We start from the raw sequence: 143,468 nt of genomic DNA, 5'->3' as shown, positions 1-143,468 counted from the left end.
ACAGTAAGAGAATACAACTGTGTGGATGCAAGCTGTGCTGTGCCAGTTGTCTTCAACACAAAAGAACAGTCCCTGGCCCATTTATTTATTTGTTCAGACATAGCCACAACCGATACAGGGTGTAGCAGCCAAGCTCCTTTCCTCCTAGAAGGGTGCCTAATCCCAAGACTCAAGTGAGGTGTTCTCTATTCTGCTCCTCACCTGAACTCATGACAGTTATCTGCATGGCTACAAAGTGGACCAATTTTGGCAGGACCCAGGGTACTCCATGGCAGATTGATTATATCACACTGCCACAAACCTGCCAAGGCAAGTGCCAGGTGCTCACAATGGTAGAAGCAACCACCAGATGGCTGGAAACTGTGCCCCATGTTACCACCCAGAACTCTATTCTGAGCCTTGAAAAACAAGTCTTATGGTGACATGGTACCCAAAAAAGAATTGCATCAGACTACAGGACTCATTTCCAAAACCACCTAATGACACCTGGGCCAAGAAGCATGGCATTGAGTGGGTGTATCACATCCCTATCCTGCACCAGCCTCTGGGAAAATCAAATGATACAACAAACTGTTAAAAGACTACACTGAGAGCAATAGGTGCTGGACATTCAAACATTGGGATGCACATTTAGCAAAAGCCACCTGACTAGTCAACACTAGGGGATCTGCCAATCAGGTTGGCCCTGCCCAATCAAAAGTCTTACGTACTGTAGGAGGGGATAAAGTTCCTGTAACGCACATAAAAAATATGCTGGGGAAGACAGTCTGGGTCATTCCTTCCTCAGGCAAAGGCAAACCCATTTGTGGGATTGCTTTTGCTCAAGGACCTTGGTGCACTTGGTGGTTAATGCAGAAGAATGGAGAATTCCGATATGTACCTCAAGGGGATTTGATTCTAGGTGAGAACAGCCAATGATTTTAATTGTATTATATTAATTGCTATATAATACTGTATGTCATCACTACTATGGCTGCTATATGCCATAGCAATGGTATTACAGTAAAAATTGCCTAGATCAATGAAGAATGAATTTTGATGAAACTAGGTGAAGTGCAGCAACGATATAACCGGATAAGTGCAGCAGTGGTGGAACCAGAACTGACTTCAGCGTGTAACAGCCCAGCACCACACACCATCTCCCTTGCCCTGAAGGACTGTTATGACAGATGGAGGCCAAAGTCATGGACTAAATGAACTCAATGGACATTTCATAGGGATGGTCCACAGACTAAGGGAATGATAAACTGTGTATATATATCAAAAGTCAGGAAAGGACATATAGGAAAGTGTGGGATTCAGACTTGATGTAAATAGTGTAGAATAAGGGGTGGATATTGTCCTGGTTTCAGCTGTGATAGAGTTAATTTTCTTCCTAGTAGCTGATACAGTGCTTTGTTTTGGAATTAGGATGAGAATTATGTGTATACACACACTGATGTCTCAGTTATTGCTATACAGTTTTTCTACTAAGTCAAGGACTTTTCTGCTTCTCACCCCACTCCACCACTGAGTAGGCTGGGGGGCACAAGAAGGTGGGACGAGGTACAGCCAGGACAGATGACCCAAGCTGTCCAAAGGTACATTCCATACCATAGGACATTATGCTCAGTATATAAACTGGGGCAAAGCTGGCTAGGGCTGCTACCTCGAGAACTGGCTGGGCATCAGGAAGGGGGGAGTGAGCAATTGCATTCTGTATCACTTGTTTTTTATATTCTAATTCATTATTGTTATTCTTATTTTCCCTTCAATTTCTGTGCTATTAAACTCTCTTTATCTCAGCCTACAAATTTTACTCTTTTTTTTTTTCCCCAACTGTCTCCTCCATTCCACTGGGGACGGGGAGTGAGCAAGCAGCTGTGTGGTGTTTAGCTACCTGCCACATTAAACCATGACATCTAGCAGTTAGAACAGTTTTAAAGTGTGGATGTAGGTACAATGTCACATAACTTCACCAAAGTGAAGTCCCTGGAGGAATGCCTCAAGCACTAGATTGTAACGCTAAGGCTAGTAGCTATCACTACCCCAACTCTGACTATAGTCCAATTACCAAATTCATCTACCTATTTAGGCTTCTCTGGGGTCAGTTCAGGTAGCATTTTGCCCAACCCTGGACCACAAAAACATTTGAGGTGAACTGCTCCTGAGAATGAGCACTCATATACACACCTGAGCAAATCACATTTTTCACTCAAGGACCTTCTAGGCTGAGGACAGAAACGTGTCCAGGAAGTCCTGGAAAGCAGATGGACAGGTTTGTCTGAGGCTTGGATTGTGTTCAGAATGGTGGGATCCCTGCCAAGGTGAGAGGAGGAACCCTTCCTCAGATGCTACTCAAAATACAGTTAGTGTCAGATATTATTATTAAATGCAGAATGGCCATCTAAGTCTGATACTGACCAGTAATAGGTGGCAACAAGACGACATAAGAAACATGGGAAGCATGCGCTGTTCCCATCATTCCAGATCCTCCAGCAATCAGCATTTTGGAGACTTCTTGGGCCGGGGGACACACCTGACTTTTGTGCTTGACTGACATAACTGACCATATCTTCCAGCCTCTCTTTGCTTTTTACCACTACACTATTTTTTCACATAACCATGTGTACATACGAAAAGTTCTTTACTTTGTTTGACATTTTCTGCTAATAGCACTTCATATTCCGATGACACCTGTATTATAAATAATAGTGAATAATTATGCTTTATTCACCTCCTCTGACCATCTGACATCACCTTTCAGTCATGTCTTCTTGTTGTTAGAAGTCTAGTCTATTCAGTATTTCCTGCTATAGAAATACATTTCTATAATATAGTCCATATTTCTGGTTAACACTTTTCTCTGTAGCTTGTCATGTTCTACTGTATTTTGTTCAGAGTAGAGTGGCCGGGACATACACAGCATCCCATGATCTTACAATATAGAATTAATTATTTTGTCTGTTGCCTTTTCCTTTCTCATTATATAAACTATAACATCCTGTCACAGCACTCTCCAAACTATCAAGCTGCAACAAGGTCTTTCACCACCTCATACCAGCACACTCTTCATGCAGTCCCTCTGCTGCCTTCTCCTCATCTCACCTCATCCAGGGCATGTGTTCTCTCTCTTCTCTTGCTTCTTCCTCGGCTGCCCTCCCTTCATTGGCTCTCAACCCCTTACCAGAACCAGCCACAGCTGCACCTTGTCTACATTGGCCAACCCACCGCCCCTGAAGCCAGCCCACCGTTGTATATTATCAATGTTAATTAGCCCAGCTTCATTCCTCTACAACACCCAGTGTATTAAAGAACATCTGAATACAGCTGAGTTCTCAAATGAGTTCAAAACAGGGCTCACGCTCTGAGTCTTAACTAGAGGCCATTGCGTGTGGGTATTTTTCCACAGGCATAACTTAAGACACAAGTTTTGAAAGCTTGACTCAAAACCATCAGTATGATGAGTCCAATACATTTTTGAAGTGGATTTTTGAGAAGGATCCTTATCAGGAATTCCTGCACGTACTTTACCAAAAAGGAGCCATATAACTTTTGAGATTAGTTCATTTAATATCAGGATTTGCTCCATAAAATTAAATGCCTTCTTGTTTCACAGATCCCCTCCCTGGATGCGTTCCAGCTTGCAGCTAGTGACTTCAAAGGCAAAACTAAATTTCAGCTGTTTGGCTCGGTACTCCTGTGGGTCCAGGACATATGGCACTCATCTCTGCTGTGGGTTGACACTCTGTTCCAGCCCAGCCTGATGTCCAGCCTCTCCAGTGTCCCTGCAAATCCAAGCTAAATGGCAAACTTTGCACAGAGTTCTGAGCTCTTTGGAGAGGAGACGTTGCAGGGCTCAGCCTCAGTCACCAAGGAGCTGGGGCCACAGAAACAAAACCCACCAAGGCTTTGCTGAACTTCTCCTTTCTGGGTTCAGCATGGGCACTGTGCACCCCAGCCTTGTGTATCCTCCACACACACTCACAGCATCAGCATGAAGCAAGTAGGACATGGGGCTCATCAGGTTCCAACCTGGCAGTAGAACCCTACCATATCTACCAGTATGGCCACAGTGAGCGGAAACCTCTTGGGTTTCACACAAAGCTTGTACAACTTAACAGAAAGTCTCTTTTGCATTTGAACAACTCATGGTTGTGACTGACTGCAAAACAGATATTTGAAGCCCAAACAATCAAGCTTGTGGAGACCTGCCACAGAGGATGAGTTGCATCCACACTAACTGGATTCTTCTACCCCCTGCACAAACAAAACTCTCCTGGCTCCCTAAACAAGTGAGGTTCAGTTTGCAAGGCTGGCAGATGGAGGGAGGGAAAGGAGGAATTCCTGCCCTCATCAGTAAGCATCCATGATCAAAGACCTTTTGAAAACCCTTAAGCACTGAGTGTCACAGCAGTTTTTTTCTGGTGGTAGGCCTCCCTTTGGAAACACAATGTATTTCTCTAAGTTTTGTGCTGCATAAATGCTGATTACATTGATCTAAATTTTCTTGCTCCTTGCTTTTGTGTCATATCCACCAGCTAGCTGCAGGCACAGGTTTGGATTCATCTTTTAGCTCATACCCTTCAGGTCTGCCAGTTCCCAAATAGCAGCAATACTGCAGGTCCTGCTACTGCAGGTCAGAGTTTTGGGTTGGTGTTTTTTGGGAACCCAGGCTATTTTTAAAAAATTATACTTGGATGACAGGAAGTATCTGATTTGTGAAATTCAAATTAATCTAGGACCCACACCCTAGCTATCAGTGTCCTTTGGGGTAAAAAATAGGATAAATCAACAGAACCTTTTAGTTCAGATGCCATTTACTAAAATGCAACATCCACATTGTCTGCAAATAGCAGCCAGCTGAAACTCGTTGGAAGATTAAGTTTCAATTACAGCTGACATTTCCAAAACACTGTGTTATAGAAAAGCTATTGTATCCCCCAACCCAGACAGTCATCTTACATATCCTGTTTCTGGGCATCATCCGTTCCAAGGGTCATCGCTGGCAAAAGCCACGGAAAAGATACAGCTGCTGACATTTTTGTGCTCCAGCAATCATGGGACTCATCAACACCAGAGTGAAATAAGGAGAGCAATCACACAGCATGCCCAGCACTTGCAGGATGATCTAATGTTAAACAGATGTCGAAGCTAGTGTGATTTCAAGAGAGATATTTGTATTGTATGAGCAAGAGAGCTATCTTTACATACATAGAGAGAGGAGAGAAAGTTGTTCACCAACTGATACTAATGGTTTGGGGAAGAAAGGTCTGCCTGAATGTTTAAGTGTTGTTTTTTCATCTCTCACAGACTTCCTATCACTCAGGCAAGCTGTTTAGGCCAAGTTTAACCGAAGACTACAGGAAGGATTAGACAGGGATGTGTGGCTCTGGTTCTTGTTCTTCTGGGCTTCCCAAGCTCTTGTGAGACAGATCCACCAGTGACCTACGTGGGTATGGAAAGCATCCTCCCACAGTAACTTCTTCTAGGGATTTTTGAGGCTACTGTCCAGTGAAATACCTGCAAGTCTCACTACTCAACTGAAAAAAAAAAAAAAAAAAAAAAAAGGAATTGGGCTGTTCACCTAAAATGGAGAGATAAGGCTGGTAAACTGAGAGGCCAGCAAGTGTTCAGTCATGTCTTTAGCTTGGACAGGCTGACAGAACATCACCATACCTGGATTCCCCTGCTGATTCCCTCAAGAGTCTGGGTAGAAATATCTAGATGGGTTTCAAAGCTCATGCCAGCCATACCACCACAGGCAGCTGAGCTGGTTAGGTGACAGCGTATTTGGATTCACCTATGCCCACTGCAGTGTAGATGGGCCTTTGAACTGGGAACTTTGGCTGGAATTCTGTATTGATTATAGCAAATACAGCCAGTAGACTCTTGCACAAGAGGGTCTTGGCTTCTCACTAGGGCTGCTAGAAGCTACCAAAACATCTATTTGAAATAACTCTTGTTGTAAGAACATGGCATCCCTGAAGGTGTATTCTGAGTATTTCTTGCATGCCTACAAACCCTTTGGGAAATGGGACCTTTTCCAAGGAATGGAGTCCTTCCTCCACGTAAGTGCAGTCATACAAGTTGCAAAAACATTATCTAAAACTGCCAATAGTGAGGCAGATTTGTGCTACCCAGAGTATAACTAAAAATAAAAGAAAAAATAGTAAAGGAAGCTACAGGAGGAAGACTAAATGCCAGGAAATTTCTTGTAATGTGCCCTCAGCCGGACTAAGCAGCTTCTAATTCCACGGATCTAAATGGCTTTGAGGCTGTTCTTAATCTGACTTACTTGAAGATTCGCAGCACACATCTGTCTTACAACTGCAATAAAATGTTTATATTTATCTTTGTGATAGGAGAATTATAAGATCAATTGAAAAAAATGTATATGTGCAATGCTTTTAAAAATTAGAAGTGTTCTGCAACTCCAAAGTACTATTCATAGTTTTAGCTAAATCCTTTTTTGACAAGCAGAAATTTTACAAAACTACCCTGGTACAGGAACAGGGGCTGAACTCCCTCATTTTGGGAAGAGATCTTATTTGGAGAGAGGTCTTCTCAGAGATCCAGTTTCCCTCACCTTAGTACTATTCCATACTAATAATGTTATTTGGACCATCACTAAAATGATCTGATGCCTGCATCCAACACAGATGCTTAGTCATCTCATCTTTCAAACACCTGACAAAGCCTGGAATTATTGAGATACATTTCCCAGCTATATGAAGTCCCTCAAACCACCTTAAGATTTATACATTGCATTAATCATTGCACCAATTAATTTTTCCTACCATTTTCTTTCTCTCCCCAGTTTTGTCCCTGATAGCATTTAGCGCTATTCAGATTCCTTTGTACATGAATGTTAAGTGCTGATAATGTACCCGGCAGGGCTATGGCCACCAGCTACTTTCTCTGAGAGACTGATCTACAAATGCAGCTGACAGCTCTTTCTCTGACAATACCTTTCTGATCACAGTAAAGTGTCTTTCATCCCAGGATGCTTTTAAAATTAGACTCCTGACCCAAACACCATCAGGGTTGTTGGGTAGCTTTGCACACTGTGAACAGCAAGACCCAGGAGCCCCTCTAATCTGCATCCAACGTCAGGATGAAATACAGATGGGTTATGAATCACCCTCCTGTGAGTAGGCTTCAATGGGAGGAAAATGAGATTGCATGGATGTGTTCCAGTCAAGCAATGATACAAACGATTGAGAGATCAGGACCTTAGGGCTTGGCATGGCCTGGACTGGTATATATTCTGCATACAGTTGCTGCTTTCCACAAATTTCAGATGCAGTGCTGCATGCCAGGAGCAGTACTAACGTGCATCCATGAGCCTTCGGTGCACCCACTCCAGAGGGAGAAAGAACGTGGTGGGGTAGATAACGGAGATGAGCTCAAAGCCCAAGAGGGTATTTAATGCCTATGGTGACAGATAAAAGTCAAACGGCAAAATGAACTCCTGTTTTCATTTTATTCTTACAGAGGGTCTTGAAAAGCTGAAGTGGTCCTGCTGGGACTCTGACCTGGGCTTCAATGAGCTTCGGTTAGATCAGATGTGAGGTTTAAGGCCACTAAAACTACGCTGTTTACTTGTGGTGTTTCTTCTTCTGTAAAACCTCCACCGTGCTTCCTTGTCCTCAGTATGGCTGGGGTGGAGTTAATTTTCTTCTTAGCAGCTGGTGCAGTGCTGTATTTTGGAGTTAGTGTGAGAATGATGTTGATGGCACAATGATGGTTTTGGTTTTGTTGCTGGGTGATGTTTAAACCAAGTTAAGGACTTTTCAGTTTCTCAGGCCCTGCCAGCCAGAGGGCTGGAGGGGCACAGGAAACTGAGAGGGGACACAGCCAGGACGGCTAGCCAAAGGGATGTTCCATACCATAGAACATCATGCTGAGTGTACATAAGCTGGAAGAGTAAGAAGGAAGGAAGGGGATGTTCAGTGAATGGCATTTGTCTTCCCAAGTCACCCTTACATGTGACAGAACCCTGCATTCCTGGGGATTGCTGAACCCCTGCCTGCCGATGGAAAGTGGTAAATTAATTCCTTGTTTTGATTTGCTTGTGTGCATGGCTTTTGCTTTACCTATTGAACCGTCTTTGTCTGAACCCGCGAGTTTTCTCACTTTTACTCTTTCAATTCTCTTCGCCATCCCACTGTGGGGGGAGTGAGCGAGCGGCTGTGTGGGGCTTACCTGCAGGCTGGGGTTAAACCGTGACATTCCATTAAAAATGTGTTTAAGAACACAATTCTTAAACAAATATAAAAAAACCACCCTCATTATTGGCAGGAAAGCTGATTTACTGGAATATCTAAGACAAGTGGTAGCTTGGACCTTTGATAATTTTAGTGTGAATACACAGAACACATTTGTTTTTCTTTATAATTAATCATTAGCAAGTATTTGGAAACTAAATGGTACAGCCATTTCCCACCTTAGGCTGATCCTTTTCCTGATACCAAATGCATAGGGCAGCACTTTCCACTAAGACAATAATTCCTTTTATTGTAGGGACGTATGCAGCTTGTTGTGATACCGTTAAGAAAGGAGCTCACTGAAGAACACGATGCAGTTGTTGCCAAGGGACAAACGTGTGACCTCAAACAAGGTGCTTAGCTTTTTCCAATTAGGAGCTCAATGGGTGTATTTACAATATATAGCAAAAGAAATGAGTTTCAAATACAACCCATGGCTAACTGAATAATAATGAAAAAACTACTGCTAGACACTGCATTCATATGATACAAATAGCAGGTATCTATTTCAATAGCTGAATATCAAGCAGTACATCTAATTTTACAGTCATATTTTTTTTAATATTTTTTAAAAACATTTACCTCTCCTCTGCTAACAAAAGGATCATTTTTAGCATGATACTCATATGTGTCCTAAAACTACTTATGTGTCTTCTTGACCTATGAAATGAACATTTTCCAAACTTCTCAAAACGGAGTCACAATTAGTTTATACAGCACTGTATAATTTATATATTTCTGCACTCTTCTAACCAGTATCTCATACCTCTCTTTCCCCACTCTGCCTTAAATCAAGAAAAATAGACAATTTATTCCCAGCTAGAGGAATCCACTGCATTACAAGGAAAATAAATCTGCATGATTTCACTGGACTCTTCCATTAAAGCCTGCAACCCTTCCTCCAGAGATGTCAGCATACATACCAAAAATTTATATCAGCTAAAAATCCCTTATCAGTATGCTCAGATTTACTAGTCTAGCCTCTGAACTGCAGCAAACACAGTAATAGATTATATGTCAGGAAGAAGTTCATCCTTACAGTTTCCCCCCTCAGATGAGAAAACCAAGCATTGCAGGCTTATAAATTTGTCATTAGCTATAGTTAAAGGTGAGCGGTGTGAGTTCCTCACCAAGCACTGTCTGCCTGAATGGTAAATGAGCAGAAGAGGCTGTTGATGGCATACAGCTTGCCAGCAAGTGGCATTTCTTTAACAAGTCTGTCAGACACACACAGTTATACAAGAATTTCAGATACCTCACGCTCCCCACTTTGTGCATCCAGCAGAAGCCGTGACTATTTACAATTTATTGTCTGTACATCTGTGGCACCAAGGAGCTCTGTTTTATCATCCAGGAGGACACTATGCCTGCATTCCCCCCACCTCACAGTCCTCCAGCTTGAGCTTCTCTCCAATATTTCTGAGTTAACTTCATTCTTGTTTCTCTGCCTATAGTGCATAAGGCTTCTAGCAGCAATGCCCCAGCGCTGAACCTCAGCAAGCGCATGAGACCACCAGCTCTCAAACAGGGTAACATCTCTCAGGAGCAGAAGGCATAGCCTTGTTCTCCACCATACTCTCCCTAACCAGGAGGTGCCCACCTCAGTAGCTGAAAAGGTGTTCAGAAGCCCAGGTAGACCCAGGGATTCTCCAAGGCCATATTCTTAGTGTGCCTGTCTCTAGGCAGTGGACATTAGCAAAAGAGGGGACATGATGGGTGGGACAAATGACCCTAACAGGACATGCTGTTTAGAGAATGCATGCACATCTGGCCACTTTCTCTAATTCATTCCCCTTGTACTACCCCCAGCACCCACAAATACTATGAGAGATTTTACACAGTACCGACCTAGCCAACTGACTGTCCTCGGTTTGAATAAAGATCTGGTGAATAGTAGTTCTGTCTTCACTTTATCCACTGCTTTCATCACTGCCCAATGCCAACTCTTCTCCATCCTGGAAAGTGACCACTAAGCCCTGCCCTCTCCTTCCTCTTTGTTAACCAGCTTTCATCCTGTTATAGGACTTTTCTCCAGTAAGCAAGGAAGTTGCTTACTTCCTTAAGCAACATTTGGTGTTCATCTAAGTATCCACCCAGCCAAATACATAATATCCACTGGATCACCTCTATCCACATACTTCCTGACACCTTTCCAAAGCTGCAGCAGGATGGCGGGACAGAATTCCCTTCCCAGAAAGCATCACAACTCCTTCTCAGCTCAAAAGGAGTACTCAGAAAACTTTTCCTTTATTATGAAGTCCACCATCTTACAGGCGATGGAAGTCACGTTCACTGGTTCATCATCCCCATGAGCCACTCTACAGTCTGTTGGGCTGCTGGCAATTCACCAGTTATCAGGCACAATGGTGGTTTGCAAAGAGAGGTTACAAACCTTGGCCAGCAGTATCTAATTCATCTATTTGATCTAATACTTCCCATGTATTTCCTTCACACTAATTTTACTTCTCTGACCTATGGGCCCTGAGGAATGCATCCAACGTGGGAATGTCTTCAGCATCTTCAGCAATGAGTTCATCATGAACCCACATGAGCTGTTCTGCTATCCCTCACTGTCCCTAAAATCCCATTTGTCAGTGAGGTCTCTTTTATATTTTCCCACCTTACCTTAGCTTTCTTTAGATGTACCTAAGGAACGTTTTACTCTTGGCTTGAGCATCTTTTGTGAGGCGTTTCCCAATTTCTTTTTTCAGCCTCTCTTATTTTCCTGTTTACATTCCATCTCACATATTTTATGGGCTTCGTCATTAGCCTTATTTGGAAAATAGTTCTGTTTTTCTTGGACACTGATCTTTTTCTTCTGAGAGTCACCTTGAATTTTTATTGACTATGTTGTACTTGTTTGGACTACTTTGTTTTCTTTTTGATTTGTGGCACACATTTCACCTGGGCTTCTAGATTTTCAGACTGGTTTGTTGGGGTTTTTTTAGCTTGTTCTGTGTGGTGTTTTGGGGTTTGTTTGTTGGGTTTTTTTTTTAACTAATTACTGCCTTTTAATGTTGTTCCATGTTTCTGAATTTAACATCTACATGCTGGATTAATTTGTCCTGCTGTCTCCTGCCACAATGTTAAAACTATTTGTATTGTGGTTGATGCTGTAATTATGTTTCCTACTACTGACTCCCAGGTAAGACCCTGTGCAGCACTGAAGACCAAATCCAGTCTGATGGCTTTCCTTGTGCATCCTAGGACCAGTTGTTGCAGGAGGCTGTTATTTTATACCCAAAGGTTTTACCTCTGCACCTTGATCTTATGAGGCACCGATCCAGTCCCTGTGTGAATAATCGAATTCTCCTACTTTTACTACCTGTCCTAAATTTGCAGCATACCTAATCTCACTTAACATTGGCTGATCACTTTCATCATCCTGCCCATGGCTATACGATGGCAGGACTGTGCATTTATTGTTGCAATAGGGGACTTCCACCAACAATGGTCCTGCTGTGCCTCTTTTCCAGGAGTAACTTTACGCTGTTTCACTTCGTGGAATCCTTTGCATGGCACACCACTCCCCCACCTGTACAGCTAACACTAACATTTCTATGAACCTTATGGCTTAGGAAATCCTGTCCCACTGTTTATCTCCCTTTCACCATGTTCCTGAGATCCTGCTGTGTCAGGGCTGCCAGGCTTTTTAGTTCCTTCATCTTATTTTATGAGGCTTTCTAGCACTGGTGTAAGAACAGTAGCAAATTGTGTCCTCACTCTGTCACTTAATATTGTTAGCAACTGTGCTGTTTATATCCCTCACATTCTCCTCAGAGATGCATTCAAAGGGAGATGGCTATCTCTGTCTTGGAGCTCATGTCACCCCAGGTTCTTCTGTGCCTGTTGGCTTTCCTACAGTTTCTAGAGCAAATGCTCCTCTTTAGGTTTTCAGTCCCCTGCTTCCTTTCTGCATCACGGTCTCATTCCCACAATGAAATGTTGGACCTCTGTCTCTCAGCAAACACTACATGAAGGTCTTGGATTTCAGTTTTCCGCCCACCACTTCAATTTAGTGTCTAGAGCGTATCTCCCACAGTTCTACATGTGTCTTGTACCAATACAGATCACAACTGCTGGCTCTCCATAGGTAACCCGTCTATCCATCTTAAAAGGTCCCTTGTGTCCAGGAGGTGACTTACTGCACGTCATAAGCCCCTGTGCATCCAATGTGTGACTGATGTGACAGACAAATAATTAAATCTTCCATTACCAGCATCTGTTTCTTTCTCTTCTTTAAGACACTCGCTGCCGCAGCAGTGAAAGAAGACACAGTGATACTAATTATTCCCTTCTTTTGTTTTACCAATGTACCATATATTCTTTGTTGACTGTTAGATTACAGGACTACGCATCACAGAGTAATGTCAGTGTATTTAAAAAAATAAATAAATTATAGAAACTATTCCCTCCTACGCATCCAAAAATCTAAACAGTCTTATCTGAGCATGCACCAGATGTGTTTACACCAGATCCTGTGTCATTCAGCTGAATACATCATTTACATGCAGAGCTGCCTTTTTCATGATGAGCATCCTTGAAAACTTTCTCATCATGTTTTCCAGTGAAAAATAATTAGTTGGCAACATATATATTTCTGCTGAAGAAAAGTCTCAACCAAAAATTTCATGATGGGGGAAAAGATCTTTTCCCAATTAGTTCTAATGTTTACTAGGTCACAGGCAAAGCCATCATTTAAAGTTTCTCTCCGAGGCGTTGTAAATAATGTCATCATGCACTGATTCATTTTTTAGCTCTAAAAATCCAAGACACAAAAATGGCAGAGGCAGTGGCCTTTGCGAATGCTAAGATTTGCTCCCCTATATAGCTTAGTTATTTCCAGGTAACCTTAGAAAGGTGCTATCACCGTATCCTACAATTACATGACTTTATGGTGATGGTAGACTAGTTTACAAGAAAAGCATATGGAAAATACAACAGCAGATCAATTAACTTCAAGATGTTTTTGATTAAAACACTGAGGCTGGCATAACAGTTCTTGAGCCTTTGAGATTATACATGTTTTATAAATATCACAGCACAAAGTTTCTGACAGATTCTGTTTCTGCTTGGTAATACCCTCCACAAATTTGTGCCTGAACTCCAACATGCACCAAGATCTTTCAACCTGACAGCAAGGACCGGGAAAACCACAAGAGTTTGGGCAGAAGAACTGTCAAATTACAGGAAGATCTCCAAACACTGGATATCTTGTGCTCCAAACAATACCATGTGTTTCTGCAGCATCTTTTGCCCTCACGTGCCTTATTGATGTTGTCACAACATCTTTAGCTCCTACATAGGCTAAGCTGATTTCTGTGGTCTTAGATCCCTGCTCTAATAGAAAACACTTAATATAACACAGCTGGGAGAAAACACTGCTAAGAACTGTCACAGCACTCTCCAAACTATCAAGCTGCAACAAGGTCTTTCACCACCTCATACCAGCACACTCTTCATGCAGTCCCTCTGCTGCCTTCTCTTCATCTCACCTCACCTCATCCACGGCATGTGTTCTCTTGCTTCTTCCTCCCTTCATTGGCTCTCAACCCCTTACCAGAACCAGCCACAGCTGCACCTTGTCTACATCAGCCAACCCACCGCCCCTGAAGCCAGCCCACGGTTGTATATTATCAATGCTAATTAACCCAGGTTCATTTCACTACACTTCCCCCCCCCTTTTTTTTTTCTTTCTTATGTTTTTAACAATCATTACAACCTTTTAACAAATAAATTTATTGTCCAGTCCTCTATAACTCCTCTACAAATCCCCTTTTTTCTTTTTTTTTTCTTTTTAACATTTCATACCTCATGTTTTTACCAACCATCACAAACTTTGTTCAATTTTGGAAAATGCAGCTTTTTTTGCCCCCTTTTCCAGCTCCTTCCCCCCAGCATCTGCAATAGCTGTGAGGACTTCTGGTCTTACACTTGGTCCTAAACCCTTGCCTGCAGAATTTTCCTTCCATTTCCACGGCCCTTGGAGCTACCCTGGGAGGAGAAGCTGAGCTGCCTGAAGCCACAGCCAGCCCTGCAGCTCTGGGCATGTGAAGACATCCCTTCTCCTGGGGCTGGCAAGGAAGAGGAGAGAGGTCAGGGAGGAAGGAGCCCTGTGGGAGCCTGGCAGAGATAAGGAGCTGGTCTGTGCTCTGGGCTGCTCCAGTTCCTGTTCTCCCACTCCCTGCACGGCACCTCTAATTAGTTAAATCTGAGCATTTCAAGGTTAGTATCAGCCCTAAATCAGGGAAAATAAACAAAGACATTTGATTGGATGTTTTAACCTTCAATTTATGGTTGTTTTATGCCAGAGAAAGATGAAGTTGCTCTCACTTTCAGGAGGAAACATGAGCAACAAATTAAGCAAGCTTCTGTCTCGCTACTGAGCTGTCACCTGGCATTTATTAATAAAGGACAAGTTTTTTGTCTTATGTGATTTTTCCGTGGGATCTGGCCAGCTGGTTGGTAGCAGTTCCAGTTGCAGAAGTGTCTTTGGCCAGCTAGATTAGCTCCTTCCCAGCATTTCTGGGCAAGCAGACAAGTTCATCTGACTGAGACCTTGATTGTGTCAATGCAGCTGTTAGCCTTAGTCAATGACAGTCAGTCAGCCCCACCAAGCACCCAGGCTCTGGGTGGCTGACAGGACCTCGGTGGGGCCAGCAAAGGTCCTCACCTGCCAGCTGCAGGGCAAGAGGGTTCTTCTTAACTATTCTTCTCCAGATGATGTCATCCAAAGCAGAGCATCCGTGAGTCCATGCAGCTTGATGGAAAGAACCAGGCAGCACCATCACGTGAAACCTCACTGTGAGGTACTGTATGTACAGGGGTAGGCAGTTTGGGGCTGTGGGGCGCTTCAAGCAGTTGCTAAGGTGCCAGTTTTCCAAAACAACAAATTGCAGAGCTTTCTGGCTTCTGAGACAGAAGCTGCTTCATCATGAGGATCAGTACCCTGGAAACTGCCGTGTTTATTTCACTATTGAGATTCTACCCTTATGATACATACATGTCAACAGTAACATGGACTAGGTGTTCGTCGTATCCCTTCCAACTAAATTATTATATTCTATTCTATTCTGTGTGGTCTGGTCTGGTCTGGTCTATTCTATTCTATTCCATTCCTTCAATTCCATTCCATTTTTTTTTCTATTCTATTCTGTTTGATTCTCTTCTATCATTCCATTCCATTCCATTCCCTTCCATTCCATTCCATTCTATCCTAACACTCATTTTTATCAAGTGACCAAAGGCCTGAAATGCACAATACAGTCCAGCTATTTCTAATTCATTTGGCATCACTAAGGTGTAAAACTGAGGGTGTCTTTGGAAACAGTGGGATTCATCATAGGAAATTCATTGGATGGGTCAGTTCCTTCAGGTGACGTGGTATTAGAGAGATACCAGGTATTTGCCTGTTCACTTTGATTTGAAGCAGAGGATCAAGCTGCCCCAGGAAAAGTGACCGCCTCACTGTACAGCCTGCTGCTCGCCGGCACCCCGCAAGCTCACAAAGAGACAGCAAATATAGTCTTTGTCATCAGCTACTCCAGGTCAGAGCCCTCTCTGTCTCACATTCACGTCCTGTTCTGCATTGCAAGGGCAAAGCAGCAGGATTTGCCCGATACAGACCAAGGGCTTCTCCTTTAGTGGCCACCAGCAGACCATTCCTGGAGTGACATGCCCACAGCATGGAGCAGGGGGACAGTCTCAAACCCCACATGCCTATTGGGACAGAAGCACAGGTGGCTTTACCCATCAGACATTTACTGATCCAACCTGATTGTGGTCAGGGAAGCATACAGACAGAACGCCCAGAGGAGCACATGGAGGAACTCAGCTGCTCAGACAGCAACACCTGAGAAGTCGCGGATGCAGGTCTCACCATGTGTCACCAAATAGCCTTCTGAGGATATTCACATGAGCAAAGTCCAACAGAGCCAGGACGGCTTTTGACACAAAGAGCCATGCCTGGAGGGTATACAGAGAAAGTCAGCTCAACTGTCATTGTCTTTCAACCTGATTCAACATGTGAATGTCCTTCACACTGTCTGAAAGCCTCCCTTTCCTGGTGCACTTAAAAAATAATAGTTATTTAGTTTTGCTGAACTGTTCAGAACTGATTATGCTTTCTTATCAATAACAGAGAAACAAGTTGTGCATATTTTTATGTATACGCAGTACAAAATATCATCAAACAGATGTAGGTGTATGGATGCTATTTGTGAGATGCACCAGCTGGCTCTGCTGCCCCTCAAGTGCAAGGTATCTTGTAGTCTTCATAAAGGTTATGCATGTAACAGTTTGAAAGCAGAGTGATGTTGAAAGGTGAAAGCAAGCATGAAATAGTGGGATGGATTTTGAAACAGCATCTAAGTTAGGTTTTTTTGAGACAGGAGAAGAAAGATTAACGGGTTTAAAATATAGTTTAGTTTTTTAAAAGAAGAAACATATTGAGAGGTTTCTCATACTATGAGGAGTTGGGACAAATTTTCAAAACCAGAGATGTCTGAGTTTTATCTTCGGAATGTATTTATGAATACAATAAAGAAAATTCATTTTCACCGGAGCAGTAAGCACAACAGCACTGAATCCACTTTCCTGTAAAGGTTTTTATGTGCACACTGACTCAGGTGACTTGCACACTTTGCAGGTAAATATAGGGGGCCTCTTCTTTAAATGCCAAAGGCAATATTTTCAATGATGTATCTCTTCTTTCAGAGCCTAAGGTCCATTTTCAAACGTGATCTTAAACACCTCCAAGGCTAACTGAGGCTGACTGATAATTAGAGTTTAATGTCAAAGAGTCTGTTTCACCTTTCAAAGCAGGACTTGGGCACTTCTGAATATCGTGCTCCTAACATCCATTTACTTGCACTGTTTCTGCTGCTCCATTTGGGCAGTAGGAGGCTTTAGTAGATACATGAGTCAGTGTCACAGAACTGAAAATGTGAGACTTGTCTTCTGCAAGCTAGTAAACACAAGGGTTGTCTTATGCCCACACTCACACCCTAGATTTCAATGGGAACAAGAGGAGAGTGCCAGTGTTCCTCCAATAATTACTCCGGCAAGAGTAGGGCCTAAGAATTAGTGCCTTGGTTGTCACTGTAGTTGGTGCGTAATCCTTACACATTTTGTAGGGCTATGTAAATAACTGCAGGGGAAAAAAACCCACAAGTAAACAAAGTGCCTCCGTGGCTGGGTGATGGAACAAGCAACACTCAGAAATAAAAGATGTGACTACTGATGATCCAAGGCATATTATAAATGACTTAGGTTTATATTTATAAATTATATATTGACTGAATTGGGAGGGGGGAGGGGGGGTGAAAAGACCACCCCTTCTATAGGTGGCAATTATAAAGTCAATCTATAAAGTAACTACTGTGTTTATATAGCTATACATGTCCCATATGCAAGCTAGAGAGAGAAAAAATGTGGCATCCAGCTCTGAGCTTAACGCTGCAGTACACAGGGCAGCCGGCCCAGAGCACGGCACGCTGCAGCGAACAAGAAAACTTCAGTGAGGGTGGGTCAGATCTGCAAAGCCAGGGTTGCCAGTAATAATTTCCCAGGAACTTCAAGCAATTTACGTCAGCTCAATGACAAGTTTATTCATTTATAATGTGTTAGAAACAAGGTGGGTCTTGACAGATAATCAGAAAAATTCCTTTGTCTCTTAAGTTTTGCATATACTTATCTGCCCTGTGCTGCTTTCAGAAAATAACCAAGACATACATGTTATCTGGGGAACAACACATTTTCTTGCGTGTGGAGGTATGTCAGGCTTCCATTTGTCGTAGCGTAAACAACACAGAAAACCCATTTGAAAGCCACTGCTTTCAGATGAGGATCTCTGCTATCTGCCAGGCAGCAATTTTAAAAACATCAAAACCTGGCGGTCTCATCACTGGTGAATACTGGACCAATATATTGGGGCTACTTTAAGGGTTTCTTTCTTGTTTGTATTTCAAGTTTTGCACTTAAAGTAATCATATCCCTGAAAGCATTTTTTTATTCATGAGATGCAAGCAAACATTTACAATTAAAATAACACAGAATCACTGAACAGTTGAGGTTGGCAGGGACTACTTGAGATCATCTAGTCAAATTCCCCAGCTCATGCAAAGTCATCTAGAGGAAGGTTTCCCAGGAATGTGTCCGGTTGGGTGCCAGTGTTTGACCACCCCCACAGGAAAGAAGTGTTTTAATGTGTTCAGATTAAATTTCATCTTTTCTTTAATTTTTGCCCAGTGCCCAGTGGGCACTACTGAGAAGAGTCTGGATCCCTCTTCTTCAGTCCCTCCCATCAGGTGCTTATGCCTCCCCTTGATCCTTCTCTTCTCTAGGCTGAACCGTTACAGCTTTCTCAGCCTTTCCTTATAGAAGAGATGCTCCAGCCTCTTCATCATCTTCGTGACCCTGTGCTGGACTCCCTCTAGTATGTCCATGTCTCCTTTGTACTGCGGAGCCCCGAACTGGATGCAGCACTCCTGATGTGTCCTCACCAGTGCTGAACAGAGGGGAAGAGTCCCCTTCTTCAACCTGCTGACAACACTCCTAACAGCCCAGGAAGCTGTTGGCCTTTGCCACACGGTGCATTGTTGGGTCACGGTCAGCTTGCTCTTTACCAGGAACCCCAGGTCCTTCTCTGTGCAGCTGCTTTCCAGCTGATCAGCCCACAACATGTAGTGGTGCATGGGAATTGTTCCTCCCCAAGTGCAAGACTTAGTGTTACCCCTTGTTGAACTTCATGAGGTTCCTCCCTACATGGTTCTTCAGCCTGTTGAGGTCCCTCTGGATGGTACCACAACATCTGATCTGGTATATCATATGATACACCATATCTATGATCTGGTATGATCATAGATCTGGTGTATCGCCCTAATTTTGTATCATCTGCAAAGTTTCTGAGGGTGCACTCAGTCCCATCTTCCAGGTTAAGCGGTACTTGCCTCAGTATTGAGCCCTGGGATCCACACTAGTAGCTGGACTCCAGCTGAACTTTGTGCAGCTGATCACCACTCTCTGGGCACAGTCTTTCAGCCAGATTTCAATCTGTCTCACTGCCCACTTGTCTAATTTGCACTTTGTCAGCTTGTCTATGAGGACAAGCCGTACCAAAGTCAAGGTAAAAAATATCTACTGCTCTCTCCTCATCCACCAGGCTAGCCATCTCATTGTTGAAGACGGTCAGGCTGCACTACTCCTGGATAACCTTCTTGTCCTTCATGTGTTCAGAAACACATTCCAGGAGCATTTTCTCCTTCACCTTTGCAAGGACTGAGGTGAGCTTGACTGTAGTTCTCTGGACCTTTCTTCTTGACCTTCTTGAAGGTACAAGTGGCACTTTCTCTCTTCCAGCCTTCAGGAATCTTTCCCAATCACCATAGTGGCAGAACTGTGCCATATGGAGGTTAACATCTGGATCTGCTGCAGTCCTGGTACCCCTGGATACGCCTCGTATGTACCCAGAAAAGGAAGAGAAAGGGCTCCCTTTTCATAAAATGGTATCTATCCCATTCCTTAGACAGGGACTGAATTTATCACCCTGGCTTGTTAGTTGTGGAAATGTACTATTTTGATTTGAAATGTTTCAGGTTTTGATATTTCTCCCAAACATTGTAGTTTTCTGCAGCATCAAAATCTTTTTTCCAAACCAATGGTATCACAAAAGCTAATCTGATAACAGAGGTTCTAACTGCAGGGATGCTCTCAAATCAGGATAAAAATACATCAACACCAGTGGGACCGCCAGCAATGACTGAAAGTGTATTCATTGTTTTACTACTCATCTCTTCAATACCAGCATGCTGCTGGTAGTGGCAGGGCTCAGTGGAAGGCTAGTCTGCTGGCTCCATAAGATATTTTCTTCTTCTGTGCTGTGTACAGTCAAAATATTGAAATCTCATCCATTCCCTCTGATGTTCCCACCTGCCCCTTACAAGTGACCCTTTGAGACAGGTGGCAGCCAAGAAGGCACTGGTCCTCTGCACATCCATCAGGCTCTGAGGGCAAGGAGAGGCATGGAAAGCACAGGCAATTCTTTGCCATGGGACAAAGTGAAAGATCTACAAAAGCAGGCATGAATTATGTTTGTCATCGCTTTTTTACTGTATGGAAATGGCATGCAGACCTTAGGAAAAGCACTTTCAATATATGCATTATTAATAGAAAGCTAGCACACAGTAATAGCACTTTCTGCTGCAACTGTTGTCTGAAGATGGATGAAAGAAGGCCACCAGAGAAGCACTAGCTTTAGATGAGAGGCATGAGTGATTATTATAAACTCATGCATAATTCTGGTCTTCATTTGAAAATTGCACTTATACACACTCCTCTCCCAACACAGGCATTTTCAAAATGCACAAATTCACTGGGAATCCATGTTCAGATGCTTTTCTCATGGCTTTTATTTAAAGGACAGGCAGACGAAGCACTTAGGGACATGGTTTATTTGTGGAATTGGCAGTGTTAGGCTTACAGTTGGACTTGATGATCTTAAGGATTTTTTCCAACCTAAATGATTATATGGTTCTTAAACCAAAGTGGAAATGGTAACCTTTCCATATACCAGCCCACCTAAAACTTCTGCCTATCCAAGGGTGCAACAACAAAATCACAAGAAAGTTTCCCTCTGGAATTTTATTTCTTCCAGACAAGCCCAAGAAGAGTGGGGCACAAATGAACTATAAGGGAACTTCTTTTACATTATTTCTACTTGTTATGTCAATAACAGTTTAATCCATGGGGAATTAAAGAACACTTTCTATCCTACCTCAGCAAATTCCCAGATCCCAGCATGAGTGCTGAGTTGAAACAGCAGTGTTACTTAAACAGTGTGCTTCACAGAGGAGAAGCTGACCAACAGCAGGTACCACAACAGTAAGTGAGGAGTTCCACAAGCCGAGCAGCCGACTCAGCAAGCAGTGTCCATGCTGGGAAGCTGAGGAACAGCAAGGGGCTGAGACCTGCCCCATGCAAAGCTGGAAATAGCTCTTGCTTTAGGTTCACACTGACATACCAGTTACTGCCGCTTCTTCCAGGCCAGGCTTTTTCTGTACAGACTCATCTGGCACTACAGATTTTAGCCCTTTTTTTGTTTGCTCTGCAGCACCTGTCGCTTCTGCCAGTGGACAGGGAACCACAAAAGCTGTTGTAACATGCAGCCACGTTGCTGGTTTGGGGTGTGATTCACCAGAAACCAGTACATGCTCTCTCCCTCCTGCACCACCTAATTCATGTTTGCAGCACCTAGCTGCAAGGGCAAGGTGCTGCTGGATGAAAGCTGGATTCGAACTGTGGTTGACACTTCATGGGAGTATCCCCCAGAGAAACTCTGGCTGAATCAGGCCATAGAAGTGTGAAGATTTTTTCCTCACCAAGGTCAAAGCTGTCCAAGGGAGCTCATGACTTGAGTCATGTGGCTCAAATAGTCATTTGACTATTCTTGGTTTTGGTCATTAACTAAAAGACCTGAAAAACCACCCAGTTCCCAAACCAACAACCGCGCATCAGCCTTTCAGTCAAAGTGAACAGGCAAAAAACTATTATGATTTGAATTTTTAGGTCAGGCTGTACCAGGACTTCCTAAACTGCTCACAGGTGCTGAATTTTTTATAGTGGTATTTTCAAGGCTATGGTCATTAGGTTGCACAGTGTTTTGTTCTGGCAGATACTATTGTTGCCACGGCATGCAAGAGAGGAGAAGCTCATGGGAAACTTTTTTTGTCTTTAAAGTATAAGGGAGATAAGGCCATTGAAATAACCATCCCCCATCTGCTCATCATATGGCCCCTTCCCCCCTTTCTTGTGCATATTCAGAGCATTCCCTGCTGTATTAGCAATTCTTGATGTCTGGGAGTTATCCTCTTGGCAGCTGAATATTTATTTATTTATGGACCCATTCAAAGTTTTAGGCCTGTAATCTCTTAACATCTTGTCAAATACAAACAGAGGAAAAAATTCCAGGAGTTAGTTATAATTATGCCAAACCCTGCCCTCGTAAGATGCATTTTGCTACTCATGACAGCAGTAGGAAGCGCTCCTGCTCATCTCATGGCAGAATGAGCCTCTCCCGGGCCTTGCTGCTATGTCAACAGGGAAAGCAGCTGGCAAGCTGCATGTCTTTCTGAGGAAAGAAAGAGCAAACACCCCTCTCTGAGCCTGCCTTGTGGAAAGGCACACAGAGCAACAATGTGCTGTGCTGTTTGTTTATTTTCTAGTTTTCATTTGTGCATTGAGTCCCACTTTGTGTAAAAACTGTTCAGGCTCAGATCTGTTTTGCAAATTGTTGTGAAGTGAGCAGCAGTGGCAGATTTGTCTCAGCTGTTTTTGTTGAGCATAGCTGAATTCAAAACAGAGAGCTTCAGAAAGAAAAGACAAAACAGGAAGACCGTTTTGAGCTGCAAGTCCCTCGGCAGTGCTGCCAAACCCTGTGCAAAGAGTAATTTGCGTGGAATTGCCTGTTTTGTGGCTGCACCTGTCTAAAAAGGTTGGGAAACCAACTGTCTTGGTGGTATAAAATATTTGTTGCAAACATGGTCATTACAATTCAAACCCACTGACAGCCCAGTATTAGCATCCAGAACAGGAGCTGCTCCCAGCACCCAAAGCCAGGGCTCCTGTGGGATCTGAGCATCACTCAGGACCAAGGAACACCATGCAGACTGCAAAAGAGCAGCCCTCACCCCAGGATGGAGGGACAGGCCAGTTCCCTTCATCTCTCCCTAACACAATATCATGAAGTGCATGGAGAACACCACAAAAATTTATTCCTCTTTCCCTTTTTTTTTTTCTTTAATGTTTTTTTTGAGGCTTCCTGCTTGTAAAATCATGCCCAGGTCTAACGCCCTCCCCTAGATATAACAGTGATTCTTTTGCAATACCACAGCTGCAGGATACAGGGACAGGCAGACACAGCCCCTCTGAAGCAATGATCTCAGGACAAATAACACAGACTTGATCTCTGAAGTCTTCTGGCTGGAGCTGGGATTTCTTTGGGTTCAATTCCCAGAATAGCAAGAACCTCTCTCCCAAGATACAGCCAACAGAAACTGAAAGAGGCCACCTTTCCAATAAAAACCCTTTAAAAGGTCCCACAGCTAATGAGCAGATAGCTATTCAAATGCCCCCACGCCAATCTGGGCACTGAACTGTGGTGCCTGAATGTTCCTTTACTCCTCCAAGATTAGTAGATGAGGGCTGCTATAGAAAACTCAGAAAATGTAGGGCCTTTCCAAGGACAGCAGGCACACAGCACCATCACAGCCCTCACAATAATGGAGGCCTTGCATCCTTTCCCTTGCAAGCACCAGTAAATGCCGTCAAAACAAAATGATGAGAACAGTCTGGTACCTCCCAGCTTCTGCAGGGAGGGCACCCTCTTTGAAGCCACAGCTTCTGCAGTCACTGCTTGTCTTGCATTATTGAACAACCTCACAAATGACTGCCAGCCAGTGCGTGACCCTGCTGTGGTACCAAGCCGTTTCATCTGCGCGGAGCATATGCGTATTTACATAATAAATGAGACATACCCAAGCATAATATATTTATGCTATATGTCAAGCCACCTGTGCATTATCATTCTGGTAACCTCTCCAGCAGGAAATGAATTCCACATCTTCACAGAGAGGAAATGTGAAAATTAATTGATAAGCTACAAATGGATTATTGGGAACCCAAATGTGCGGAGAATTGCTAAGCCAAAATTAAACCTCGTATCTCTGGATAAAAAAAGATTTATCATTTTAGGATCTTTCAGCCAGGTTTAGGGGTTTGTTAGTGATTGCTCCTTGATCAAGTAACTGAAAGAAAGATACATTTCTCTGCGTGTGAGTGCAGAACTGCAAGTTAACCAAGATACTGTCCTGAGTTACAGAGGTATATATGCATATATATGTGTGTGTATAGATAAATAAAGAAATGCCTAGAAATCACCCAGAGTGATAAAAAGGTTAAGTTAGAAATACCCTTATGGAAATGCTGAACTCACAGAAGAGAGCTATTCTGTCTTCATCTCCTGTTCTCTTTGAAATGGCAGGACTGGCCTACCTTGACCTCTGTATATTATACATTCACTTTTCTGAATGTCAAGAACACAAGAGAAAGAAAGGTTGCATTAATATTAACATCCTCCTTCTCAAGACAGCCCAGGCAGCAAAGGAGCACAGTGCTAGCGCAGGGAGCATACTAACCCACTGGTTCATTAATCTGGGAGCTGGGGTTCAAAGCCAAAGCCAAAGGTGATGCTGCACCATGCATTGCTCTCTGACTGATCTCCTCCAGAGATGTCCCTGTTCCAGCAGTGTCCCAAGCCCATCCCCAGGGTGGGGGGCACACATCCAACAGCTGCATGTGACCTGTCCAAGCCCATCTGTGTACAGGCTGGCACCTGGACAGCATCGCAGCAGCATCGCCAGCACCTCTCCACTTCTGCCCTAGGATCCCGCCGCCTCACTCAGCTGGAGGGTTGTCAAAAACCCAGGGAAAGCAAAAGCGTTCACCACACTTTTGATCAGAGTTTTTAAATCATCTTTCAATAGAGTCCATCCCCTGCCAAGCAACCAACTCTTGAGAGAATAAATAACTACATCTTTGTCCTCAGTGCAGAAAAATTACCCCCATTATTACTCCTGAGTTTGAGATTAAAATGCAGCAATATCATAACAGATAAGCAAACCACGGACTGCAGTCTCTCCTGATAAGGTCTTCCCTTATTTTTTAAATGATTGCATTTGCTCAGCTAATCCCATGTATAGCCATTTCCCCTTACCATCACCAGCATCTGGGCTTTCAGGAAGATTCATAAGCCGTGGTTATGTACAGTCAAATCAATGAAATCCATTTATTTTCTCCAATGCCTGTCACTGATCAGTGTCCTGCCCTGCCACAGCACTGGAAACCCCTCACAGAGAGGAAAGCTGCACTGGAGGAGACAAAAGCAAAGACTGCAGCCACCCAGCCCCGATCCAGCCCCTCTGCTTTCCATTTATTCCCCCAAACCACCACCACCAAAGCACAAGATGGAGATTTAGGCCACGTGGAGCCTGCAGCAGACCCAAATACTGGATAAATATCCCAGTGTGAGTGAGAACAGGACGATTCCTGCTCCTTCCCCCAAAGCAAACAGAAGTCCCAGATGCCCTGCTATCCCACTAAGAGGATCCCTACCCCAGCCATATTTAAACATTCAGCCTACTAGAACTGATGAAGTCTACAAAAACCCTCCTTGTCTTTGTCTTGTCTATGGAATGAAACTTCAGTTCTGCTCCCCAGCCTCTGTCCCCATCCTGCCTTTGGGTGGCCACCACTCCTGGCATGACCTTTGCCTTAGCAGATATCCATGCCCAGCCTACACGCTCTGTACTGCACAACACCAAGCACGCTCTCGGTGCTGAACAAATGCTAATTAATGGGATATGTAGAACGACACAGCAGTTAAAATGAGGTGTTTCCTCTCACTGAAGAATGATTAATATCTTAGACACATGTGAGTGTTGTGCTTTGTTAGCGGTACATTGCATGGGAGATGGCACACACACAAACAGCACCCCATCAGAATAATAATTAGTCCTTTTGAATGCAATTCATTAAAAAGAAAATGTTCCAAATTCCACACGACTAATGTTACAATTAAAACGCGTGAATAGCTCTCATTGTAAATTCCATAGCCAAGTGCTCATCCATGCCTACACATTCAGAGAAAACAGAGCTGGAGATAAATCCACTTAAGTTCTTTTCGATCTTTAGCCGAGAAGAACCAAATTGGGAGAATGAACGGAGGATCCACCTACAAAGCCAGGAACACACTGTGCCCAGTGGGAGTCTTTTACATCAACTCTGTTTTCACATTTTTTAAATTTGGCTCCTGAAGGTGCAGGGCGGCAGCTGGTAGGATTTTCCAGTATCACATTAAGGTTAACTCTCTTTAGCAACCAAGTCAGGCACTGAAGCACATACGGAAATCCCACCAGGTCCTGTTTGCCCTCTGTGTAACCTTAAAATCTAGTTCTCAGTAAAAAACTGACCGCGTTCCTCCCTGTAGCTCTGTTGGCTAACAGGGGTACCACAAGGAGACCATGACCACCACTGCCACCAGAGACTTTTCACGTGCTAGACCACCTGCTCAAGTGACTGTCTTATTTTGCTGTTCATAGGTTGAAGGACAACCCCACGAGCTGCTCTGGCAGCCTGTCCAAAGCTGCAGAAATCTCCTGGAGAAGAGACATGACACTTCCAGGCTGTCCAACCACAGTCCAGAGAGGACACAGACATAGCTACCACCTCCATGAGAAAGAGACAGCCCTCCTGAAACAGCCCACTGTCAAAGTAAGCGTGCAGCTGAAAGCAACAACCCCAGGCCACACGGCTCTCCCTTTTCAATGACATATCATCCAGCCGTATTTAACCGGGTTCACAAGATGGGTTAACACAGGGCTCTTGGCTCTATTTAGGCTGTGAACACTGGGCAGGAAAATCCTCCTTTTGTTTGAACACGGCTCTGCCTACCTGGCACAGCAGTACCATGTCCTGGTAGGGCCACCCTAGCAGAGCCCCAGCGATGGATGCCAGGAGCAGCTGTGGACCTTGGCCACAGGACGAGGCAATGTCCAATGTCACAGGGCAGGAGGAGAGATGAGGACAAGATAAGTGCTGGCAGGGATGAGCAGCGAGGGAGGACGTGATGTATTTTATCTGCCACTGCTAAACTATGTAGGGGATGACACTGTATAAAGGAGCACTGTTTCCCAGGAAGAGCTCCCATTTGATATTTTCCATGGAAGAAAAGTTTCTGAATAATTCAAAATCAGAACTTATTGTCTGGTTTCATCTCCAGCCACCGTTTTCTCTTTCCATCGCGCTGACAATAGAACAGAGCAGGACAGGACAGGGTGGAATGTATTTTTCACCTTATTAGATGAAATTGCCTGACATTCAGGACACAGTCTGACACCACTGAAATGTTGCATTTCAATACATTTGCCTGATGTTCCCCACCAGAAATATTGCAGCTTTTCTGTTCCACAAAAAAATGCAAAATTCCAACTTTTCACTCCAATTAAGGACAGAAGCAAATTTCACAAAGCCAGAATGTCTCGCAACGCTTACCATTTCAGTGGGCTGCAGTTAAGCTCATGGGTTTGTGTAATACGGCGCCCAGCCTCTAACTCCATTATTCTTATAATTGGAGAATTTCAGTGATAGGTTTAAATATAAAAATCAGAACTGACTGCTGGCAAATCTGAGCAGGGTTTTCTCTGGGGTTCTGAATTTCAGGTGATGCTTCTAGAAATAAAAGACTTTGTATATCAAATTTATAAAAAAAAAAAAAAAAACCAAAACAAAAACCCAAACCACAGCAAACCAACAAACCAAGGCTATGCATTCAATATTTACCTTGCCCTAGTCATCACAAACTGTTTCCAAACACATCAGCCATATGCCTCTCTCTACCCCATTTAAAGGCATACTTCTTTGTCAATGTTAGTTTTACATTAATAGCTATTAATGGCTTCTTTTCCCTCTCATTTTCGAATTGACCCAAGAACTTTACTATCTTGACAGGTTACTTGAAATGACTGTTCAAGTCAGCTCACATTTGTCACACATTTAAGTCACAGGTATTGGACTTGTCAGCTGAATTTTTCAATTTGGTATCAGAGAAAACCAAATTGCTATTGACACACCACAGGAAACATCCTGCTCCCAGAATGCAGAACGCCAAAGGCTACCACAGTGGGCACCTGGGGGACTGGTGGGATAAAAAGAGGGGAGAATGAGTTGCCTTGAATTTTGCAGGCAGTCCTGGAAAAAAAGAAAACAATCTGCTGCTGCTCGTTGATGTTCACACCAAGTATATCTTCAGCTAAGCCTTTGCTAGTCAAGCACAATAGGGCTGCAGGTTTTCTTTGGTCCCGTCCCATTTTCTGTTATGCTTAGAAGACTGAATTCTGGGCCTCGAGTCTTTGCTCCTTAGACGCACTTAGTTTTGCATCTGTTTGGCCTATTTGTTGAAGATGTGAGATGGTTGACAGCAGTCATTTAATTATAGTCAAGGTCTTAAAAAAAGAGAATAAATATTTAACCATTAGTCTGATAAGTAAAGCACACATTATAGCAGTTACTATACATTTAAAAAACAACACAGCCTCCAGCAGGAAAAAATGGTAAGAAGGAAGCTGAGCTTCATGCACAGCCTTTCAAATAAAATTGTTGGGTGTAAGACTTGTATATGCCTTTGTGTTCAGTTGTGCATTCGTTTATTGAGCTGCCACTTTGATGGACAGATGGCCACACAGAAGATGTGCAAGCAATGTCAGAGCCTGTGCAATCATTTCTAAATCACACGGTGTCACAGGGAATCGTCTCTTAATAACAAAGGTTCCATGCAGCGCTATGGCAGTCCTGAAGAGGATATTGTAATACTGAGCCTGTCATGAGCAACGCAGCTTCAAGTTTCTTCCCATCCTTTTTTCCTGCTAGTCACTTAACTGAAAACACCAACCAATGAAGACTGACAGCAGTGTCCTAGGGAGAGCAGTGTGAATACACAAGTTCAATAATCAGGGATTGTCTCCCAGAGACCAAATGAAAGCCTGAAAGAATTTCACACACACACCCTGTTGGCCGTGTTAAGATCAGTCCTTGGGCTTTCTTGTTGCCTTGGACTTTGAAGATCATATCCTTGCTGCTCTCCCAGCACAGTCAGTCAAAAGAAAATAGCTACCACACTGTAGGAAATCTTTAGGTTGTTCCAGGTATGATCCCACTCTATGTGACCTTCGCCAAGACCCTTACAGAGCTCTGTTCCAGCCCCATCAGTGAGAACAAGAATAGCGACTCCATGCAAGTCAATAAATTAATCCCAGAATACAATGGCTGAGTCAGATGTGTACATTTCATCATGGATATTAACTGCAGAAAGCATAAAGGTAATGAGTAATAAATTCCAGGATCCCCTGGCAGCCGTGGCTCGAGCGGCTGCCAGCCCCTGCTCTCCACGAGGCCACCACCATGCCCAGCTGGAGGCTCAGCCTGAGCACCTCAGGACCGCTTTGAAGCTTCACCACTACATACGTGGCTCTCTCCTACTCCCTCCTGCTGCCTGACAGTGGGGCCAGGGAAAAAACAGCTTGGGGCTCCCCACGTTTCAGCGGCGAAGTGGGCATGAGTGCTAATGGTCACCTTTACAAGGCAGAGATTGAGGGGTAAAGTGCTTCGGCCACCACAGAAATCCCAGCCCTCACTCCTCTGCTTCTGAGCTAAAGCCTCAGCAGCTTCTGGTGGTAAATACTTTTTCAGAAGATTTAGGTTCATGGCACCCCAATGCACACGGCTGGAAGCCCCAGAGGGAGCCCACGGGTGTGCAGCTGGACTGAATTCCCTCAAAGAGGGATTACAGTTGCCGTCTTTGATGGGAAGATTTATTCGCGCATGGGCTGTAGCTCGTCTCCTCAGCTTCCATCTATTTTCTTGTAATTACAGGGACATATGGTTGTGTTTCATAATTAATTTCCACAAATTAGGGGCATTCAGAGTTGGCTGCTTAGAATGTAACAATCAGGGTCTTATGTGAGTTTGCATTTCCATTCATTTATTTACAAATATTTGTAAATCAGTTGTTCCATTAGCAACCAGAAGACATTATACCTTCAAAAGCCATTGTCACTGGGAACCCCAGGACCCTCAATGAATCTACACAAAATTAATTTCCCAATGATATTCCATGGCCAGAATATAGTTTTTCTACTTCTTAGGAGACAGAGACACAAAAAGTGAGTGTTTTGATTCAGCCTCATAACACAAACTGCAGCAGGGAAAATTTATGTCGATTTGTTTTTGCCGAAAGAGGAGGAGAATTCACAAGAATAGTAAAAATAAGGCAAATACTTAATTCATACTTTAGAAATCCCCTTTTTTAAATGGCAAAGATAGTTTTCCTGCTAACATAGTACCTAAATATCATAGCATCAGACTTCTTACTACAAAATACTGTATGTATAGTTGTAACTACTTGTATGTATGGAGGATCAGTGATTAGACATTTCCAAGTAACAGAAATCCTGGAAAAGCTTATAGATATCTTAGGCCATGAAGATTTGCTTTAGTTTTGTTTAATTTCTTCTTCAAGTATATGTCACTTAGGAATATTAACAATTTAGTATGTGATATGTAGAAATAAATCTGGCTAAGATTTTGAGATAACAGGAAGGAATTAAGAGATCCTGAAATGTCCCTGAATACCCAGAATAATTCCTGGAGAATGAAGCAGTGGAATAATTCCCCAGGTAAGCAGTCTCCCATTACCTTCCAAATGTAATTACTGCCTCGGATGTAGCACTGGAAAAACAAACAGTAGAGAAAAAACCCTGCCCTGCCAATAAATTGTTTCTATTTCTGACTTGCAGGATTATTAGATAAGTTTTTCTTTTTGATATAGACTGAGTAAAAGAGCTATACACACTGCTACTTTTCAGTGGCTCACCACAAATCTCTTCAGTTTCACACAGAATATTCTGATTTAATGGCTCAGCATCCAAATATATTTGCAACTGACATTAAATGAAAGAGTGCTGCAGAACAAGGAAAAAAAGATCTGGTCCAGGAAACTAGTAAAACCTTATTTTAATTACTGTAGAATGCAAAGAATATTCCAGATTTTTTAAAGATGTGGAGTTTTCCCCTCTCTGTACAGACTCAGTACGATTAGAAGCCAAAGGAATTATTCAGGAAAAGCAAAGCAACAGTACTCTAGGAAGGTGTTGAAATATATATGTAAACCAGATTGTCTTATTCTATTTATTTCACTGGGAAAACCCAGTGAATTTGTTTGGCATTTCCTGATGATTGTCCTTGCTAATACAAATATTAAAGGGATAATTGCACTTAATATTCCTTGTCTGCAGAACCATGGAAAATTCAAGCTGGCATGGACTCCTAGAGATCCCTGGTCCAGCCTCCCACTCAAAGCAGGACTAGCCTCAAAGTCCTTCATATTTAAAATTTTATTGCCTTACACATTCAGCTCTGGACCAGTAACAGATAACTAAGTGGTGCTTAGCCTGTAACATTTTGAACAGAACCAGGGAGACGAAAAGTGTCATTTAGGGACAGTCCCCTCCGTTATAATCTGAAGGCAGATTGAATAAATCCATCCTAGGCATGAGTTTTGCTCTTGCTTGGGCCCCAATCCTCCACCCGTGGGACCCCCAGGCGATGCTCTCAGGGGGTGCAGTCTGAGCCTGCCCAGACCACGTTGACGCTGCTGTGTGGCCATGGGACACACGAAAGCCACACAGGGTGTGTGGCCCAAGCCACCGCCAGTTATCCTGAACCCAACAAACTAGCCCAAGGATGCACTGAGCCTGACATACAGCCAAGATAACAGGCAGCAGCAAGCCAGGGGACCCAGCGTGCACGTGTCTCCTCCCAGACCTGCTCTTCACCCTTCCATGGGACCACAGCTGTGGAACGTGGGCCAGTGCTCCTCAAGGCAGATCCTCTCCCTCACCCACTGGCTGAATTACATCCAGGCCTACTAAATCCAAATTGTTGTTCTTAATACTGTGGTGGAATGAAATGATGCAGGCAGTACTACAGTGGCAAGACTAACAGTGCTAGATCTCCCACTCTCCAGTGGGATTTATTATGGCCATTTACTCCAGTCTCTTTGAGCCCAGCTCTAATTGCCTCCTTGCTGCAGCTAAACAAACTGCACACTCTCAGCACATGCAGAAACACATTTTCACAGGCAGCGAGCACTCTGTAAGCCAAGCAATTCCAGCACTAGCCACAGACAGGGATTATGTAGCTGTACAGAAAACAGCATAACAGAAATTTAATTCTGCTGGTTTAAGGATTTGCAAAGATCATTTGCCCATGGAGAAAAGTAACATTAGAGAATGAAAGCATAAATGACTGAGTGGGATGGCTCATACACATCCTCTGCTTTTGCTCCAAACAGATGTGACTTGGAAATTTCACACACACCTTTCCCCATGTGGCGGTTTCCTCCTGACTCCCAACAACGCCATGCAGGTAAGCAAACATGGAGGAAATCATGACAAGACGGAAAAGTAAAAGAGGGAGAGAGGATCCCACATTATGTAACACTGCATTTAGAGGATTAATTGGGACAGGTTGGTAAGGATGAATTGAATGTGTGAGAGCACAGTTGTTTTAATTGAGCAGCTTTTCTCCAGGGAAGAGAGCTAAGTTTAAACCATCTGTCCAATTTCAATGTCATTTGCCAAGGAAATGATTAAATATTTTAAAATTAAATCAAAACTCTGGGAATCAAGGTAGAAGCCTAGAAATAAATGATTTGGGAGTTTGCTTTACATGCAGTAATATGAAGCTGAAGGTTGGTGAATTTTGAATACCATGTCTCCCTCCCACATGTATGTACACACACGCACATTTGTCCACAGCAGCTAAGTGAAAAATCAGGACACAAGGCACTTTGCAGCATCTGAGTGAGCCAAAGGTCAGGTGCAGTAAGAGACCAGGAAAAAAAAAAAAAAAAACCACCATTAAGAAAGGCTGGGACACCATCTGCCATGCAGGGGGAACCCAAAAAGGCACCTGGGGTGAGGAGTCCTCTCCCGTGTGCTTTGATGACCGCCTCAGCGGGAGAGCAAACATGGTGGCACTGGCTCCACAAAGTCATTTTCTAGGAGGCTAAGAGCATTTCTGAAGCCTAAAAAAGCACTTGAGTTACAGCTACTGGTCACAAAGCTAGCTTGTGGGAAAAAACCAAGATTTGTAGCCTCAAGGTAACTGAGGAAATAAGGGATATGAGATGATGGCTCATACACAAAGCACTGCTTTTGCTGCCCTCACATTTTGTGCTTGCCCTGTGGTGTTCATCCACCTGTTGTGTCAAGCTGTGAGGTGTTGGCCAAGGCAAGGGGGAGGTGAGGGCACCACAGAACAGAGCTACTGTGCCTGCGAGCCCCCTAGCATCTGCTGGGGTAAGCAAGGTGGTCACAGTGCGTGCTTCCCTGTCTGTTCGGGGCACAGCAGAAAGATTTTTGCCTTTGCCACCTTACATCTGAAAAGCATCCAGCAGTCAGGACTGGAAGGAGTACCCTGCTTGAAAGGATTGCCTGCTCAGAGTGGAGAAATAGTTGTCTGGAAAGTCTCTTAGCTATCCTGACAAATACAGTACATTTCATCTATTCACAGCAGTCATGCTGTGCCCCTCAATGAATGATGCTGGTGAGAGCTTGGTTATGATTCAATTTCAGATTAAGAAGCCTAAATTTTAGACATTACGCTTGAGCGCATACACTCCCATCATAGTCAGTGGAGTTTTAGGGATCATTTCGGTTCTGTAATTGGAGTTGCTGAGTGCCATTTGAGGGACCTCAGGGTGTCTGCAGAGGGCTGGTAGGGCCACCATGATGTCTGCAGAGAACTGTTCTTCTACAGACCCCTGGGACCTCCTAGGGCCTCTAAACTGGTGAAAGGCATCTGTGTTTCAGACACTGCATCCCACCCCTAGCCAATGTAGTCTATGTGGCCTGAGGAGGGATTCAGCTGAGCAGCCAGCTTACCCAGCTTCAGGGTGAGCAGTGTCATTCTCCAGGCTCCATTGACCGGATCTTCATTGACGATAATGTGAGTTTAGATACCCAGTGTACATGAAGGCACCTAAATTTAAGAGGTTTACCCTTGACCTGAATCCCTCACCTTCTATCTAATTTCTGGACCCAAAAACCACTGCCAGCCCTCTGGTCCTGAATGCAGCTCCCTAGCAATGGCCGTGAGACAAGCAGCTTGTCTTCATATATACTTGCCTTTGATGCTCTGGGCAGTTTTAGAGAAGGGAAAGCAACAGGTACTTCTTCACATGGGCACAGACTCCCCTGCTACACCTCCGAGCACTGGGGCAGGGCTCAGCTAGCTGTTACTCAGCTCAGCAAACGATGCAGACAGTGTCCCAGTGCCCTCACACCACTGCTGGCAGCCGCATGCCAGCCCATGCTGACACCTTTTCCGTAGAGGGCTTCATCATACTCCTCAACCGCTCCACCTTCAACACGTAAAGCCCTGTGCTCTCCCTTGCTGCACTAGAGTAGATGTTACAGATAACGGAGGCAGACGTTATCCATACCTCGGGCACCCTTATAACACGCTCGCTGAGGGTGAACAGAGAGGCATTATGGTTGCACTGCAATTTAATCAGGGGCCAAGTGATGGCAGGCATTTTTCCAGAAAGCCTCAAGCTGCAGCTCTTGTTATTATAAAAGATGTTTCTACCCTTTCTGCCTATGAAAGAAACCTAGACAACACGAGCAAAGCATAACAAAGGAATGAACACAAGGTGAGCATCATTATTATTTTCCTCTAAAATCTGATGGCTTTTAATCCAAGATCATAACAGACCAAGAATTCTTGCTCCTGGCAACGCCATAGGAGGGGGATTAATCTCAGCTTTATCCAGCATTCTTCTAGCCTGTCACTGAGAGCTCCTTTCGCCAACATTGAAGGAACCTTTAGAGAGAGGCTCATCTCAGACAGGTGTCTAAGACGTCATGTTCATCAGTATAAAACTTGATTAACTCCGGGCCAAGAACAAGTCATGTCTTTGCTGATCACTGCTGCAAACTGATAACAGATATTTTTTGGGTGTGTCATTCAAACAGCATTCAAGACATAAGTGTTACTTGGGTAGGACAGACAAATCCTTAACCTCATTAGTTACAGATCTTATTTAACATATGTTTTCATCTCCCCTCAACAACTAGCTGCATTTCATAATGTCCAGCTAATTACTGCCATCAGCTACCCTTTCACCTTTATTAAATATTGATTTGTTTACCGAAGTGTTCACACTGCCTCTTAATCAGAACTACTTTGTTCCCAAACGTGTTTTTATCAATGAACAAAATACTGTTTTTTCTTTAACCATCCAAATAATATCTTCACACTCTTACTTTTGCTTCTTTGAAAAACAGCCACTTACCAAGCACCCAAAATATGAAACCAGTTGCTGGACTTTCCTCCTGCTTGCACAAAATGTGTCTAAGCAGAGCATGTTTGCTTGCACCTGGGAAAAAACTCAGTATCTGTTCAGTGGTGAGTTTCTCTACCCTTAAAACAACTCTGTTACTGACCTTCTTCATAGAAAAAATAAAAGGCTGCCCTTCCTCTATGGAAGGAGTATTTTTAACTTTAAAAAGTATACTGTAAAATTTTATAATATATTGTAATTTTCAGGACTGCGCATTTTCAGGACTACATTACTAGCAGCATGAGTTCTTGAGCATCTTGACTGAAATGGTGTGGCACAAGAGACTACAGCTGAGATAACCATATTCTTAGCATACCCAGTTTGGTGAAAAAAAATGGCAAATACAGGTATTCTTAATGTGAGAGTATCTAATATTTTTCCTTTCTTATATATATATATGTAAAAAAGCAGGTATTATTTTGTATGCTGGAAAACATTCTTCCTGATAGAAAAGTCCTTTAACCACTGAATTTTTCTTCACTTCTCATAATATTATTTATTTCTAGACCAGACTTTCAATTTAATGAAGGAAAAGACTGTATTTCTTCCTGGTAAATTTAAAATAGATAAAAAATATTATGATGAAAACAATATTCACAGAATTATAGATCGTATTTTCTTCTGCCATTGCAAAATGTGCTGAAAATTACAGTCTAAAATAAGCCAGGCACAACCAGTCTGTGTGTCTATTTTACAGCAAAATTATTGGATATTTTTTTCCTCTCGGTTGTGTTATACTTTCTACTCAAAACAGTAGTGTGTGCAGGGTAAGATTAAATTTTTGCTAGGGTTATTTCAGGGGAAAACTATAGAAAAAGGAAGAAAGACATAACCGAACTAGATTTTGCACTTCATTTTTTCCAGTAATTTCTATTTTGTCTTTGAAGAATTTTGTTGTGGCAAGACAACAAAACAAGAGAGAGTCTATGGGCTGGGGGCAGACCCTCTGAGCTGTTGGTCACTGGGAGCACTGATGTCAAAACACAAGCCCTGGTGCAGTCAATGAGGACCACAAAGATGCCTGCAAGCTTTCCACCAGAGCAAGAGGCGGGAGAGTGTCCTTGGTGGTGCGGTCTAGGAGGAACAGGCACCTCTTCCCAGTGCTTCCCCATTAGCCACAGACTTCACTTTTTGTACCAGCCTAAATAATTACAGCCTGTTCCCAGCTGGACCACTACTGAGGCGGGACCAGGGTAACAGGGTGTAGGAAGGCTACAGCAAGGGAAAATAAAAGGGAACTGAGAGCCCAGGACTCACCATCACAAAACCAACTGCCCAACACTAAAAAGCTTCATTTTATGTAGTTGGCTTGACTGATTCTTTTAATTCTCTTTTCCAGCTCCAACTGAAAACAGCTTCAGGGAATAGCTGGTGGAAGACTTCTCAACCTCACCAGACCTCCCTGGACACAGTGCTGCGTGGCCACACAAAGAAAACAGGGCTGTAGCTGTGGTTTAACAATACACCACACACTGGCTGCTACATGAGATGCTGCCCAGAAAAATCCAAGGTCCTTTCATTTCTCCATGGTAGAAAAGTTACTGCCAGTCAGCGCAAACAAGACTGGGAAGCATGGGCTCAGGGCCCCAGCATGACAACAGCACTGCGCTATAAGCCAAGTTCACTAGTCCTGTAGCACAGGGATTTTACTGAAACAACCTTTTTGGATGACTAACAGCACTAATAAGGGGAGGGAGTAGCATGGCTTCTGCCGCAGCAGCTGAAGACCACGTGGCTAGAGGGACCTTCCATGTGGCCATGGGCTGTGGACCCCAGACTAAGCTCCACAGCACCTCCAAGGGTTTGGCCATGAGGCTCTGGGTGCAGCTTTCTGCTAAGCTCCATCACCTTGGACTAACCTTCTGCCACCAAATGCCCATACGTGTTCTACAACATCCTCTCATCGCTTGTCAGGTTATACCATACAAGACCACAGGTGATTCAGTCCTGGCATGGAAGTATCACAGACAGCACAGGCCACCTAAGTGAAGTTGGTGCGCTGCCTGCTTTCGCTTGCTGAAGTAGGTTAAGCATCTCTTATCCCAAGGCAAGAGGGAATTCATGGCTATGAAATTCATGGTGTTGCTGGTGTTACTGTCCCTAGTCATATGCGTGTCAAATAGGCAGAACTCCTCAGATCTTACTCTGCTGTAGTGCAGATGTGTGCGTGGGTTTGTAATTTGCACACATCATTGTAGAACTGCAGGTTAAACAACTGAACTGAACTCAAACTGAGGAGCTCTGAAACCATGCCGCAGAAGCATCTGCACCAGATGAGACAACTCACTGCACTCTGCAAACCCACACCTCTGCTGGCATAAGCATGCAGGGAACGCACTGCAGCTCACCAAAACACCTACCCATCTCCCCCCTGCTGGCATGCACCTCTGCATCACTGAACTAAGATCATTTTTGACCTGAGAATGCTGTGTTCTGTCTATTTCTACACTCCCCACATTCACTTCAGCAGCATTCAGGCAGGACATATTCTTCCAGCTATTTAAGTTCCAACTGAAAAACATTAAAAGCTTTGCTAACCCAAGAAGCAGCACGGAAAGGGATATGGAGAAGGGAAATGAATTTTAGTACAGAGAAGTTCTGCATGACCTCAAGTCAAAAAATGGCCAGGGAATACATAAGACTGAAAAAGAGAGACAGCTAATGCAACAGCCTTGAAAGAAAGGCAGAAATGGAGGCAAAAAATTAGCATGAGTTGGGGAAGTTGTAAGTCAGTCTGGGAATTAGCAGCTGTGGCTGAATCTCAACACTAAAAGACCCTTTTGCTGGAGAAACTGAGACAGAAATAAGTACTCTAACTTAATTTCAGTGCCCCAGAAAGCCAGTGGCAGAATCAGGACTAAATCTCCCTAGTACCCAGTCCACTGACTTTTACAGTGAGCTCGCTACATTTGAAAGGTGAACCCTGCCTCCTCATACTCCAAAACAGAGAGGGATGAAATTCCCTTCATTGAAATTAGGGAATATTTTATTGCTAACTTCAGCAGGGACCCAACTTCATCCCTAACACCTGCCTTGATGACAATAGATCCTCACTTGATGAGCTCATCACATCAAATTCCGCCTAACCTGAGCGAGTGATCAGAGGAGGAACCTCAAAATCTATGTAGTGCAAGAACTAGTGCCTGCTGCCTCCCTCAAGCAGGTAACACATCTGCTACAGGGCATGTTTGAAAGGGAGGCAGTTTTCCCCCTCCAGGAAAGGGGTGGTATGACTGAGGTGCTTTGCTAAAGGTACAAAATGCACCCAAGGTTGTACCACACTGACAATCTCATCCATGTTTTCCGAAGACTTGCAAGTGAAACGGCTTTCAAAGGGACCTGAAAATGACCCCCTCTTTCTTCAGTATTAGGGAGGAACATTGCTGCTGAGAACAACCTTTAGCAATACTACTTTAAATAAAAGAGATCTGGCAAATCTGGCAAAAGAAAATAATGAAAAAGTTATGAGCATATAATGCTCCTTTTTTTTTTTTTTTTTTTTGAGTAAAGTTTTATGTGATGGGCTTGAAACTAAATCTAGATTGTGTCTCTTCCACATCAGACAGGCTAACTATAAGATACCGAGTCACTTGAAAGTCAGAAATGTAGGTGATGTTGATCACATCTTCGTATAGTGCAATAATAGTGTTCAGTCACTCAAGGTCTTTCATTTTTGGAACTGCCCCACATGACCGTGACATTCATTGGTTCAAACCTGTATCATGCTACAGCAGTTTGGGAAAAAAAAAAAAAAGAAAAAAAAAGTCACTAGGAAGAGTATTAAAAATTGCATGAAGGAGCCTTTCCCTCGAGCATTTCTTTCAAGGTCAGAAAGCCTTGCTCTTGTTTTTCTGCTGACACGAAAACACTCAGAGAGGTGACATGACATGAAGACCCACACCTAATCCAGCTCTAATTCTGAAAAAAAAAAAAATATCCTCACACAGTGTTTCAAATGTGACTTTGTTTGATCTCCGTGAAATTAAAAAAATATATGCTGTGCTCCCTGACATGCCTGCTGCAGGATGTACACATAGAAAACTGCACAGGGATCGGCAGAACCACACAAATAAAAAATGCTCTAAACCCTCCTTCACGGAAACCAGAAGAAAACATCCATGACAGTTGAAAGGCACGATAAGGGTTGCATCTCTCAGCTTTCCGAGAGGAAATTGTCCTTCTTGCTTGCAGCAAAGCAAAGTTTGCTCGGTCTGCATTGAGGGACCAGTCCCCCACAAAGGCTCTCACTCAGGACCAGATCCCAGAGAACACACGCTGCCTGGAGCAGGTGCTCCGCTCTCCAACCCAAATCCCTGTCCCTGCTTCCTGCATCACCCAGCCCTCGGAGATCCCCAACCAGCATTTCACAGCATCCCTTCCCAAAGATCACTGGCAACATCAAGAGGAGAAACACAACCATTTGGGTTCCTCCATCGGATAAAGCATGGCTATTCCCAATGTGCCACGAGACTTCCAAAAGTCAAGACTTTCAAAATTCTGTGAAATTGAGTTTATAGGGCTGTGTAGGGGCAACTGTATCAGCATCAAAAACAGACCTTGTCAATATATTATGACTTTCCCCTCTTCTTACATCCAGCCTTTTTTTTCTTTTTTTCCAGAAAAAAGAGGCTTTTCTTATCATTCAGACATATTTTTTCATAAAATGTTCAGTTTTGTAATGACTGAGTTTATCAAAATCACACAGTAACAAGGAATAAGATTTTGAAAGTATCAGTGCAAATTAGGTACTTAAATCCTCTTCTGGAGTAATGATGAAGACCGTGCACCAACCAATTTAGTAAGTCTGGGTTTTGGGCTCCTATACAAACACAAAAGTCCCAGGAGCAAAATAACCCCACGAGTTTGGCACAAATTCACTCCACAAGTTTTAAGTTCCTCAAAAAAATTTTGAGAACTTTAAACCTGCCGTTGTTAGACTGGAACTGGGTACCACCTGCCCAAACCACCTGAAGTTCAGACTGGGAGTGGTCTTTCCTGAAGCCAGCATAAAGACATGAAGCTGGTGCAGCCTCTGCGATGTGTGCTCTGGTTAGGCAGTGTGACTTCATTCCCTGCACACTCTGCTGGGTGACCCACAATGCCCAGTGCCCCCTCCCCCCTGCCACCCCCAGCTCCTCCTGTTTGCAGTTCGATGTCCCCTTGTGTTGTGCAGACTCAGGTTTTCACTGGGCTATGATAGAGTCAGGATCATGGGAGTTCTCTTTGCAAAAGAGAAAAACTAAGATTCTCCAAGAAGAAAAAGGGATATTTACTCTGGTTGATTATAGAGTCGATGGCATAGCTTCACAAATGACAAGAGCAGTGAGGAGAGAGAAGCAAGTGATAGTCTTTTCTGGAAAAATAAATTTTATATATATATGTACACATCAATCCAACCTGAGCTGTTTGAAAAGCAGGAGGACTTAGGCTGCCCTCTAAGGTTTCTGGCACCTCCATCGCCTGCACACCCTTCGTTGCCCCTGCTGCTGCCTATGCCCAGCGTGGGAGCCCCCCCACCCCCCCAAGGCAAGGCCAGCCCTTGCCTGCAGGCTGCCCCCAGCACAGGCAGCCTGAGCTCAGCTGGCATTCAGCACACACTGGCACTGGCACTTTGCCTTATCTCAGGTAGGGAAAAAAAAAAAAAAAGAAGAAAAGAAGAAAATCCCCCAAACCAACGGATTTTTGTTTCTATGCTATGGCAGAATAAGCAAGTTCAAATTGAAGCTTTCTGCAAGATTCGAAAATTCATAACCACCCCCTGGCGCATGGACTCTTGGGTACCTAATGGGGTGTTACCCTCATGGGAGCATGTCAGAGTGACTCTGACTCTCCCTTACCTGCCCCTGTCAGGACATTACCTCTCTGAGGCCATTGCCCCTCTGTAAAATTTGGCCAGAACCAGCTTTTGCCTGCATGCAGGGCTGCTTCTCTCCAAGCAGGAAGGCAGATGCCCCCACACAGAGTGCAGTTCTAAACTTCATTTCCACAGGAAGCCAGCCTAAATCTTGTGTAGAACAACCATGCACGGAAAGGAGATACATTGGCACAGTGAGTGCAGTGGATGGCTGGGCAGCCAGGATCAGCCCAAGAAGCTCCTCCCCATCTTCCCATGAAGTTCGCCCAGGAGGACCCTGACACTTCAGAACCCATAGTCAAATCACAGCTGCATGCAGGCTCAGCAGTCCCCAAGGATCATGAGAAGACCAAAAGGAGCCTCCTCTAAGGTGAAACCAATTGCCTCAGCTGAGCCAGCCAACATGCATGAACATATACATGCCCCAAGTGGCTGCACACAAACCACACGGACCCTGGGCAGCTCAGAGCCCATGAGGACTCGAGCGAGCCCCCATACAGGCTGCATATGAGGAGGAAGGACACACAGGGGTGGTAGATGCAGAGCAGCCTGACGGCACGCAATGTCATGCCTCAGGATAGCTTGACACTGCTCAGACGCAAGTCTCAGCTTTCCTAGCTTTTACTGAGTGCAGTCCAGCAAATCCATTTACTCCCATGGTAATGCTTGTTTTTTCCACCCCTAATTTTACAAGCACTTTCTAATACAGATAGCCTCTGTACCACATACATGGAAGGCTTCAGTGTTGACCTTTAAAGCTAATGGCTCTGTCTGCATTTGCAATGTTCGCACTCATACACTTAAAGCCATATCTTGGGCTGATAAGCACTGTAAGCAAAGCTGCTGGCAGGCCCAGCAGGCCAGCCAGAGCTCCAGAGCCATATGTGTGCAGTGGGTCTGCCATGGGGATCCATCCAAGGGATCCATCCTGCCCTGGAATCAGGATACTGTTCACAGTTCAGTAGAGCAAGATGATGATGCTAGGTTTTGGGCAGCAGCAACATCTTTCCAGCTACGGTAGCAACATCTGGAAGGCAAAAGTACCAAAAGGTCTGCACTGGCTCAGTGCTTACAGCCAGTCTAATTTCCTTCCTCGTAACACTCTGGCAAGATGCTGAAGTAAACAGCTTAGTTGCCCGAGTGATGTCTTCCTGTCAAGAATATACAGGTTGAACATAATGATATATGATGCCAAATGGTCTGAGAAAGCATGCCCCAGGCACTCAGTCTCTTCTCCCAAGTAACAAGCGATAGGGCAAGGGGAAATGACTTCAAGTTGCACCAGGACAGGTTTAGATTGGATATTAGGAAAAAATTCTTCACTTAAAGGGTTGTCAAGCATTGGACCAGGGAGCGGGTGAAATCGTCATCCTTGGAGGTGTTTAAAAGACGTGTGGATGTGGTGCTTAGGGACATGGTTTAGTTTAGACTTGACAGTATTAGGTTAATGGTTGAACTCAATCTTAAAGGTCTTTTCCAACCTAAACGATTCTGTGATTCTCCTATATTTCAGTGATGCAAAGCCTTCTCGGGGTAAGGTACCATAACACTGATGTTACTGTCACTGACACTATCAGCCTAATCTCCAGTGACAGCTCATCATACACTCTCACCTGTTGTGTTTTCATGTCCCAACAGAGTTTAGAAGCACAGTGAGCACTCTCCGCCAAACACAAGGAACCGGTGCTCCAGGGAACTTTCAACCTAGAAAGAACACACAAGAGAGGAAAATAACATTAAATGACTGTCCTGTCCATGGTCAGCCTGGCTTCTGAGCACAGTGCTCAGCATCAAGTTATGATGAGAACTTAACATTATTTGTTCATATGCCTTGCAGAATACTACAGTCTTACGAAGGCAGATGTATTAGACTTCTTCATACTTTAATAATCTTACTAGTAAGATATACAAGTGCTAATAACCTCTGCTAGACCAACACAACCTTGGGCATTAGGTAAGTACATAGCTGAAGGTAAATGGGAACCTTTATTACCTGAAAGGAAGGAGCCTAATGTTCCCGATGCAGAAATGTTATTTCAAAGTCCTGAAATGACAAAAGCAGAATTTTGGCATTACAATTATGTATTTTTTCACCAGACCATCATGTAAATGGAAGTCTTCATATAGCATAAACCTGTGTTAGAGACCAGCAGAGAATAGAAAGCACTTCAAATCTGCACTGGAAGACTTAGAATCAACAAATACCTGGTCAAAGGGGGAGGTGGGGGGGAGGAGGCATTTTCCCTCTCCTCTGACTAGAACAGTCAGGATCCCAAAAGCCATTTTCAAGTAATTTCATGGAAATTTTTGTTGCCTCTAGTAAAGCATTTGCAGACAGTGCAAACTGGAATGGCTAACATGCACCTGCCCATGATCTGCAGTTAAAGAGTTGCTTATTATTAGTTAATGAGTAAACAGCAATTAGGAATTCTTAGTTTACCGCCAACACAGGCCAGACACTGGAAACAAAATGTACCAAGGAGAAATAGGCCAGGGCTGAACAAAAAAAGTAGGTTCTGCTGCCTTTCCAGCAGCTGTAGACAGTGGTCCACCAACTGCATCTCTAACACCAGTCTAGTCTCCAAACGACAGCAGTCATACTGTGGTACAGTATAAAACCAGACATGGCAGCAACCTCAGAGATCAGCTAGCCTGTACCTCCCTCCCTCCTCAGGGCAGGCTCAGGTCTCCTCTAGCAGGTCCTGATCCATCTCTAAGCTTTACAAAAGCAACGTTGCTCGTAGAGGTTCCCCAGAGCTGGGGCCACGTCTTCAAGTATCTCTTCCTCTGCTAGACTAGGACATCCTCCAAGAACAAGGGACTGCAATGGCAGGCAGGGAAGACCCAACAACACAGTCCTAGCGAGGTGTACGGGACCGGTGTGAAGAAATGGTGGGTTTGTGGCTCAAAACTGATTGCAGGCTTGATGCTGCAAGGTTTTTATGTACCCAGCGGGGAACAAGTATCCAGCAGCGTCTGTCACAGCCAAGCCCCTACAACTACATAAGGGAGGTCTGAAACACTGAATCCTAATAGCACAGCTTTGGCTCCTCAGAAAGTTTGACAAACATCCACCCATCTTCAGCTTCACAGTTCTGCATCAAACATGGGCAGGCCCTTAACTGGGTGTCCAGAGCAAATGTCCCTTGTGCAAATGAAAGCCAAGCATGGCACTGTGACATTGCAACTTTCCACTTAGCAGGCAGGCAATTATTCTCCTTGTTTAGTTGTATCTGACGAGTGACACACACAGGCCCCATGCTGTTTAAAATTTGACATATCATTTTATTTATCATAGCGGCTTCTACAGTTCTACAAATGGATGACACACAATCCATTATCATTTTGGAAGCATTATTATTCATGCAAACATGTCCCAGAACCTTGGATTTTTTTTTTTAATTCCTCTCTTTTTTTCACATTCCTTTTAAATTCAGATTGCAAATTCCCTATCTTGCCAATGAGATTTCCTCCTCCTCACCAACCCAAAATAAATTACAGAACAAGCTGCTACCTCTAAAAGCTTTATAAATAAAACATACAGCACATACACACACAAAGGCCACAATTTGAGAGTACTTTTTTATCCTGGATGGATTTAGAGATGTCATTGCAAATGCAGAGACGCTGCCAGTCACGAGAGCTTAACAAGTGGTATGCAGTTTGACATCCCGTTAGATTGCAGCCATTTGTGGCAGTTGAGGCTTCCCAGGGCAGAAAGTAATGTGGCAATTGCTTCTATCAAGGAAAGAAAATGATGGTAACCACCCTGCCAGATTCATCAAGGGACAGAACTAGCATTACTCTTTCCTGGTTCAATTAAGTAAAAATTATGACAGTTCAAAAGAATGCTAAAAGTTTTCTGGAAGTGTCTGAATCACACCATTCCATGCAGTCAGTAGAAACATATTTCCTTAAAAAAAAAAAAAAAAAAAAAAAAGTTTTGTTATATTTTCTTCTCTTTTCCAACAGAAACATGCAAAATACAAAGAGAGGACAAGAAAAAAACCTAGAAAGTAGTTCCAGAGCTATGAAAGTCTGGGTTTTCTACCAAATTGTGCTGATTTTTAACTCCGTTAACACAAAACTGCTGTTTAGCCATTGCTCATCTGTCAGAGACACCCACAGGCGACAGCTGCTGGAGATGGCCTGGCAGAAGGACAGGCTGCAGCCAGGTTTCCTTCCCTTGGCATCTAACACAGCTTCAACACCAACTCAAAGCCTTCCGTGGCTTCCATCCCTCCACAAGCTCGGAGAATAAAGAGGCAGAAAAGATGAAGGAAAAGAAAGAAAATGGGAGCAGGAGAAAAAGACTCTGTTCCAAATTGAATAATCTGCAAATTTTTACGTTCATCCACATTTTGAGAAATAAGATTTCATCTGCCAAAAGCAGTGGGTGCCACCAGCCACCAGCACCCACTGTAGGTGAGGAGACCAGCTAGCTCCCTGCCTGCCCAGGGATCACAGGAACCAGCCAGAGGATGCTCTGCCCGATCCTCTGTCCGATCCCAGCACGGAGCAGGGTGGGAAGTATGTAGCTCCTCTGATCGACCACGAGCATCTCTAGGAAGGGACATGCCCCTGCACCAAGCCAGAGGCAAGGGGCCAAGGGCTGCAGAAACCTTTCCTTGTCCATCTAGCTCACAAATTAAGTGTCCAAATAATCACCTGGCTTTTTTCAGGGCTTAAAAGGGCCCTATGGGGTCAAACAGCCAGATTCAATAGCCAAAACAGGTCCTGTGGACCAGTGCCCATTGCAAAACGTCCTGAGCCAGGTCTCAGACCTGGTTAGCTTTAAAGTGCCATGGGGACCACTAAAAAGCTAATAAGGAACAAAAGCCTCGCTGGAAGTTTTAAAAGCAGTGATGCATTTTAAACATTTTTGAGGTCAGATGTACCTACAGAAAGCTCTCTGTTAGACTTTCACCCAACCAGGTAACACAGCCTAATGCATCAACCTGACTCTCAGTGAAGCACACGCAAAAACCCTGCATGCCTCTGCTCACCCCACGTGGGTCTGAGCCCCACAGCAGCTTGCCGAGGTGGGACAGACTGGGAGGCAGTTTGGAAAGCCCCAGCCATGACTAACTCTCTGCAGAGGGAAGCATCTGGCCTCGCTGACGTTTCCTATGAAATAGGATACACACAAGCTTCCTATCATCTTTGTCTGCCCTGAAACAGGGGATTGCATCACCCATGCAGATGCCTGGTTTTTTGGACAACATTAAGCTCCTGGCCTCAGTGAAGGTCCACAGTAAACAGAGCCAGCAAACACCTCCTCCCACTCCTGTTAGATTCACTAATCTCCATTTTCACTGCATTGCCCCTGTTCTGGAGTTAGGAAGAAGAGTAAAGGACACCCACCCGGCCTTCAGCACCGCCACGCAGCATCTCCACACCGTTCTCCCAGATGGTTTTGCTCAGCTCTTTTGCAAACCGAACAGCCCAGCAGCCTCCCTTCACAAAAACCCTCCTGTGGTGCCAGCCACGGGGTTTTGTCCCTATCCTATTCTGCCGTGCTTTTTGGCAATGGGAGCCTGAACCTGCCCCGGCGGACTCCAGGCACCTACCTGGGGCACCTGCGTTAAGAGCCTGACCTTGACTAGGTGGGAGCCTCATGCTTGTGCTCCCACCCCGCAGAGACAGCCCATGCAAAGGCTTATCCTGCACCTCCAACTCGGGTGCATGAGCTGAGCCCATGCCCAAGCTCCCCACAGCACACAGTGTGGCACTGCCACCGAGCCCTTCTCCCCAGGCAAACCCCAGCATCCATCCAGGGTGGCCATAAGGAGGTAGGAGGTCAGACCAAGTGAGCAGCAGCAAGACGAGGTCCCCATGTGGGACACGGCACTCGTGCTGTTGCTACCAGGTGCTTTAAGAAGATGCCTCTCCAAAGCCACTTTTTCCGACCTGTTATTTACTGCTGCTTAGCAGAGCCTCATCGGGGGACAGCCAGGGCTGGGGCTCACATCAAGCAGGCGAGGCTGTCACACACGTGCACACAGCTACAGCACTACAGCTTAAAGCCAGAGTCCAATGGAAAGTGGCAAACAGACAAAGAACAAAGGAGAAGATCAGGCTGCCATCCTAAATGTGATTTCAGTGACTCAAAGGAGTCACTTCAGTCAATCCACTGGTTAATGAGTTAGCAGTACTGGCACAAAGTCTAATCACAAACGGGTAAAAGCATTTCTCCAGTGCTATCATTTATTCCTCCATTTCCAGTTCTCCATTTCAACTTGAAGAACAGCATTAAAAAGGAGAGGAAAATCCTAAAAAAGGCTTGTAAGAAACCACAAATGCCAAGCGTGCCTCCTCTCCACCCTTGTCTTTGTAACAGCCAGTTCCCTAACCTGCTGCAGCTGCCAGTTCTTTAGTGGTGAGAAATATTTGTAATAGGCATTGCTGAATGTTACAGAAATGCTGAAGAGCAACTGGATATCAGTTAAACAGCCTTATCCCTAAGCAGTAACACATTGAAATGCAGGAAAGGCAAGCAATAACCAGCAATGGGTCAGTGCAATGCACCAGCTTCATTAAAATTATCTAGCTGTAAAAATAAATCCTGCTGAAGTACAGCTAGGTTTTCATCTTATTTGCATGTGATCTTCAGCATCCGCTGGTGGTAACAAGATGACTAGATGAAAGCAACAGGAAAACATGATATTAATTATGTTAACTCACGATTCTAGGTACCAAAGCGCATAAAAATCTTCACACCTTCAGAGTTCAGGAGAATACAAAGTAAGCTTTTGGGCTCGTGTCCCTCCCTCCCTCTCAGAGGACAGGAGACAGCAAACTAAGCGGGATTCTGTGATCAGTCTCTCTGGTCTTCTGGCCACGCTGCCCTAGAGGGGTCAATCTCAACTTTGAAATCACCTTTAGCCATCTCCCTCCCTTCAGACAATTGAGTTTATTAAAACACATAGGAGAGAGAGATTGCAATGGCCATAAGACAGGCAGGATGGAGAAGCCCAGATATTACTCTTAGCTTTGACAGGTCTGGGGAGACATCTTTAGGTGGGACTCTGAACTAGGCAAAGCAGCAGGTGGTGATGGCAGCAGATGAGAGACTTCCCCTTGCCACTGCTCTCTCCACATTTGGAGGAAGCATTTAGCGAGCATCCATCCCAGCCATGCTGGATATTATTTCTACTGTCCTCCCAGCTGTTTCCATCAAACCTGAATCCCTTAAGTATTTTGTATATGTGTGGCTTAACCCCACCAGCAACTAAGCCCCACAGAGCTGCTCGCTCGTTCTCCCCTATATCAGGATGGGGAAAAGAATCAGAAAAGTGAGAAAACTCATGGATTGAGATAAAGTCAGTTCAATAGGTAAAACAAAAGCCACACACACAAGCAAAGCAAAACAAGGAATTCGTTCATCACTTCCCACTGGCAGGCACGTGTTCAGCCATCCCCAGGAAATCAGGGCTCCATCATGTGTAAAGGTGACTTGGGAAGACAAATGCCATCACTCTGAATGTTCCCACCTTCCTCCTTCTTGCTGTGCTTAACAAGCCTCCTCCAGACCTCAGCAATGGTTTGTGTGTGCGCTGCAAGCCTCCGGGACATATGAGGTGAATACACTTCATGTGTCCCTCTAAACTAAGCTGAATTAGTCCATGTTTGCCATGGCTAAAAGCAAATGCATGGACAGGCACCTGAGGATAAGGAGCAGCAACTTGTCATGTAGCACTCGCTTGAGCCCAAGCCCTTGATCGTGGACAAAAGAGGCCACAAGCTCTTTCTCCCATGTTTATGTAGCAACTCACAAATGGGGTCCAGCTCCCTGGAGGTAACTGCAATTAAGCCGTACTCTCAGGAGGAGCAGATTTCCTCTGACAAAGTATTTCTCTGTTCCTCTATATTACCTTCTTATCCATGAATAAATGCAGCAGGCTTATCTCTGCTATTCTGTGTTTGCTTTAATAACTAGCATGAAGCCTGTATTTATTACCCAAATCCTGTTTTTAAATCTCACTCCTCGATGAAGCAGTAATGGCACGGCGGCTCTGCTCGGATAACCCTGCAGCACTTCTTCCTTTCATGAGGAAAAAAAAAAACCCTACGTCTGCCATGCCCTGACCGACCTGCAGCAATTCTGCTGTCTAACATTGTTGCCAGAAACATCCTGGGTTGTCTCAGGTTTCCATCCTTCCTGGGAAATCAGTACAAAGATTGCAGCAACTTTCCAAAGCAGATGCGCACATAGGGCATGTCTCTATTTACTCAGCGAGTGGAAATGACTGCAGTTCACACACACACCCAAAAAATGGCAAAGCATCATCCGGATTCTCACCGAGACAGGCACTCAGGAGCATCATAAAGCATCTCACAGTAGGTATGTGAAGGTGTCATTAATAGAGGAGCTCAGGTCTGCATATGCTCTGAATGTCTTAAATAGAATAAAGAGTCTGGTAATCACAGCAGAATAAGCTCAAGACTTCACTGGGAAACCACTTGGCGCAGGGAGCGATGCTCTCCCAGCAATGCTCCCGTGCTTCCTTCCAAACCCCAGCAGAGCAGTGCTGTCTATAAACGAGAGACATTTTGCTCAAGGAAAGACATAGGGAAGTTGTTGAGGTGAGGAAGGAAAGCTTAGAAAGCAAAAAATACATACAAAGGGAAAGAAGCAGGGATGTTTTCAACAAGTAGAGCCTCAAATGGCTTTTAAAGCAATTAAAAATTGTCGTCTGGCTCTAGAGACCCTGGCAACAGAGATTACAATTCCCAGCTGCTCACCAGATTACTTCTACTTCCTCAGCGAGCAGAGGAGTCCAAATGAAGGTCAAAGTCTGCTTCAGACAACAACCAGCTGGTTATGTCAAAGCAGGGGACCTAGCCAACTGGGCAGCAACACGCAGCCACTGAAGCAGCAGCTGTCCCCAGCACCCACAGCCCTGGGCTCTGCTGCAGCACCTCTGGTGGGTGCACACCCCAAGGGGAGCTGGGTCCTAGATCCAGTCCACCATCACGGCTGGCCCAGGGAAAGCATCCTTCCAGGTCCCCAGCACCAAGCTCAGCCACTCAGCACACCCACCTCTGGTGAACATCACCCACCACTCAACCCCATCCCTTACACACTCTAAAGATGACTACCCCTTCCAATCCACTGTCATAAGAGCTCACATAATCAGTCCCTGAATCTGGTTTAGTCAAGTGACCTGGATTAGCTTTTTTTAAAAAAAAAAAAAAAAAGTTCTGGCTTGGTTTAGGTTTTTCCCCCCCCTAACCCAGTTAAATTCTGCCACCCAAAGCTGCTGGACAATCATACGTGCAATGAGATGGGCTGGTCTGGGACAGGTGGGAACCTCTGGGAGAAGACCAGGGATGCAAAAGAAGCCCAATGACAGCTGGAAACACATCAGCCCACCCACCCCCCACCCACCCCACCCCCGAGCAGTCTCAGCCCCACAGGGGTCTCTGATGCAACACACCGAAGCCATTGTGTTGGAAGCTGTTAATTAAACAGAGTTTATTTTGGCTTTTGTTGATTTATGCTAAAACAGATTTAAAGCCAGACTGGATTAAAACCATCCCTTTGCAAGAGCTGTGCCATCCATATTGCTGTGTTTAATTACAAGCAACACCAAAGCAGCTCTTTTCCCTTATCAGTTTGCTCATCAGTGCTACTTTGGCTAAGAATATTTAATGAAAAACAACTGCATTATGAGAAGGAGCTTTTGCAGGGATTTTTAAACCAAATACTTGGATGCTTCTAGAAGCCCAGTTTGGTACCAATTATAAAAAATTAGGCAATGTGACCCAGAGACTGCAAGGAAATGACATTGCCTACTGTGAGGTCCTGGGCAGCAGCTTCCTGTGCTAAAATTAGAGGAACAGGAATCTTTGTTTTTAAATATGCCAGATTATCAGCTTTTAAGTAAATGCTCAGATGTTTCAACCTATATTAGGAAAACCTAACGATTTTTGTATAGGTGGTTCTGACAGAACCTAGCACGTGCCCAGTTTGCCAGATAAGGTGTAAACAATTTTTGAGAAGTCAAACCCTAGGACCTGCAAGTTGAAAATTTTACTGAAATCAGGTCACATTCTCTATGGACAGAAACTCACAGCCTACATTCTCATACTAGCCACTATCCCTTTTGTGTCAAGAACACAACAGGCGCCATCTGAGACAACAAAGAGGCAATCTCTCCCCTAAGGACACCTAAAACCCAGCAGATGATGTGTTCTGGAGGCCTTTGAGGTGTTTGGATTTCTGCACTGAGTCACTACGGTTCACAAGAAATAAACTGAAGTAATTGAAAGGAAGAGGAAGTCAAAGCTTTGATCTCTTAGATAATTTTGCATCGGCCCAGATTAAATCTTCAAACCAGGAGTTGTTGTACAGCAAATCCCTGCAAGCTCTGGAGGCATCCAGCATCTGCTCCAAGATCCCATGATCCTGTAGGAGAGCTACCAGCAGCCTTTCGCAGAGCATACCCATGGACATTACATATCACATCTAATGTGTAATAATCTTTAGGTTTTAACTGAACTAGTTCTTCTCTGGGATGATCTAGAAACCACATACAGAAGATAAAATTGCTGCAGAATTTAGGTAACATAATTTAGTTTCACTGCTACTTTCTTCCCTATTGAACCCAGCCAGACTTTTTCATGAATGATACAGAACATTGGAGTTCATTTATTCTGCTGACATCCCCTTACCTGTGAGCCTTTCTCTCATACTGCGAAGTCATTTGCAAATGACATCGCTTCATAGCATATGCTTTCATATCCATAGACAGTTACACAAAAAGACACAGGGACAATGTATAGGTCTAATTCTACAAGATGACTGATTGTTGTGTTTAAGCAAAATTCAATTAGGAGAGCTTGCAAGATTGGCCTCTGTGCTTGTTAGCATCCAGCACAGGGCAGCTATGTTTTGGCTGCCTATTGACTGAGCAATCGAAAGACAACTGCTGCATCCCACCAGGGAAACATCCAAAGAGCTGTACAGTTCAGAAATGGAGGAGGCTTCCAATTAAAATCAGCCTTAAGGGGCTTGATCCACAAGATGATTACAAAGTTCCAAGTTTGCCAACAACATTTCATCATTATCGTTACAAGATTAAACAACTTACCCATCAATTTTTGCAGCTCTTGCAGCTGTAGACTCTGCAGATCAGGATCTGACTTCTATGATTGTGTCTGAGAGCTCCTGATACAAACCATCTACACCAAAATGTCCAGGAGAGGCTTCAGAACTAACCCACACAAGTCACCAAAAAAACTTGTGCACTTATGCATATCCCTGCTCCCCAAACCATCAGCTTTTTCCCCAGAGGATCCTCCCTTTACAAGAGAGTGCTGATAACTGAAGGTTCTTCCAGAGGGGGATTTATTAGAGGTGTCTAAAAGAGTTGGATGAACCTGAAGGTGTGTCACTTGTTCTGTCCCCCCACTGTCTGCAGCAGGTGTTTAAACTAAATCTGATTTTTAGATTGATCAGGGCTGGGTGATTTTCTTCTGGCTAGGTCCTGTCACAAATCCTAAATGAGTTAACATCATAAAAACCCCAGGAGAGTCTGGCAATGGAACTAACCCAGAGGGAAACACTGTGGTCAGTGAAACAGCAGAGTCCAGGACAAGACTTTTAAATTTTTCCCATATGAGCTGCAACACGCAGTTCCCTGGCTGGGAGCAATCCCGGGAGCAGTGACCTGGTGTGCCCAGGCTTGATCCAGGTAAGATTATTCAGCACAGAGGTTTAATATATATAGTCCGTCCTTACACCAACCATCCTACCTATTGCATGGACACTTTTATCAAAGTCACTACGATCTGACACAGCTCAAACGCACAAGTTTGCAGTAAATCTTGGTGCCACATTGCCAGAGAACTTCAAAACATAAATAATGACTGAAATGGTCCCAAAGCAGTTTGTGACTATTGTAAAGGGACTGATGGGTTACAGGGGGAGAAGCAGAAACTACAAGGCAGAAAACTGAAGCACTGTAGCTAGAAACTTCTTGGAGTCTTCTCTGGGCCCAGGTTTTTCTACTCCCAGCCCTCAGCTTCCCTGCATGCAGGAACCAGCAAATTAAGACTTAAGCCATTATAAAAATTTGCGTCACGTCAGAAGCATTTGGTACTCTGAGGATGATGTATTCAGCACAGTCTGACAGCCAGCACTAAATGAGGGCTGGGATTTCCAGTGGGACCAGTCTGGACACAGCATAAGATACAGAGGCACCACCAAGAGGACAGCCACGATGCTGGCGGCTTTGGAGTCCTGCATTTTAGCCAGCAAATGGAAAGGTTCCTTGGCACTCGGCAAGGGACAGTCAGAGCAGGAGAAGTAATCAGACTAAACAGGCACTGTTCAGCCACTGCAGCCGATACATTATAGCTGCACTTTGGACTGATGCTGCATGGCTCCTTTCCTTAGAAAATTAAAGGTTTTACATGCTTACGGAGCCTTGCAGCTTCTAAATAGTTAAGCAATCATCACTGCTTTCATCTTCTGCAAGGGGGTACGGAGGAATGATTCCCAGTCACAGAGGAGCTGGACAAGCAATGACACACACACAAGTCCCGACTCCACGTCCACAGAAGAAAGTCCCCTGGGCTTCTGACTTGCCTACCACAACCAAATAAACATCAGCTGCTCACAATTGTCTACAGAAAACAAAGTTATTTACTGACTAAACCGCTCCATGAACAATATTCAAACACTTGTTTCTCTCCATCTGCTTTGCTGTTTTATCCAATGTGATGAACAGGTGAGGTTGCTTTCTCATTTCTTTGTTCATTTCCTTCTTACAATTAACCATATCAGTTTTTTCCAGCAGCAAACACCTCATTCCTTGTTGAAACTGTGAGTAAATTGAACAACAACAAAAAAAAAATCACCATGTCCTGCTGGAATTAAACCATCTCTAAAAATGATCTGCCTAAAACATCTTTCTCTGATACCCTCTGTTAAAGCTCAACTTTTGGGGATGGGAGGGGTCAAAAATATGAGATGAAAATATACAGCATCTTTTTCATCATCCATCCATCCTAAAAAGGAAAAGACAGAATATAATCAGCAGACACAAATTACTTCTCTGTGGGTCGATAGCTGGTAAAACAAACTGCAGAGTCCCTGACCTCAACTGAATGACCTCTGAAATGATGTGTGGTCCTAAGATCTGCCACTTGGCCAGCCACGCAGTCAAGAGCACACCCACCCCCAAAAACGCCGTCACTAGCAACCACAACCAGAATTGGATTTGAACTCAGAGGCAGGGAACTAGACTTTATTGATCTTCTTATCTGGAATTCAATGACTCAGTGGGGAGCTCATAAACCTGAAATTATGGGCTGACTATAAAATTCTCCTCTCCTGTTATTTCCAGGCAGTACCCCTTAGAAAAAAACAACTTACTACTTCTAATTTGGAGTCTGGCTCTGCAGCTTTCTTTAGAAAGCTTCATGTGAATGATTAACTGGTAAATATGCAATTAAATTTGAATTGTTACTGTTCCAATTATTGAAATAACCTGCATTTGTTAGGATTTTATTCTTTTACTCATGCTCATTAATGGTATCTAAATGTCAAGCAAAAAGCATCTTTGTACGTGTATGTTCATCTTACTGTCCAAATTTATTCGCTGAGCAAAGGTCAGGAATTTGATGAATTACAAATGCAATTGTTTAGAGCAACTCAGTACAATTTAGTGAAAGCTGCACTCAATTTGTTCAGCCCAGCATCCTTCAAGTTCCCACGGAAAAATATTGTGCCAGATGTATTAAGCGCAAATTGCATTGTAAATTCATTTATAATTAAAACTGCCATTTCTGTGCCTCTTTCCAGACCCCACATTTGGCTGAACAGACACATCACTCTAACCCTTCTTGTTTTCTGTATTGGTTTTAATTTTCGTAACAGTTATCTTTTCACACCCCTGGGAAATACACATGCTTGAGAAACTGAGGCAAGAGTTGAGTGGCATTTCCACGACCCTGAGATGATCAGAGCGGGAGCACGGGAGTCACTACCTCTCCATCCATCGCCCCCTCCCCCTCCCTGAGGCTGCGCCAAGCACACTGGCCTTGAAAGCAGACGTGAGGTGTCTCTGAAGGCTGGACGGCTGCTCAGAAGACTCTGCCTGTCTCATTGCAACGATGATATAGAAGACACCAGGGATGTGGTCCCTTCCGCTAAATGCCTAAAGACACCAAAAAAGGAGCCACCAAGGATGCCCAGCTCCTTGCACTGCTCAGTGCCCCTCTCTTCATGTGTTCCTTCTGCTGTCCTCTCCTGCAAGAGACATCCCTACCTGTCTCAGTGCCCTTTCTGGGACAGCAAGGCCCCTGTCAAAAATGGTTTTGCCTCCAAACCACGCCACCCCCCACCCAGCAGTTTGTCTGCTGCCCCCTCACCATGCCAGCAATGGTACCAAAGCCCCTTGGCAGACACATACACCGTGCAGGGCGGACACTGGCGTGTATGGGCTGTGCAGCCTGTTAGTCCATACCTTTCTCTGCCCCCACATGTTTATGTGGCAAACAGCTCATTATGGGCTGTGGTAGCCCAAATCATCGCATCAGCACACGTAAATCATTCAAAAAAACTAAAGAGCATCTACCAATGGAGAAAAGTAGGAAAGCATGATATGTGCTATAAACCACTGCATCACTGGGAAGACACTCTGATGCTGAGCTCAGCTCCATAGTAAAACAGGTATTTTTTACCACAGAAATTCAAGCACATACCCAGGAGTCCACAGAGCCAAAACTTCTCCCTCTGGCATGATACACAGCCCATCTACACTGAGCATCCCTTTACTTATCTCCCCCACTAGAGCAGTGTTTATGGCACATGCCCCACGGGATGGCACTGGTTCCAGTATCACTACGTCACAGTAACACTTCAGCTGGGGTCCTGCTGGGCCAGAACACAGGTATAAGTTTTCCTTGTGCATTTTCAGTTTAAAGCAAGGTTATAGTACCCTTGGTTGAAAGGGCAATAGAAGTGCAACTTAATTACCCAGTATTATAATGCAGCTATTCTGAGAGGCTGCAGAAGGAAATTGGCACCGTTCTGATGGAATATTCCACGTAGTTAACAGCAATTTCATGCAGCCTCAGAGAAGACAGGCAGTTATCTAGATCTGTTAAAAGGTAAGAGTGACATGTGAAACGTTATTCTTTCCTTAAGTAAAGTATAAACACATATTTTCTGGCTATATAGCTTATATTTTTAGATGAGAAGAAAGTAAAGCAAGAAAAAACCCTAACATCAAGCTGAAAACAAATCAGATGCAATTCAAAAGGACAGTGGAAAAATACAGGATGAGAAGGACATGGTAAAGCAACAAGTTAATAGAAAAGGATCCAGGTGTCACCACAAATCACAAGCCAGCAGTGCCCCACAAGCATTGTGTGCATCCATGCCGTGCAGAATAAGCAAACATCCTACAACACCTGGGAGGGCTGGAGGTAAGTACCACCTAGGAACCCACAGCTCTCAGATCTCATCAAGAAAACCAACTGTATCCTTGGGCATGTGGTTCAGATGCGTACCAACTGAAAAGACACCCCAGGAGACTAACAGGCACGATCAGCAACCATGAAAACGTGGCCTTAGAGGAAAGGTTGGCTTAGCAGGTGGTTAGGCAGGTAAGGGGGGAGAAGGCTGAGGAGAGACTTGATAATTCTCTTTAAAGAAGTAAAAAAGCAGCCACCAAGCAGAAAAGACTAGTTGTCCTCTCTGGCAGCAAAACTAAAAGGTAGACCTTTTAGTCTTGTCAAAAAGGAATTACTTTTTAACAGTAAGGATAGCAAAGATGCGGAGCAGGTTGCCTGGGGGTAAGGTGTAGAGTCTTTGGTTGGTGAATGCAAGCAAAGCTAAGGTAGTTCAGGCCATGTCCACACTGTCATGGGACCTCCTGCAGGTCCATTGGAGGCCTGGCCTCTATGGCTGCCCTGGCCCCCAAGCTTGGAGGAAAACAAACCCCATCCTTGCTTTGAGTCACCCTCACCATTAGGATATCCAAAGACTGAGCAGCTCTCACTGTTCTCTGACATGTACTTGGACCACTTGGGGATGGGCTTTGCCCTGCTGACCAGGACTGCAAGGCAGACACTTGGGAAGGACATCCAAGGGACCTGGAAGAGATGCTCCTTTAGCCTGCTGGGCTGCAGATTGATAAGGAGAGCCACCAGCTGGTTTCTCCACACCAGCAGTGACCACACCAACCTGACCTTGTCAGCACACCCACTTACTCATTGGGAAGAGATTAAACCACCTGAAAGAAGGAACATGAGCAGAAAGAAGCCAACAGCACTGGAGGGGAAGCAAAGCTTGGCTGAGTGCCATCATGGCAGCACGTGAAGCTCCGAGCTGAAGAGGCCCCGGAGGCTGAGCAGGAGGCAGTTTCCATGGGAGGCCCCAGCTACTTGTCCTATGTTTGGTCCACAAACCCTTTTACCTCGCTGGACCCAAAAACAAATCTCAAATATCTCTCTAACAGCTCCTGTCAATATTAATTCTCCCCCAGGTGGCTAGGTATTCACAGCAAGATAAAGCAACAGTCATTACTTTAATTAGTGAAGTACACCAAAAAAAAAAAAAAAAAGACAACCAGAGCTTGCAAAACAGTGTTATTTGAAATGCTTACCATGGGCCTAAACCAAAAATGCCTGACCTCTGCCCGTAAAATTTGTAAGCACTCTTCTGTACAAGCTGCCTACACAACACAATTTCTTTACTGCTGAGGAGTGAAGAAATTCTGTCTGCTTTGAGTTGCACCAAGGCAGAAAGTACACTTCTAAAATTTTCCAGGACAGATATATCCAGAAAGACCTTTTATAACTGGTACTACAAAACCCATGGTTAACTACAAAACCAAGGAAATGACACAGGTGCCGGGGTCTCCAGAGACCGAGAACTAGAAAGCCCACCAGTTTCTTCAGCATCCTACTGCAGTAGCAGCTTATGCCTGGACTTTAATTCAAAATTATGGTTTAGCACAGAGAAAATACGCTTTCCTGGGCTTTTTCTTTGCGATCAGTCAGTCATCCCCTTGCCAGCAGTGAAAACTGGTCGCAAGCTTAACCTCTTTCCTTGATGAGTCTGGCTCCAGAAAGGAAAGCGGGAGGCAGACGTAGCGGATTACACCCGGCAGCTGTGAAACCCTGGGAGCACTCCTGTCTGTGAACCGTTCTGCCACAGCAGTGAAACACCCCATTATACTCGTCATTTTTTAATTAGGAAATGACGTGTGATTTACAAGCCTCGGTGCAATGTGGTATTTAAACAGCGAGGAGTGACATTTCAGAGTGGCATTAGTTACTTTCCCTCTCCTGCCCCCCCAAGTCATTCAAGCAAGTTGTTCAGACAAAGAGCAAAAGTCCTTTGTCTGGGTTTTAATCCAAACTAGTGGAGTTGTGTAGGTGTTCTTTTCGTTCTTTTTTCATCTTTTTTCTCCCTCTATTTAATAAGGATAAGATTTCTTCCCTGCAGCCAGCAGTGACAACTGTGAGTGTACCTGTCTGAATTCCAGCATATATAATCAGCATCTGAGCTTCTCTTGAAAGAAAGAAAAAGAAGTTCACAAAGCCTGGAGGAGGAGAATTATGCACCCACCAGTCCAGCTATGTCAGAGACCTTGTCTGCATGAAAGGCTGTGGCTGGCATGGAACCAGTATCCCTCAGCAGCAGCATAACCCTGCTGTCTGCTCCCTTAGCCGCATCCACCACTCACTGCTGCTCAGAGCCACATACAAGACATGAGCTCCCATGGCGATGGGGAGGTGAGGATAGCACCGATGTACAGCATATGAGCAAAAAACCTCCCAGAGAAATTGTGTGGAAAGAACTCACTTTGAATACGCAAAGCCTGGTGTGTCTGAATAGGAGGAAGCTGCTCATATCTCCTGCCGCTGCAGAAACCACAGCACCTCAGTTACACAGCTTACAGGCAAATATCTGACCACCTGGTATGTCCCCCGACCACAGCTGCAACAAGGAGAGGCACCCGGTCTCCCCAGGTCTGGTAAGACTTTTAAATTAAGTCATCATCAACCACAGAAAGGCCAGGAAGGTGGTCATGGCAACTTCAGAAATTTGCTTTCCAGGTACCCAACCAGGCTATGGGGGACCACAGCCCCATGGTGCGGACATCCCAGGGACAGCTCAGAGGACTGTGCGGTGCGCACTCAGCACTGGTGGTGGGTACTCTGAAAGCAGCCTGGAACAGGCAAAACTGAAGCTATAAACTGACAACTGGCTGTTTGGGATGTGGCTGTGGCCTGCCACTTCATATAGAGCAGTTACTACAAAAGTAAATCCCCCCCATGCAAATTAGCCCTAAGCATAACACAGACTCTCCAGGGAAACACGCCGGCTCACTGGTACACGCGGGCACAAGGGCTTTAAGGCTTTAAGGAAGACCGTGAGAAAGAGTAATAGAAGCCACTGAAACCACAGGTGGAAGCTTCACTAGCAAGAACAGAATAGTCTCAAAAATAAGAGGACTGAAAGATGAATGCTACCCTTACCCGCTGGGAGGAATACAGGAGGAGGAAGGCTGGCATACAGTGTTTCAGACTCAGAAGCATGAGTCAAAGCATGACTTCAGATGGATAGTGGAGACGTTTCCCCATCAGCAAAGCAGTAAGCAGATACAACCAGGCTAGGAATCAAAAGCCATTCTAGCTGCACCACACCATTATACATGAAAACTCACGTGCCTGAGTAGGCTAACGAGAGCTTGGCCACCAGTTTCAGCTGGAAGGCAATCACTTCCTCCAGCACACCACAGCCATGTGAGGAGGTGAGTACAAACCAATGTGTGGGCACAAACTATGCGGCTCTGATCCTTGATCAAGTGCAGCCTGAGGAACCCCCAGATCATCGTAGAGCCTCAATGAACGTAACAAGCCCTGGAGCACTACACAGGGAAGCCAGCGAGCATCTGAAGGCAAAACGCCCAACAATCTACCTACTGCAATGAAAAGCAATCATTAAGAGGTAGCTGCTGAAATTGAAATTGCATTATAGAAACCAAACCTCAACATAGTCATATTTATATACTTAAAACAAAAAACTTTTCTTACTGTTAAGGTTCTATGAGATCACTCACCCTTGAAATAATTATTAAACCTTACACACTGAAAACCAGACTTATTGTTTCCTATTTCCATCTTCCCATAATGACCAAAGTTCCCCCACCTTGGGATTTGACCTTACCTTGATGAAGATGACTTGGATAAACTGAATTGAATTATCCCTGCAACACAATTAAAAAATACCGCCTGCAGACTGCAAGTGCTTAAATATCATTAAATGACAATATATCATTAAATTACGCCATCCTTGGAACCTGCAGCTCCCAGGTGCAGATACAGAATACAAGCCTGTGTAATTTAAATCTTGCCTCTCCTTAAACTGAATAAAACATGACCTGTGTTTGCTTATATTCTGTATATTCATTCACTGTAGCTTTCTTTCATGCAAGTCTCAAAGGCAAACTCAGTAAAATATAGAGGAAGATCATGAGATATTTGTCTTCCAAGCTTGCCTTTCACCTCAATTAATTTCACTGTTAATCTCATTACTAAAGCACACTGGAAAAACTCAGTATTTTTAGTAATTCTTCAATTTTGTTTGGTTTTATTCATTATCCACCTAATTCCAGGTGCTCCTGTTCATTTTAATAACCACAACAGAACTGGTGCAGTCCTATAATTAATTCAGCTTTTGTTTTCTCTCCCACTGGCTTTGCAAGGGGGGTCACCTGCTGGGCTGAGGAGGCAGGATGAGCAGTAACACTCAGCTACAAGAGAGCTGGGAAGAGCTGCTGTAACGTGGAATATGTTGTGTGTCCTACCTGAGCATTATTTTCCAATGATAACACCACTAGCAGTACAATGAAGCGCTGACAGCACACCTGGAAGGCTCTAAAGACAGGCGTCGGATGAGATGACATATACCTTAAAAATTCCCACCTTTCCCAGCCAGAGGTGAGGAAAGAAGAGTCTCTTATACAGCAGTAGCTGGAAGCTTTATTGGGAACACGAAAAAGTCTGGTCCGATTCCTTCAGCTGCCTCAGGAACTTGAGCTGGAATCTGAATTTGGTTGTTTAAGTTAAGCCCAGGGTCCCTTGGGGCTGGGCACACTCAGTCACTTCCCTGCCCTGGTCACCCATGTCCCAGGTGGGAATGGGTGACCCCCACCTGGCTCTTAACAGCTCTCTAGGGGCAGCTGGCTTCTCTCACCCTTAGAAGCTTCTGCTTTCAGTAGCCAAGCCACAAAATATGTATTGCATGCCTTAAAAAGCCAAAGAGCAGGGATGAGAGGGGGCACCAGCTCCCAGAGATCACAGCGCTCAGTTCTGGAAGCAGCTAAGCAAAGCCAGGCTGCCTTCAAGGGCTCTGCAGCTCCAGCATCACCAGCCCCTACTCTCCCCACACACTCAAATCACTCACAAGCTGCAAGCCAGCCACCCTCGCACTGAGGTATGGATGCACATTCAGAGGCTCTTCCACGGCCCAGCAAACACCTGGTTATTCAACCTAAGAGAGAACAAATTTGACAGGCAGAGGATGCAGTTCCTGGGGAGCATGTCACCTGCATCCCATGATGAAAGCTGGCAGAGGGAGCATGAGGGGGACACCTCATGTGGGGACCAGCAGAGCCAGGTACCAACTGCTCACTGCTCTCGCAACCAGCCCTTCAAGCCTAGGAGAAATCTGGCTGGTAGGAAGGATGGATTTTAGGCTCAGGCTGAGGGCCAGCTCCAGCAGGCGTTAACTTCTGGCTGCTTTATAGCAGGTGGATAAAACGTGGGTGTTGGGGTGTCATTTCTAGCCCCTTTTGCTGATTGCAAATAGCTTTTTCAGCAGAATGAATGAAGCAGGAGGGGTTTTCCACTGTACCGGGGCACTCTGGTGTTGCCAAGCAGCTATAGCAAGGCACAGCCAGGCCAGCTTGGTATTTTAATGTATGAAGGGAAGCATGTTAATTTTGCAAGATAGAAAAGATGTGGATTGGTTTTCTAACTCTCACCCTAGGGAAGGCTGGGCATCACCATTCTCTTTCTTCACAGATCTAATCATCTGCCTCATGTCTTCACCCTGCAAAAAGTTCTTGCAAGGAACAGTCTGGTAATAAATTTGCTGCATCTTACATTTTTAGATCCTCAACATTGTCAGCAAATTGCTGCTCCCTCCACACATCAGGCCGCCCAGAACAATGTTTCCCAAACAGCCCAGGCTCCATCTGCAGCATTCCACAGAAGATGCTGTCCCACAGTCCCAGGAAAGCCTGGCCATCTCTGCAGACGTGAAGCTTGCTAATGAATGGTCCCCAGTGGCCTCAGGTCTAACTCCAGAGCGAGGCACAGAAGAAGGGAAGCTCAGTGTTGGAAGAAGGTGCATCCCTGAGCAGCAGATGGGATCAGTAGGGCAGTCACATTTTTCTATAAGCAGCAAGCCACTGTTAGACTGCAGGAATGTTTATAGGAAGGTTCTGTTCAGAGTCTTCATGTAAAGGGTTACTAATGATCACAAAATACACAAATGTTTAGGTATATTAGTAAATACATAAGCTAACGTATAAATAAATTTTTTATGCCCATCCGTAATACCTGCTGCTTTCATCTGATTTTATTATATGCTATTCACATCCATGACACGCTTATGAAGATCCCATTCAATAATTTAATCTTTAATACGGATTAAGCATGACCTAAATTTTGGTCTGCCTCTCTCATATGCTTTTGCAGGACAAAGGTTTTGTTCAGAGACCTATAGTTCCTATAGGTGGTTTCTGTGCCGAAAGGGACTGCTGCACAGCACAGGTACCAGCCTCCATGAAGGCAGACACAGCTCGAGGATCTGTTCCATACAAGCTCAGGACTGCCTGCATCCACCTGGGATGCTCCAGCACCCCTTCCTTCTCCTCTTTCAGCCACATTTTGCAGATACAAGCAACAAATGGAAAAAAAGCAACATGAACGCCACACTGCTTGCACTCTTCATTTCAGCTGCCGTGATGCCAGGTAGATCAGGGCAAGGTGGGAGGGAGCAAGAGCAGGGGAGAGACAGAAGGAAAACAGGTCACACAAGAAATAAAAAAAACGCAAAACAAAAAGCGTAACAGATGAGATCAGCAAGAAAAGAGGGGGATTCAGTAGACAGGCACTCATGAACTTGACAGGTGAAGCGATGCGAGGAGCCCGTATATGATTGTGGGTCTCAGTAAATAATACAATGCTCTCGTTCCTGTCCAAACAGCTGTCACATGAAAGCCTTCTCTACGCCTCTCCATCTACCTCTGCTGAAACCAGGCTGCGGCAGCTCCCAGCCCAGGACAACAGGCAGCCTTTCAAAACTCAGGGATAGCAATGACAGCCTACGGAGAGCGGCTCCGACAGATGGGCAGGGCTGGATTTGGCTGCAGGGGCTCCCACCACTCCTGCCCGCCGCTCGCAGCCCAGCATATTAGTATAAGCCACCCTGCCTGGGATCACCACTCTTCACCAGCCGCATGATCCCAGGGATTAAGCAAACAGAGTGCCTGCTCAGCAAAGGTCTGGAAAAGGTTGCATGAGGCACAAAAGAGGAAACTGGAGGAGGGGGGACAGGCTGGACCTCAGCACGATGCGGAGGGACCAGCAGCTGGGCAGCACCGAGAATCCTATTTACAAAGCCCACAAGCTTCAGATGCATCAAGGAGATGATGTGATTCCAGCTCTGAAAAGCTGGAATTCACCTGACCAGATGTAAATGTCAAAACAGGAGTTAACAACAAAGTTGCCTGTACCATCCTTAGAAAGAAACAAGCACTTGTTGGGCACCTTCCCTCCCTCTGGAAGCTGGTGTCTGATGCTGGTCAGAGGCGTTGCCCCTTCCCCTTCATCTGCTCTAATGGGAGCCTGGGGTAACAAACTCGGACAGAAGTTTCTCTGCCACAGCCACGGAAACTTAGATGAAACCAATCCCAGGACAACTCACATGTGGCATTTGCTTGTCGTGTTACCGCATGCCTGCTCCATGCCAGCAGCTTTGCCCAAAATGAATAAATATCCCTCTGATGTCCGATATTTAAAAATAGGCAGCTTCTGTACCATGGCAATGAAGACACGGGGCAGTGGCTCTATGTCATAATTAACAGCTGTCTGGGGAAACCATTCATTAAGGTTTAAGAGAACATTATTTGCCATATACCTGTTTTAATTAAGATCAACACGAAGGGAATGTAGCTGCCTTGTGGGAAATTACTCTTCTTGCAGACAGGAGAGGAAGCCTCTTGAAAAGTGAAGACTTTGCAACAAGCGCTTGATTTTGAGAAAAGGTCTAGAAGAAATTGGTGTTGGGGGAGGGGAGCGGGTCTTGTGGGCTTCCAGGAAAGAACAACAATCCACCCTTTCAAAGATTGGTACCCAAAGCATCGCGCAGAGAGGCTGTACCCACATGGAAAGCCCAGCTAAGGACACATCCCATCGTGCTTCCATGCTGACCTGCTACTTCCCCACCTCGAGCCCTACGCCGAGGCACCAGCACCACAAGCACAGCTACCACCACCACCAAGTGTCAGCAACCTACAGTTCCGTGGGGGGAGTCACAGCCCTGCAGTGCAAGACAAGGCTAATAATATCTTTCAGATGCATGGGTCTGGGTAACACAAACGATGTGATGGTGACTCAGTTTAATTATAAACTTCCTGTTAGAAATATCAAGGTTCCTCTGATAGCACTGGCAACTGTTCTTTTGACTCATCCAGCTGTTGCTGTAACTAGGCAAAACAAAACCTTCTTTAATCCTTAAGGTATAAATAATTAAAGAAACCATTATTTTGAAAGAGCACCTGGCGTTTCATGGTTACCGAAACACCATAGCGACATGCAGAGACGCAGGGCATTCTGCTTAGGGATGGCGGCTGTTACTGCGATCTCCACTGCCTGAAAGACAGCAATAAAACATCCATCCTTACCTCACATGGAAGAAGCAGATTAACTCCCCACCCATACATGCTTCCAGTAAGGTTATCCTACATGGCCAGATAGACTATTGCTAGTCCGGTCTGAATTAGAAGTCCATATCCTCCAAATCACTCTTACAGTGTCAGGAGTTCAGAAAGTCTTGCTTGTTTGACCCATAAGCTCAAATTTTCCTGCAAGTTAGTATCATGTTAAAGCATAGATCTGGAGACCCAGACCTCAGGAGCAAAGGATCTCCCAAAGCCAGTGCTACGGTTGCAGAACGTCCCACAAAACACACTACTTACTGTTTTGAACAATGAATCTCATGTCCCAGACCACTGCTGTCCCTGTTCCCCCAACCATCCAGCAAGAGCCTCCTGCAGACACAGGGGATAATCTCCAGCCCCCCACGGGTAACCAGCACCTGCAGGGCAGCCCGTGTAACATGCCCGGCCAGGTGGGACATGCATCTGAAGATGGAGCAACTCTACCACCTTCAGCCCAGCACATGAGACCAGCTGCTTGCTGCACACTCCTGCATCTCCTAAACCTGCATCCTACGCCCATCCAGGCAGATGTCCTTAAGCCTTAAATTGCCTGAAGTTCCTCACCACTCTCTTGGCTCCTGGCTCCAAGGAACTGAAGTTTCCAGTAGAAAAATCTAAGGGTGCAACACCCCTTTCCAGCTCAAAGCCTGACCGTTCCCCATGAAAACAGGGCCCTTGTCCCCAGGCCGTTATTACAGATGGACAGGAGGAGAGACTGGCCCACACCAGCCCACAGTAAAATGATGCAGAGCCTCTCCTCTGCCTCAGCAGAGCCTCCAGCACAAAGCGAGAAGCAGTCTCCTTACCACAAGGCTCTCAGAGTTCTCAAAGCAAAAAAGGCTTTTCTTACACAAAACAAACAAAAAAAAAGTTATGTTTTTAACTCACCTCAAGAGGTCTCGAAAAGGATTTGCAAAGCCTCAGGACCAAGTGGGCTCCTGCAGCATGCAACAGAGCATCACCTGGGAAATTTTAGGGCAGCGGTTAATTGATTAGGGTAGGGTTTGCAAGAGCCTCACAGCTTGCTCTCACCCTCCTTACAGACAATAGAGTTGTGCCATTCACTTCAACAAGGGCAGGATCAAGTTATCTGTGGTTCACTGTAGCCCACTCACTCCTCTTGATGAGTCTCTCGTCTCTCTTCGGCACAAACAACTTGAAAAGCCTGGGAACCTGGTTCCCGAGTCCTACACAAAGGTGAGACATCTTTTCCAATCTCCCTTCAGTGAACTCTAAAAGGAAGCATGGAGGATAACAGCCCCTATAATAGTACCCTTGCTAGTATGACTTCAAAATCTATTTTTTTCCATTGCTCTGGCTTCTATTTTATTTAAGAACTTGATTTTGGGAGGCACAAAAGGCCTGATTTGCAAAGATGCTGTGATTGAATGGGAGGGGGGGGGGCCACAGATGTACAGCTCTTCTGAAAAAATCACATCTCACACTGCGAAACCGAAGACCGAAAAATTACCAGTAAGTGCTCTATTTTTAGCTGTCCTGTGTCATAACATTCACCATTCCCAAGCAAACTTTCTGGCAAATATTTAGAGTGAGACTCACAACCCCATGCTTTGTCAACAAAGCACAGTGATTACCTAGGGCAGCCGTAGGCGCAGCACCTGCAGCACTGCAGACCGTATTGCTTCAGCCTGTTACCATGACACTTTTAGTTTGATTCTGCCCAGTTTGCATGTGCAGGATGCGAGATAAACCTTTTTTGTTGTGGTTTAGCCCCATCTGGCAACTACATGGCAGCTGCTCGCTCACCCACTGGGAACCTGAAAAAAGGTAAACCCCATGGTTTGAGATAAGAACAGTTTAATAATTGAATTGAAATAAAATATAATAATAGTGATATAATAATAGTAGTAGAAATGAAAAGGGAAACAACAAAAAAGAGAGAAAGAGCTAAAGCCCAAGACAGGTAAGTGATGCACAGTAAAATTGCTCACCACTTGCTGACTGATGCCCAGCCAGTCCCCGAGCAGTGATCACCTGGCCCCAGCCAACTCCTGGGCAAACCAGGCAGCTCCCCCCAGTTTATATACTGAGCGTGATGCTCTATGGTATGGAATATCCCTTTGGCCGGTTCGGGTCAGCTGTCCTGGCTCTGCTCCCTCCCGGCTTCTTGCGCACCCGCTCACTGGCAGAGCACGGGGAACTGAGAAGTCCTTGACTTAGAGCAAGCAACAACTTGGCAACAGCTAAGTGATGTTTTCATCAGCTTGTTATCAACATTATTCTCGTACTAAATCCAAAACACAATACTAGGAAGAAAATTAACTCCATTCCAGCCGAAACCAGGACAACCTTTTATGTTTTTAATATGTTATGAGGAAGGCACAACTGACTACACATAAAACTGGTTAAAGGGCTCACCTAACCCATGGGAAACTCCTTCTGAGTTTTCACAGCCAGCTGTTTGCGGGAGCTGTGAGCCACTCTTGCTGGCTGCTGTAGAGCTTTTACTAGGCAGGTGCAGGTACAAGCCACATTCAGAGGCAGATGCTGCTGTGCTGTGTGGCAGGGCTGCAGCAGTGACAGCTGAGGCTGGGCACCACGCTGCAGCCAGCTCCATCCCCAGCTAGCAGCCACATCTCCAGCATCACCCCCGGGCCAGCACCTGTATGAACACAGGCTTGGTCCTCAAAGCTACCCAGGTAGCCACACTGTAGGGAACCCACTGCGGTTGTTCAGAAGATACATCACCTCCGTTTACATACAATCCATTTTAAATGAACAACCAGCACAGCAATATGTGGTTTTCTCAGCAAGCTGGATGCACCTGCCTTCCACCTGGGTTAAATATCGTCCAGTGCTTTGTTCAGGAGCAGGGGGAAGGCATGCACCAGTGTTCTGACCTACTGAACCCACCGTTAGCACCTCACCCTCAATTCACTGTGTGATTGCACCTGATACAAATTACTCCTGGACTGACACTACCCCGAGCTGAGAACAGCCCCAATTAGGTAATGTGCAGGACAAAATGAAGAGCCCCTCTCCGTTTTCTTCTTATCACACCTTCCCATCCACCCCATGAAATCCACCTTCCTACTTGGATTGCTTTTATCCACTGGAGGCTGGAAGGAGAGACATGACCCTGATTCCTGAGGGAAGAAGTCAAGATTAACAGACATCAGGACCTCTCCCTGCTGACAGCACTTGTGGCTGCATCCTGAGAAGTCCTGCTCTACAGGAGCTGTACTGCTTTTTTGCTATGGTCCCAGCATCCCAAAAGAAGAGCTCGCTACAGTCCAGAAAAGGCACCTGGCACAGTGGGTGCAAGAGTGGGTAACAGAGTTCTGGCATTCACTAAAACACATGGCACATCTACTAGAAAACCTTTCCCATCCTCAACTGTCATGTTGCACAGTGAATTAAGCACGTGTGACATACTTCCATGTAGTCCCGTGTCTGTGAGGTACAAGGGAAGCACTCATACCACACTGGAGGAGTGAGACTGCTAAAAATCTCAAGCAGGATTTGCACGTGTAATCTCTTGCCCTGCACTCTAAGCAAACAAGCACGGACCGTACTTCTATTCACAGAGGGACAGAAAGCCCCAGCAGCCCATGTTCCCCCCTCCCCGGTGTGACAGTCACCTGGGACATGATAAACAGCCGGTACTTGGCACTGTCACCTGGGCTGCTGGAGCAGCTGTTGCTTTCTTCACCAAGGAGCCCCCCTGGTGACAGCTCGAGATAGTGCTTGCAATAGGTAACATGCGACTCGGCACAAATTACTGCAAAATAAACTTTCCCATTACCTGCCGTGGCAGAGAAGCCTATGTGCCCAGGCAGGAGGGGATGGCAGGTGATGGGAGCACCCTTCTGCCTGCAGAGCTCCTCCAGGACCCCCTGTGCCACCCCAAGGGGCACAGCAGCACCCTGCCAGCCAGCCCCTGCACAGCCACTGGGACCAGCCGCGTGAGGATTGTTTTTTGAAAGCCCACTCCTAAATGATTCCTTCAAGCAAAATTATTCCATCGTGGTGAACAACTTTCCCCAAGCCACATAAAATTCACTCCCCCCTGGGGAGCCTGAAGAGCTGCACTTGAGTTTATAGGCATATTTAGATGTGTCTTAATCTGGATTTGCATGTGTTATTGGGGATATAAGTGGTGAAATCACATCTGCTTCTTGGATATATGCAGCAATATTTAACATTTTATTTGAAACGTTTTTGCTTTAATTAAAATGCAACCCAGTCACCCTGCTATTTCACATATAATCCCAAGGGTTTAGTAGTGTGAAATGCAGAATCACAGCTAAATAATGGAAAGGTGGCAAGATTAAAAACTTATCATAAAATTAGCCTATTTAGCATAGTAAATAGCTTTTCATTTTGACAAGGGATAACCACGTTATGGAAACATGTATTAAAAATAATCCTGTTAGGTTTTTCAGTGTTTGCCAGTCTTAGTTCACACATGGCAATAAACCCAGATCAGAGTAACTTTTCCGAAGTCTGTATATCTGCAGATATTTACAGTATTATCAAGAGCAGCCATAACAGTTTCATCAATAGAATGAGATACAATTTTCAGAAGCAGTAATTGAAACAGCTAAGTTCTTCCTAGGCCTTCGATAAACCTACAGTGCATTCTGCTTAAAGTTATTATAGAATCCAATATACAATTAATATTTCTATTCCTTTTAGGAGTGAATTAGATTTTAGTCCTCCTTATAGCTGAGATTGCATTAAGCGGCATCACAGAATTGCACAGCCGCAGCAGGCACTGAACGCTGGCCCAGCTAACATTGCTCTGCTCTGGAATGTTCCTTTCAAATACGCTCCCTGTGTCAAAACCCTGCTTCTCACGTTCCTCTGATGACTGCTCATTGCTCCACAGCTTCCCTGCCAAGTCTCTGCTCAGTGTTAACTTTTAAAGCAGAGAAATTGTAGGAGTTTGGGGTTTCCTTTGGGGCGGGGGGGTGGTCATGTTAGCATCACCCTCAAAATAAAATTGAAGGAAGAGATAAATCATTCCATTAAATACCAATGAGAGACCTATGCAAATCCAGCTGTCAGCATGTTCTCTGCTATTTACGGAACTGAGATTAAGCTAAAGCGGGCAGCTTCTGTGACTGCTGTTTATTTGTGTCCTGAATTGGGAAAACACATTCCAACGTCTCTCAGAGCAGACATCCAGGGCCAAGAGGATGGAGAACAATTCTGAAGCACTGACAGAAACACACTTACTGAAAACTCCTAGGTCACATCAAAACAAAATGATTAGATAAAGGAGTTCAAAGGAAGTGATAAAGTCACCACAAGAAACACTGCTGAAGCCAAACATTTCATCTTGATTTTGAATCACATCAGGATTTTGCCAGTTGAGTAGTTCAGAGATAAATTCTGATAAAATATTTTCATTTTAATGAGGTATCTTCCAAAGGGAAGCAGGAAAGCTTTGGCCAACACTGGTCACAAGGCAGACTGGCTGCAGTCCCTGGCAGTAGGGCAGCAGCCAGGGCTGCAGAAGGATGCTAGAAGACACCGGCAAAGCTGGACTTGGTGTTTGCTGTTGCCTGACTCAGATCTACATCAGCTTGCAACTGCCTCTGAGCTAGATCTTTGGGGTAACACCTGGGAGAGCATCTCAGGAGCTGGATTCCAACAGCTGACTAAAAGGACAAGCGAGGTAGGCAGCTCCCAGCCTAGGAGGGTAGGAGAAATGCCTGGCAATGTGGCTACAGACATCGGAGCCAGCCAGCAAAATATGAAATAAAATGATGTGTAAGTGGTCAAAGATGCAGCTGAGCATCATGTGGGACTTTGAATTGAATGGAAGAGAGTCATTGACCATCCTTCCCTGGTGCTCTAGCCCAAGCAGCACCTTTGCAGCCATGGATCTACCTGGAGGTACGCTTTCTCCAGGACATACTTACACTGCAAGAACTGGTTTCCCTAAATATTAGTCCATCCGCAAAAAATACCTGCAAGCACCTTCCTTTGGGGTCAAGCACCTCAGTCTTTAAATGACTGGTTTAGCAGACTAGCTGTTTCCCTGCAACTCATTTGGATGCCTGGCTTAGTTAACTGACAATCCAAAAATAAAGTCTACCAGACTGCTAGGCCTGATCCAAGGGGGAGCAAAGACTGCACAAGCCACCCTGGATTGTATCGGCAGCACTTTGCAATACAAGAGGCTGTAACAGGACTAGCAGCATGCCCTAACCCCAAAGAGAACTAAAACACAGCTCAACTTTTTGGAAGCTCAGCACTTCCAAGATTTGGACACCTAAGAACCACAGACTCCCCCCTACTTTAAGATAAATCCTACAATACTGGGAAAATACCAATTACTTACTGGTAACTGGTAGCAGAAACTAGCCTAGCATGGATTTTTCCCCAGTCTGTATCTCAGAAGCACCATTGTGTATCCAACACCAGAGTCCTCACCCTTAGGCCAAAACAAAAACCTCCACACACATGTTCAGCATCAGACAAATGCTCCCAAGTGCCATATGACTTCAGCATCTCCTAGTAATTCACTGCAATCTTCATCCGATGAACAAAGCAACATTGCCTGTGGCAAGATTATACACTGTATTATAACCAAGGAAAAAGCAGAAGAGGGGTTTGGTTATACAAAAAAATTGCAGAGCTGTGCCACTAAAATATATTTCTTTATATATTTGAAGTTTGAAAAAAATTATTAACAGCGGGGAAGAGAAAAGGTATTAGCTTCCTTCACCCCTGATGCATTTCAGGATTTGTACTTGCAGAAAAATAATAAGCATCCACAGCAAGAACTTTTAACACAACTCATTCTTCTGGAGCAGGAAGCACTCACCCTTCAACCTCGATTCTCCAGCAGATTCCAAAGCACAATGTGGTGTGGGAGAAAACTAAAGTCAGGATCCAAAGGCACAGCTCTGGTGGCCAGTCAATGCCCTGGGGATCTGCTTAGCCTTACCTCTGGATCACGATGGCGACACAGGTTTCTCAGCTGATACCCAGAAGAGCACCAGTAACATCCAGATGTGGGAATGAAAAGTGGTATTCCTTCTTCATACCATCAGAGTCCCACAGCTATCTCTAAGGGTAGATACCCAGCCACCACCATTTCTCTGCTTATCAACATCAATAAGAGCTCATCACTGAAGTCCGTGATACACTCTAAAGGGATAAAAATTTTCCTGGCCCCCATTTCTCTGCAGGCTCAGGAAGTAGCATTATTACCATTGCTCCAAAGATCAATTGGGCATAACTTCAGAAGTTAAAACCACTATCTGACACATACCAGACAGGATTTTTTTTTCCCCCGTTAGCTTAATCTTTCAGCTATTCTTCACATAAAGACTGTTCTACAGCAGAAACCAAACAACTGTGCTGTGAAGATCACAGCATCTCAGGCACGCTCCCAAGGGATGAATTCCTAACAAAAAACTAGCTGTCCATCAGCAAACAGAACTCAAGATTTAACTCTCCATAACTCTCAAATCCTTCCTGAAGCAAGCATTTAGTTTGCATAAGTCACTATGCACAAAAAAAAAGGCCAAAGCACCAAGAGCTAATCAACAGCTTAAAATAAAACAAGCCACGGTCACCTGTGAAAAGCAGGCTTTGAACAAGCACAACTGCTGCTTTCTGCCAGGCAAAGTTTCTGATTATTGACTGGTGCAGAGGAAGCAGTTACCTTTCAGGGACCGCACCAGTTAATACACTGCAGTAGGTTTGCGTGGCAAGATGCTGGTAGCAGGGGGACAAAGGGGTGGCTTCTGTGAGAAGCTGCCAGAAGCTCCCCCATGTCCAACAGAGCCAGCACCAAGGATGAGCCCACCACAACAGCACCTCTGTGATAACACAGTTTAGAAGGGGGGAAAGGTTACTGTGCAACTGCAATTGCAGCAGGGAGAGGAGTGAGACTGTGTGAGAGCAGCAACTGCAGACACCCAGGTCGGTGAAGGAGGGGCAGGAGGTGCTCCAGGCACCAGAGCAGATTCCCCTGCAGCCTGTGGTGGACCACAATGAGGCAGGCTGTGCCCCTGCAGCCCACGGAGGACCCCACACCAGAGCAGGGGCAGAGTGAGGAACACCTCTCCAAGGAGGAAGAAGCAGCAGAAACATGCTATGAACTGACCACAAAGCCCACGCCCCATCACCCTGCGCTGCTGACAGGGGAGGAGGGAAAGAAAAAGCAGGAGTGAAGTTTAACCTGGGAAGAAGGGAGAGGCTGGGGGAAACTGTTTGAAGATTTGGGTTTATTTCTTATTCCTACTCTGATGTCATTGGTAATAAATTATTTTCCCCAATTCAAGTCTGTGGCCCATAACTGGTCTCTCCCTATCCTTATTTCTTGACTCACAAGCCCTTGATTTTACTTCCTCTCCCCTGTCCAGCTGAGGGGAGTGATGGAACAGTGTGGTGGGTAGCTGGCATCCACCCATGGTCAACCCACCACATCTGCCTTCAGATGTGCAGGCTGGCTGGCTGACCTCTTCTGGGCACAAATTGCTGTAATCACTCCAGGGAATCTGAGAAATCTGGGGATTTTCTTTTTGTCATTACACTGTTGCAGTTGCTTCCTGAGGATGAGGCTGACATTAGCTTGATACTCTCACTCCTCCACATCCTCTAAGGCTTTCAACATTTGACACAACCTGAAGTGAAAATGTGTCAATTAAGAGTTACAGAAGCTTTCTTTCCTGAACCCATGCAATTATATTTTTAAAGCTACAATAGGAAATAAATATAACAGAAACTATGCTCAAGGTTACTGTTCTTCCATTTTATCTGGTGCTATTAAAAGCCATTAATTTTAACAGCAATAAAGCACACAGGGGAGAGCTAGGGATCAGCTCTGTATAAATTAACAACAGACATCAGAGTATTGCACCACCAAATATATCCGGTTTTACTTATCCCGCAGTATTTTTTTTCCTCTACTAGCTTAATCGCTTTTCACTTGCAGCAATTACTCTGCCAGAACCCCTACTAGACAGCTGTTCCAATTCATACATGGATAAAAAAATCAGTACTTTCATTACTTTGCTTCAAATCTCTCCTGCTTCTCCATACTCCATTCCAAAACATATTCCAAAGGGTCAGTTATTTCTACTGAAACTTATTTTTCCGAGTAGTAGTTTATTGGAAAGAAATAAGAGATTGTTATCTCCTCAATGCTTAAGAGGATCAAGTGTCAAAGCAACAGGCATCTCAGCTGAATTGGAAAGTAATCTGTTTTCAGTAAAGTATTTTATCAAGATTGGACATGACCTAAGCAAGACATTTAAATCTTTTTGAGAACTGAAAATTAAAATAGGTGGGACCAGATGCATAGCTTCTCTCCAGACTATGTTAAAAACCAATTTGCATTACAGCAAGTACATAAACAAAAACTAAGTAGGCATTTAGACATCAGTGGCACCAGGATAAGATTAATACCAGCCACAGCAAGTCTTATGCTCTTGAATCGCTTCTAATTCCCATCTAATCTATCTCTAATGTGTCCATGTCTACAGTATCTATTACCCTGTAAGAGCAATGCTTGGCTAGAAGGGACATTCTTCCTACCTGCCATTACAAATGATTACTCTGCCATGTCAAATCCATTCTGAGCAGTTCTTTATATTAAGCTGAAGACAGAGTTCCAGTACATATCTCCAAAAATTAAGGAGAACAAATTAAAGCTTTCTGCCCTAATAATTCTCACGTATTGATCCTCGGCACATACTAAGGATCTAGTGGGAAGAGAGTGCTGTAATATAGCTATATCCTACTCTTACATTAGAGAAGTCTTACCCTTTTTCTATGTCAAGTACATAAATTAACATACTTTAATATAAATTAACACCGCTATGTTATACTTGGATCCAAAGTGACCTCAGTACATTATTAGTCTCACTTATGCTCTAAACATAGCCTTACACCACGAGTGCTGATGCCTCGCACCAGACTTAGTTTGAGCAAAGCTTTGACAGCCAAGAGAAGCCAAGGAAAAGCACAAAGCCCCATTTGCTGCAGCTGGTATTTAGCCAGAATCCTGCCTAACTAAAAACGAGCATTACATTTCATTGTTTCAAAAAGTTGTCTGGCTATCCCAACTTAACACATCCCTGTTCCAGTTCCCAATATATTAATCTCTGACCACTGCAATCACCACCAGCAGTGCTGCAGGGGCATTAGAGCACCATCTGTTAACAGTCTTATATCTTCTACTTTGAATTCCAGACTTTGAACCTTGGGATTTTCCAATTATTTACATTTCTCTCCCAAGGACAGCCTTGGAAACTTGCACATCCTCCTAGCTTGAGACACCCAAGGGAAGAACAGTCACACACCACCTTCAGTGCAATCAAGAGCGAAGGAGCAAAAGCCAGCAAGAGGGTTAATTCTATACGAAGGCAGCATCTCTCAAAGCAGCACTATATATACGCTATACTTCAGAGGGAGCACTTTAGCAGGAAGCAGTAAACCCCAGTATTCTTTCCTTTCAAGGAAATGCTTTGAGTTCTGTAAAGTTTATTTTCCATACCAGCTACACTTGAGGAAGAAGGGCAGACTTGCAGGACAGTCTTTGTTAGGTGTTAGATGGAAGAAACTCCTTTTTGTACATCAAAGCAATAGCTAATTTCAGTCTATCCCATTGTTATTTTACCTCACTGCAGATAATTTGCAGGAAACTAACCCAAGACCACAGGGAACTCCTTCACTGACCATATGCCCTTACCAAAGTTATATTAAGCATACCCATTCCTGTGGCTCCATGTTTAGCATGGAGTAACAATGTCCTAAAGATGTACTTTGTTTTCACTACCGTTATGTATTAAAACCAAACCCTAACTGCATGATGCGGAAGCTAATACTGAGCCTGAATTAGCTGAATTTACCCTAAACCACCATCCATTTGATACAGTCAATCTTAAAGCCAAGTACAACAATTTCACTTGACATCTACTAACCACATGACTACACAGTTACTTCCCACAAAACTTACATTTGCTTGCAATTCAGAAGGAAATTATCACACAGCTTTATCCGTTGCAGCACTGAAGCCAGTACAACCCTCAAACAGCTCTTTATTATATGAAATACTGTTCCCAGATAAGGAAAAAATTCAGTCCAGAAACCAGCTATATGTTATTTCTCAGCAGCCAAGATATCCAACTCACTAAGTTCTTCACCTTCCATACCATGTTTCTTCCTGTTCCCTTATAGTTTGATTCGCAGCACCATTTTTAAGTTACATACCCAGAAAGAAGCACAAGTCATAAAAGGTTAGGTTGCAAAAGTCTAAAGATTTAGACTTGCATTTTACTGTTCTCAAATATTACAAGAGTTTATTTTCAACAGTAAAGTGCCAGGTTTATGTACAAACTATTAAAACAATAGTGAAAAAGGTAAACTTAAAACCTGCTAAGAAAGCAGGGAGGTCATGTAGTTGCCTCCAGAGTTTTCTACAGAGTATTCAGCAAATTTAACACTAGAATTGCTCAGCTGCTCCTTTTTCTGTGGGAAAAACAGCAGAAGCTAGTGGTCGCTGCCCATAACCTCCTGTCTTGCAGAAGGTGCCCTTATCTTCAACAAAATGGAGTAGCATAAGTTATAAGAGACACACCTAAACATTCTATGAATTATCATTGGCAAAGCCTAGTAAAAAGGTATTTTACTGCTGGAGCTACACTAGCCTCCTGAAAAGTACCAACATCACCACACTTTAGGAGTGGGATTTCAGTACAGCAATCAAGTCACACTGTGACTCAATATATTTAACATTTCCCTATAAACAGGGGAGCACATGCTCTAACTCATATGGTCTCAGTTCATTTAGAAGTCTGCATCCAGGGTGAAAGAGTTGTCTGTGGACTTCGACATAACTCCCATTCTCTGATATTCACCTACTCTCTTCTCAAAGAAATTGGTCTTGCCTTCCAGAGAGATGTTTTCCATGAAGTCAAAAGGATTCTCTGCTTTGTAAATCTGAAATGCAAAGGCAATTCAGGTTACACTACAGGTACACACATCTTGAATATGCGAGAGCATTAAGACTCCTTCCAGCTCATCTCTAATGACATCAGCAGGCTTACTACACAGCAAACAAAAATCTGTGCCCCAGGCCTTTTTTATTGCATTCATTCCTGTCTCTTAGCTGCAGTACACAAGCACAGTGACTCTTGCATAGCGTTTTTTCCATAGTATCCTTTAGCTTTTCTTTCTGTGGGTCTCCAAAGAGGATCGAGCAGCAGGACCGCTAAATGTTTTTACAAGTTATACCAATACTGCTGCAGCCATTTCAGGATGTGGGTTTCTGGACGAAGTAATTATCTTTTCCCCATGAAAGATTCAGCGTATTGGTCTTACCTTGTTAAATCCCAGTTCCAGCATAAGCCGGTCTGCTACAAACTCTATGTACTGTTTCATTAAAGTGCAGTTCATGCCAATCAGCTTTACAGGCAGTGCCTCCGTCAAGAATTCCTGCAGATAATAGAAGCACTTTACATACAGAAACTGGTATTCACATTCTGTACTGTCTAGATTAATTTTGTACCCAACAGCTCCCCAGCTTTCTACTTAATTGCTATCAAGTTCCTAAACAAGGAGCAGACAATTACCTGTTCTATGAGAACAGCATTCATGATTATTTCCTTTACTCTCTCCTCTGATGGTTTGTGTATCAAGTGCTTGAACATGAGGCAGGCAAAATCACAGTGCAAGCCCTAGAAAGAAGTTTTAGAAAATTATTTCAGGAACACTGATTTAAAAGAGCCACTCAAATCAGTAGCACAGAATAAATGGCACCATCTTGGCACCCATCACGTTAGTATTACCTACAGACAACTTTTTACTTAACCAGGAGGAGGTATACGCAAGTTCAGCCAGTACTAGTTGCACTTGCTCCAAATGGCAAGGTATACCGAGTGCAAGAGTCTGTGAGAACCCTTAACCTACCTTAGAGAAAGTAAAACGCTAAATTCATTCAGTCTCTCCTGCAAGATCCACGATGACACATGCTTAAACACTTCAGTGAGCTTTACAGACTGCCTGTTTCTACACATACTCCTGTTAAAATACAGGCTGCACCCAAGTATCATTACTTTGACCTACTGTGGCACATTACAGTCTTAAACACTAGAATTTGATTCATACCTCATCTCTACTGATTAGTTCATTTGAAAAAGTGAGTCCAGGCATTAATCCTCTTTTCTTCAGCCAAAAAATTGATGCAAAAGAACCAGAAAAGAAGATTCCTTCCACTGCTGCAAAAGCTACTACACGCTCTCCTGTCAAGAAAAGATTGATAGTAATATCACAGAGAAAACCTAACAGGATTAATACTCAGAAGTTGCAAGTAGACCAGCAAACTGCATTCTCCAAGGCAAGTTTCTGCTCAAGTCTGCTAAGGCCTGTCCTTAAAAACTATTGCAGTAAAGGCTTTCAGTCGTGAAGCAGACCTTTTAACATGAGAGGAAGTAAAAACCAATTGGAGTAGCTACTAAGTAGCTGAAGCCAAGACTCCTTCCCCCAGGTTATCCATCAACACCACCCTTTTTCAAAGGCTGCACGATGAAAATAAAAGGAGTCATTTTAGCAGCCGGTTTAAATCAGTGTCTGGTTAAGTAAGGAACTTTGACCATGAACGCTCTAATGCTAGTGAAATAATGATCTGTACCATCTCATCTCTCCTTTTAAGTGAGACATCGAGAAACAGTAAGACAATAGAGTTACAGCCTCCAACTGCACAGCTTGTATCCAAAACAGTGCAGCCAGCAGGACAAGGGAGATGACCATCCCCCTGTGCTGGGCACTGGTGAGGCTGCACCTCAAATCCTGTGTTCAGCTTTGGGCTCCTCACTGCAAGGGAGACTTGGAGGGGCTGGAGCGTGTCCAGAGACGGGCAACAGGGCTTGTGAAAGGACCGATGAACAAGTCTTATGAGGAGCAGCTGAGGGAGCCAGGGTTGTTTAGCCTGAAAGAGCCAGCAGCTCAGGGGTGACCTTACTACTCTCTACAACCACCTGAAAGGAGGCTGCGGGTAGGTGGGAGTCAGTCCCTTCTCCCAGATAACTAGTGACAGGACAAGAGGAAACTGCCTCAAGCTGAGCCTGGGAGGTTTAGATTGGATGTTAGGAAAAAATCTTCACTGAAAGGGTGGTTAATCATTGGAGCAGGCTGTCCAGGGAGATGGTGGAATCACCATCCCTGGAAGTGCTTAAAAAGCATGTAGATGCGGTGCTTAGGGACATGGTTTAGTGATGGACTTTGCAGTCCTGGGTTAACAGTTTGACGTCATGAACTCAAAGGTCTTTTCCAACCTAAGTGCTTCTATGCCTGCTGGAGACAGACTGCCAGTACAGTTTTGGACACGTGACAGCAATTTACAATTTGATCATATAGCCAGGCATATGCGTATCACTACATGAGCTACCATTATTCAAAATGACAGCAATTTTGTAAAGATTCATGTCATTAGCTCATTTGCAAGACAAAAATTGTTGTCTTCATCTCCAGAATTATACTAGTATGTTACACTGGAGAGCATATACTCTCCCTGTGACAACAATCCCTGTTAACTGTGAAGTCTAGAGAAATGGTGGTTTCCCTGTTTTTTAGGAAAAAAATTTCCCTTTTCTTCCAATAGATTTACGTACTCACCATATGTTGCCTTCCTGTCCCCAATCCAGCGCATGGCCCAGTCAGCCTTCTTTTTAACACACGGTAACGTTTCAATGGCATTAAAAAGAAATTCCCTGAGAAAGATAAAATACATCAGGACTGGACATCAGCAAAACTAGTACAACAAGCATTCACTGTCATAGGTGGCCTTGTTCACTTAGAAGTGGTCTGGACCTTCATCCTGATATTTAAGTCTCCTTCCCCATCATAATTTGCACCAGTCTAGCTGTATTTATAGCCAACTACCTTTTCATCACCTACACATCACACTAACACCAGTTCACATGAATTCCTATAACAGTATCAAGAGGAACAGTTTCATCAAGCGTTAACACTTGAAACAAGGCTTTCAAAACCACAGAACCACTAGCCTCCACTTCCCAGTGGCAAGGCACCAGAGCTCTCATGTTAGCAGTTCTGCCTTAACCATTTCTATTCAGAGATTCCAGTAATGTAAATGACACAGTCAGCTTTCTACAAAGTAGCAGCTATTAAGTATACCTAGACTGCAAATTGCACTGCAATACCACATGAGATTTAACCCAACACCAGAACTGAACACTGGTGTTTAGTTCCAAGACCCCATTTCTTGATTTTAATCTATAGTTTTCATAGCAAGATGAATTTTTTCTATATAGCTTTCTAATAGGTGAAGGGATCCTCCATGATTTAATACACTCACCTTATTTGACTGCTCCACCTTTCAGTTTCACTCCTTTATTTTTCAGTATTAAAGTGGTTTCAGCTTCACTCTTATTCTAATAAGCTCTTGCTGATACACTTCAGAGGACAAAGGTATTCTGAAGCAAAGCTGCTCTTAAGAAACAGTAGTATTCCACATAAATCTAGTTTAAATCCTAGTTAACCTTAAAGTCGGAGTGACTGACATGCATCATTTAAATATCAACACTTAAGAGGTTTGAATTTTTCATCATCAACTAATACAAACCTCTCCTTAGAATCTTTAATGTAGGTGTCAATAAGAAGACTGTACATTTCTGAATGTATATTTTCCATTGCGATCTGGAAGCCATAGAAACAGCGAGCTTCTGTAATTTGTACTTCTTGACTGAACCGCTCCACCTAGAGGAAATAAATGAGTGTTTGCACAAGCATGTATAACAAATTTGCAGGTTCGAGGCATTGATGCTGTAACAGCTCTTGCTTAGCCTACAGAATACGCTTTCAGATTAATTCCAGACATGTGTATTCTTAACAACAATATGAAGAGCAATAGCCCCTTCACAGCTCCAAATCCCAAGAGAAATGGCAAAGCTTACTAGTTTTACTTATCCACCATTAGGGAGAAGAGAGCCGAGAAGGTGGCAACATAAGAAGGGCTCCAAACTAGCCAAGTATTGCCATAAAGCAATGCTCAGTGCAACACGGGGACTGGGCAAGCTTCTGGATTACAAAGGCAACCCCAATTTGCCAATTAGCTCAACAGGTAACGCCACATGATCCAACAAACAAGCTAGATCAGGCAACAAGTGTGTCAAACATGCAGTTACCTGGTTATTCTCCCGTTCGAGGGACATATCTATGAGGACTGTTTAAACACACTTACCAGGTTCTCGTTGACAATGCCATCGCTGGCAGCAAAGAAGGCAAGGACATGAGAAATGAAGTACTTCTCCTCAGGCTTCAAGGACTCCCAGTGCTGGAGGTCTTTGGAAAGGTCCACCTGAAACATCACCAGAAGCAGCGACGATATAAACGAAGAGGCGGGGGCTCCAGGTAGGCGGCCCGTTGCCGAGCCCGGGGCTCCCCCCGGCACAGGCCGAGGCCGCCCGCCCCCTCACCTCCTCCGCCGTCCAGAAAGAGGCCTCGGCCTTCTTGTACATCTGCCAGATGTCGTGGTACTGGATGGGGAAGATGACGAACCGGCGGGGGTTGTCCCGCAGCAGCGGCTCCTCCTCGTCGCCCGGCGGCACCTGGAGCAGCGGGGTCGGGCTCGCCTCAGCCGGGCCGCGCCGGGGGCGGGGCGGCGCCAGGCCTTGGCGGGAAACAGGGAGGGCAGCGGGCCGGGGGCAGCCCCGGGAGGGAGGGGGGCGCGGGCGGAAGGGAGAGACGGGCCGTAGGGGCCGGCGCAGCGGGACGGGGGCCGCGCCAGCCGCCGGAGAAGGGGAGAGGGGAGAGGAGCGGGCGCGGTGCCCGGGCGTTGCGCACTCACCGGCTTCCCGTCGCCCTCCTGGAGGATCCTGCGGGCCGCCTTGCTGGCCAGGACGCGGGCGCTGCTGAGCACGGGGGGCTGCGGGGAGAGCGGCAGGGTGAGAGCCTGCCGCACTCCCGGGCGGGGAGCCGGCGGGCGGGGCGGGCGCTCACCGTGTTCTCCTTGTCGCTCAGCGCCAGGCTTTTCATCGGCGACAAGCTCTTCATGGGCGACAGGCGGGGCTGGTCGTGGCGGGCAGCGAGGGGGGCGCGGGCGGACAGCATGGTGACGGCGGCTGGCACGGGGCGGACAGCAGCGAAAGCGCGGCGTCTCCGCGCCGCCCCTTTATATTCCCTTCGAACTTGGCGCCAGAACGCCCGGCTGGCCACTCACAGCTCGCCGCCGCCCGCCCCCGCGCCTCTATTGACCGGTGCGGCGGCCGGGGCCCCGCCTCCCTGTGCGGCGGCGGCGGGAGGGGGAGAGGGAGAGAGCGAGCGCGAGCGAGCCCTGCCCTTCGCTTTGGCGCCGGCGGGGCGCGGAAAAGGCGGGAGAGCGCGGGGGCCCCGCCCCTCTGTCCCGCGCGCGGCGCGGCGGTGAGGAAAGCGCAAGCGCAGCCCGGCGGCCGTGCGGCCGGCGCAGCTTCCCGGGGGGCAGCACGTACATGCGTTTGTGCACACATCTAAATAGGTAAAGCGGTTTGAGGAGCGTTTCTCCCTTATATAATGTGGCTTCTCAGCAGAAAGAGAAATGAGTCAGTAATATGTGCTGTTGCTCTTTCTGCATGAATAAGGTCATATTTCCACCATTCTTTACCCTCTTCTTGCCTGAAATATTCAGTGCTGTCATTTCAATACCCGGACCATTAAATCTAATCATTAGAAATTACTAAAGACATTTTTGTCTGAGACAGTGTTTGAGTGATTGTCACATCAAATCCCTAATTATTGTCCAAGTACACATCACCAGTATATTGCTACTCCAACATAACTCAAAATTGAAGGAGTGTAAAGTGACAATATTTTTTTTGTCAGTTGAGGAAGATATGGAGAAAAAGCTTGCATCAAGATGCAAACAGAACAGTGCTTCATTCACAAAACACCTGATGATATGCTGATGTCCCTCCAGTTTGTGCATCTTTGATGAAAATTAAAACACAACATTTAAATACTGTTTCTCAATACGTATCACTGAAAATCTGATGACATTGAAATCCTTACAACTATGAGAACACAGACTGAAAAGTTGTCTGAATTTATTTAGCTGGAGCTAAATCTTTAAAATTTTACCAACCAAGATGTTCAGCAACAAATTTAAAGTGCCTGAGCTTTCTGGAAAAAAAAGTATTCAAAAAATGTATACCATAATTGTAGGCAGATTTAATCTCATTGGAAAGATTATTCATTTCTCTGCCAGAGAAAATAAAACATTGAGATACCAATAATTAAAGTTTATGCCTGTATCCACAGTACTAGAAATTGTTCAGGAAAACCAAAAATAATAAAAAACTCAAAGTGAATATAACAGTAAAGAAAAACAAGATTCACATAACAATGGTTGCAGTTTTGGCATGCTCATGTAGGACAGAAAGATCTGAAACCTACTCTTCATTTGAGCACTCATGACACAGGTTGTTTTGGATACTGAAGGTGATTGTATAAACCTGTAAACTAGTAAGAATTGTGGGATCATGGAGTAGACTTAGACTAATATCTAAGGAATAAGGGTATCTGACAGTAAGATATTCTCAGAACAACTGCCTGAATAACCTTGGTTCAGGACTACAGCTAAAATTCATGGACAACACAGAAGAAGAAATAAATCCAAAACACATTAACAATATTGCTTTCCTCTGGTCTGGAATCTCCTATCAAACCAAGGCCTTTCTCCTTTGAAGCTGTTAATGGATGAATGCACGAAGTGGTCATAAACAATTAAACAGATTTTCATCATAAATGCTGCAGATTTACAAAGCAAGTGTATCTCTCTGGAGGTAAATTAAAACTCTACTGGTCCTCTGTACCAACACCCGCTTTTAAAAGGTGCGGGAGGCAACAGGAGCGCAGGAAGCTTGTTGCCAGGCATGGGAACGGCCGTCATCCGGCCTTAAGGGAGAGGTCTGGGCACGCCGTGTTGCCCCTATCCCTCTCTTGCTCTCCCCCTCTCTTTTCCCGGCCCTCCTACCTACCAATTCATTTTCATTTTGAACAGCAACTCCTGCATTTGGAGGCAGATTTCACTTTTCCTTTTTTTCAGATTTTACTTTTGGAGACAGAAATTGGCTTCCTGGAGAAACCGCTGCCCTGTGCCAGCTGCTTGCACATGCTTTAAACAAATAGCACAAGAAAGGGACAATAGGGGTACGAAGAAGAGGAGAATAATCTTCTTTAACAAGTCAGCATTTATTTTATATGAATTAAATTGCCTTTACTTGAACAACATAGTTTCCCTCATTCAGCTCCACAAAGAATCTGCTCCTGTCACCAAAATGTTTTCCCTGAAGCAGTTTTAATGAAACCAGGAGCTCAAATGAGACTTGGAGGCTCTTGTGCCATGTGTGATGCACAGTGTCCTTGAATGATGCTTGGTGGTCACTGTCATCGGAGCACATGCTCCCGAGAACCGGGACAGCAAGTTAGGTGACCCAGCGCTGTGCTGTGCTTGGCTGGAAGAGAAGCATGTGGGGCAGGAGGGCAGCAGAAGACTGATGCCTCAGGAGAATCAATACGGTCCTTTCCACTGTAAAAGGACAGATACAATGTTATATTTACTGCTGTAATGAGTGGGTTCAGAGGAAAAATGAGTACTCCCCTCTGGCATCACCTCTGACACTGTAAATTCAAGCTGATTATTCATTTCAGTAGGTCAGCGTTAAGGTCACAAATTTGAGTCTGAGTCCACTCAGCTGGGACATACCAGAAATGGCCAGCAGAGAGATGAGGCTTGCAGTATTTATGTATTTATTGGTCCTATTTAGGACATCAGACTAATGCGGGCACCCACCCAGGAGGTGATCTGTGGGACCTTCTGCACTAAATATGCATCCCGGTATACAAATCTAAATATATATCTCCAGCCCAGGAGAATGAGCACCACAAAACCCCATCTTCGTAGGCAGCCTGGACAGGCATGGACACGTCTGGCCCTGGAAAGCTGGTCCCAGAGTCAGGAATACCAGACAGCTCCCAAAAGACTCGCCAGTGCCCACACAGCGCCCTGCTATCTTCTGCACCTCTACAGCAGCTGGGGGGATTGGCAGAGAGCTACAGCAGCACCCTCCCCACCCCAGCCAAACTCATTTACCCTCCCACCCTAACAAAGGACCCCAAAGCCAACAGCCCACAAGCCCTGGGCTGCTGCCAAGGGCCATCATGATGCAATGGCCATGCTATCGCTGCAGCTCAGCCACTCTTCTCAGAAGCTCGTGGCAGGGGATCAGGATCAAAGCCCTGCCTCAGGGACAACAGCTCCAGAGGGAGTGAAGACGCTTGGGAAAGCACAGAGAGGGCCTTTGAGGAAGCGTGTTGCATCTCTGTGATGCTGTAGCTGCTGCAAAACGGTATTTGTGAATGAGTGTCCACACTGAATTTTCCTATTACAGCAGTTTAACCCAGTGACGTTTGTCCCTCGGGGCACATCTCCAGGGTCTACATGCTGTGCACAGTACTTAGTTGTGTACCTGCCAGTGGTGTCACAGAGGAAGGCAAGCACGAGGCACCCTCTCCCCTTCACATACGTCCTCCTCCGTGATGCAACTGCGTTTGGGACCAGCATTTTCAAGCCTGCTCCTTGGGCAGAGCTGGGTTCAAGGCAGCATGCTGCTGCTCTGCTCAGAGGTGCCAGTGCTTAGCATCACACCGGGGCATGTCACCCGGCTCATGCCCTCTCTTTGCATGCAGGAAAGGATGCTCTGCTCTTCTGACTCTGGCCTGGAGTGGAGTGCTGTGTGTTTAAAAAAAAAAAAAAAAAAACAAACGCCCCAAAACTTAAATTCATTTCACTTGACAGGAATTTAGGCACTCAGAAAGGTGGAAGTAAGAGCAGCCTGGGGCAGCTGGGTGAGGCGGGTGTGGGGCGTTGTGTAACCGTGCTGGTTGTACAGATCCCGCTCCAGACTGCCCACCCTGGGGTCCCAGCTGGAGGAGTGACCCCAGCACCTGCCTCCACCCAGGCCCTGGCATGTCTCATCAGCTGCAGGTGGAGCTCAGCAGCATCCCCTGCCCCAGCTGCTGCCGTGGTATCCTCAGTGCCAGCACAGCAAAGGCCCTTCCCACCAGGCACAGCTTATGGCCCCCAGACCTCACGTCCCCATCACACGTCTGCTTCGTCCTGATGGGTGCTGCCTTGGCTCTCAGCTGACCTGCCTGGAGGCACTGGATAATGCTCAGGGCAAGGTCGGCTTTGCTCAGAGGACTGGTTTTCTTCCATTTTAAGGCAGATTGTCTACAGGACAGACTGCAGTGACTCCAGGTTGCTGACTGCCTCCCACCACTGCAGCAGCTGGTTTAGCTGATGAAAGCTAGTGAGGATAACTCCATAGGAGACATAAGCTGACTCATCACTAGCTGAGGACACAGCGTTTGCTGATGGTTTTCCCCTCTTTCGAGGAAGGTGATTTGTTTGCATGGCCTCATCCAGTCTCATCCATCCATGCCAAATCCTGAAATCTTCACCAGCTGCTCAGTCTGGCAGCGTTAATATCTTATGGAGCATCATGCTGAAGGGTCCCTGCTTAGGCCTGAGAATCCCAAAGCCTGAGCTCCACATGCAGCAAAAAGAGATCTAAATACTCTAAATATAAGCTGAGACAGGGTAGGTGAGCAGGAGGAGGCCATCAGCCAATACTGCCAAGATGACAAGCAGTGGTCTCAATGGCCACCACTTTCTCCAACAGCCCTCAGCATTTCCTTGTGTGCTCACTCAGTGGTGCTGAGAAGGAGGCTCCACATCTCTCCTGAACCAATCCAAGCCATAAGGACTTAGACCAAAACTTCAATAGTTTGAACAAAAAATTTGCCCAAATAATTTGGCTCCCTGTTTAGAGGTGATTGCCCTCCACTCGCTGCAGGGCTCGTAACTTGGGGGAGGGCTCTGCAAAAACTGAGCTGCAGGGCTCTGCCTGTTGAGCCAAGGCACTTTAACAGACTGTTTCACTGAGAAATCTAAAGCAGAACGAAACAAGGCTTTATTAGCTTGAGTCTGGCTGTATATCACATTTGCAAATGCAGCCCATTAATTTGTGGGTCTGAGAGCACCATCATTAGCTGCCTACTGACCTGATGATCGGCCTCTCCAGGGGGAAGGAGCAGCTGTTGAAAAGGAAAGCCTTTGCATGTTTAGCACCCCCACTGTCTTTACAACTCTCAGGGCAAAGTCTGTGGGTAATATATGACCATATCTAGGGTTATAATGGTGTATAACTGGACGTGTTGCTCCTTTGCTTTTCGTGAAACTGGGCACAGTGCTGCAGACACAGTCCCACAAGGGCCAGGTAGAGAAACCAGCATTAAAAGACTTTCAAGAGCTGGAAAAATTAAGCTTTCCAGCCAGCTGCACTTGCTGGTCATCAGCAGTCAGTAATACGCAAGAACACCACTCATTTTGGGGCCTTCCTCAGGATCTACGACCCCGTTGTGGAGCTGGAGTAGCGAGACCTGGCACTGCATTCATACATGTGCCCAAGAAAGTTGTCACTCTTCCCTTCTGGTAGCACCACCTTCTTGTTTCCTGCAGCAGAAGGAGGCAATGACACCAGAAGGCTCTTGGCCCACTGTTGACTTGCCCCAAGCAGGTTTTGGTCTTAGCTCCTGTGCTCTGATAATGGAGGCTGTGGCTGATTTCTTGCCACACATGGAAAATTACAGGTCATTCCCACTCTAGCACTCTAGCAGCCTGTCAGTCACCACGGAGGGATAGTGAACTTTCCTCAGGGTTACATTCCTCAGCACTTACTCATCCAAAACTGCATATGCAAGGAAGGCAGTCCCTCATTTCTGGGCAGGCTCATGTTGTTTACGTCTTGCACAGCATCGTTTCTGATGCATCTCACTCATTGCTACCACACACACCAAGCAGTCTGAGCTACCCTTTCCCTCTTGCTCCAGAAAACAAGCCTGCCATCTTAGCAAAGCTGCCAGAAGCCCCCCCCCTGTACTCCTGAATGGTTTCAAAGAAAACCATCCTCGAACCATGAGAGTCAATAACTGAGGAGGCAAAGGCAGGACTGCAAATCTTCTTTCTTAACCGGATCAGTGGCAGGCAGCTTGGTTAATCACCCAGACCTTACTAATCTGCAGGGGAGTCCTGGGTCCTAGGTATCCCCCATGCCTACTCTATCTGCTCCCAATGACCTTTTTTTCCCCAGCAGAGACTTTTTTCCCTGGAAGATGCAAATTAGCTTCAACAAAGCAAACACCTCCTACCACCAGACTTCCTGGTGCAAGCCAGCATCCCTATCCCAAGAAATCTCCTAGTCAAGATTTGCATGAAAGGACGGAGAAAGGATCCTGCCTCTTGTCTTTGGGACAGTACAACACTTTGGCCCTGTTCTGCTCCAGATTCCCATGACATCTGCATTCTTCCAGCAGGGCAGAGAAAACAGGGAGATTTATCGTTGCACATTTTTTCTGGTAGCATCTGCCAGACACCTCCCTGCAGAGCACAAAGGTTTAGTATTTGTCAGGGTTCAATTGCAGTTATGTCAAAAAAGGGCCTGGGAAAAGGAGGCTCCTTCCACGCCATGTCCTGTTGCTCTGTCAGGGCAAACGTCATTGTGGGGTCCAGCGGTGACCCTGTGGTGATAGGACAAGGTGCAAGGGGCTGTTTACCTGGTTAGTCCCAGTGCATAAACATGCAACGGTAGGAAAGATCGCGAATGCATCCAAGTAAGTGAAAGATAGACAGACATATGCCTATGTATGAAGGCAGCAGCTGACCCTAGGAATTGTAACCAGGGGAAAAAAGATGCAAGATGGGAACTGGAAAGATAGAGGAAGTGCCCGCAGCACTCAGGGGACCATGAAAAGCCAGAAAAGTGGTTTTATATTGCACTTGCATTCGAAGGGATAACCACAGGTGGATAAACTGATGCCCATCTGATATTAAATTATGCAAAGGCTTGTATAGGGATATAGGAGGCAAAAAAAGATTGGCATCCATTATCCTTGCAGCATACAGTCACGCTGATCAAACAAAATCCCTTGCTTTATAAGGGTGCATTTTATTTACCACTTGTGACATTGAAATAAAAAGGATTAAAACTGGTTAACTGAAAGACTTTAGAAAGTCATTGTAGCAGCATATCATTACCAGCTCAGCGTCCTGAGATTGGCTGCGAAGTTTTCACTTGGTAGATGTGGTGGGTGGTGAATAATGGGTGTAAAAGCAGCCTGTCTCTCTCTGTCCTTGGTGTTAATGAGCCTAAATGCAAGATCTTGCACTAGGGAAGAAAACTGAAGATCACACTTATGTGGACTGGCCCTGCAGAGAGGGGCTCCCAGGTGATGATACATAGCAGCTCCATCAGCAGCCTCCCACGCTAACTGATGGTCAGGGGGCAAACCAGGCCTTCTGCTCCATAAGCAGAGTGATTGCAGCTGGGGACAGTGCTGCTTGCCTCCTGCATCACGTGGCAGAGCATCCACGGGGCAGCCCCAGGGGGCTCAGTTCAAAATTCAGCCACCCAAAGGTGGGGTGTGTAGGCACTGAGGGTACCCAAGATGCCCTAAAGCATCCTGCCTGCCCTCACTGATCCCTAAAGGTCTTTCTTACCTTCCATGTCACCCCTGCCAGCCACACATCCTAGCCTCCCTGGAGCCTCTCAGAAGGTACAGATGTCCATATTTAGGCAACTGAGTCAAGCTATCTGTTATGAGAGAGACAGACCCATGGCTGGATACCTAAATCCGTTGTCATTATCTCAAACTGAACCCACTCGCTACGCCCAGTCCCAGCTGCAAAGGGTTGAAAAGGTGTTGACAACAGAGAAGTTCAGAAGACAGTCCCAGGGCAGACTGGAGGCTTAAAAGTCTGCCCTGGAGCAAGTCACTGGAGAAAGCTGTCCTGTTCAGTGCTGCTGAGAGAAAGCTGAGCAGCGACTAGATAACCACGCTGACCAAGCACTGCTGCAATCAACTGATGGGGGGAAAAGGGTGTAAGATCTTACAGCTCTGAACAGTAACCAGAACATGGGTTTCAGAAAGGAAATATTTCTCAGCGGCGGTAATTATGCACCGAAGCAGCTTTCCTGGGGACACAGTAGATTCCTCAATTCCCAGTCATTATTTCAAGACTTCACGTGAGTTTTATTGGGTCACATTATGATTTGCTCAGCAGTTACTGGCAAGTTTTGCTGAGGGTAAAAGGATTAAGATAATTTTATTAGTCCTTTTGTCTTGCATCCATCAAGATGTTCATTGCATAGCAAACTCAGTGTCATGCCAGGAGCTTAGTTCCCCCCAGCTGTCCCTATTGGCACTCCCAATAGAAGAAAGGGGGGGGAGGGGGGGGCGGGAATCTTCAGCATCAAGTTTTAGTGATGAAAACATCAATAAATCAATCACTGACATTTTGTTTCAGCAGAACAAGCCAGTCTCATGTAACTTCAGCAGAAAAAAAAGATAAGACAGGAGACAACTCTTGGCCAACAGAGACCCACTGTACCTGCTCCACCACATGTTGCCACATCTCCCATTTGGGGGATCAGTGACCTCTAGCATTTTCAGTGAAGCTGAAACAGAAATAATCCCTTTAAAGGATACAGCATTTCCCATACTCCTTTCCTTCTAAAACCCTTACACAGATCCACTCTCTCCTCCTTTCCCACACCAGTCCTTGGGGAAGGAAAGGGATTATTTTGTTTTGTTAACAGATATGTTTCTGGAGCTGAATTACTAGTGGTGTTTCCTTCCGAGCAGGAGTTGGGAAAGCTTCCACTACGTAAGCAGCCTAGATCAATCACAGATGGATACACCAAAGCTGAATGTGACCATTCATTGCCTACACTGCCTTACAGAACTGCAGCTCCTCTGCAGTTTTCTACAATAGTTGCCTTCCCTTTGGTTGTCCCTATCTTGTCTCTATTTTTTTCTGGTATTTTTCAGTGTTAGTTTTAAGTTCCCATCTCTCGCTTTTCTCCAGTTCTGTCACTTGAATTCCTCATGACAAGGCACTCTGCACCCTCTTTCCCTTGGAATCCTCCCCCCTCCCCCTCCCTGGGGCTCACGTCTGAGCTGGTCCTGCTGAGCACCAGGCTCCTGCAGCCACTTCCAGGCTCATTTTCCACAGTTGCCCCAAATCCAGAGCCCAGTGCCTCAGCTCCCATCCCATTGCCAATCCCAGTTTAAAAGCAGCTTTGAAAAGCAGCATGTACCCCATGCACAACACATCCCATCCCTGGCCATAGTCCTGACATCCTGAGTACACATCCCTTAACGTAAGACCTGATGTCTCCAGCTCCACGCAGTGAGGGCACAGGTGCATGACAGCCTGCGCTTGGAGTTGTTTCCTAGGGTCAGAGTCAAAAAAAGGGGTGAGACTGCTCTACAACTACTAGCCTGTCTATCATCTCTTCTCTGCAGAGCTCAGAAATGTTTGGCTGCAAAGCTAGTGAGCACAGGCACAGACCTCAGATCAGCAAAGCTGCACTGGGGAGAGGAGAGAGCATGTAGAGGATCTGTACTGTTTGGACTTCGTAATCCAGTCCAATAAAGCCATAATCCTTCTTGGCAATCTCTGGGCACTGCTGGAAGGGGAACAAGACTTCACATGGGTTAATAGACCAGATGCGCACAAGGTGGGGAATGGGAGTGGAAGAGACCAGAGCACAGGGATCAGACACTTTGCCAGAGGGCAGCAAGGACAGGCAGCGATCAGCCCCAGGTCAGTCCAGGGCTTTGAGGAGCCCAGGGTAATGTCTGGGAGGATGCACAGATGAAGGCATTTTGGTCTTCCAGGTCCCAGGCACCACATGCAGTAATTGCTCTTTTAGCAGGCAAAAAAACCAAGAGACGCTTCTCCTGGTTCAGACCATCTATTCTTAAACTCAGCCACCTGGACACAGTATAAAAAAGCAGAAATGAAAAAGCAGCAATAAGACAGAGGGCTGGAGCATCGCTCCTGGGAGGTTGGGCTGAGAGGGTTGAGGCTGTTCAGCCTGGAGAAGAGAAGGCTCCAGGGAGACCTTATAGCGGCCTGTCAGTGCCTAAAGGGGCCTGCAAGAGAGCTGGAGAGGGGCTTTTTACCAGGGCATGTAGTGACAGGACAGGACACAATGGTTTTAAACTGAAAGAGGGTAGGTTTAGGTTGGACATAAGGAAGAAATTCTTTACCATGAGGGTGGTGAGGCACCGGCACAGGTTGCCCAGAGAAGCTGTGGATGCCCCATCCCTGGATGTGTCCAAGGCCAGGCTGGATGGGGCTCTGAGCAGCCTGGTCTGGTGGAAGGTGTCCCTGCCCATGGCAGGGGGTTGGAACTAGGTGATCTGTAAGGTCCCTTCCAACCCAAACCATTCTGTGATTTTATAACAGAGACAAGTGTTCCCCAGGAGGTTTCCAGCACTCCTGCAGGGACATGTGTGTGGGAAAAGCACTCCTCCCGAGCCTGTCCCTGGAGCACAGACCCTCTGGGCAGGGATGGGAGAGGGACCTCACAGGACTCCATCTGCCTCCTCCGCCAGGAAGGTGCTCGGGGGGGGTGTCACCCTTCCATGACACCAGAGTGCCTGGGACATGGCTGCCCGCTCCAGAGGGGGGTGGGTCACACATGGCCCTGGGAGGAGACAGATGAACACTCCCTGTGTGGCCCTGTGTCACCCAGGGAAGGACACTTCAGACTCCACAGAGTCCCCGCAAACATCATCAGTGCCAGTATCAGTGTCAGGCTTTAACATCTCCGATGGAGCCCCGCTGCTGGCACACCAAGTCTCAACAACCAGAAGCGGTATTTTTGCTTATCACTCCAAGCCTCTTTCAGGCAGGACCCAGCCCAGAAAGCTCCCCAGAGCTCGGTGCCAGTGGCTCTGCAGGCTGCTTGCAGCTGCCTCAGACCACTGCTGGTGGATGAAGGCATGCATGCACACACAGACAGCTGCAGGGAAGATGACATAGCCCGTGGCAGGGTTTTGTAAGGGCTGTGTCCAGTTACATAGCACGGAGAGCAAGGAAAAAGAAATAATTAAAAACCCTTCATCCCCTAGGACAAAAAAAAAAAGTGTTTTGCCCAGGCTTATAAAAGCTTCTCCCCTTCCTTCTTCTGGTCCCACTGAAATTCACACACCCTGGTGTCTTTTTTTAGAAATAGCATTAAGATGGCCCAAGCTCCTGCCAGCAGCTGTCCCAGCCCTGAGCAGAACACACTCTCCCCATCTCATGCTGGCAGTTATCAAAACACTTTGCAAAGGAAGTGCCCGAGATGGAGATAAGCACTGGGTTAAATTCACAGTCCCCTGCACTCAGGTTTCCATTCTCCATACCACCTCCTCCCCTTTCTCCAGCTGATGGGCCGAAGGGGTGCAAGCTGCACTCTTGCTAGCCAAGTTGAGTTGACTTCAGCTGCACTAGCTGCAAACAGGCACTATACAGATGCTCCTGTGACAGCCCTTCCCTCCCCTCCAGAATATCAGAATGCTAATGTTTATTAAAACGTGGTGGCTTGGAGTTTCTCAGCTGGTTCCTTCACAGGTAACATCATTTGCTTTAACATCCCTCCTGAGGGAGAAGTTACAGATAACAGTAAGACACCAAACAGAAGTCTCTTCTGACAGCTCTGCCTTTTCCACCTCCTGCAAGCTAGCCTGTGTCCCAGCTTCATTCCCAAGCAATTTTTTGTTACCACACTTGTCGCTATGTGAGGGACAATAAGATGGTGAAGGAAAGCAAGAAACTGGTAATGCAGCTAAAATATCCCAGGAGCCAGAGCTCAGCCAGCTCCCTTGTGGGGCTGAACCACCAGAAAGAAGGGTCCCCTGCATCAGCAAGGCCAGGGTGACCATGGGGACACACACCCTCCACAGCTTCTGGAGGTTGAACACAGGGCACGGAACTGCTGAGGGTGAAGGTCTCTCCATCCCACCATGCCACGATGCATGGTGGCATGCCACCTCAGCACTAGCACTTGCCACCCATCCTGAGCCTTGTTATATCTTGTATATTCAAAGCCATTTGCTTGGCACATATGGAGGACAAGGTACTGGTCATGGCCCATGTGTCCCGTCACACTGCTTCGACAAAACACCTCTCGATTACCCTGTAAATAACCTAGAGCAATAACCTCAAAAGGTGTTGCCTCAGAGAAAGGTGTGCCATGGGAAGAAAGCAGAAGGAATTAAGGCCATCACCAGTTCCCAGGTCCCTGCCATTGCAAGAAACTGGTTAGCCACCAAACAAATGTATATTCACACAGGCATTTAAATGCCAAGAGGAATTGGCCTCGCCAGATGAGAGCAAAGCACAGGCCCTTGTCTGCCACAGTAATGCCAGTGATTACGGAAAATATACATTAACTATTGGCCAAGCATTTTCCATTCCCACCACTGCCAGGAGGAAAACGTGCCTTTTCCTAAAGTGCTCACACTGCTTTCATATGGAAGCACTAACAAAAACACAATGTTGGCCCAGTGTGACCTTTCTTGCAGTGTTAGAGGGGAATCAGTTTGTCTTGTCCAACTATTCAGTGACTCGGACATCTGCGCTCTGCTCCGGGAAGCAGAGCTTGGGGTAGTGCCGGTGGCAGCAGCTCTCTGACAGTGTACATCTGCACTGCAGCGTGCACGGCGAGCTTCGGGGGGTGGCTCACCTCGGCTGGCTGGAGTCCGCTGCTGAGTCTCTTCTCAGCCTCTATTTGTCATTTGGCTCAACATTAAAAAAGACACTTTCAATTTGCATCACCCAAAAATGCATCAAGCCAGCATCTTCTCCAGCACGTTACCTCCAGGGGAAGTCAGGTACCATGAGGAACATAGTACATAACTTTGCAGAGCCCACAACTGCTTCATTTTTCAAGTCAGTCCAACAGACTGCAGCCAAAAAATCATGCAAAGTTTTGTTAAATTGGGAAAAGAGCTGTATTGAGCTTGCCTGGCAAGCACAGGAGGAGCAGCCACAGCTCAGAAGAAATGTGTTACCTCTCTCGGTGATGCTGGGCTGGCTCTGCTCCCAGTTACTGCAGGGAGAGGTGAACAGCTATCATCTGCTCCGATGAGGCAGAACAGAAATACAGCAAATCCCGATATATTTAGCAGCTGGGCATTTACACAAGTACCTGACGATGTAAAGAGTAACCACCATCCTGCTGTCACACCAAAAAAAGCATCTGGCTCCCTGCCTTGACCCTGGTCCAGGCCTCAGGGAGCACGGTGCAGCCACTGACACCTCCCTCCTCCAGCCCTTACTCAGCCTCCACAGTCTGCTGGAGCTTTTGATCCTACTTTCATGGGGTAATCCCAGATTTCAGTGGGTGACTTGCAGTCCCCCTGCAAGCTACAGCTCGGCAAGTCAAGGTGAGAGCTGGGAACAAAGCATCGCTAACTTCCACAGGCAATGAGGTGAATGTGGCCATCTCTAGAAAATGCTACAAAGCATTTTCAGGGTTCTTTGAAAAGCCTCCCACAAGAGCAAAACCTCAAACTAAGAAAACCAAGCCTTTGATAAAGCACAGCATCCAAAGGCATGAGAGCAAAGAAAACTCCCCTATTAGGTATTCCTGAGATGGCTTTTACTCTCTGTCCCCTTCTCCATCCATGAAGTAGCAGGAGTGCCATAAACCCACTAAGGACTTAGCTGCCACCATTACTGCTACGTGAGGGTGTTTGTTACACACAGCCCAGCGGGAGCCTGAGACCCAACACCTCCTAACAGGTATCTCAGCCCCTTATTCCTCACTGGACCTCCTGCAGGTTCACCGTGTGCTTGCAGAGATGTGAGGGACATCACATCCCTGCAAAAGCTAGGCAACACCGGTGCCAGCACTCAGCCAGATGCTGGCCTTCTGCCTCTGGAATCATGGAGATGGCTTTACTTGAACAAGGACCAGGGGACTCAGCTACAGCCTGCTCACAAACCCTGGAAAGCCTTTCGCAGCTGTCGTGGCATGTGGGTACATCACCCCCCTGCATATTAATTACTTTAAGCCAGCTAAATTTAGGGCAGGGGCTAAAACCATCCCTGGCTGTTGCTGCTGAGACAGGAGGAGGCACATCCCCGCTGCATCAGGCATACAGCGATGCTCTGCTTGCACACAGTGCGTGTGTGCACACAGCAAAACCCACGCTGGGAGCCACCAGAAGGCTGCAAACCTCTGAGCTACTTCTGAAGTCTCAGGCAACAGCATGTCCCATGAGCAGGAGATTTTGTACCCAGGGCAGAAGCAGCGGCTGGCATCCTAGAGGCTCTGGCACAGCCCTCCCCAGTCGGCAGGGCTGGCAAGGGACCTTGCAAGCTGAAAACCTGATCCTCCACCTCCTACTTCCCATGATGCAGCCACAGCATCCTCGAGGGGTTACAAGAAGTACCAAGGGGGACATCAAAACTGGGTGGCCACAGCCAAACCACCCAGCAAAAGGAATCATCAGTGGCGGTAACTGCCAGGGGACCAGGACCTGATGGGGAGGGCAGAGTCATGGAAAAGGAGGTGCTGCTGAGCTGGGCATCCTTCTCCATCCCTTCTTTTGCGCTCCTGGGTCTGATCCAGGCTCTGTGTCAGGGACAGTTCTGGGCAACAGCTGCCCTGGATAGCATCGGTGACGTGTCCTGGTGGTAAATGTGTGCCCCACTGTTACAGCCAGGTTTTCACCCTCCCTCAGTGCCTGATGTTGACTGAAGCAGTAGCCAATTTCCATGTTCATCTGTGTTTTGAACCATGTAGTGTCAGAGATGGAAGCACGGATGGCTACACCCCTGGGATCTACTTCTGACTCCAAAAGATAACATAATTTAGATGTTCACTGTTTGAGAGCTGCTCATAAAAATCACCGTATACTGAGGTGGCAAAACCCAGTAACTTCTGTCACCAAATGGGACAAATGTTTCCCTGTTCTGTTATCTCCTTTTCACAGGCTTCCAGCCATGACATTTTATGAGCATATTTTTAGATAGCTTCTTCTCAGTGTTTGCTCAAGATGGTTCAATCTGTAATAGCATTGTACAACTGGTTATGGTTGATTTACACTTAGCATTGTAAACAAAAAAAACCCCACCAAACAAAAAACAAAAGACTCCTGATGGTTTGGGTTTAGAGAGAGAAAAAACACAGTGAAGTTAGGGGAGGGTTGTTGGTTTTTTTTTTTGATCCAAAGACAAATTAGCCTCTAGGCAGTGAGCTAGAAAAAACAAGTTTCTACTCCAGAAAAGCCCACTGGTCTCTATTAAGCATTTAGGCTGTGTTTTATTCACCAGGGGGAGAGTGGAGGGGCTTCCACTGACAATCCTTTCAAGATGATTATTATTCTACTTAAAATGCTTTCAGAAATCAGCTTTTGAGTCTAATCCATGTTAAACAAGAGCTGGAGGAAAGCTTTGTCTAGTGAGCTAACAGAAGCCTCTTTTCAAACTTGAGTAACCTCTTTATGGGAAGTTCTTCTGGAAACAGTGTAAAAACAAACTTTGGGGGAAAAAAAAAGCATAAATCATATGCTCCTTCTTCCCAAAGCAGACCTCTGCTGCTATAGTTACCCTCTGCGCTGTGAAGAGTCCCCTTAGATCACATGCAGATCCCAAGCCTATGCGCATTTATTAGCAGACTCAGGTCTTTAAGGGTTAAAAGGTTCATTTATGATAAGACAAAAATTAAATACTTTGAGACTCCCGAGAGAGTAACAACTTTCTTACAGATGCCTGTACCCAATATTCAAATCTAACAGGAATAAGCCATCATACAACAGTTTTAAAAGACCAGACTTTTCCCTTTGTTTTCCCATTTTTTAAACAAAGTTAGATGAAAAGCAATAAAGGTGCCTGCCGAAACCAGCTTGTGTTTGTAGTGCCATGTATATTCCTATGATGTTGTTTCAGTATGATTAAAAGTGTTTAAAATAAAGCTTATGAAACAGCCACGTCTGAAATTCATATAGAAATCTAAATACTACAAAACAGCTAAAAGCCCCAATGTAGTTAAGTAGCAAATAAAAGCCCTGTGAAGTTCTCATGTGTCTCCAGATGATATACATTTATTTCTCCTTTATAAAAAGCTATTGAACCCAACTTTAAAAAGGGCTTTGTTCCCTTGGTGTCTTAAAATGACCATTTCAGGATACACCTGTAACAGCAACACACTCTAAAGGTCACTGCATCATTCTTATAGATAATAAAATCAAGATAACTTTGGTACAATATTAAAGCAGTCAATGTTAATGGATTACAGGATTTGTAAGCAATCCTGCTGCAGAGGCATCCGAAGCACTGCAGGAATGTGGTGGTGTTCCCCAGCATGGACCTATGGTCTCGGTCCAGGATTTCTCCACCTCAGGAGGTCATAGATCGTTCAGATTGTGGCCTCATTTGGTCTGCTCTTGCCATGGAGAGCTAGAAACAATGGAAAACGCAGGGAGAGACAGTGGCTGTGGTCATAAGTCTACCTCTGAGCCCAAGCATCCAGCTGCCATGCTGGAGCAGGGCATTCCAAGCTAGTCACACCACAGAGTAGCCTAGGAATGAGAAAGTTACTCTCAAAATGGATGGAGGAGGCATCACCACTCAGACACATAGGGATGGACGCAAGCGCACAGCAGGGCTCGATGCTCGCCATATTCTGCCTGTACTTTGGGCAGTGTGGTCTAGCATGTGTGCATCCCCCAGGCACCGACATCAGGGGGTGAACGTTTCTCAGATCACTGCTTGGCCAAGAGCTGCACAGCTCAAACCATGTCTTCAGCAGGCACAGCAGGACCCACTCTGCTGGGTGCTATACATAAAGCATGTATCTGAAGGAAACGAAGGTAAAATCAATCACAGAGCAGCCAACAGCAGAATGAAGAATAAAACCTGATCTTCTCACCCCAAGGCCAGAGACCCACCACCAGTGGTTTCCATTGTATGTTTTCCATAGACCCCAAAAGCCTTTGTACTATTCCAATAGGTCTTCAAAAATCAATTAAACCTACTGCCACAACAGGCTGCGGCTCACACCTGTAAGATAAACGTCCTTTGGGGACCCCTCAGATCAAAAGGGAGCACAAAGATCTGCTGCATCCAACCAAAGAGCTTCTGAATCGCTGCCAACTGTTGAGCAAAGGCTTTTGCTGATGCCATGGACTGACTCAGCTAAAAGCAGCATGGCGTTAGACTGCCTTATTGGAAATGCACCACTGTCAGCACAAAGTGAGTCCACACACAAGGGTTTACAGCTTGCAATTTATTATTTCCATCCTTATTACACCAAGGTGTCAAATGAGATCCTGAAGATGAAACGGCAACACTTAGCATGCTAATAGCTATGCCCATTTTCAGCCCCACACCCTAATCCACAGCATACAAACCACTCAGACTTGGAAAAAAAATGCAGCCTGCCTCGGTGTTGAGACTTTGCTATTAAATCCTCGCCTTTCCATCTTTTGCTCAGAGCACTGTGTTACTAGAAATAATGCGGCCCTGCCCTGGTTGCCCACTTTTCTCACATTTTTACTCTTCCAGCAGACAGAGACCACTTGGTTTGTGAGGGCCAGTGGTTAATAAATCCTTGCCTTGCTCTATGGGAAGCCATATCATGACAGCACAAAAATCACATTGACGCTGCTTTGCTACACACAGGCTTTGAAAGCTTTGCAGCTAAATCCCTTAACTATGTGCATTTAGAGGAGACACAATTACTCTGCCTGTAACTACACCTCAGTGAGAGATCCTGCAGGAACACTGTGGACATTCAGGAACAACCACCACTCTACACCTCCCTAAAGCAAGAACTGGCTATCTAGTCATTAATTTGTACAGCACATTGCCAGCTGAGGGAAGTGAAGGCAGCCTCTTCTACAGCCTTTGTAACTGCAGTTCTAAAGGAAAAAAAGCACAAAACTTTTAATTAAATAAGTCTATGCTTACTTCAAAACCAAAACCACATTATCAGGAGATTTAGCATTAAGTTCTTCTGGGGATGTGGGAAGTGTTTACAGCAGCCAACGAACCGTCTCTGCGCTGTGTGTTATTCCCTTTGCAGTGCAGAGGTAACCACATCCACCCCAACAGGGGCAGGGAAGCTTAATTAACTGATGGTTACACAATGCTTTTGCAAGGAAACCACGTGTTTACAGTTTCATTTTGTAATAATTAGTGTCACATACTACAGCAATGTCTCCAGGTCTTTAATACCCAATCTGTTAGGGGTATTTCACAAAGCTCAGCAAAAAAATCCTTGTTATTAAGCAATCTATTATTCCCATGTATGTATGCTCTGCTGTTATAGATGCCCTGACATGTCTCAGAAGAAGCAGGTAGTAGGCAAAAGTTTGACTTGCTCATGACTCAGTGACATTAAATCAACTTGCTTTAACTAACTGTCTCTGATGTAGTGAGCACTATTTACCAAACTAACAAAAGAGAAAAAAAAAAAAAAGAAAAGATGTTCTACCTTCATTGAAAACAAGCCGAGTTGAGATGGCTATCTGAACACAGGAGTGGAGGCAAAACAAATGATTTGGTGCCTTCTGGGCTAAATTAAATACATTTTTCAGGACTGGTCAACAGAGACGTCCAGAGCCATGATGTTCACTGTGAGACCTGAGTTATAACTGCAATTCTCTTTCCGTGCAATGCCTCACTGACCCCAGGTCTAGGCATTGGTTGGTCTCTCTTGGGTTCAAGGCAACTGATCAAAAGAGCAGATGTGGTAACGAGCTTCCAGATGGTCCGCTAATGCAGATCACTAAAGGCCTTCAGCAGATATATCTTTTGATATCTCCTGGACAAAACTGTGTTTCCTTTTGATCACTGTCAGATGTCATTTGAGTACTAATCTCTAGAAGCAACTGAGACACTCGACTTCCTTCTTCTGGGAACCTCTCCCTGTGTTTTGGAAATGAAGGCTTGACTGCAAGCACTACTGAATTGTTGCTGACATTTCTTCCCATCCTGGAGCTAGCTAAACAGGGACAAGAGCCCTGGAGAAAGAAAAGGAAGGATTTTTGCAGAGATGAAGCCCAGATGGTATTGTACAGATTCTTAAAATCAAGGGCGTAGAGGGTCACTTAAGGTCATGCCTGGCATCATGGTAATAAACAGTTCAGGCCTACAGAAAAGCAAAGTAATGGTAGAAGAAAAGCACATGTGAGATTAAAGGTAATGAATGCGTAATGTGACAGATCCCATAGTTTTGTTGGAAATTACTTTTCTGTGCAGATCATCTTTGCTCTCTAGGGTCTGCCCCCATACGGTATTCCCATGTCCCTGATTCTTCTGCTCCAGTTTTCAGTCTTCAGCCACATATAGCTGACAAATCCACTAAGACTATCATTTACACACATCTGTATCTACCTCCAGCTTTCCATCAGCTCCAGAGAAGACTCAGAGGGTCCATCTGTGCTGGCAAATAAAGCTAGATGGGACTTGTCCATGACCAGAGACCACCTGGCCACCTCTCTACAGCTCCAGCCTGTTCATGCTGGTCTCCAGGCTGAGAGGTGTGGGTGTAAAGCTTGTTGGCCACCTCAGCTTACTTGCCCAGTGTTAGATGCAGCTCAGACATCCCAGCAGGCAGCCTGGGAGTGGGGTCCTGTGTTCCTTGGGTACATGCTGGCCCAGCTGGCTTCGGGGCTGGGGGACACAACCTGCCCCCTGCCCTTCTTCAGCAACACTGCTAGGTCATGGCTTCAGCATGTCCATGAACACATCACATGGACATTTTGAGAGAACTAATAACTGGTGTTCATGCAAATTAGTATTGGGAATAATCCCGAGCAAAGAACCTGAGGGGTTTGTTAGCCCACTTGTGGGAAAGGTGAAAAAGCAAGCATTAGCATTTAGCCGAGTTGTTTCCACAGGTCAGAAGCTGGGCCATGTGTTGTTTTCCCCGCCTGTGCAAACAGGCTGCATGCACATTAGCAAAAATACACCAGCAGCCCGGAGGTGGAATCTGATTGCCCAAACACAGGCTGGTGTCAGTGCTCTGCTCAGTCACAACATCCGTGACTCTTCCCAGAGAAGCTCAGCAACAGGACAAGAGGCAACAGCCACACACTAGAACAAGGGAAATGAGTTTCTATCATGAAGGTGGTCAAGCACTGAAGCAAGTTTCCCAGAGAGAATGTGGAGTCTCCGTCTTTGGAGATACCCAAAACTGGACAAGACCCCGAGCAGTCTGATCTAGCCGGCCCTGCATTGAGGGCTGGACGGGAGACCCTTCCAGGTGGGACATCTCTAGGGCATCTGAAATGGTTCTGTGTTCCTATGTGGAAATTCAGCTGAACCATAGTTTGCTGGAGTCTCTTCTCCGTGAGCTGGGAAAGCAAAAATCTTCCTGCCAGCAGTACCGATTTGTCCATCTCTGTTCCCAGTCAAGCTGCTCTGTGTTTCCAGACTGGCCTCTCAGAGAAGATGCAGTCACTGAGTTTACAAGAGCCAAACTCTTGGATCTGCGACCCATATTTTTAGGGCGATCAAGGGAGCAATCCTGGCTCTCCTCCTTCCCTTTTGTACCTCCCAGCAGCACAGAGGTGAAGGCAATGCCAATCCCCATGCTCCCAAACCTCAGGCCTGCCTTCTGGAGTAGCACAGCTTGACATCATTAACTACACGCTGAAAGGTATATTGTACACCAGCTGCACGCTGTATGGGTTGACTTTTTTGTAAAGGAAATGCTTTTAAAAACTTCCCTGCCATTAGTCTTTTCAAACGTGAAATACCAAAAATTGTACAAGTTCTTTCAACTAGAAGAATGCAAAGGCTTCCCCTCGAGGTAAAAGCACATGATTTTGTACACTGTAGCCAGGGTAGATGAAAGGAAGGTCTCTTCACAACTCTTACTGCCAGGACAAGGGATCCGCTCCTGTTCACACTGCCCTTTGCAGATGAAGCCCTGGAAAGTCCTGCCCTGCCTCTCCCTCAGGCCACCCGGCTTGTGGTCCCCCCTCTACCCCATCCTCGGGAGCGGGAGATGGATATGCTCTGTCACGGGCCAGCTTCAGAGATCTTTGTTTCAAACCTGCCTGGCCTCTGGGGCTCGTTGGGAGACACAGGTCTGCTAGCACCAGGATAGGTCATGTACACCATGAAGGCACCAGGCAGGATCCCGTTACAGCCACTCAGCAAGTTATTCCATGGCCTGAGCCATAAAACCTGACTTATCCAAGTGTGTGCTTTTAACCTGGCTCAGCTGTGAGGCATGGACTTAGCTCAAGCCTGACATGGGCTAAGGGCACAGGGACAGCTAAGGGCACAGGGTCAGTTAGCACAGCCCTGCTGCCAGGGGATAACCCTGTCGGCTCCAACAACCCACATGTGTGCCTGAACACCAAGTCGGTTTTATTGCTTTAAGGCATTAACCTCGCTCTTTTCTTCCTCTGTGCAAGTTAAACGAGTTCTGTTGCATCTATATTGGGTGGTCTCTCCCCATTAGGCTTCCCTGCACAAACAGGGCTTGGCTTTGGCTCTGTAGGGCTGAAAAGCAGAATATTTATTTAATAACAGGAGCTCCAACTTGTGGTGATAAAGGGCCCAGAGCTGGAGGCCTGCAAACCTAACAGTGTCTCAAGCCACAGTAGTTTACATTTGCCCTTGATGCCCCACTGCCTCCTTTGCAGGGCTCCAGGCTGTCCAGCTGGAACAGAAAGCAGAGGTGGAGGTGTAAGGGGAGAGATGTGCCTGGCCAGAGACATTTGCAATAGCTCAGCTTGGAGAAGGGGACCAACAGCAATCCCTTATGCCACCACTGCCTTTTGCTCTCCGGACAAAGCACCACCAGGCTGCAGCACGCCTGCGTTGAGCAGGCAGCCAGGGAAGCACTCCTGCAGCCCGTGGCCTTCTCCCAGGCTGGGACAGGGCAAAAGCCGCAGGAGAACTGGGTGCTGCCCAGGCAGCAAAGCAGCTTCTGGCCGTAGGAAGCCAGGCCTGGTGTCACCTGCCTGCTCACCTACACCCTGCTTGGTGTCACCCCAGGTTGGTGCATGTCTGCTGATGTTCAAGCCCAGCAGCCCTACAGCACATTTGACTCTGCCGAAGCCGGGGACATAGCGCCTTGCTTTGCTGAAATCCCGTAGCCTGCCAGACACTGGGAATGTCATAGACTTCAACCTTGTCCACATTGACTATGAGAAACAATCTCACAAAACCAGAGCAAGAATAAAGGTTCTGCTGGGAAGGGGGGGGTTCATCTCTTGCTGATCAGCTTCATACACCCTGTCCTGGTTTCAGCTGAGATACAGTTAATTTTCTTCTTAGTAGCTGGTTAGGATCCCTGCAGAGCTCTTCTGCTTCCCCACACCCTTGTGTTTACCCAACAGAGTTAGAAGCAGCCATCTCTAAAGACCACTCATAAAGACCTACCTCCAGTACCAAGACCAAGAGAGGAGAAGGACACAGACAGGGAGCCGCAGCAGGAAGCCCAGCAGAGCTCTGCAGAAGGGCAGCCCACCCAGGATGGGGCAGGGGTGCAAGGTCCCCAGGGTGTCCCTGTCTGGAGAGACGGCAGTGTTGGGAGCCATGGTGGGAAGGGCCAGGGGAGGTCAGGCTTGAAACAGGGAAGATGGGCCAAACTCGAAGGATCCAACCGGGGCCAGTTGGGGGGCATCCTATGCTACTGATGAGGTGTGAACACCACACAGGCAGCTGGAACCATCCACCCACCTTGGTAACTACATCCATACTGTGGTCATTGACTTGAAGTTATAGACTGAGTTGTAAGTCACTGCTGGGAACGCAGCATTACCAGGTGGACACCAACTCATCTGCATGGTGCTGGGCCTCACCTGCAGGATGCCTGACAGCGTCCCTCCCTACCTCAGGCGACAGTGACAGTTGGCCTTTTTCCTCATTTGGCCGTAGTTTAAGCCTCACACAGGGACTCGACAGAGAGGGCTTGTCTTGTCAGCATGCAAGCTGCTCATACGGGACATACCGTCATACTCCAGCTGTGTCACAGCTGCCCCTCCAGCATGCAGAGATGCTCAAGCAGGAACCAGCTGCAGCTGCCACTGGCGGAAGTGCACCCACGGCACCAGCCCTCCACGCTCCCGAAGGAAAAACCACAGGAAAACATTGTGACACACACAGAATGTAACTCTTCGCTGGGCTGGGCCTTTGTTCTCATGTTTTTGAACAAAGCAAAGCCCTTAGACTGTGGGAAGCAGGGAGAAAAAAATGTTTACTGACAATGCTTAGGGTGCAATAAAATCTGAGATGTGTTGAAAGGACACTCCTAAAAAAGGTGCTTTTGTATTTAAACATCTGTTCTCAGCAGGTTTTTTTGCAAATTATATGAGTCAAACTCCAGCCCTGGGCCAAAGCCCAGCTTTGCTAATTACATAGGGGCAACCTCTATCCCTCCTCCAGCTGTGGTTTCCCTGATGCGTCCTGGCCCCGTTCTGCTGTAGGACAGCCCTTCAGCAAGGGAACCAGTCTCCCCTACTGTGAAGCACCCACCTTTCCAGCTCATGTCAGTGGGCGAAAGGGGTGCCCAGCAAGAGACAGCACCTTGAGCAGCAACAGAGATGAAGCAGGCTTAGGAACATTAACCCCTAACCATCACCTTCCAACTCAGCCTCTTGAGCCTTTCCTCTCTGAGTCTCACTGGCCTCTCTCTTGCAATTATCCTTCTCGAGACAGCTGGTGGCAGCAAAGCCAATTCCCTCCTCCTGCTCCCCCTTTGGATCCCCAGGCAGACAACACTGGCTCTGTGCTCTGTTCTCAAGCCCAGCTTTTTCCATGTGCTGTATTTCACAGCACATCATGTCAGGATGTGGCTCAGACTCACAGGACGTGAAGTCTCTGCATAAAAGCAAAGACCTGAAGAACCGTCAAGATTAGAAATAGATTTTGCAGGAGGTTTCAGGTCAGAACTCTAGAAAAAACAAAGTGAAGGTATCTGGGACGAGGTTTGGAAAGCCAGGTGACAGAGGCTGGCTCTGCTTTGAGCAAGGTACACATTGCCTTTGCTAGATACAAGTTAATGCTAGAAAGGCAGATTAATAAATAAACCTGTTCACTGAAGGGTAACACCAGTCCAGCAGTTTCCAGCGGGAAAGATGAAGGTTTTCCCACTTGCTCCATGGAGGCCAAATCTTATTTTCTTCTCAGAGTGTGGCAAAAGCTGCCTAAGCTGGTTTGAAGTCTAAACAAACTTCTAATGGACATTCACTGGGCTGCTTCAAACAAATCCAAAGCAAAAATCTATACTAAGATCTACAGGCTTTCTCCAGACTTGCCAGCACGTCCTCATAGTGCAAGGCAGGAGTGTCCAGGTTCTGGCAGTGGTCAGCCAGCATCCATGCTGTGGTGGGGAACAGTTGGGAAGACACAGCACCTCTCCAAGCCACATGCCAGGGAAGTGGGTACCCCACAGGGGAACCTTGGGATGCCTGGACAGCACGGGAGAAACCACCCTTTCTCACTGGAAAGAGCGAGCAAGAGGGAGAGATTCATTCTGACATGATGCATTTTAACTTTGAATTTTAATCCTTTTTGTGGTTAATGCAGATGACCACAAAAAACCCTGTAGCTTTCCAGAGCTCCTATACCAAGGAACTGTATCCCTCTCTCTTGAAGACTTGCTGAAAATACAGCAAGTATTAAGAAAGAAGTCAAAACCTAAACATGTGGTGTGATATTTATTGTTACAAGATCAGCTCCTTCAATGAACTAGCTGCAAATAGCCTAGAAAATTTCTGGTGGGAACAAAAACCTGAAAACACAGAGCTCCCCAGGTTCTGTTTTGGTTATTATTTTGGAGGGAGCCTGTTATTTTACCCAGCAAGGAAATTCCTTGTATGTTTACTCTCTGGTGCTCCCATAATAACTACTGGTAACACTGCAGCTGCCTGTCACACCTCGCTGGGGTGAACAGCAATACAGCCCAGCCACAACACCCCCTCCCAAATGCGAGTGCCGGGACCCTCTCGGGGTGTTGCCCCTGCCAGGGGAACCTGTTGGTGGGGCAGAGAGTGTGTTGCTGCCTGTCTTCCATCCTCCCAGTCCCCTCCTTGCACTAATGCTGCTGAGTGTGAGGGATGGGCTGTGCTGGTCCTTGTACCAGCTAAAGCCATGAAGATCCATCCTGTGACCAGGGGGTTATTTCAGGGGTGGGAGTCAGAGAGCAAAGACCCGAGGAATCAAAAATCTCAGGCTCTGGGTTGCAGAGAAACAGCAAGCCTTTGGCTTCAATAGAGAGAAAGCTTGGGACTGTGGAGTCTGACTTTGAGGCTGAGACGAGGTGTGGGATAAGTTCTGTGAGACCATCCCACAGTGACCAGCGGCTGGGGGCAAGGCAGGGAACAGGCAGCTTGGCTGGAGCTGGCTGCAATTTTTCACATGCCCTGTCCCTTCACAGATGAAAGACTGTCAGGAGAGAGAAGAGTGACAGTTCTACCTGTAGTCTGGTCATAGGATGAGACAGAGTCCATCTGGTTTATTCTTATACTCAGGGAATGAGCAATCCAAAAATAAGATCTGAAAGTCACATTTTGTCCCGGCAATTGCATGTCTTGACTCCACTTTGGCCTTTGCTCTTGGAAGTTGGAAGAATACTACAGCAGGACAAATCAGCACTACTGGCTTCAATGGATAATAGCAAACTTTAAATAGTCCTATGTTCCTCAAATAAATGTATTGGTTTGGGCAAGACTTAGGTGTTAAGATGTGTAAGTATAGATGTGTGTGCACGCGTATATCTATATATATCCATAATTAATTCTTTTATTGGAAGAAATGCTTGCCAGGTTTGAAAAGTGCTGAGAGAGATGGGAAACCTTTCACATATGGCATATATTCTTTTCACTCCCAGAGCAGAAGCTGAGGGTGCCAGCGCAGCAGGAGTCAGAAGAGGCCACCTACCACATAATTCCAGCATCATCCTCCAGAATGGCTCCTGGGCTCCCACAGGACTCGGGAGAAGCTGGGAGCTAGCGCTGTTGGCTCTCTCAATGCTGTGCTTCGGATGCGAAGGCTCCTGGCTCCTTGCCAGCCTGGCTGGGTGCCATCCAAAATTGATCCACATGCCATACTTGGCACTTGCACAACACACTTCCAACCCTTCCTCTTGAAGATGAGCCAAGATATCATCCGCTGGCCCTGCTGGGAAACAGTGTTAGAAGTCACCAGTCCATCGTAAAGAGGAATTTGATAGCCAATTTTCATTGATTTTCCTGAGAAGTCGTGTGCTTATCAGACCTTTAGGTTTTAGAAAATCTCTTTAATTCTCAGTAGTCCTAAAGCCTTTGCAGCAGGGAAATATCGCTGAACGGCCTCAGAGTCGTTCGGTCTTAACTGCTAAACCTCAGCAGCATTCGGGGTCACCACTGCTCAAACACTTGCCTGGTTCCAGCAGCAAGCTGCTTCAAAACACAAGGCGTTTGGCTCATTTTGACAGCTGGTTTATGGAGCCAGCATCGCATCCAAGTAAATCTGAGGGACTGCCCTGGAATGAACTGTTTCCATGGGGGCAGCCAGGAAACTTTCCAGGAGGTTCCAGTCCTTCAGAGACAGCCTGCAGGGATGGAGGAGGAGGAGGAATTTGCTCACTTTTTGTTGGGAATACTTTTGTCTCTGATGCCTGCAGAGCCTTTCCCCTTGGGTTCACACCTCGTGAACCCACAGACCCTCCGAAGCCCAAGCACCACACACGCTGAGGAGAGGTCAGAAATGCCACCTCTTTTGGATCGAGAAAACAGGCCAGGAAACAGTGGCAGAGCCCCGTATCCTGGTGAGCCCAGGGAACAGTCCCACTGCATCCCACGAGGTCTGACACCACCTCTGCTCGCACCCAACCCCAAGCCCAGCTGCCTCCTCTGCTTTCAGAGATGCTCACACCTTATCCAAAAAGCAATACTGCTACAGGAACGGTCTTTCCCAGGGTGAAACAATGTACATTGAGTTCATTCAAGGAAGCATCTGGAGTTAAAGCTTGGGACTGAACTCCCTTGGTGAGGTTAGGAGGGCCAAGGTCAAAAGTCCTCTCCTGTCCCTCCCCTCTCCTTCAGCTGGAACAGCCCATCGCACCAGTGCACATGAGTTGTGCCGGTGCCTGGAGCCACGCAGTGCATGGGGAGAGATGGGGCTGCCTCTCACTGCTCGGTAAATATGACCACATGGCCACCAATGGTGCCTCAGCCTCCCTGCCGAGGAAGGTCTTCATGAAGTGTCCTGCCAGGTCAGAGCAGAATGGTGGTGGTTCCTCACCTTGCATCCTTCAGCCATTTCATATGTTGAGCATTTTGTTTGGGGCTAGTTGATTCCACATTCAGCTCCACCATCTCCTCCACAACAACAAGGCTCTATCACTTCTCCTTTCTCCAAGACCTGCCTCAGATCCAAAGCAGCTTCTCTGGCACTGCCCCTGCCCTCGACCCAGGTCCTGCGGGTGACACCACACCACCAGACTCCCAGCTGATCTCCTCTTCCTGCAAAACACTCTTCACAGAATCATGGAAGAGGTTGTTTTGGAAAGGACCTATAAAGGTGAAGGGGCCAGAGAACAAGCCTTGTGAGGAGCAGCTGAGGGAAGTGGGGTTGTTTATTCTGGAGAGGAGGAGGCTCAGGGGGGACCTTATCGCTCTCTACAGCTGCCTGAAAGGAGGCTGGGGGCAGGTGGGGGTCGGTCTCTTCTCCCAGATAACTGGTGACAGAACAAGAGGAAACAGCCTCAAGTTGAGCCTGGGAGGTTTAGATTGGATATTAGGAAAAATTTCTTCACTGAAAGGGTGGTCAAGCATTGGAACGGGCTGCTCAGGGAGGTGGTGGAATCACCATCCGTGGAAGTCCTTAAAAAGCATGTAGATGCGGTGCTTAGGGATGTAGTTTAGTGGTGGATTTGCCAGTCCTGGGTTAACAGTTGGACTTGACGGTCTTAAAGGTCTTTTCCAACCTAAATGATTCTATGATTCTAAGGTCATCTAGTCCAACCCCCCTGCAATGAACAAGAACATCTTCCACTAGACCAGGTGGCTCAGAGCCCCATCCAATCTGACCTTGAATGTTTCCAGAGATGGGGCATCTACCACCTCTCTGAGCAACCTATTCAGTGTTTCAACAACCTCATCGCAAAAGATTTCTTCCTTATAGCTAGTCTGAATCTAGCTTTTAGTTTAAAACCATTACGCTTTGTCCTATTGCTACAGGCCCTGCTAAAAAGTCTGTCCTCATCTTTCTTATAAGCCCCCATTCTTACACACCCAGCCGCCTGGCAGTGACCTGACCCCTCACTGCCCTCCCTCTGCTAGCCCCTCCGGTACAAACCCTCGGGCTTCAGCTTGGTGGCTTAGGAAGAACCAGCAGAACGAATGACTGGTAGGTGCAATCATTGCAGTTGGTGATGAGGAGCAGCAGGAGGAATCACGTCTCTGCTCCTCCTGCTTTTATCAGCCTCTGGTTTGGAAGGAGGGGAGCAGCAGCCCTGTGGGACCTGCTGTCCTTCCCACTCACCCAGACGGGGGCTGGGAACCAAAGAGCTGGTTTACCCCCCTGATCTCCTCTCCAGGGGAGAAACGACAGCCTCGCCTTTAACAGGGACTTGTACATTTCAGCCAGGCCTTCCAGAGTGCCCAGGGCTGCATCGCCAGGGTGCTGTCAGGAGCGAAGGCAGAAGGAGGTGGTGGGGGTGCTTCGGGGATCTGCTCCGCAGGCTCAGCGGGCTGCTGGGGAGCAGAGTGACTCTGTCGGCGGGAAGGGGCTGAGGGGGTGCCCAGCTGTCCTGTCCGCCTTGCACGGGGGCTTCCCCAAATCTCCACCGCTTCCACCGCTCAGCCCAAAGGCAGAAAATCGCCCGGGCCCAGCAGCGCGGCCTGAACCGGCGCCGGGTGCCAAAACTGGCCCGGGTGGCACCGCCGGGCTGCCTGGCTCAGAGGCCTGCAGGGCCCGGCGGGGGGGGGGGGTCTGCTGGAACGGACCCGGCGTCGCTGCCCCTGCTGCACGCTGCCTGGCGGCTGGTGTGTGTCCCCGGCTGGGGGGGGGTGTCCCCGGCTGGGGGGGGGTGTCCCCGAGTGTGTGTCCCCAGCTCCGGCAGATGTACGCGAGGGACGGCTCGGAGGCCCGGGATAACGGGCGGGTGTTGCTGGTTGTGGGAGGGCAAGAGCAGCTCACAAGCGCGGCGGGGCCGCCCGTGCCCCCTCCCCTGCACCCCCGGCTCCTTCCCGCGGCCTCCGGGGCGCTCCTGCCAGGGATCCCCCCCGCGAAGGCTTCCGGAGACCCAGGCTCCGAGGGGCGGCCGAGAGCCGCGCCCGGTCCGCCCCGGCCGGGAGAGGCGGCGGCGCCCGGCAGCGCTTCCCGCCGCCCCCCCGCCCGCACGGCCCTTGGCTCCGGGACCGGCGGCCATGGGCAGCGGCAGCAGCCGGCGGCGGGGCGCGGCGGGGGGCGCGGCCGTGCCCGCGGGCAGAGCGGCGGCGGAGAACCGGGAGCTGCTGGAGACGGTGCCGGCCGAGTGCGAGGAGGCGGCGGCGGCGCTGCCCGCCCCCGGCCGCCCAGCCCCGGCCGCCGGCGGCAACCCCCCGCCCCGGGGCGCCGGGCGCTGCGGGGAGGCGGCGGCGGCAGGCGGCGGCGGGTCCCCCTCGCTCCAGCAGCCGGTAAGTGCCCGGCCGGGACCGCGCCACCGGGCCCACCTGCCGGCCGGTATCCCGGACCCGCCATGCGGGGCTGGGGAGCGCTGGGGGCCGGGGCTCAGCGCTCGTACCGCCGCGGGCGCACCGCGCCCGGCCCTCGGCTGCCCTCGCTCCCGCTGGTGCGGCGGGAGCGCCGTCCCCGCAGGCGCCGAACCCCTCTCCCGTTTTCCTGGGCCACTGAAAGTTGCTTTTCCTGCCTTGTGGAAATAGCTCGACTTCATGAAGTGCAGCTGGTGCCTTTCCCTGGGGCGGGCTTGTCGGCAGGAGTTTACAAATGCGAACGTAAAGCTGCGGCGCGATGTTTGCTAGCCGCTGCGAGTGCAGCCTGGCTCTCCCTAAAGAAACATTTCGGTCTCTTTGTGTTTAAGAAATAATGGATTTACCTCTGAGGGAGTTTATCTCCCGCCCCCCCCCCCCCCCCCCCGAAAAAAAAAAAGCCCAACAAAAAAACCAAAACCAAACCAAACCAAAAAAAGTAGCATCTATATCGTCTGGGGATGAGGCCAAAAGTCACCGGCTTCTTTCATCTTTGCTTGGCTTTGAAACTTGTGTGTTGCTTGTTCGATAAACGCTGCTCTCCACAGATGCGCGAATGTCGTCAGACTGAAGTAATAAATATAAAAAGAGAAACGAACACTTAGGACCCAGGAACTTTCTGCCTTGCATGCTTGAGTTTTGCTCTTTGGAAGTGTGTTGTTTCCATTGCCAAACTGCATGTCCATGGGGTAAGGATAGCTTTAATACAAAGTAATTTTGGCATTAGGAAACTTGGCAGGGTTCAGTATGAGAACCCTTTTTTTTTTTTTTTAGACAAGTTTTAAAGGAAAGCCTCAAAGAAAAAAAGATTTGGAAATGGAAAAAATAGAGCTCTTGTTGTATTTTTTCCTTGCTTTTTTAACTCCAAACCCTCCTGCAGTACGAACAGGAGAGCTCAGCCCAGCACTGCTTTCTCCTCTGAGGGACTCTCATTTATGAACAATCCTCCTGATGTCTCCCATTTATCTTTAATTATGGGAACAGAGGCTGCTGCTGTCTGTTTTCCCTCTGTTTCCCCATGTGAATATCGTGGCTGGATCTTTAAAAATAATAATTACATCAGTTGTGAATTTTCCTGTGCATAAAGTGGTATTTTAGCTCTGTTTTGAAGTGATGTGTATTCTGGGTAATTATGTATCAGAAAGGCCACAGAGCTGCCCTCATCTTTCTTCACAAAAATCAGTAAAGAGACAGTATACTGTGGCAGTAGATACTAGTGAACTCATGACAAGAAGCAAACCAGAAAGACTGAAGAATTTAAGACGTGGCCCCTGGGGTGGCATGGGGGGGGGGGGGCATACCTCCTCCTCTGGCAGGAATAATGATGAGGAACCCGTAGCATCACCTTAGCTGCCCCGAGCTGTGGTCACACCCAGTGCAAACCCACGGTGGGAACACCGTCACGCCTTGCAGCGCAGAGATGTCTGTGAGGGCCCTCAAAATTCAGGCTGAAGCAGGCACGTGGGGCCTCGGTCACCCAGCGTGGCCAGGTGGCCGTGGCACACAGCTGTGCTGCCCATGGGGTGACAGGGATGCCAAGCACCTTATGTGTCTCCTTGTCCAGCTGCTGCTGATGTGTCTTGTTTGGGAATGAGGTTCACATCTCTGGTTGCAGCCAGACAAGTGGTCTGAAAGACAGCAAAGAATTACCAGTGTTTTTCAAAGATGTAAAGGCCATACAAGGGAAGTCTTAAATATTTTCAGGTTGAACCTGAAGCTCTTCTTGATAGCATTTTCTTTGCCTGAAGCTGAGGTGGCTGTGGTACAGACAGTAGTCGTGGGCTTACCCTTCTGACTCCTGGAGGCCTAAAAAGTCACTAGCCTGAGAGAAGGAGGGAGGAAACTTTGCAGCACCGTTTTGGTTGTTTACTGGATGCAGTTTATTCTTTGGGGTCATTGTGCAGACTGCAGTCCCACCCTTCCCATGAGGCTGGTGGAGGAGGTTTCTGGAAAGGGATACCAGCTTCGCTGTGTCACTAGTTCCTTGCTAGAAATTTTGAGGGCAATTTCTGTTGGTCTTGCCAGCTTCTCAACCAGTCATTTGTAATTTCTCTGTTGTGGTGGGAACCTGCTTGCTTTGCCCTGTTCAGCTGGAGGATGAGCAAAGAAATTTCAGAGCAGAAAGGATAAGTTGATTCAACAGAGCTAATGGAGAAAAGATGAGGGAGGAGGAGGAAAGGCAATGAGGAGATATTACAGTAGAAAAGTCTGGTGAAGAAATAGCCCATGGAGGAGCAAGGAGGAGAGGAGGGGTTTGCCACCAGCCAGAAGAGAGCGGGTGCCTGCAAGCAGGGCTCAGCTCTCTGCTGTCAGGCTGGGTTTCTCCTGAGCGTGCTCTGCACCAACGCTGTGCTTCGCACCTGAACCCCGATGCACCTTGTCCTCCAGCAGCAAGCCGGCAGCGCTGATGGGGGGTTATGCCAGGTGGCAAGGGCTGGTGGAGAGGGATGCAGCTGCATTTAAAAGCTTGAGATACCTCTGTTGCATTCAAATAGTGCTTTGGAGTGAGAAGCATGAAAGCACATCACGGCAGTGGGCTGGGAACCAAATCCTAATGGGGAACCTGAATCCAGCTTGGAGCAGACCCCAGCACCTCCTTATCAGCATCAAATGTCCATTTTCAGGTTTGCCCTCAGTTCCAGATGGTTGTACGTGCTTTTTCCTTGTTTCTTTGTTCAAGACAGAAAAAGTACTTGTGGTTTTGCAGGTGCTGCTGCAGCACAGAGCAGGGTGGCAGCTCCTGGTGGAAACCAGGGAAGAGGCTGCAGCCTCAGACGTTTCCCCACTGGTTTCCTGAAATGGTAGAATCACGCAGACATGTTAGGGTCTTGCTTTTAACAGCTTTTTCCATGGTGCCGTTACTCCTTCTAACTGGAGAGGGGATGTGATTACGGTAAACCTAAGCCCCAGCTGCAGCACAGGAATAACACGGGTAGAGGGTATGTTTAGCTGACTCCTAGAGGGACTGTCATATACTTTCCAAACACCCAGGTCTTCAAAGCTTTGCGTGATTTTTTTCAGCCAGATAAATGTTCTTTCTGCACATTGATGTGGCGCAGCATCATCTCGTGGCTGGCTGGTCCCAGCTGCAAACACACAGGGGTCCTGTGGGGACATTTTATGTCAAGCCCCATTAATTTCTCACAGGAACTCAGATAGGTTTATTTTTCCTACTCTAATGAAAGTATGCTTCCTCCAAACAGAAATTTGATCTTTCTAGTTCAGTGCTGTTAGCAATTTATTTCAGCTTTTTCTTCCTGGTTTTAATGGTAAAAAAAAGAGCCAAGTCAAGATGTTCTCCTACAGTTGTGTCAGGAGCTGTGCTCCACTGGCCAGGGTCCTTCAGACAAGGTCTTTTCCAACTGAACATTTGGGAATCCTTGAGCTCCAAACTAGGGAAGCAGCTAAGTAAAAGGTCCAAAGTGAGATTATTTCAGATTCTGCAATTGTCCAGGTATGGATCTGGTGGTTGCTGAGCAAAAGGTCTCCCTCTCTCTCACATTATGTTCCTTGTCTATTTAAAAGCACCTGAAACTTTACCAGAGCCCAGCAAGCAGGGAGCTGTGCTGTCCCCTCAGCCAGTGTCACCCTCCCAGCACAGCTGTGTTTCAGCTGCACTTGGAAAACTGCTGACTTAGGTATTTCCCACCCACCCACCCACATCACTTGGTAGAGCATGGGTTGCTTTTGCCCTGAAACCATCCCTGAACTAAACACTAAGCCCAGGGCATGCGCAGAATAGCTGGGAGCTGGTGTTTTCGTTGGCAGGAGAGAAGCAGCGTGGGAACTCCCTGCATCCCTGCCCACTTCCCGTCCACCGCCTGCTCCCAATTCCTTCGCTGGCCAGAGGATGTTGCTGCAGACCTGAGCAAGGCTGGGAGTGCTTTGCCTAGGATGCAGCTGGGGCTATACGGCCCGTTTGGTACCTGCTGACACGTTGGGTAAGCTAGATTGGTTTTTGCCAGCGATAACTCCGATTGCGGTTTGTGAGAGGCGGTATTTGGCGGTGATGACGGCCTTAACCATCCACATTATTTGCTGGCGTCGCTGGAGGGTGCTGCCCTTCTGCTGTACCATCTGTGGCTCTGCTGCAAACGGCATCTGCAACGCACTCCAGCCGGCCGACATCACCTTCCTCCCCCCCAAAGGAGGGGATTTTCATTCCAGCTCCGATCGGTCCCCTGGTCCAGTTCACGGGGTGTTTGTGAAGAGGGATTTGGGAGGAGCAGAGGTAGGGAAGGAGGCACTGACTTACATCCTGCAGAAAAGCCACAAAATGAAACCACAGACCAGTGGACCAGCACTGGCAGGGGACCACACTGCTCCCACGTAGACAGTGACTCAGTCACTCTCCAGGCTCCCCTGCGCATCACGGGACCACTCAGGGTCTGTACCTCTACTCTACTCTATCTCAGGGCTGTATCTGTACCAGTAAACTATACCATAGCAACTGCCTGGCGTCAGACCATGGCCGTCTGCCCCACTGAGCTGGCATGGTTTTGGCCAGGGCCAGGACCAACTCACAGTCTCCCAAATAATGTTTCGGGGGGCAGTACAGGGAGCACCCCTAAGAGGCAGCTTCAAATCGGCCACCCAGTTTTGGAGACGATGTGATTTTACTAGTTGAGGCTGTCATCGGCCGGTTTCAACACAGCTCGAGGGCAGCTCGGAGCTACGGCTCCAGATTGCCCTGCAGGTCCCAGGGGAGGGTGCTCTCACCCAACTCACCCTGACAGCTGACAGAAGGAGAAGGGAGGGAGCAGGGGGGTTATGGCAGGCAGGACCGTGAGCAATGCCAGCCACAGCTTGCACCGGGTTGGGGGGAGTAGAGAGAAATAGCCCCTGCATCCAGCTCTCCACTCTGCCTTGCCCCCAGGAGCCACTGCCCTAACGTAAAGGACGGCTGAACTGTGTGTGCAATGGCTGTCACACCACTCCGCCTCACATCTCATTACACTAAATTAAACCCGAGTACATGCTGGGTGAGCTTAATATCCAACCCTTTAAACCTGGACGTGGTAGCAATGTGGGGCTTTGTAGCACAACAGACCCCAGCATGAGATGCCGACGCTGGGAACAGGGTGGAAAACAAGGAGACACGCTGCAGTCTGGATGAGTAATAAAAAGATGACTGCAAGCTGCAGAAAGGAGAAGCTGACTTCATTTATCTCTTAACAGGGCATAGGCCAAGCAGGCCAGCAATTACTTATTTAGCTGTAGGATAGGAACCCATAATACTAAAGTGTCGTGACGTGCACATCATCTTAACCCACAAAAAGGGCTAATACTAATTATCTGCTGAACTTGCATCATGTACATTACAGCAATCCGGAGCGGGCTGGGTGGGGTCAGGTTTTGTTATGTCTCACTGCCTGCGACAGCCGGCTCCGCATCCTGCCTGCTGCCCGCAGGGTGTCACTTGGGCACCGCGAAGCCACGCGTCGTTCACCCGGCCGGGTTAGGAGCAGCTCCCGAAGCAAGGAGGCTCTGATGGCAGTGGAAAGGCAGAGGCTGGAGGTGCTTTTTGGTTTTACTCGCCACCATTTTTCCCGCATGCACCAAATTAAATGTCTACCTGTACCAATGCCAAATTCTCTTGGGAAATAAGTGTTGTTGCTGACAGATCCCTTGGAGAAGGTGGGAGCTGATTTTGCACAGGGAAGCAGATTTTGCTAACCAGAGCTGCTCCATCCTGATGACTAATTAATTCTGTCTTCCACCCACACAACACGTACAGCTCGTAATATGGAGGAGTCAGCCACAAGGGAAGAAAAAAAGACAACTTACTGTACACTTCAAACCCCTCCCTAAAATGATCCAAACCCATCCTTTGCCCAGAACTGTTGGAAGCTGGGTTCTCGCTGTGGGAAGAGTAGCATCAAAGCACTCCTTGAGAACTGTATTCCCCTCGGTGCTGAGAATGAATAATGTACTTTGCCTGGTGGTAGGAAACCAGGGTGGCAGCAGTAGCCCAGTGGGTGATGGTGATGATGAGGATGCAGGGCTGCATTGTGGGGTGTGCTCCCGGGAGAAGTCAGCCCCTGGAGCTCAGCACGGTGTCCTCCTGGCTCTGCTGCTTGCTCTTGTCACTTGTAGGAGATTGCCAAGAAACTATGCCAAAAAACCAGGCGGGAACTCTCTTCCATCACTGTCAGCTTTCTCACATAGCCTCATCTCCACTTGGACCCAGGAGCTGTTTCTAGAACAGTTCAGGCTCTTCCAGAGAAAACAAAGTGCTGCCAAAGAGCGCGGGCTCTTCTGAGGGGAAGTGGAGTGCCTTTTGACAGGCATCAAAAGATGTTACAAGTCTTCCGTAGAGATCTAGTTTGTAATTTTAAGCAAGCAGCTAGGACATGAAAGACAGTGGATAGCAGACGCCTTTCCCAGCTCCAGAAATAGAAGCCACTTAGGGTTTGCCTGGAAGAGGTGTTGATGCAGTGCCATGAGAGAGGAGTCTTTGCTGCAGCCCCCCCTCACCTGCTCAAGCATGGGAGCCAAAGGTGACCGCAGCACAAAGCCCAGCCAGGAACCGGGGAAGAGCTGAATAGTTTGCTGCCAAGTACCTGTGTGCCTAGCAGCGCCTGAAACCACTGTGTTTAAACCTCAATTCCTGTCCATCCACCTGGAAAGCAGCTGAGGAAGGACCATAGTGAAAACATCTCCTCTCAAATTGAAGTCAGGTGCCACGCATTAACAGCAGACACCCAGGTGGACATTTCTATCCAGCAGATACCATATACAAGCCTGACCAACACAAACTGATTTACATCAGCCCAAAACTGTGCATAAAGCCATCGTTGCCTTACCGGTGCTGCCTATGGAGAGATATCTCCTCCATAGCTCCCAGGGTTACCAGCACCAGTCCCATGCACTGCTGGACCTCGGGACAGCACAGGTTTGATACACGATCTTTCTGAGGAATCGCTTGATCCCATCCAGCCCTTCAGAAACACTGCACAGCAGATGTATAGGCAATGGCTCTGACCTGGAAGGTTTTCAGCACCACTCCCTGCTTCCTTTGCTTCCCTTTTTTCTTGTGCAGGAATTTTTTTTTCTCTTTTTCACGCTGATGGAACAACTTTTCATTTCTATTTTCTGGAAGCCAAGTCCTCGCTTTGGTTCTGTGTGCTACCCGTTTAACATCTGTTAGTGTCATCATGAGATTTAGGATAACTTCTATGAAGAAGGCCCACCAGCTTTAGGACTGCAGCTCATAAAAAATAATGGCAAGCCAAAATGAGTCTAGTTCTGTGCAAAGCCACAGCCCTCATCCCTGTCCCCCTTCCTTTCCCCATGCGAGTACAGTGAGGAAGTAGAAAAAGAGAAAAGTTATATTCTTCTCAGTAGCATCTGGCTGAAGTGGGTTCATTTTGTTACTGGTCCAGCTGGGGGCTCAGACAGACCCAAGGTCCCATCATCTTCCCATTTTAAATGCCAAAGGTTTGGCTTTGGTTGACCCTCTGGTGCCCCGTTGGAAATCCATGGGCTTCCAGCATAGGGAAGGTGGATGTTTCACTCCAGATGGATCATTTCAGGGAAGCAGCTTTGTCAGGTAGAAACAATTGGATCTGTGTTGCCGTAACTTCCTTCCTCAGCAGGTGTTTTCATACTGCCACCTGTCAGCTGGGGGGGGCAGTGGGTATTCATGGGAAAACTGGGAGGATTACCACGTTAACGTTCAGTGGTTTCAGTTCTGGAGCCTGCAGCCACCCAGCTGCCCTCAACACTGACACAGAGCAGAACAGTGCTCAGTAAAGCGGACTGTCTTTTACCTGTATTGTCTCCGTGGAGGTTGTTAGGGGGTTTAAACCAGGGCAGACATAGCCTGCTATAGACAGAGATAGGTTTCATAGAAATAAAGAATGGTTTGAGTTGGAAGGGACCTTACAGATCATTCAGTCCAACCCCCTGCCATGGAGGAGCACAGTCCCTGACAGTCCTTGGGCAGACTGAGGACTTGAGTGCCACCATCCCATTCTGCACAGTATGAGAATAAGACAGATGGTGGTGAGCCGTCCTGTGTGGGCTGGCTCTATGGTCAGAGCACGGCACTGACCATGGAATCACAGAATGGTTTGGGTTGGAAGGGACCTTTAAAGATCACCTAGCTCCAACCCCCTGCCGTGGACAGGGACACCTTCCACCAGACCAGGTTGCTCAGAGCCCCATCCAGCCTGGCCTTGGACACTTCCAGGGATGGGGCATCCACAGCTTCTCCGAGCAAGCTGTGCCGGTGCCTCACCACCCTCACAGTGAAGAATTTCTTCCTAGTATCTAATCTAAATCTGCCCTCTTTCAGTTTAAAACAATTGGCCCTTGTCCGGTTGCTACAGGTCCTGATAAAGCGCCTCTCTACATCCGTCTCATAGGCCCCCTTTAAGTGCCGAAAGGCCGCTGTAAGGTCTCCCCGCAGCCTTCTCTTCTCCAGGCCGAACAGCCCCAACTCCCTCAGCCTGTGCTCACAGGAGAGCTGCTCCAGCCCCCTGACCATGTCTGTGGCCTCCTCCGGACCCGCTCCGACAGGTCCATGTCTCCCCTGTGCCGAGGGCCCCAGAGCTGGACCCGGCGCTGCAGGGGGGTCTCGCCGGAGTGGAGTGGAGGGGCGGAATCACATCCCTCAACATTACAGTGTTATAACAGAAATACATGACTTTTCTCCTTTCCCAGGCTTTGGCAACCAGAAGCCCACCAGGCCCAGAGATCGATGCTGACCATCAGTGAGTACCCTGTGCATTTGTTGTATCTGCAGGGGGAGAAAGCAGCTGGAACAAAGGGAGCATAAAAGGAAAAGCTATTCCTGCACACCTCCCACTGTACAAACGAGGTGGGAATGGTGTGGAATGGTTTAGAGTCCTAAATATTCTGTCCTCTACCTATTTGCCAATTTTAAAAAACCCAGGAGCTGTGCTGCCTGAAAAGATCCAGGCTCCAGCTCAAGTACAGTATAGAGATTCATTCCTGGTCACGAGCAATGCAGAATTTAGGCTGCATTTAGTCCACATGTCAGAGAGGCACCTTGAGGGAGCTTGTGACAAGCTGGGGAGGTTCGCTCCAACAAATAGGTCAGGCCCTGTTCACCCACAGCTCACCCGTGGGCTCTTTCAGCATGTAGAAAAGAACATCTCTGCTTCCCAGGAATCATAAGAGAAAATCCATGAGACACTCCCATGCCACACCAGTTAGCAACAAGAGTGTCCCTCAGGGACCTGGGAATGGTGGGGACCTACTGCACTGGGTGCCCACAAAAGAAATTGAAATCTTCCACAAGCAAAAGCTACCGAGCAGGCTGCGCCTCCCAGTCTGCTGGCACTGGGAGCAATGGGAACAGTTTGATGCACATGTTAAGGAAACCCAGATGAAACATAAAGGCTTGGAAAACCATCTTAAAATACCATCTTCTTATGCTAAAAAGCAACTCTCTTCAACATTAAGCTCTGACTGTCATCCAGCCCCTCTGCTCCTGCAGCACTCGAGCGCTGACTAATCTGCCAATCTGGCCATCGGGCTGTGACCTAGTAACGCCGAGCAGCGCTGGTCGATGTGACACGAGAGCCCCAGCGCCAGCTGCCACCCTCCCTCCTCCTCCTCCCTCCTCCTCCTCCTCCTCCTCCTCTCCCTCCCGGCTGACAGGGAGCTCACCTGGTGAGAGGCTGCTTGTTTGGGGAGTGCTTGCAAAATGTGGCTGCCCTTACCTTTCCTGAGGGTGAGGTTTGTACAGGTGCGCTCGCAGGGACCTTAACCCCTCTGGACTCGCCAGCATCCTCAATAGGCTTTGGGCTACGGCAACTGAGCAGTCTTCTCTGGGGGTGCACACCCAGCCCTGCTGCAGTCCCACACCAAGCTCCCCAGCCCCAGGCTCCCACTGGCCCCTCACCCCCTGCCAAGGCTTTCTTTCTCCCTCCCTCTTTGAAACACAAAAGGAAAACCTGAGATAGAGGAAACAGGTTTCTGATCTGGGATGACAGAGCAGGAGCTTATTTTCGTTTAGATAACATTTACTTTATACTCACTGCAGAGCCCATAGCACAGGTCACGTGCGGATTGCCTCTGCCACCCATGGTAAGCAGGGCTGCAATTTCTGCTGGCAAGAACTGCATGCAAACCTCTTTTTTGTTCGTTTTTAAAATGGTCCAGCACCCAGCAAAACTGCATTTTGAAGAAACCAAATCAAATCAAGCCCCTGAAACAGCAGTTAATGTGTGCAGGTGCCTCACCCTTCACATTTCTGTGGCTAGAATTATTCTAGATAAACACTCATGTTACAAGCAGCAAAAATCAGCCTTGTCTTTATAGAGTTGCTGACTGAAGAAATTCCCGTAAAGCCACATTAAATAAGAAATAAATTCCAAGCAAGGAGAAGAAAAACTAAATACAGAGACTTAATACTATTATCTGCCAAGAGAGCAGTCAACACGAGACAGATGCTGTAGGTGTGCAGTCCCTGTGCTGCAAACACGCCTGTGTGCCACCACGTAAGCATCTAAACCAGGCCCTAATAAATAGACGTGCACGGGAACATGGATGGATGGATTCCTGATTGCACTGTGTTACCCCTCTTCTACCCCCGCAGTTCTTTTGGGAACCGCTCTTTAGCATCTGGTAGTCCACGGGTGGGATGACACAGCCCAGGAACGCGGTAATGATTTTCCTGCTGCTGCCAAGGCTCGTGTCACTGGCAGAGTTACCGGGGCGTTGTTTTGACCCATTTTTCAGCTGCAAAGTCTTGCAGAAGGCATTTTAATGATTAACCCTGGACTTTCCCATCCTCAACAAAACAATAAAAAACACTGGCCTAGATTCACCCCAGCCTAGTTTTCAGCCACTTCACTCAGGTTTCTGCCTCAGAGCTGTCACCCTAGCCACCCACCAGGGATGCTGTCACCAGAGCCCACAGGCAGCTCTCCCCCACACCAGGCAGCTGCCTGACAGCAGGGATGGGGCACTGCCAGCCATCCTTACAGCTGGGACCTTGCTCCAAGGTGGTTTTGCTCACTTTTGGTCTAATTTTGCCCTTTGCATTCCTTCTCCTCATGGCACAGTTCATTGTTGTTCCATAAAAAAAGAATAAATAACCCTCCTTCCCTTAATAATCTTTAAACACAGAGAGGCTTTTAGCTGAAATGGAGCATATTTCTTGCTTTCCTCTTTCCTAAATTGCTTTGCTCTAGCCTCTTAAATCACTTTTATTGCTGCTTTCTAAACTCCCTCCAAGCTGTTAATAACTTTTTCATAATGAGAAGCCTGCACAATAATCTTGATGGATCTGCACCGGCCTTTTTTTCCTTCGCTGTCCTACCGTGCTGCAAATTCCCCTCTTGTACGCTTTTCAGCTAGCTCTCTCTCCACTTCGCTCCTTCCCGGGTTTCCCTCTTCCCCCAGAACATCTGAGGTTTGAAAATTTTTCCCCTCAATGCACTGACCTGTTATTTTCCAAATCGGAAACAGTAACAGCCCTCAGCTGGATTCTGCGTGATTGCAAGCCCCGATCCACAGCCCCGGCTGCCTGTTGGTGGGAGCAGTAAGGGGCCACCTCTGGCGCCGGAGCAGCTGGCGGAGCGTGGGAGAGGGCTGTGGGCCACAGCTCCTGTCCTGCCCATGTCCTGTGCGTGGAATTTCCCCGCCACAGCCTCTCTTTTGATGCCAGGGCCAGCAGAAACAGCTGCACCAGCGTACCTTTGAGATCAGGGTTCAGGCTGGGAGAGCCTCAGGAGGTCTGCAGTCCGATTTCCTGCTCCAAGCTGGATCAACTGTGAGGTCAAAGCAGAACCCTCCAGGCCTTGTCCCGTCAGGTCTTGAAAGTCTCCAAGGATGGAGCCTGTGCAACCACAGCCTGATCCTCTGTCTGCTTGCTGTCCTCAGGGTGCAGAACTTTCTCCTGTTACCCATATTGAATCTCTTGTTTCTTAATTAATTTCAGTTTTTCCATATTAAATGATACAGAAATTTGCCACAAAAAAATAGGGAGGAAGAACATGAAGGGCAACTTGTTTTTCCTTTGCTCTTGAAACAAACACAGCCCCCTCTGTTCCTCTCAGTTCCGAGAGGTGCGTGGTAAGGGAGGTTTGCTTTTGTCTTTTGAAGAGCACATCTGTGTTTCAATGAGTACCAATTTTACCTGGAGATTTTCTCCCATGCTTGGAGGTCACCCTGCAAGCCAAAGTGTCAGGAATAATTAACAGTGGGAAATTATGTAACCACTAAGAGAAACAATGACTCTTCTGTGGGCCTGCAAGCAAGCTGCCAAGAGCTCTGCCTCTAATTCATCACGTAATATAAAATTAGTTTAAGGATTATCACAGTGCAGAGTTTAAATCAATAAATCACCTGCTTAAGTCAGATTTCTGCATTTCCTTTTTCCCAGTCCTTGCTTTGTAGCTGCTGGTGTATGCTTTGAGTTCTTGAACCTTTAGCTTTCTTCCCAGTTCTCATTTACTACGGTGGAAACCGGACTCCCTGCAGACCATCAGAAGAAAAAAATAAAAAATAAAAGGAATAAGCAGAAGAGTCCACTGGCTAAATCCTACTTGCTGCCATCTTGCTGCCAGTAGAACTTGCCATCAAGGGCACGGTGCAGCGTAAATAAGTGTGGGACACCCACATGGCCCAGCTGCCACACCAGCTGGCTGGTCACCAGGCTGCTCCAGGAAGAACATCAAACTCTTTCTGACACGCGTGGGGGCGGGCACGGTGTTAACACAGCTGGGTCAGAGCAGCTGGACTGGGCAGGAGCCTTTCTGAGCCAGGCAGATAAGAAGAGAGGAAGGGCTGCACTGCTGCCTTTTGCTCTGCAGCGATAGCAGCAGAGACTGGCTGCTGCCTGTTCGAGGAATGCTGCGGGTGCTCCCTTGCCCAGGAAGGGCAGTTTATGAAAGCACCTCCTCTATATGACAAGGTTTCCTTAGAAAAGCATTTCAGGGTTCTTTGGTTTCTGATTCTATGTCTACTTGCTTGCTTTGGGGCAGCTCCTTAGATTTCATCTAGTAAGCAGGTCCTTAGTTTTTTCACTGGAGGTTGCTGATGGCCAAATTAATCCCAGATGCCAGACCAAGGGTGGGAGAGATCTTGTCCTCAGAGAAATGGTAAGTCAATAGATGCTACATAATGCGTCTGGGACCGGTTTGGAGCCCTGCTGTTGGATATGAGAATCTCTCCTCTTTGGCAACTGTACAAAACCATTTCTTTCTTGCTTATTTATTCTCCACCAGCGGATGGTCATAAGGTAAGCTCACCAATCTCAGTTGACATGTCATGGCAGAGCACTTCACAGTTTAGATTTACCAACTCAAGTCTCCGCTTAGCTCTGTACCTCACCATGACCTCCATTTCACGGAGCCACGTGCCCTAGCTTCCAGAGATGACTGGCCTGACAGCCCGGCTAGCTCGCCTCCCAGTTCTCTGCAAGGTCAAAGAGGAGTGCTCGCTTGGCAGCTGCTGTCTCCCCTTTTCAGCCCTGGAGGGCAAGATCAGTAGACGGACTTGGTAGCGTGAGCTACAGAGGTCAAAGCTTGCAGAAGACTTTTCACTGTTCTCCCTCATGCAGGTAGGGGCAGATTTCCCTTGTACCCAACACGAACCACCTCTGATAACACCAATAAAACCCATACCAGCTGCCTTTGAATCGTACATCGGTTCCCACTTGTGGGAGAGTTGTGCTGATGTGAAAATAAATAAAAGCCAAAGAGCAGTCTGAGGTACTTGCATTCATATTTTGGTTGAAACTCAAATTCCTTACAGATACAAACAAAGATTCCTTACAGATACAAACAAAAATGCATAAAACCTTAAAACTAGTAACTAGCATAAAGGTTATGCAGTCCCTTAGCCAGGCCTCAAACCTAACTCACCAAAAGGTTCTGGGAGTTTGATCTGGAGCATTGTAAGGGCTGTGCTGTAATGAACTTGCAGACTGAAACAGGTGCCAAGTGACAGCAAATGTCAGCAAGCAATGTGTCTGTGGGGTGGGGGAACTAGACATGACAGAGTATCTGTGTCTCAGCAAGCCATATGCAACTTGATCTTTCCATTCACAAAAAAAAAAAAAAAAAAAAAAAAAAAAAAAAGAAGTAAGGGTCATCTTGTGTCTTGATTCTCTGTCACAACACCAATAACTCATTGCCTTCCCTGGCAGGTGCCCACAAAGGAACAGCAAGAAGCTGGCGGCACAGTCCACAGTATCATATGATTACTCAGAGGAGGAGCTCATGGCAAGCATCGAGCGGGAGTACTGCCGCTGAACCCAACCCCGTGCCACAAGATCTTCAAGCATGTTCCTGGAAGCACAGCTGGAGCAAAACTGCTGCTGACAAAATAACCCCTTGCACAGCGAGACGGCACTGGAGAGGTGGGTGGCAAAGGGAGATGGACTGTGAGAAGCAGTGTGGCTGCTTGGGAAGCATGGAGGAGAAAGCCCTCCCAGCCAGCTCTGAGCGAGACTGTGAGGATCCTCACCAACTGCTGATTTTGGATAAGCGCCACTGGAGGACAGAGCAATTAATCTTGTGAATCAATATTTAGCAGCTCATCTCTAAATGGTATTTACCAATGAAGAAGTACTAGAATCGAAGCATCGTACCAGAAGTGCTGAGACATGGTGTTTTGAAGGAAGATCTTGTTTTGTCTTAGCAGAAGAAAAATGCAGTAATATCATTCGATTCAGATCTCATTTAAGGAGATGTTACATGAAATTCACGTTCCTGCCACTTAAAACAGGTCAAATTTACTCCTTGTGCTGCGCAAGCCTCAGTTCCAGGTCTGGACTTGGCATTGTCTCTTGGAATGTGGTCCCCAGTATGGGATGTAAGATGAAATGGGGAGTGAGCGCACTGTCCAGTACATAGGCAGTGTAATCCCAGAGTTCGAATCCCACTACAATAGGCAAAATGAGGCTCCTGGGAGCCATCAGGGCGCAGAGGATTTGTACGACCCCTTTGGGGAGGGATCCCAGCATCAGTGTCGTACCTGGGGCTCCTTGGTGTGGATCCTTCAGCGAAAGCGGGAGGCATGTCCCCGGCGCTGCCTCGCTGTGGCCAGCAAGCACCATTTTGAGAGGGACTTGCATGCTATTGTAGAGCAGCTGTTTGCAATAAATTTTCAGAATTATCACTCCTGGCCTTCCCACCTATTTCTTGTCCTCAGTGGGTAGCCTAGAAGAAAAATCACTGCATTTTACCATTAGCTGACTGAAAAGTTAAGCAGAAAGTTGTCTCTCCAGAGGAAACCATATATTTTCAGTGCTCTCAGACAGGGAAGGTTGGTATTTTAGGGTTCATGCTTTTATTTTACCTGCATCTTAACATACTATGAGTAGCTGCTTATTATCAGAAGTAGAAAAATACCTTATTTCTGTCTTCAGCTTAAGCATAAAAGACATTAGATGAACTCTTCACACAGCCTGTGTAAATGCAAGAGGAAACAGCAGGACACATCTTAAAATGCTGTATTTTAACTTCTTTGTAATTCCTGGTATCTGTGAAACAGAAATAAATGCATCTGTACTCTATGTAGCCCTCAGTAAAAGGCATCAAATGTTTTGAAAAAGGCTCTCTAGCTCACACGGTGAATCACCTTACGGTGCCTGCAGACTCCAAGCAGAGTGCATCCTCGGGGGATGGTGGGAGGGATGCCGTGAGGCAGACACTAGATTATACCCCTGGCATACATACTAATGCTCTAGTTGTCCTTCCTGCAGCAGCCTTCAGCAAAGCTGGGCATTGCGCTCTGCTGGAGAGCTCGGGAGCTGCCAGGCACCCAGCAGAGCAGAGGTGGGCAGCAGAAAGGGAACCAGCCTCCCACAAAGATTGCAAGCTATGTTTGGAGGCGAGAGCTTCCAGCATGCCAGCCAGGGCGCTTTGATAGGATGAGGGGTAACAGTTTTAAACTGAGAGAGGGTAAATTTAGACTAGATACTAGGAAGAAATTCTTTGCTGTGAGAGTGGTGAGCCACTGGCACAGGTTGCCCAGAGAAGCTGTGGATGCCCCATCCCTGGATGTGTCCAAGGCCAGGCTGGATGGGGCTCTGAGCAACCTGGTCTGGTGGAAGGTGTCCCTGTCCATGGCAGGGGGTTGGAACTAGATGGTCTTTAAAGGTCCCTTCCAACCCAAACCATTCTGTGATTCCATGGTCAGTGCCGTGCTCTGACCACAGAGCCAGCCCACACAGGACGGCTCACCACCATCTGTCTTATTCTCATACTGTGCAGAATGGGATGGTGGCACTCAAGTCCTCAGTCTGCCCAAGGACTGTCAGGGACTGTGCTCCTCCATCTGCGACAAACCCGCACCCAGCAGCACGCTGAAACTGGGAGGGTGGCAGTGGGGTTGGTACCCAGGGAGGCACAACTGCACAGCTTTAACTATCTGGTGTCAGTGTAACCCTACTTATGGTCCATTCAGCGAAAACAGGACACTAGATCATTTTCAGGTAAACAAACACCTTGAAGAAGTATCTAAGCCCGTAACTAATTTCAAGAGAGATTTCTTTAATTAATTGCTTTTTTTAAAAAAAAAAAAAAATTGCACTATGAAGATCCCTTTGCCACATCTCAGGCAGTGCATGCTGACATCCCACCAGCCGAATTATCAGAAAGTTTATTTTCATTGTATTCCTCTATAACCATCATCAAATCACAAATACTTGTAAGACAAAAAATTACTTGGTTTGCCAGTACTTCCTGCCCCTAAAACAATTCTGCTGAAATTCAGTAGGGTGCTGGAGAGTCTGCCATTAATCATTTTAGAAACTACCCTCCTGTGCAATAGACACAGCATAAGACAAGGTAGCTGACATGGGGTATGAGCTAATGCTATTAATCCCCATTAATGCAACAGCAAAAGGCTATGTATATTAACCAGATAACTACATTTTTAATCTAACAAAGACAAATGCTACACATCTTGTGTTGCACCAGCCTAAAGGGTAAGAAAGCCTCACTGGCCAGCTGGCTGTCTATACCTACCTTCTATTGCTATTATTTTTTAAGTGAGGCAAAACCACAGTTGCTGAGAGGACTAAAGAGAGTAATTTTTCAGGTAATCATGAAAAATTCCCTTTTAGTACATGAAGAAATATCACCACTTCTGAGCTTAGTGGCTTCCATGAGTTCAGGGGGTTTCTTACCTGGCCGTGCAACAAGATTCCAGCTGAAAGGTTCAGGTGGTGAAAGCATTAAAGCCCTATTTTTTAAATTACTCAACCCAAGACCTTAAAAATCAAAACCAATGAACCTGAAACTACCAAACCGGTTTGCACACTTACTCAGACTCTCGATTTTACTCAAATCTGGGTTTTTCCTAAACAAACAAAGGCTTTGAATCCTTTTGTTTCCCCCTTCATAGATGCCCTTTCTGTCTAACAGCACTGCAATGGATGCTGCTGCTTCTTGCAGAGCTCTGCCTTTCAGTAGCCCAGTAAATGGGCAGAACTCTTCCCCAAAGAGCAACTGAGAAAACCGATCAGCAACAGAGCAGTTTTAGGAAGCGAGTTGTCTTTTACCTGGTGGGTAGCCATCCTGTGAAATCTCCTACGAGCTCCAAGAATTCAGCCGGGAGCTATAGGCAGACCTGAGTGGGGAAAACAAAGCTGTGACGTGATCTGTGCTTGGGTGAGATGGCTGGAAAGAGCAAGGAAGAGCAGCCAGTCACCATAACCACAGCTCCTTAGGGCAGGAGGTCTTTGTAGTCCACCTCTGTCTCCGGGACCCTGAACGCCAGTTCTTTTGCCCAGTGTACATGAGGATGGCCCCCATATGTGTGATTCTGCCAGCACCCCATCGCCAAGACCTCTCAGAGCAGAGCAACCACTAGTTCCCTGATGCATCACATCCAGCACCCTGCTGTCATCTACTCGCCTTCACAACACTAGAGGACAAAAGAGGGTGGCACCCTCACCAACCCGAGGATGCTCTCCCCCAGCCTCCTTCCTCCGAGGATCAAACCGCAACAAACTTTCAGCCAAACTATTTGCAGACACACACCGTGGGAGCTGAGACAGAGCCACTGCCCCGGAGCTGCCACCGGCAGAGCTCCATACCGCACTTGGCCGGCAAGGTGGAGCAGCAGCTGCCTGGCACAGATGGCATCCACACCAGGGGGAGGGCATCCACACCTCGGGGAGGGCATCCACACCTCGGGGAGGGCATCCACACCAGGGGGAGGGCATCCACACCTCGGGGAGGGCATCCACACCAGGGGCTGGTTTCCCTCCCGCCACACACACTCGGGACACGGTGATTACTTGCGCAGGGTGAAGTGGGTTTATCTGAAAAATGACAACCAACAGAAATCACTCTGAACTTGTGAGACACTACAAGGGAGAAAATGAAACCTAAGGTATTCTTCCCATCTAGGAAAACCTCTCCCAGGAAAGGGTATGCTCCAGCTTCCTCAGGTTTTCTGCACGTGTAAGATGTGCCCATGGCTTCTGCACACATCAGGATGCAGAAGTCACCAGATTCCCTTCTCCTGTTCAAGGACTGAAGCAGAAAACGAGGAAGGCTGCATTTGACAGAGGATGAAAACTATCTGGAAAGAAAATGCCTCAGTGCTAACGTACTGGCTGCAGGGAAGGTAATCCCAGAGATTGCATGGACTGAGAGCAGATGTGGCCGAGGCCTTGCAGCTTCCTCCTGAACCATCTCAGTCTTTCCTTAGCCTGTAGGTTGCCAGGGTTTGAGTCATGATTTACTCTTTCTGCACACATGGAAGAAGTTTGCCTTCTCACGGCCATTGCCTGCCTGCCTCAAGCTGCCTTGTCAGACTTGAACGGAAGGTAAACAGGCAGATGGGCTCACAGATTAAACTTCAAAACCGGTTAGAAGATTTATCCCAGCAGATGAACTCAACCTAGGTGCAACCCTGAGGCAAAACTCAGCTCACGAGAGATGACAAGCGACGTGCCACCTTCGTCATTCACAGGATGCTGAGCACAGCTTTCACCAGAGCTGCAGCCTAAGCCAGAGGAGCACACTGAGCCTGCAGCCACACCGCAGCACGGGCCGCCTCTGCCCACCCAGCACCGCAGCTTCGGAACAGATCCACGCTTCCAGTACCCTCACTGCAAGTGGACCGGTGCTCAGGGGTCTGTGAGCAAGGTGAGGCAAGCTGCTGCTAAACTGAAGGGTTGGCTGTGTAACCACACAGAGGAACGAATGCTGGTCTAACTGCAAAATGTAGCATTAGCCCAATGGACACCTCTTTCCCTTTAGAAAAATTGATGGTTTTTATGGATGTAGAATGGCTACAAGACAGAAAGACTTTTGCCTGCACAATGCCTGTGTCAGCACAGAGGTAGAGCTGGGAAGGCTTCCTCACATGTGAACCATTTTCTCTCACAGGACGAAGCTGTTCCAGACTCCAGCCCCACCTGGATGATTACCGAGTGCACCTCTTGGCTGCACGCAACAGCTCACACCACAGCTTGGTTTCTAAGGAAAAGCAGAACCATGAGCACAGAACTGTGAAATCCATTGTAGTGTTTCATGTAAGCAAAGCAAGGGAGACAATATAAAAAAAAAAAACCAGCAAAAAGATTACACGTATTGTTTAGGATGTAACTTGATGATCAGAAAAATCTTCCCTGAAAAACAGTGGTAGGAACAGACAAGTAGGACATCTTCCCCTGGAAGACAAAAGCATTATGGAGACGTCCAGAGCCAGGGGCTGGAGGTTGTGCTACTCTGCCAGAGCACTGATCCTGCAGTAAAGCCTTCCAAGCTCTGCTGAGGGGGAAGTACGACCATCCATGGGATATTTTCATCTTCAGCACATTTGCCAGAACAATGTGCCCTCCTGCAGACAACGCCTTGAGTCACCACTCCCCGTTCGCTCCGAGGGCTCTGACTGCAGAGGCTGAGTCACCTCGCTGTGGAGGGCTGTGACAGAAAGCTGGCATCGTTACATCCTCTCTTCCCCTTCTCTTCCATTAAAACGTGACCCTGCTAGAAATAACCATCACTGCGGTTTGGGAACTGATCAGCGGGGAAGAAACAGCAGAGATACTTGAAAATCTAAAGTAGTCACTGCTGCTGTCACCATCGCCAGCTGAGACCTGGAGGTGACACCCCAGCCTGCCAGAACACAGGTATGAGGGAACAGGAAGAAGCAGGGCTACTGTAGCCATCTTTTAAGGCAAATTCTCATCTCTCCTTTATTTCCAGCTTTCATGCCATGCGCAGCTTGCAACACTAACAGAGCAGTGCTCCGACCATCATCACCTTTTGCCAATAGCTTCTGGAGGCCATGCTAGAACAGTTATGCACCCCGAGGCTCTTGTTTTCAGACAGCATGCAAAAGCCCCAAGCCCTGGCATTCTACAAGATACACAAGCAGCATGGCACAAAATTATAAACGGACAAGCACTGGTCAATTTACAACAGGATCCAAAAAGTCCTGCCTCTACAAGTAAACTAGCAAGCCCCAAAGTCTTCCACTGGCCTAGATATATAACCTAAGGCAGATGGATTTACATAGTTCTGGAATGGATATGTATGAAACCTGAAAATTCACAATTTTTTGATTTAAAACCAGTCACATTGCATACTTTTTATTTAATAAAAGTTAAAAACACGTACAAAAATGCGATTCCATTTCTTTAAAATATAGGCTCAAAATAAAGACTGAACAATAGAGTTCAGGCAGTAAAGTGCAAAGAGAGCAGCTATCCCAGTCATGCTTAATCCATAAATAACCCTTACACAGCAGGAAGGAACAGAAAGAGCAAACAGAGCAGAGGCAGCCACACCGCCGCTCAGCTGTTCATGCACATCCACAAGAGCCGCAGGTCCCTGCAGGTCCCAGACAGGGGTGGCGGAAGGCAGCGCATGCCTCGCAGGAGCGGGCTGCAAGGAATCACAGGCCAGGCAAACTTAACAAAGAGGGAGCTGTCGCTTTTCTGCATCGTCACACACGTACACAACACATTGCTTTTAAATTCCGTATTCTCCAGCCCACCGTTGCCCCCACCATAATGCAACAAACTGACGTGACAAATTACTGAATTATGACATGAGTTTCCAAACCGTTTTGCTCACGCGAACACCATATGTGGTTAATCTGTAAAAAAACCTAAGTACTAAATTGGCTATTGGACTGAAACAGAACACACTTCCCCCGTTAAAAGCATGCTAAAACGGCATCCAGAAGTCAAGCTGCTTGTTCTAAGGGACTTCTGAGCAAAACAAATGAACAAAAAAATAGCAATGTCTCTTTCTTCACCACGTGAATTTGGAAAACTGCATACTGACAGAGTAGCAACACTACAAGCACCCACTTTACCAGGAAGAGGGGGTTCAACCAAGCCCTTTGGAGAGTACAAAGTGAGGTTTGCACACGCACACACACTCATCAGCACTACGCCATGGTCGGTGGGATTGCAGCGTGTCGAGCGAATAGGGTGTGGACATGGTAAAGGTCAGGCACAAAAACTTCAGTACACTTAGCACAATACTCCCAATATAGTGCAGTTTGAAAACTTTAACTACCATTACTTAAGACTATAGATTTAAGCATTAAAAAAAGGGATATATTCTGCTTTCAACTAAAACAAGTCTCTGCCAATTTCAGGGGCGGGCTAGCTGAGATCAGCAAGTCTGCACTTACACAGATGAGAACCGTGCTTTGCCCACAGTGGGAAGCAAGACCAGAATTTCAGAACAACAAAGCAGCGCAAGAGATAGTGCATTCCTAGTTATCCACATTTTACATATCAAGGAAAAAGTCCTCCTTGGTGCTCAACTAAATTTCAGTGCAGGAGTGGCTGATGGGAGAAGAGTCCAGAAGGAATAAACACTACAGAAATATTTTGTGCAGCAGGTGTGCCATCTCCCAGCAAAACAACACCCGGTGCTTCACAGCACAACAGCTCCACTGTCAGCCCTGCTACAATACGTATGCACATCCTGCCGCACCACGGAAACTGAGCAATACAACTGTGCTGTGGGCATTTTTTATTATTCATACCATGCCATTACAACACAGCACTCCTGCAGCCAGTGATCCCACTTCTTAGCCATATCTACATTTGGTGTAAAAGAAAATCCAATCAACAGGGAGAATATCTCATTTAATAGAAAAGGGTGATTTTATACAAAGTACTGTGGGGAAGTATAAGGCCACATGAAAAGCATCATCCAGTTGACACGGTGGCTACTTCTTAAGTCAAGACATGATTAGTACTTCCCCTGGTGCTTTGATACAGGTAAATGAAAGCCTTGAACAATTTCTTATAAGGTGCACAAGCATCCACGATACATTAAAAAAACCTTAGTTTCCTATTTCTCCAGTACTCAAAAAAAAAAAAAAAAAAACAAACCCAAAACAGAGACCCAGCTAATTATTCATGGGTTATCTTGCCATTTTTGCACTTTCCAGAAGATTTTGATATGCTGGTTTAGTAGGACTGAAAGTAAACCATAATTTTTAGTGTCAAAGTTTCTAAACACTGCTTGTGCTTCTACCTCCATCACAGAAGTATGGCTCCTCCAGACTTTGCTCCAGCAGAGGATGGACTCAGGAATGCCCAGCATGTCAAACCTTTACCAAAAGTCACAACAGCTTCCACTTGCAAAGGGTATGAATTTATAAAATGTTGAGGATTTCAACACTTGTTTTCTGAAAGAAAGTCATGCTGGTTTGGTTTGGTTTAGAAATGATGACACATTTCGATCTCAAACCCCCAACGTCACCTGCGTAAGAAGGGTGTAACATCACCAGCTCACTGCAGGATCTGGATCTGCAAGTGTGAAAATCCCAACCACTATGGGTTATCAAATATTATGTGTTTACAAAACAGTCTGAATGCAATTCTTTAGGTTTACTGAGAAGGAGTTTCCAAAACTCTGGGTCTCATCCTGCACACCCCTACTAATGCAGGCTAAGTAATTTGCCTGTATATCAAGACCAAAATGAATAAATACAAAATATATTTGGTATAGAAAATACTAGTATAAAAATTAAAAATCACCCTGTTTTACTGTCCATCAAAATATTAACAGCAAGCATTACATTTTTTTAACCTATTGCCAAAATCATTTCCAAAGAGTTCTGCTTTCTTGAAGTGCTGGTGATTGCATTTGCCCAAGTACTGAAAGAAACAAATAGGGAAGGGACGAGGGAATATATGGTAAGATTTCTCACATAGCATTATTGACAGAGGACCTAAGCTGAAGGAAAATAAAGTATGCACACACACGAAGAAAAGAAGCCGTTGTCAGTTCTGTTGTAGCCATTAGAGCTCTTCCTGATCTTCAGCAAGTTTGTAGAGAAGGTGCTTCCTCACACTAGCCCTGACAGACAGATGACGGTACAGGGATGAGCATACTCAATCCACTGCTGCTTTTCGGTTTCTCTACTGTGGCAATTCGGTTGAGTTTGCCAACCTCTGCCTGCCAGCTGGGGATCTTCTTTGTGCTCATATGGCGGCGGGTGTGCTTTGTCAAGTGATCGCTGCGCATGAAGCGACGCTCACACACAGGACAAGCAAACTTCTTCTCTCCCGTGTGAGTTCTACGGTGGCGTGACAGTTCATCTGAGCGGGCAAACTTCTTGTCACAGCCTTCCCAGTTGCAGCTGAAAGGCTTTTCTCCTGCAGCACATAAAAGAAGCATAACTTACTTCTGAGAAGCCTGCTATGGTTTTATCAAAGAACTAACTTAAACGCTGCCTTGCAAAAACTGATGAATTCCATGGAACCGCTCATGTGTGCACTCAATATTAGCTTAAGCTCAAGTTGTGTTCCAGAGGAAAGTTACAGATACCATTTCTACTTATTCCCTTATATCTCTTTAAATGTTCTTCAATCAAGTCTGGTTTAATTGTCCAAAACCCCAGTTTAAAGAAGAAGATTCTTCACGAAGCTACCTTATCAGCTGACTTGAACTAGAAGCAAGCCCCATGCCACCACAGCTATACGGCTGCTGCATGTCATCAGCAAATACCGCAGGCAAACAGGAATCCTGGAATCCAGCCTCAAGAGTCCCACTGCTCCAGTGATCCAGTCTGATACACAAACACCCCGCCCCAGCGAGTTCTACTGAGGAATGGCCTGCCCTGCCATCCCCACAGGGCTAGATCCCAAGACAGACTGGGGAGGTCTGCACACCCAGGAATGACAGCAGTCAGGACGGCTGTCCACGTCACCTTCTGCTTGTCCTGGGCCACTGCTTAACATCAGACCTATCCTAAACAACGTGATCTACCGCCTGCAACCCCCACCCCTGGTAAAGCTCAAGATAAACATCTACCATGTGACCCAAATTTATGGTAACGTTTTGGAGCAGGACAAAAGTGTCCAGCAGAAAGAAACCCCCACAGAAGTGTTGTTCTTATTTCAGATATTGAGAGTAAAGTTCTACATTTGGTGTATGTGTTATCACCTAACTACTTGTGCACTGGGAAAAGAAAGCTGAACTACTCTGCCTCCCGATCCTGTAACACGGACTGGCTAGTAAGGGTCAGTGTGGTTCACCTCCCATAGATGTCCTGGGCTTGATCACCATATGGAGGGACACAGAGCTTCCCTATTCAAAACCAAGACATTTGTTGTTAGTCCATGTCTATCCTGTAGCTCCAGGTTAATTCAGCAGCCTGCAGCACTTACTTTCAAGCCAGAAGTAGAAGCAGCATTCTACCACTGAGCTCTGGTTTACAAGGATTATCAGCTTCCTGTGGGGTTTAAGCTCTTTCCCCAAAGGAACTGTAAAGACAAGCTGGCAAACTAATGCAAATCCTGCCAAAGAAGCTGACATCCAATAAACCAGTGTCTGTAGGCCAAGGGAGGGTGGGGAAAAAAAGCCAAGGACAAGCAAAATTAGACACTTTTGAATGAGCTATTCCATACCAATCTCCTGCTATGCCTATCCTTCGACATCAGGAACAGTCCCTGAGAACGCAAATGTTTTAACAGAATCTGGAGCCAGAAAAAGGGTAAGTAACATACACGTATACAGTCTCCACACTGACCAGATTTTATGGAGCAAATCAGCTCATGTGTAATTACAATTAGTTTTCATTTGCCTTTAAAATTCCTTTTCTGCAAGTGAATAAACTGCTACGCTCCTGTAGCAGCTCTGCTTCCTCACACAGCTGCCCAAAATCTAATGCATTCCCATTTAGCCTAAACAAAACTTGGGGAAAACGTGCAGTTTCTGACTTCCTCACCTTTCTTTTACTTGTGTAACAATTTAAGACCAACTACCTCTACTATGGTTTGCTTATACCAGACCTTTCCATGCCCCCAAAAATGGGACTCGCACAATTCATTTCGATCGAGTCCAGACGGCAGGATTCCACTCAAACCTAAACACACACACACACACACAGACAGCAAAGCTCTGCTCCAAGTAAAGCATGTGAAATTCAACTAACACTATGGGGTCAGCTGAGGTCTCAGAACAAAGTCTGTCTTGTTTTGCCTGCCCACAGAGAATGAACATTCCTCCCGTCTCCGAGATAGGCAGAAGTTTGCCGATCACCTGCCTCTTCCCTTTCCCACCCTCTCCCCCCAAAACCCATGCATTTCAGCACCCCAACACAAGCCAGAGCTGGAGTGCCAAAGGACGCGTGCTGTCATACGTACCAGTGTGGGTGCGAAGGTGGGCTTTGAGGTGGGAACTTTTGAAATAGGTTTTCTTGCACCCAGGGAAGTTGCAAACGTAATTCCTCCGTCTAGAAAAGTCCACCTGGGGGGCGCAGCTTTGACCAGAAGTGATGAACACAGGAGCAGGGGCAAGGGGCAGTAACTTGGTGCTCCCAACAGTCATTACTGTTTGTGGGCACTGCGGTGTCTGTGTGACAGCAGTCTGTGGAAGAACCAACATGACGGTCCCCTGAGGCACAGAAGGTCCCATGAGGACAGGCTGAGAGAGTGGGGCTGTCTGTGGTAAAATAGGTTTCATGGGAGCTGAGACTGCTGGAGTAGAAGGCTTGACGTAGGCATTGATCCCATTTAAAGGGATCATCTGACAGAGAACCTGGGGGCTTGAAACAGGGGCAGGTGTCACCGGGGTAGCTCTTTTTAGCAAGTCATTCTCACAACTCTTTGGTAAGTGGGTCTGTGGCGAAATGGGCCGGACTGGTAGCTGTCCTTTATTGGTCACAGTATCACTGGAGTCGTGTGTGCAAGGCTGATGTACTGGAGAAGTTTTGTTAATTAAATCATCCGCAGCACACGTGTCCTGTGGCAGTCTGGAATGTCTTCGGTCATCCACTCCACACCAGTCTCTGGGAGTGCTGTAGCCTGAAGTTACCTTTGTCTTCTCTTGCACAGCAGGAATGTGATGGTAAGCCGAACTATCACCTGTGTGACGTATGACACTTGTTGCCATGGCCCTGCAAGGCTGAGGGGTGAAGGATTCCGATATCACTGGCTTCTGACTGCACTGTCGCTCCATGTTGATAACAGATGGCTTGGTTATGGGAGAGGCACCGGTCGCTGATGTGACTGAGCAGGCAGCTGTGCTTGCCATGACAGTCCTTGGTTTGGAATAAGTGACTTGTGAGGAGAGGAGCATAGCAGCTGATATCTCAACAAAGTCAGGGCTGTGCGGAGGGGTCATGCACTGCAAAACAGACAACGCCATTATACAGCAGTGTAACTTCATAGCATAATTTTTGACTATCTTTACAGTGAAAAATAAAATTACAGCCCCTCACCAGAATCCCAGAACCTGTCTCTTAGGACAAACTGATTAAAGCATACAGTGGCCCATCTGATGGCCATTCTGAATGTGCTCAAAAGAAAATTAGTAAAAGAAAGGCAATGAGGCAGCTGTAAACCTGCATAAAATATTGCATGTCTACTCACTGCACTATGACAAACTCTCCCATTCCTTTCTCCTCAGCAACTGGTGCAGCCGTAAGAGGTACGAGCGCTCTGCTGTTCACAGAAAACAGGCTAGAAACAGACAGCAATATTGTACTTTTTCAATTTCAGACTTCCAGGAAACCCTAGATATTTTATCAATGATTACCTCATCAGCTGGTGGCTACTCCAGAGACAAAGGCAAATGGAAATGCTCTCTCTCTTCTTCATCCATTCTCTCTATGCTCTCCTGCTGCCACTACCTCTCCTTCCTCCTTTACCTCTGAAAACTCACACCTGTCTCCTGTGCTGCTCAAGAGACAGTAACAACACTGAGCGGCAGGAGCATGAGAGAAGTCCATCAAGCAGGTGCCATACTGTCTCAGACTCTTTTCCCCTATTATTCCCCTTTTTCCTGACATAACTGCACACTAGAAGCCCGCTGGTTGAAAAGGGCCTTAACCATCCGAAACCTGAAGAGCACCAAGCCCTTTTTTAATACCTACTTTTGCTGCAACATAAATTGCAACAAAAAAGAAAAAAAATAAAGTGATTCAACCGACATTACTCAGCCAGAGTAGACCAATGCTCTGGAGAAATAACAGACTACATGTAAAAACTCATAGCACAGAAACTAATTAAATTGTCTATTTCATAATGGTAACCTGTACTTTCTCTTATAATGACGAGAGTGAAGCCAATTCTTACTCAGTGCCCCAAGAAACCTACAACGGCCACACAGACAGCATCCCCAACGTACCTGCCAAGTGTAAAAACAAGGGCTTTCATGTCTATGTTTAACAAGGGATCAAGCTCCTGCATTTGCCATTCCAGACACATCAGAAAAACCCACATTCACCATGCCCGCCTCACTACTCTGCGTGCACACACAGAGCACTGGCTATACTACAGCTATTCCACACAGGGACACACGAGCAAGCTGTCTTTTCTAGCCAAATCGGAACATTGAAGAGATGTAACATCCAGATGCCAGGCTTATTTATTTTGCATTCATGTTTTTCTTACCAGTGTAGATAAATAGTCCTTTGGTAATTCAGACGTAGTCTCAGCGTGCATTGTGAAATCACCAGAATCCGAGAAGGGCGTAAGTGGCCTTATCTTTAATATGTCACCTTTCTGTGATCTTTGACCCCAGGAGCTCATACAAACAAGCGCTTCAACAGCTTCAATGTCGTTCTGCTCCAAGGTGCTGCAGGTAGACCTTTCGCTGTCATGACGCTGCCTTTCACGGATAGACTCATAGATGTCCACGATGTCAACCTAAATGCAATTGGATTACTGGCTATTAGGACAGGTCAGAATACAAAGCCAATACCACCCACGTACTGTCTGCTCATGATGAAGGTCATCTGAAACAGATCCCATGCCCGCAGAAAGGCTTTTACCAACCCGCTCAACTCCTAACCCTCCCCCCACCAGCTCATCTCCACTCCCCTGTTACTCTTAAAAAAATAAAATTTAAATAGAAAGAAGTGTGATTTGCAGGAAAGGAACAGATATGTATATAGCTCACATTTCCAGAATTGCTGTCCCAGATTACACTTCTCTGAATGAACACACCCTGTGCTTGCATACACGCAAAAAGAGGGAAAAAATCCTGACTTCCAACTTTGTTTAGACAAGGCTGTTTCCTGGACCCAAAAGATGACTGCTGGTCAGCACTAACTTAATTCTGGTAACGTTTAGAAGATAAATTTCAGCTGACAGTAAGACGCTTTAAGCTATGACCACTGACTGAGTACCACATCTTGCAAAAGCATTTTCATCTTATTTTTGTCAATAGGGAAGCCAGGGTGGGGGGAAGGAAGGGGGGAAAGTGGCCTTCAAAGTGCAGTGGGAATTGTATGTATTGTACTTCAGAAAGTCATGACGCTACATAGGTGCTGAGTATCTCAAGATGCACTATGAGTAACATGAAGACAAATGTAGTCATACCGATTTGTTTCCAGCTGCAAACATCACATAAAATTTGTGTGTGCATGTGTATGCATGCATGCAACACACTTGACTCCTCTGCAAAAGGATACCCAAACTTCATAAAGCTTCCACAGCACTTGGCAGTGACTCCAAAAGCTACGTAGCGTGGCTGGTTTATCGCTCACGTGCCAGCTCAGGCTCACCTAGACATCCAAACTCTTCCAGTCTTTAGGCACACCAACTAACTGTGAAGGCTGGGATTCTGCATGGACCCAGATTCTTGAGCCTACTGCTGTTACACAGAGTGCTTACAGACTGCAGTGAAAAGGTTCTAACTAAAAAGACACCGCCACACCGTTAGCACGTTCTAAAGCCCTAGAGGGAACTATACTTGTTGGGCGACATCACTTACACACCTAAGTCAGCGAGTTTTGTTACAGAGTCAAGGAAGGAGGAATGATCCTGGCTCAACAGTGTCACAAAGATGCAAAGCTGCGTGCCATTGCCTCCCCTATAGGGACCTGCACGGTAAACACGTTCAACATAATGAATACAAAATGCACTCACAGAGGACTTTCACCTAAAACATGTACCAGGCATGGAGATGTCAAGACTGGGGAGCAGGATGGGGTTCAAGTGACTAACGGTTCTGAGGGAGACTCCTAAGAATTTCCACTAAAAGCAATGGGAACGGGAAGGAGGGCAAAACCCGATGCGGGCTGCAAGCCCGGACCCAAGCGCGCCTGTCCCACAGGAGCCACCGCAGGGCAGGCTGTGCACCCGGCTGCCCCAAAGCCTGCCACCGCTCCCCGCAGCGTGACTGCAGGCAGCCAAGCCAGCAGGTTCATGTCTTCCAAACGCACGTTTCAGGAGAGCAGCTGTCCCTACAGTTACATGAATATATATATATATACACACACACATACACAGCCCGCTTCGGAAAAGAAAACCTAAAAAAGCCCCTTCTCAGGGCGAGCGCCGCAGCACGGCTCCCCCGCCGCCAGGGGCACGGCTCGGGGCGCCCGGCCGCCTGTCCCCGCGTCACCCCGCCGGCCGGGCGGCGCCGCTGCGGGGCGGATGGCGGGAAGGAAGGGAAGCAGCAGCAGCAGGAGAAGGAGGAGGAGGAGGAGGAGCGGGGGGGGGAGCAGCTCCCGCCCCGCCACCGCCCCCACAAAGGCCGCGGGGGGAGCCCCCCCCTGCAGGTGACCGGGGCACACCCGCCCCTGAGGGCTCTGCCCTGGCACCGCCGCCCCCCCAGCGGCAACGGCACCGCCCGCCCGCCCCCCGCGGCGGGTAACGGTCCCAACCGACCATCCCCCCCCGCCCCCGGGCGAGTAACGGTCCCCAGGGGCGACCGACCCGCCGCGGCCGTGCCGGTCCCCGCGCCCCTGCCCGCCGCAGAGCACGTGCCCGGGCCGGACCGGCGCCAGCTGCCCGCGGCTCGGGGCACCCGCCGCCCCCCTCCTCCCTCCGCTCGCCCGCCACTTACCGCGGGCGCATCTCCCATCTCCGAGCAGGGTGAGCCGTGCATGGCGCAGCTCCGGCGGGCGGCGGCGGTGTGACCGGGGAGCGGCGGCAGCGCGCGCACACACACACAGAGCAGCAGCCGCCGGCGCCGGCTCCGCCCCCTCCCCTTCCCCCGCGCGCCGGGGGACCCGCGCCGCAGCGCTCCCTGCGCCAGACAGCACGGGCGGGGCGGGGGGGGCGGGGAGCGGGGGAAGCGGGGCGGGGGGAGCGGCGGCTACTCGCCAATCAGCGCCCGCCTCGGCCCGCGCCCGGCCAATGAGCGGCGGCTGCCGGCGTGATCGCGGCGTGCCGCGGGGCTGCCAGCGGGAAGGGCGGGCGCGTGGGCCCGGCCGGCGGCGGGCGGGAAGGCAGGGCGGGGGCGGGGCCGGGGAGCGCGCGCTGGAAACTGGGGGAAAGGTCGGGCTGGGGGCGGGGCGGGGCGGAGGCCGGGAATGCCCGTGCGCGCGGTGGGGGTGTGGCGGGGCGGGGCGGGACGCGGGGGGGGGGCGCGGCTCCCACCCCCCCTCAGCGGTGCGTGCGGCGCGGCACGGCACGGCACGGCACGGCGGGGGCAGCGCGGCCCGGGCGCTGGGCGGGGTGTGGCGGCCCCCCCCCCGGGGCAGGTGCCGCCGCCGGCGGGGAAGGAAGGGACCGGGCCCCGCCCGCGGCACGGGTCGGCCCGCCGGCGCGTCCGGGAGTGAAGACAGGCGGTCCCTGTCCGGAAAGCGGGACGGGCCGTCAGCGCGGCGCGCCCGAGGCACGGGGCCGGCCGCGGCAGGGAGCCTCCCCGGGCAGCCACCCTCCGGCCGCCGCAGGGTTTGTCCGCAACGCGCTCCCGGCCCGGCCTCTCCGCTTCTTGCTTCAACGGGCGCTTCAGCGCACGGCCCGTCTGGGGCCCCGCCGGGCAGCGGCGACTCCGCGGCGCGGCCCTGAGGCGGCCCCGCTCCGGGCTGCTGCCGCCCCTCGTTGCGGCCCCCGCTCCGCCGGGGGTGACCTCCTCCCGGCCCCTGCGGAGGGCGTGGGGGCATCATCTGGGCTATCTACCCTTGCCGTCGGCTTGGCTTGGCCACCGCGGCCCGTTTCTTCTGCAGCTTCCGAAGCTTTGCCGCAGCGTGCTCACCTCTGCTCCCCGTCACCGCACGCTCCGTGTGCTTCAGCTTCCCGGTGCCGCTGCCTCCAGCCCATCAAACACCACATTAAACCGATCTCCCAGGCCCGTCCACCGGAGCATTCCCCTTCCCGCCTTGCAGCTCTCCCCGGTACCTCCCGTATGCAACCTTTCCCCCCGCTCCCCCCCCCCCCCCCCCCCCCCCATTTCCAGGTGCCCACCACACCATCTCCCCCGCAGGGTCCCACAGGGACTGCGGCAGCCGGTAGAACTGCAAGCAACAACTCCAGAAGGTCCCACAGAGTTTCTTGCACACCCTTGTTGCTGCTTGTGGCTTGCAACCTGCGAGCTCGCGTCTCTGCCCAGCCTCTTGTGCAGTACTTGGGTTGCAAGTAGCTTTTCTGTTTGTGTTTGCATGGTACCAACCGTGCCGCCGCCTGTGTGGCAGGGCCCTGTGCCTTATAAGAGTAAAAAAATGCTGGTAATTCAGATTGCAAACCC

The 143,468-nt window shown here is 46.9% G+C and overlaps 3 protein-coding genes and 2 long non-coding RNA genes across 6 annotated transcripts; 1 reads left to right on the top strand and 4 right to left on the bottom strand.

The window, feature by feature from the left end:
- Positions 1-76,320: 76,320 nt before the first annotated feature.
- On the bottom strand, positions 76,321-82,211 carry RRM2 (ribonucleotide reductase regulatory subunit M2). The gene is made up of 10 exons (XM_055713457.1): positions 82,042-82,211; positions 81,890-81,967; positions 81,519-81,650; positions 81,284-81,400; positions 80,666-80,799; positions 79,696-79,790; positions 78,190-78,323; positions 77,655-77,759; positions 77,404-77,517; positions 76,321-77,022 (listed from the first exon to the last, which is right to left on the bottom strand). The coding sequence occupies exons 1-10, from the start codon at positions 82,150-82,152 to the stop codon at positions 76,870-76,872; spliced, it is 1,173 nt and encodes a 390-aa protein (XP_055569432.1). The 5' UTR covers positions 82,153-82,211; the 3' UTR covers positions 76,321-76,869.
- Positions 82,212-83,850: 1,639 nt separating this feature from the next.
- On the bottom strand, positions 83,851-110,419 carry LOC114015200 (uncharacterized). Of its 2 annotated transcripts, none has more exons than XR_003558993.2 (3): positions 109,172-110,419; positions 107,828-108,067; positions 83,851-84,604 (listed from the first exon to the last, which is right to left on the bottom strand). It is a non-coding gene; the product is annotated as an uncharacterized LOC114015200 (long non-coding RNA). The 2 variants fall into 2 exon arrangements; XR_008732730.1 differs by having other exon boundaries at positions 107,828-108,064.
- Positions 110,420-110,702: 283 nt separating this feature from the next.
- Positions 110,703-127,120, top strand: CYS1 (cystin 1). The gene is made up of 3 exons (XM_055713458.1): positions 110,703-111,549; positions 120,289-120,338; positions 125,750-127,120. Exons 1-3 carry the CDS (start codon positions 111,301-111,303, stop codon positions 125,853-125,855), a joined length of 405 nt encoding a protein of 134 aa, XP_055569433.1. The 5' UTR covers positions 110,703-111,300; the 3' UTR covers positions 125,856-127,120.
- Positions 112,036-124,698, bottom strand: LOC106630975 (uncharacterized). Its single transcript, XR_008732729.1, has 3 exons — positions 123,946-124,698; positions 112,923-113,249; positions 112,036-112,188 (listed from the first exon to the last, which is right to left on the bottom strand). It is a non-coding gene; the product is annotated as an uncharacterized LOC106630975 (long non-coding RNA).
- Positions 127,121-133,659: 6,539 nt separating the features above from the next.
- KLF11 (KLF transcription factor 11) lies at positions 133,660-142,045 on the bottom strand. The gene is made up of 4 exons (XM_055713456.1): positions 141,843-142,045; positions 139,442-139,696; positions 137,192-138,173; positions 133,660-135,199 (listed from the first exon to the last, which is right to left on the bottom strand). The coding sequence occupies exons 1-4, from the start codon at positions 141,882-141,884 to the stop codon at positions 134,895-134,897; spliced, it is 1,584 nt and encodes a 527-aa protein (XP_055569431.1). The 5' UTR covers positions 141,885-142,045; the 3' UTR covers positions 133,660-134,894.
- Between the last annotated feature and the right edge of the window lie 1,423 nt (positions 142,046-143,468).

Source organism: Falco cherrug, chromosome 6 (assembly GCF_023634085.1).
Source record: "Falco cherrug isolate bFalChe1 chromosome 6, bFalChe1.pri, whole genome shotgun sequence".
NCBI classification, from domain to species: domain Eukaryota; kingdom Metazoa; phylum Chordata; class Aves; order Falconiformes; family Falconidae; genus Falco; species Falco cherrug.
The sequence above is the reverse complement of the archived record's forward strand: the minus strand, read 5'-3'. Positions and strand labels throughout refer to the sequence as shown.

What these genes read in the sequence shown, in the direction of transcription:
- KLF11 (XM_055713456.1), bottom strand. Translation starts at nt 141,884, where the DNA reads ATGCACGGCTCACCCTGCTCGGAGATGGGAGATGCGCCCGCG. An exon ending in AGGACTATTTATCTACACTG is followed by an intron (nt 138,174 to 139,441) that starts GTAAGAAAAACA and finishes TCTGTTTTGCAG; the next exon opens with TGCATGACCCCTCCGCACAG. An exon ending in CCACCTTCGCACCCACACTG is followed by an intron (nt 135,200 to 137,191) that starts GTACGTATGACA and finishes TATGTGCTGCAG; the next exon opens with GAGAAAAGCCTTTCAGCTGC.
- CYS1 (XM_055713458.1), top strand. Translation starts at nt 111,301, where the DNA reads ATGGGCAGCGGCAGCAGCCGGCGGCGGGGCGCGGCGGGGGGCGCGGCC. An exon ending in CCCCCTCGCTCCAGCAGCCG is followed by an intron (nt 111,550 to 120,288) that starts GTAAGTGCCCGG and finishes CTCCTTTCCCAG; the next exon opens with GCTTTGGCAACCAGAAGCCC. An exon ending in GAGATCGATGCTGACCATCA is followed by an intron (nt 120,339 to 125,749) that starts GTGAGTACCCTG and finishes CTTCCCTGGCAG; the next exon opens with GTGCCCACAAAGGAACAGCA.
- RRM2 (XM_055713457.1), bottom strand. Translation starts at nt 82,152, where the DNA reads ATGCTGTCCGCCCGCGCCCCCCTCGCTGCCCGCCACGACCAGCCCCGC. An exon ending in ATTAAAGATTCTAAGGAGAG is followed by an intron (nt 79,791 to 80,665) that starts GTTTGTATTAGT and finishes TATCTTTCTCAG; the next exon opens with GGAATTTCTTTTTAATGCCA. An exon ending in GGACAGGAAGGCAACATATG is followed by an intron (nt 78,324 to 79,695) that starts GTGAGTACGTAA and finishes TTTTCTTGACAG; the next exon opens with GAGAGCGTGTAGTAGCTTTT.